The 100,985-nt window shown below is 41.1% G+C and overlaps 2 protein-coding genes across 4 annotated transcripts; both read right to left on the reverse strand.

Moving 5' to 3' along the window:
* Positions 1-1,023: 1,023 nt before the first annotated feature.
* gpc3 (glypican 3) lies at positions 1,024-100,432 on the reverse strand. 2 transcript variants are annotated; one of them, XM_049737355.2, is made up of 8 exons: positions 99,899-100,432; positions 95,675-95,836; positions 58,255-58,937; positions 50,530-50,666; positions 50,142-50,267; positions 45,346-45,451; positions 17,633-17,819; positions 1,024-4,275 (listed from the first exon to the last, which is right to left on the reverse strand). In XM_049737355.2, the coding sequence occupies exons 1-8, from the start codon at positions 100,053-100,055 to the stop codon at positions 4,100-4,102; spliced, it is 1,734 nt and encodes a 577-aa protein (XP_049593312.1). In that variant the 5' UTR covers positions 100,056-100,432; the 3' UTR covers positions 1,024-4,099. The 2 variants fall into 2 exon arrangements, with proteins under 2 accessions (XP_049593312.1, XP_049593319.1); XM_049737362.2 differs by lacking the exons at positions 1,024-4,275; positions 17,633-17,819 and adding an exon at positions 30,992-32,027.
* LOC125979292 (protein starmaker-like) lies at positions 32,638-44,827 on the reverse strand. Of its 2 annotated transcripts, XM_068651003.1 has the most exons (15): positions 43,967-44,827; positions 43,005-43,121; positions 42,266-42,455; positions 42,032-42,136; positions 41,223-41,327; positions 40,412-40,516; positions 39,601-39,705; positions 38,701-38,805; positions 37,795-37,899; positions 36,889-36,993; positions 35,984-36,088; positions 35,172-35,276; positions 34,406-34,555; positions 34,247-34,333; positions 33,178-33,631 (listed from the first exon to the last, which is right to left on the reverse strand). In XM_068651003.1, the coding sequence occupies exons 3-13, from the start codon at positions 42,380-42,382 to the stop codon at positions 34,430-34,432; spliced, it is 1,188 nt and encodes a 395-aa protein (XP_068507104.1). In that variant the 5' UTR covers positions 42,383-42,455; positions 43,005-43,121; positions 43,967-44,827; the 3' UTR covers positions 33,178-33,631; positions 34,247-34,333; positions 34,406-34,429. The 2 variants fall into 2 exon arrangements, with proteins under 2 accessions (XP_068507103.1, XP_068507104.1); XM_068651002.1 differs by lacking the exons at positions 33,178-33,631; positions 43,005-43,121; positions 43,967-44,827 and adding an exon at positions 32,638-33,171 and having other exon boundaries at positions 42,266-42,980.
* Positions 100,433-100,985: the final 553 nt, after the last annotated feature.

The following is a 100,985-nucleotide window of genomic DNA, read 5'->3' on the forward strand; positions in this document are numbered from 1 at the left end:
CAACCAATGCAGCCAGTCGGTTCTTCTGTGTTCCTGGTGGCTTACATCAATTTGACCTTTCACTCTTGTGTTGTGTTTTGTTTCGACATTGTCTCAATATTACCTTAAGAAAACACAAAAAAACTATGCATTTCAATAGGCCAGTTTGCCCTTTCCCCAGCTATGCATTAGCATTCAGAATATACCACCCCCTCCAGCGCACCTCGGATAGGCAGCCAGAGTTTGCTCACCTCCTCCTAATCAGCCTCTGTTTTCCATGTAAAAAGCTGCAATACAGAATAGCACAGCTGGAGCGCAATGCAGTTTTCATCTGAAGCTGCTGCGAGGAGGGCCCAAAGGTGGGAAAAGTTACAGTCGGGCACCCAGACAGAGAAAAGGGATCTTCAAATGTGTTTACAGTGATGGCCTTCTTAGGTAAGTGAATAGCTTTATAGGTGAAAGACAAACAATCAAGTCTAATGAACCTTTATCATCGCTGGGTATTGGCAGCATCGGTCACCTGTTCACGGGAGAAATGAGGACCAATAATATGCTGAGATTGAGAAATAGAAATAAATAAGTGACAAATGACATTATTAAAGTGTCTCTTCACGGATTGGGAATAATAGAATACAGAATTGTGCAAACAATATGATTCTCATGCGGCTCGGACAAAATACATAAGCACATAACCGCCTAAAACCAATGTGTGATCTAGTCAGAACATTTTGTTGTTTTAATTAAAAGCCAACCACCCTTGATGGTCACATTTGCAATATTCACTTAGTCATCATATGAAAATGAGTCACATTGACTCACATGATAGCTCAGGCTGCCTCTCTTACAAATGAGTCACCATTGGTCTTGATACTTATACTACTTTAAATCGTTTTAAAATCAGTCTTTGCAGGATCTAACATTGAAAGGCTGAATGCTTGTTTGTATTATGTGTTTGACTGACTGTCCAAGGCTCGCATGTCAGATGGAATAAGTTCCACGACTCTATGACCCTTAACAAGATAAGTAGAAGAAAATGAGACAGCATTGTATGCAGTAGTAGGCTTGCCCTTTTGCTTTGCAGAAATGTATTTTTGACTGCATACAGACACGGTTTTTCATATTACACACATAAAATCACATGACGTGAACAGAGCCACATTCTATACATTTGTTTCCCCACAATGTAAAATAGTTTCCAAGTGTTTCAATAAAAGGTATTGGGCATTCTTTGATCAAAATACACAAAGAAGAGAGAATTACTGCTCATTTACGTATATGAGATTGGCAGCTCCTTTTCTTAGTCTGTAATGAATGCCGCTGGTTTTCAACTGTTGCCCGGAACCCGTATCTTTGACTTACTTGTGACCCGAATAATGCCAAGGCATTTTTAAAAATGACAAAAGATTGACTTGGATGTTTAACACCTGACATGATGTGCAGTTTAGCAGATGTGAAACATGCACCTTTCTTAAAAGTAGACAAACTGACTTTGGCCATGTCTTCCTTTTAATGATGATATAAAATGGCATATCATGAACATGTATTTTAAATAAATAGAATGATCAATGGGTAATTACTCACATTAGACATACATTTACATAAATGTTAAATAATTAATTTCAATTTAAATACATTCATTGAAATTAAATGCCACTTTTTCCAATCTGCATTTTAAAATACAGTTCAGCACAGCAATTTGGAAACCATTGGTTTGGACACATTTTGTCATGACAAATACAAAATACTGATGCAACATTCAATTGGATCTTACTGACCTATTCTGTGGCAACACAGTTAGGGCCACTTTCATTAAGTGTTGTCATTCAAATCAACAAGTAATGCCATTTTGGCGGCAGCAACTTTATAGTGCAAGTCTTCACACTTTTGAAAATCAGTTGGAGACAGCTGCATTCATAATTGAATAACCTCTAGCCAAACTTACAATGAGCATAAATAAATGAATAAATAAATAAATAAATAAACATTCTAAACGCAACATAAGATCAGAAAGTGCACATAACAGCTGCTAGAAATGAAAATTAATTGAATCATTTTGTGACTTGACATTGACAGGATACCCCACTACAGTATTCCTGATGACTATGACATCATTGATGTTCACTCCCCTTCCCATAAACATACTATACACATAGGGTTCTATTTTCATGCCCAGCAAAGCACGATCTAATTGTTTGCTTTTTTCTTTTCGAAGATGAGCACAGTTAGAAGCGGGGGTGAGCGCCATCGTGGGCGTGAACACAGCTGACTTGGGTTTCACGGTGACTACTCCCTTTAAACGCAGTCTTTGACGTTGTGGAAGAAATAGACTCGTTGGAGTCCATACAGAAGATTGAAGCAGGCAAAGAATGTTTACAAGAAACTGTGAGCAGACCTCCACGGGTGGATGATGTAAAGTTGGCCAGGGTGATCACAGATCACCGCTAAGTGGGCACTTGAGACAGACTTTCAATCCGTGTCTGTATGTGATCTGCTTCCAGCTGGTCTAAAGTTTAGTCTACTTTAAGCCACCAAATTGTCAGGTGCGCCAAGGCCGTGTAAAAAAAAAAATGCCCTCCATCTGCCGAAAAGCCTAATATGGCCAGTATGGTCAGACAAATTTTCAAACATGCTAAACTAAGCTTGCGCCGGCATTACAGTTTGTTTATATACCCAGGTGCAGGTGTGTTGTCTATGAAAATAGAGCCCATTGACATCACATTGATAGCTGAATCAACGATGGAAAAATCGAAAAAGTGGAGTGAGTGGAGGATGAAAAAATCTTCATCCTGGTGCAGCTTGAAGATGTACTCACCATATTACTGTCTACACCACAGCTAAGACTGAACAATTTCTTTTATTCTATTTAACCAGCCCATTGCAATTTTATTTGGCAAACTGAATTTGTAGACTCATTAATAACAAATTTGCGCTTTTGATTGCTCATGGCAAATTGAGATTAACCACCGAAAAAAAAAAGATCAAAGTCAGTTATTCAGAAAACATACACATCACATCTATACCTAAAGACACCCAGGAAAACTAAATGTATATATATACCATCATAGTAACAGTGTTACATAGATATTTAACTGGAAATACTCGTATAAACAATAGAAAAATAATGTAAGAAATGTTGGTTTGGTGTGATTCAGTGCTCAAGGCACTGTCTACGTATCTATGGATGCGAGTGTCACAAACAACACATGAATCTCTTAAAGGGCCAACGCGCCATGCCATATACATGGCTTTTTCAAATGTGACCAAATTTAAATGTGGTTTGAAAGTTTTGTCTTTCATAAACAATAGGAGTATTTTAAATGGTCATAATTATTTACAATGTTGTCAATGTGTTATCCAAAAAAAACAACGGGGACATGCTATCAAGAACATCTACCCATCATCGACCATCAAAGTAGATGAATGAAAACCTTTTTTTTTTTTTTTTTAAATTGCCTCCTCCCTTGGTCTTGTGTTTGGTGGAGGTAATGTTCACACGTCTAAATATTTACATACAATTCCAGTTTAACAGCATGTGAAATACCACTCTGTGGCTTATGAAATACAGTATGTTAATATTGCAAACGAACATATTTTGAAAACATGGAACCAACAAAGACAAATTTACACAGTTTGTACATATACTCGACTCCTTTTGTGACGAGCCGGTAAGAGCAACCAGTCTGAAATTATTTGGCTGTCTCGAGGACATAAACAACGTCTGTGGGTGACATCTTGTGGGAGGTAAGGCGGGAGGTAATTCAGCGCAGACAAGGACAGGGAGCATTAAAAGAAAAGTCCAATTACAGAACTCCCATCTTCACTTGTCACTCAATGACAATGCTCAGTAAAAAGAGAAGGCTTGGACATCAGAATCAGAGTGGGGACATCAGAATTATAGTGGGGACTCTCATTTGGTAATCGTGGGAGAGGCAGAGAATGAACTTCTTATTTACATACCATACTGAGTTCATCAGTTGTGCTTTAAAAAACAATCCAAAGTTCAAGAGAATGGAGCCTTGTCTGATGCTTAAATCTTATCGGAACCGTGCCTCTGGAACAATAAGTTTCTCTTGTTCTATAGAGTTTGCAATGCGTGCAAGTGAGCTCGCAGGGCAGACGCTCAGCGCTGAGACAGAAGAAGGAAACACAGACTGACAGGCACCATCAAGACTAGGTAGACGCTCTGCAGTGCAGTCCCAGGTGAAAAGACGTCTCCAACTCCAGCTGTGGCCAACCGAGGGGTCAAAAGCTGCTCCTGGAAGGTGAAGTCATCCATAGCCAGGTTATCGGCAAGGTCTGAAAGGTAGAAAGATGAAAATAGAGAGAGAGAGGAGATGGGCGAGGGATGAAAGAATGAAAACTATGTGAGAAGCAGGAAAGGACAGGAAGGACGGAGACATTTCGACCCCTCATTGTCACAAAGCTGAAAAACATGTGTGGTATGTCTGTCCTCCTTCTGTATGATGTCTTGCACAGCTGTAACAACAATGTTACACTTGGAGGATGACAAAATCCTAAGCACACTGTAGAACCAGATGTGTGATCGTCGACACAAACTGCATCGCAAAACATGTTCCACCGAAGTGTGAAATAAAGAGGTGAGATGACACAAACCTTTGACGATTGCCTCGTACCAAGCTTCTATTAAATTGGACTGTCTTTATCATTTGCAGAACTTTCTGGGTAAAGTGCTATGGAGCAAACAGTTGCACATTTTCATTCATTTCGTATATCAGTATGCAAAATAAATAAAATAATTGAGAGAAAGCAAACACCACTTCTAACAAAAGTTTACATCAGTCTGTTTCAAACTGTGTCCTGATGGTGCTTTGGAGTCTTTACGTTTTGGCCTACAATGATTATAACAGCATTTTTAGTCATTTTGGCACATCCACGTTGACAGCAACTACTTTGACAACATCTGTACAAGAAATAAAATGCAAAAGAAACTTATTTGCATTTCTATTCAAATGTCATTTAATCGTACACCTAATCCAGTAACCTCATATTTTTAAGGGAATCCCTTTTACACCCAAATAAATAAAATGCTAATCTGAATTTTTTTCGTATTTTCAAGGTACGTGTAAGAACTAGTAACTGTTTTTTGTTTTAAATACACAACTTCTTATACGAAAAGGATCCAGCCGGCACAACTCAGCATTCAGGTAATTCTCACAATGTAACAAGTGCTACAATGGGAGTGGCTGTATACTGTATTTAGAGTAACTAAAAGCTGTATTTAAAATATGATTGATATTTGCCCGAATCAGACATTACTCCACAGTTCTCCTTGTCCAGCTGTTGTGCATACTGCAAAAGATTTAGTCACCTGCTGCTGAGCTCTTACTCACAGCTGCCTCATCGCTTCGCATCCACAGCTGTGCTCCTACTGACTCTGAGCAGAAGCCTCCTCTCTCGTGCGCATGTGTGTGTGAGAGTGTGGGAGTGAGAAACACTGACAGCTATGCTTTGTCTGGCGAAAATCTGTGAGGGAGACTGTAATAAGGAGGCTGAGTTATGAGAGACGGCGGTAGGATATCAGTAATAAGGCGTGCTTGTACTTCGATATGCCAACAATGAGCTGGTGCCAGATGGACATGCACACACACCGTCACATCTGTGCTCATAAATTCCAAATTGACTTGACTGCCTAATCTGATCTGTGTGTAACACTTCCATGAGGGAGGAAGGGGTGTCGCCTAACCACCATGCAATGGGAGGAAGCAGTTAGAGAGTCAACAAATCCAAAATGCCCTCCTTAAACACGAGTGGGACGTTCCTGCGGGAGCCCTTGGTGCTTAGGTCGTTTGCGGCCAAATAAATAAAAGTTTGAAACGGCACCTCGTCTGAATTTCTTTGCAGTTACGACATTTCAACTCGAGCCAGAGCGACAATTAACTTTTTTCTCTTCTGGTGTGCTTTTCCCCGCTGACTCATGCCATGGCACTGGGCGAGAAGACATTTTGTGAGTCTCTGAATGTTTGTCACTGCCAACAGCAGGGCACCCTAATGCAGAGCCAATTAAGCTGAACATCCAATTCAATATGGGTTGTATACCATTTGGATAAGAAGGATATTATATATATATATATATATATATATATATATATATATATATATATATATATATATATATATATATATATATATATATATATATATATATATTATTTGAATATTTGTGAATATTTGTGAGTGCTTCTAAGGAAAAGCAGTAAGTGAGAAAGCATTATTTTGTGTGCAATGTCAAAGACCCATTTTTTGTTAGTTTAACTACATGAGCAGGAACATAGAGGGCCCTTGTTCTGCAAGCTTTAAAAACAACTCCAGAGGGACAGACCATTATGCAAACGTAAATCCCTAACAGTCGATCGGAGGGTTGGACCTAATAATATCCTGGTATAATTAATGATCAACATCTGTGTCTGTGTGTAAAAAATTATAGCACGAGAGAGAGAGAGAGAGAGAGAGAGAGAGAGAGAGAGAGAGAGAGAGAGAGAGAGAGAGAGAGAGAGAGAGAGAGAGAGAGAGAGAGAGCGACAGAGGGGACGACAGATTCTGTATGCATTGAAAAGAGTTTTGCGTCTTTCACCTGGTGAATCCTTCAAGGCAGAAGCCGGAACTGAGGACATGCAGTGACAATTAAATGGATACATACAATCCCGTGTGTGATTAATGTGACCAATGTGGGCCCTTGAGGCTTTCATTGGAGCAGAGCCCTCACCGTATTCACAACTATCCAAAACCTCCATTTTGAGACGATCATACCCAGGGCACCGCCATGCTAGTGTACCCCTGCTAGTTTTATTGTGGCCATTTGAGCTCAAGTTACAAGCCAGTCAAGAGGTCAGCAGTGTACCCATGGATTGGTAACGCTCTGGTTGTGCATGTCTGTGAATGAGGCAGGCAGGGCAGGCAGGCACTTCACAAGCAAGTCAACAGCCGTTGATGCATTTAAGCTCCAACTTTATGTTGTTTCTAGCCACAAGTCCCCAGGAGCAGGACAGGTCAGGGAATTGCGGTCTTTAGGGGTGAGCGGATGTTTGTTTGGATCCCCGGAGTGGGTCAAAGAGTGGCGGAGTGTCTGTATATACATGCATGTATGCATGTGGATTCATGTGGTGGTCTGTCTGTGCAAAAGGAAATGGGGCTAAAGGGGGTGGGAGTCTGGACTTTTCTTGACAGTGCTTGAGGCTTTTTCTGTAGTTGTGGCGACAAGCAAGCTATGTATCCTAAATGGCTAAATGTAGTGAAAATCCACATTGTGCTGACAATTGAGTCAAACACAATCATTTTTTTTTTATCATAGGTCGATTATTTTTTTCAAGGTGAGACTTGCTAGTGGTTTCCATCCATCTATCAGGGTTGGTTGCGTGGGGGTACTGGAGCATATCCCACCGCTTCCTTCCTCATCTCCACTGGTGTGAATACATTTAAAACAATTTGCAAGACTAGACTAGATAAGAATCACTTAAGATAGCGAGGCTAACCGCTATTCTCACCTACAACCAGTTTATCTTTAAACTCCCTGATTCCCGCATATGCACAGATGAAGATTGTGTCGCCTTGTTGGCCAGACATTTTCACTTCATTATTGTCTGGCGACAGCAGTAGACATGTGAGTCAAAAGTATTTCCTATAGAACACAAAATAAGACATGCCAGTTTGTTGAGAAAAATATGCAGGCTCCAATTAATTACAATAACTAGTTATCGTAATGGTAAGTCATAAATTTAACAATTTTTCAAATGTATTTTCATTTATTATATTTTATTTCTGGGTGTGTTGGTTGACAATGTTTTCATGTGAAAAGATTGGTGACTGCTGTACTGTGCTGAAAAATATCCAGATTGTCGATTAATCAACCTCAACTCGACTTAAATCGTACTGGCACGACGAGACGGTGCTGGTGGCCTGACTGGGTCCTTGTGGAGGTGTGTAGTGTGAGCAGTTCCGAAGAATGAGGAGGGATGTTGAACCTTATCAGGTCATTGGTGACTCTGATGAGGGTTATTCCTGTACTGTGGGAGGGGCGGAAACCACATTGGAATTTTTCATAAAGATTGTTGGATTTGAGGTGATGGTTGAGCTGGGACGAGACCGTTTTTTGTAGTATTTTTGCAAGAAATGAGAGGTTTGATATTGCTCTGTAGTTTGACAGAGGTATGGAGTGGAGGGTGGGTTTCTTGAGGAGGGGTTTAATTTTACAGGTGTTGGGGACATGACCTGTTTCTAGGGAGGTATTGATATTTTTTGTGATGAGGGGATTGATAGAGGAGCAGTGAGTTTTGAGCAGAGGTGATGGGAGGGGGTCGAATGGGCAAATGGTTGGTTTGGATTTATTAATGATCTTCTCGACCTCTTGCTGTGCTATGACAGTGAAATGGGTGAGTATGTTCGTGTTGTGGGTAGGTCGATTGTGGTACTGTTGAGTGGTGGAAACGGATGTTATCTATTTTTGATTTGGAAAAATTGCATGTGATGTTTGCAGTTTAATTCTGTATTGCTGGGGATGTGAGCGTTGAGGATATTATTTATTGTGGAGAATTGCTCTTTTTACTTATTCTGGCTGTTTTGTTCATTATTCTGGTGGAATTTTGTACTGACCGGGCTTTGGTGAGTGCTGTGGAGTATGGTGTGCGGTGTTCCTGGCCAACTGATGCACCATCAGGCCGGATTTTATGTCTGCATGCTCCAAATATGATACAAAATCATATTTAGGTTATCAATGATTTCAAGGTAGAGCAAACTAGTGGAATTTCATGGATTTATGTCGTGCCTTGAGATATACGTTTAAGTGAATGAAATGATCAGGATCGTTATCACGCTTCTTCTGAGCTTACTGAAGAGCTGAGGATGTGAATCACTGGTGTTGTAAAACGGGCAGAACAGCAGGCCCTCCAGGACCGGAGCTGGACACGCCTCAATTAGTTTACCGTTTGACAATTACTATAACTGAGTTCTTACGGTATGAGGTGTTCTGATGTCTGCTGGTATGTCATGTGACCAATGTTGTGTGCAACATTCTAGATTTTTTTTTATAAAATATTGCTGAAATTCCCAATTTTAGGATCTCAGTTATTTATCTTCACATGATTCACGGTGATGATATCATATACTATATTACAAATCTTTTTTTTAAAATGCAGCTTAATTCTTTTCACTGAAGGTGAACATTGCCAGATGACATGATTGTTATAACCCTTCGAGTGAATGTGTACCTTCATGGTCCAGTACAGTTTATTCAGTACATGTGCGCTATGCACAAAGGCTTTTTTTGGTTAGATAAGTATGTGGAATGTTAAGTCTCCAAACACAGGTGCTTCTTATGAAATTGGAGAGATGGTTTAGATTGCTGTTACATTGGCAGACGCTGTGTGCACATAACACGGCAAAGCGGGTCAAATTTGATCTCGGTTCTCAACAAGAATTATCATCTTAGAAGATATTAAAGAGTCTGAGGTAAAGCAAATATTTTCTCATTTACCTCATATAAACACAGCAAAGTGAATGTTACACTCAGCAAATTTGGAGTCTCTCTTGTCTGACTCTCGCTCTCTGTATGTAGGATACTTGGCCAGTGTACGTAATTGCAAACTCAACGAGAGCACAATACTCCCGCAGAAAGACGACAAAAGGGATTGTTTTTGTGTCATCTGATAGTGGTTGTGTGTATGTGTAAAGCGGTGGACTGCGATTAGGGGCTTGTTGTGCAACGCTCTCGTCAAATTATATTGCTTCTCTTGACCAGAGTAATTTGTCCCATGACATTTTGGACTTAGAGCTGAGAAGCAACTGAGGGAGCCGTGCAGGATGCTTGTGTCCGTGGAATGTGACCGTCTGCCTCCACACCCACAGGCTGACCACAGGGGTGATCGGAGGGACTGGGAATGTCGGGCCAATACAAACGGGACAAACCGCGGAGGCAGTGCCTTGGGGCCTATGGGACAACACTACTCTCTGAGTGGCTCTGGCCTTGCGACCTCCAAAACACTCTGCGACAGAAGAAGAAGAAGAGAAGTATTGTAAATGCTGATGACATAACCAATGGAGCTTAGTAATGTACCAGAGAAAATTCTTGTATGGGGGTGAGAAGTTGAGCCGTTTGTGACAAAATTAGCCCCTCGTTGTATTTTGCAATATCTTATTTAATTTTTTGTGTTTTTCAGCTCTGAATTTTTAGTCTTTGTATCAGGGTGAGATGATGGGGCACTGGTTAGCATGTCCATCCCCCAGTTCAGACGTGCAGGGTTCCATTCAGGCTCCGGCCCCTCCCTGTGTGGAGTTTGCGTGTTCTCTCCGTGCCAGCGTGGTTTTCCTCCCACTTCCCAAAACAAAAATCATGCATGGTAGGCCGATTGAGCACTCCAAATTGCCCGTAGATGGAAATTTGAGCATGACTGGTCGTTTGTCTATGTGTGCCCTGCGATTGGCTGGCAACCAGTTCAGGGTGTACCCCGCCTACCGCCCAAAGACTGTTGGTATAGGATAGGCTCCAGCACGCCCACGACCCTTGTGAGTATAAGCTGTTCAGAAAATTGATGGATTGTAGGATGGATGGATATCAGGGTTAATGCAAGTATAGCAATTACAAAGTGAGGGGGTGGAAGAGAAATAATAACTGGAAACAGAGGCATACATATCAAACAAAGTTTCTGTGTCAAGCGGTAAGGAGGGAAAGTGTGTGAGTGAGTGAAGTAAAACCTATAACAACTCAAGCATACAAAGACTCGATTCTATGCTGAAGGCAGGGGAAGGGGCTCATTCAGGGTGGGGAGCTCCTGCACTCACAGAAAAGGCCAGTAACCTTACACAACTCCCAGTTTGGAAGTGTCAGATATGTCCGAGGCTGACTGGAACACATGTTTTTTTCCCTAAAGCCTGAGACAACTCGTTTTTTAATCGAGTGAGTTACGGACAAAAAGAAACAAAGTGCAGTGGCTGTGCAATAAGCAGTCATGAGGATGAGTCTGTCAGCTTTTGCCTGAAGGAACTGCTGGCCAAAGAGCCTCTGAAGAACATATTCTGCTATCTTTATCATCCAATAATGAGGAAGGCTATCATGCCGCAGAGATATTTACATATTTCCACTGACAGCCGTCCAGAGAGAGAACCGGAGCTGGCATTTTGGGACATATGCTTTATGCCTGCCAACAAACACGCTGGGCTCTCTTTGCATTCATGCCTGGTGAAAGGCAGACTAGAATTACCACGATGAGGGACCATTTGGCAGTACACACTGAGCTCCGTTTGAGTCATTTCACTGACTACATATTTGGAGCCGGTTCCAGTGGTCAGCCTGTGGTTTCATGCAGCAGCTCACAGTCTATCGACAGCAAGATTCCAGAAATGCTCACTGCATTGTTGAATTACATTCAGGAATGAGCTGCATAATCAAAAGCGAAGGCCGCTTGGAAGGAGACACGACTACATACGTAGAGGGAGAATTTGGGAGCCGCGTGTGAGAGTTGAGGGTTAACATGTGACATGTAAATCACTCCAGCCTTCAAAAGGTTCCTTCGGAGATTCCCACAAAATGGCTGCAGTGTGTAAATGTGGCAGCAAGCAAGGGAGCAGTGAGGCTCGAGAATGGACCCACTGTGTGCAGAGTGTTTGTGGACTGTGGCTGAGCTGATGGACACAACCCAGGAACGGGCCTGGAATCAATTTAGTGCGTCCAAAAGTGCCTGTGAATGTAAATAAAGCTCTTGAGCAAACAAACGCTTTTCCTAAAGGCGCACACACAAACAGAAAAATGCATAAAGCCTCGAAAATGAATCAAGTACTGGTGGGCCGGGCCCCCTTTCATAAAAATGATGAGAATCCAGTTAAATATCTGCTTGTTTCTACAGAAATTAAAACCAGGGCTCCTCTTCCGGTCTTTGAATAATCTTAAAGGATTTTATCCCTGGAATGAGTTGACAAGGCGGCATAGCAGAAGACCCGTAAGGGTCCAATCAGAGGGTGACTTCCTCCCTCTGTTGTCCTCACTTTTCTCCCATCTCATTTTCAAAGCACTACACACTCCCACATTTTGGAGCTGGGTACACACTCGATTCACTAAGAACAAGAGAGCCACATTGCAACAAGCCAAGGCTATTTACACGGACGGTAGCAAACGGCATCCTATGTAAAACATCAAAACTCTATGCAGCTCTCTTTAGCTCTCTTGACATATTGTTTCAAATTGTGTAATCTGGCTGTCATTTCAAAGTGGCGGCTCTTCGCCCAGCCTACTGCAGCTGTTGAGTTATGTGTGGATGGTGCGTTGACAGTATTTTGTGAATCAGGCCCACTATTGTGTCACAATGGAGCATAAATCACTTCACAATAGGCAGTTCACAAAATATTTACTTTGTTTTCTAATTTCATGCTTGATGGATGAGTTGATATTCCAATTTCTGTATACAAACAATTGAAAAGGCTCTTTTCACAAAAAGTAACTTTAAACATTTTCAAGAATGTCCTACACAACATTACTGCATTTTCTCCCCGTGGAACATGCAAACTCCACACAGGGAGGGCCCGAGGTTGAATCGAACTCGTACCCTCTGAACTGTGAGGCAGACTACAGTCTTTCCTTTCCTTCCACATCCCAAAAGCATGCTTGGTAGGCCAATTGAACACCAAATTGCCCATCAATGTGAGTGCAAATGGTTGTTCGTCTCTGTGTGCCCCGCCTACTGCCTGATGTGATTGTGATTGCAAGTGCGAATGGTTGTTTTTCTCTATGTGCCTGGCAACAAGTTCTGCTGTAAAAGGCCGCGCCACCCTCGTCCCCGCGACCCGCGTTAGGAAAAGCGGTTCAGAAAATGGATGGATGGATATATTTCCTATATATAATATAATGTCTATAATGTCTCATATTAACTCCTGGTACGTGGTCTACGTGCAGTCACCATATGTAGAAAACCTTGTACTTGGAAGCAGGTTCATGTGCTCACATACTAATCTGCATAGTGGACTTGAAGTTCCAATACACATCAAATATAGTGGATACAGTCTGAGCCACCAGCGTTACCATCAGTGCCTGGATTATGACTACGTTAAAGAACATGTGGTAAACACTTCTGTGAAAGAGCAGCGCCGTGTGACTCACCTATCAGGTGCTGAGAGTCAAAGGTCACAGCTGTAGCTAATTCATATGCCACGTTCTCGCACTGGCAGCATGTACGGGTGTTAATTTGACCCACATCCAGAGGACACAGTGTTTAGGTTTCCCAGTGTATCAACCTACAGTTATCAAAAGCGTTTTACATCTCATTCTATTCTTCCCTACATTCTTTCACCACCTTCATCTATCTTTTACACAAAGACAGACAGGACATAGGAATGGATGTATGTTTATATTTGCACATCACATTTTGCTAACCAGCAGTTTTAATAAAATGCTCCAGAGCTTCTAGAACACTGGTGTCAAACTCAAGGCCCGGGGGGCCAGATACGGCCTGCCACATCATTTTATGTGGCCCGCGAAGACAAATTCGTGTCATTACTAGAATTGCAAATTGTCTTCACTTTTACTAATATCTTTTTTTTTAAATATTTGACCAGTTTTTACTCGTCTGATTTGAAAACGAGTTATTTGTCAGTTTGTTTTGTAGCTTTTACTGTATTTAATATGAGGTGCTCATACATTTATTTGGGTTGACAGTCATAATGGCCCTCCAAAAGAAGCTATGACTACAATGCGGCCCGCGAAAAAAATTAGTTCTAGAAAAACAGCTTTCCTTTGCGGAACTTGAAGCGACCAAGCATCTTGGTGCATGGTACTTACAAGAGGTCTTTTCACACAGCTCCCGCCAAGAACTTTGAGTTACAACACATATCCTGCCAGGCAGAAAAAAAACTAACAACAAAAACAGAAAAACAGCTTGCGTTCTGGTTTTCTTGGCTTTTAGACAATCAGTTTTCTGAAGTACATCTAAATATACTATATTTCATATAATATTAATTAATAGTTTCAAATACGCTTTCTGAAGTATTTTTACACAGGTTTCTGCAGTCAACAAAAGGTTAAACAATATCAAGGAGGACAAGGGCCACACTGAAAAATAAAACAAAGAATGAAAGCATACAAGTCCAAATGTTATTATGATAGGATATTTTGTGTATGATATTTATCGTGACCAATGAAGAAATGCTCAAGAAGATCCATCTATTGATTTTCTAGATCACTCATCTTCTGAAGTGACTGGAAATTGGACCCTCTCACAGCTGACTTCAGCCGAGAAACTCAAGTCAGTCGCAGTGGCAACACACAACTTCACACAGAGATATTCCAACAAAGACTCAACTCCTGACTGTGAGGCGGACGTACTAGCCTATATGTCACCGTGCTGCCTCTCATGAGGAACAAAACAAAGCGAACGGCCTCAAACGATTTAGCAGTTCTCACAAATCACAACAGGGAATGACGAAAGTGCTTGGTTGTTAGTGACGGGACGGGGGGCAGGGTGGGGACTGGGGGTTGTCCCTGTCCTGGAATAGCTCTCCTGGCCTGGAATGTTCTGGGGAATGTTGGGCAAGAGGACTGATTGGCCAGGAGGGGAACAGTGTGTGTGCGTGTGCATGTGTGTAGCAAAGGTAATCAGTCAGTTATGGAATCTGTGTTGAGAGCCAGTGAGGACAGATCAATCATTACACACATTTGGGAACATCCTCTGTGTGTTTGGAGGTTGACAACCAAGCTGTGTGGGCATCTCTCCCCCGCGTCGGACCTTTCAGCACCTTATTGTTATGGCTTCTGTCACCTTACCGTTTGCGTGTTTGTCTGTATGTATTGTTTCGGCATTGCACCGCTGCCTTTGTGAAAGCAGATCTGTCTCATCCATATATGAGCCGCACAGCTCAGACACCCAGCCCATTAGACCTTATGCTCTGTAGGTTGACCTCTGAACCCCAATCCCCCAGTCTCGTATTTGACCAAAACAGGGTGAGAGGCCATGTAAGGTCAACGTGTTGCTGGGTCATTACAGGCTATCAGCAGCTATCTGTTTGTCTGCCAATGAGCAACGACTTTCCAAGGTCTGCAAATATTTCTGGCTTACATGTATAAGGGTCTAAACAGCCTGAGGAAAGTCACAAAATGAAAGCAAAATCGAAATCTGGTTTAAAATCTATGTCTGGTGTACTTGAGGTTACAAAAACTGCACACATAACCACTTTTCCACCGACAATCCCAAGTCTCCTCCTTCAAAACAGATGTCTGTTGTCGGACTAAGAATGACCTGTGAGAGACAGCATGGTGCCACAACGCATCAAGACTCACGGAAAATATAAAGAAGAAAGAGTAGTAGAAGTAGTAATAGAAATAGAAGGAGCTAAAATAACTGTTAACTTATGTCCAGTTTGCAAACCCTTCTTGTCTCGACTCAACCAGTTGTCTCTCCTTGGGTTTGGCAAAAGCGCAAACGTCAGATTACTTTATTTGGCTATTCTTCCAATTCACAGTCGGTGTTGTCCTCACACATAAATATTGCACATTGCTTTAACAATAAACATTTTGATTCTCGGCTGACCTTTTTCCGAGCAGATTGGAACAAAATCACTCTTACATCTCACATCACGGGATAATCAGATTCTCACCGATAATCATTATGTACCCTATCTGCTGATTTACTAATTACTAGATGGAAGACAATAGAAGGGAATTTAATTTTAATCGACACTTTGTTTATACAAAGAGCTTTAATGTCCCACAGTGTCAACCTCTTGTAAAGAGATAAGAGATAGTTTGATTTCTATGAAAGTGAGACAGTTAAGTCCAGAAGTGAGGGCAAAAGGCTCTCACGGTCAAGCCCGCTGGAAGTGATGGCCCTGCAGGATTCCTGTGTTAACCTCTGCGTCTTACTTTCGCTCCCTGCTCAGAAAACTCAAATCTCTGCCACAACATCCCAAACAGGAGGACTACTCCCTTGGCCTTGTTTGCTCAGCTGCATCGGCTTTGTGTTGGCCTATTGAGCTCCCTTGTTCCTGCTCCCTGGCAGTTTTCTCCCTCTTTTTCTGTTTAGTTTCTTTTCTCCGAGCAGTTTGTAGTCTCAGTAGTTCTTTGTTTGGCCTAAGGAGAGCCTGTCTGACCATTTTAACTGACAGCAATGAGGTCAAGAGGTTGAGTTGAGAGCGGCTACCTGAGGAAGTCTCGCGTCTACCACCTCATAGTGTCACGTTGGTGTTAAGATGTACAGTAGTCATGTAAACACCTCTGCGTGTGTTTGGACTGTGCTCACTTTGACTCACTGCAGTGGGAACCTTGCGGTGCGGTTACTAATCTTAACGGCAAATAGCTCGAGTTTTGTTAACAAATAACTACTTCAACTCTACCTCCGGAGCTCCCACTTCAAGGTATTGATGGAGAAAGGAGCAATATTTTAAAGTATCTGTAACGTATCTGGTGTTCCTCTTTTTGTGATGGATGGATGGATGGATGGATGGATGGATGGATGGATGGATGGATGGATGGATGGATGGATGGATGGATGGATGGATGGATGGATGGATGGATGGATGGATGGATGGATGGATGGATGATGGATGGATGGATGGATGGATGGATGGATGGATGGATGGATGGATGGATGGATGGATGGATGGATGGATGGATGGATGGATGGATGGATGGATGGATGGATGGATGGATGGATGGATGGATAACAAACAATATTCATTTGCCAACCCAAGATCATGACCGTGAATGCACCCCTAAGTTAAAAAGTCCCACAGCACGGGGGAGAAATGAACCCCTCAGCCTTTCCGTGAGCAAGATGGTGTCAACAGCCTGTCACTGAAGCTACTCCGCCCAGTGACGGTGCTGTACAGTGGGTAGACGGGGTTGTCCATGATGGACAACACCCTGGCCAACACCCGCTGTTCTGCCACAGACGTCAGCTCAGGCAGCTCTGCGCCCACAACAGAACCCGCCTTCTTCACTAGTTTGTCCAGGCGGGAGGCATCCCTTTTCTTGACGCTGGAGATCAGCAGCAGCACCTCAGGGTGCTGCGTCTGCAGGTCAGTATAGTCTTTGCCAAAGAACAGATGTGACGTTGTCGTTGATTGGGCCACTCTTTGCGCCCACCACTTGCTATTGAGTGATACGCCAGATTGCTAGAATATGGTTGTTAATCTGTCTTTTCTTATTATTTTTCTTTAATTGCGATATAAGTCGTCATAAGGGATTTAATAGTAGGGTCCCTCCATATTGCCTAGGTTTGGATGCACTCAGGACTCCTGTGCAAAGCTATGAAAACACCAGCACATTGAAAGAATGAATTAGAACACGCAACAACACTGGAGAAGGAAGGCTTCCTTGGTGATGGGTTTCAAATGGATGGGGATTCAGTACTACAAGCAACAAGAAAGCCGAATGTTGTGACCACAATTAACTACAGCATGTGTGTTTTTTTTGGGGGGTGGTGTTTTTAAGATGCATGCCTTGAAATATGACATGCCAGTGAAGAATCAGCTTGACCAGTGAGCAACCAGAGGTTATTTACATCCCCAATCTGGTCTTAGCCCTGCATACTTGAAACCCGGCTGACCAGGTAGAAACAGTACCTCATTGTACCTGATGTTACCTGCTTTTGTACAGCTAAGGTAAGTCGAGCAGGAACCATACAATGGACAGAAGGCTCATAAATGAATGCATGCATCTAACCTGCAAAGACGCGTAACCGTTTGCGTTGCGGGGGTGGTCCCAGGCCAGACACGCCAGTGCATTCATCCTCATCATCACAGTCGCCGCTTTGAAATCCCTCTTCGCCTTCGTCGTTCCATCCGTCAATGCCGCCTGTGCGCGTCCGGGCCCTCCAGCGCTTTTCCGATACCGTTACATGCCGCAGCAACTGTGCAAGAAACAGGAAGCGGTCAAGACAATTAGTACAATGACATTCAAAACAGTCAAATGAATCAAGCTCATTCAAGAAGTGAGCAACACTGTGATTGTATTGTATGAATCACTCAACGCAACACAAACTCTAATTTAATGACATTCAGCAAAATAATACTAATTCCATGCAAACAGCAGCTCCATATAATTGATTATTTTACAAAATGAAAGAGTGGAGCTCACAGATTTTTGTTAATTCTGGGAAAAAACTTGGCACCCAAGGGATAAATGAGAAATTACTCAACAGAAAATAAAAGGTCCGATGATTCATGGCCAAAGTCAGTTGTGATAGGCTCCAGCTAAACCTAGACAAGTGGTCTAGAAAATGGATGAAAGGAAGATGGGCACAGTATTGGCAAATCAAGAGTTGGACTGACCTCTTCGTATTACCCGAATCTCAAGTTTTCATTCAACAAGACATTTGCGGGAACTGTGTGCAAAAGACCCCTTTCTATACCAGCATTACTGTGCCATGGTCCATAAGAATATGGTTGGATAAATATTCCAGTGCATATTGTGAAGAAATGGGGAGTTGATGAAAAATGAAAATGAACTTCTGTTGTATATACAGTATTCTTTTGTTAAATAAATTGTGGCCACGATCTCTCGATTAATTTCTCACATCTGTTCATATGTTACAGCAGATTCTTAGCACAAGTTGGCCTCTTGGCTGAAAAGCAGCCTTACTCTGATACTTGCCAAGAAATTTACAGAAGCTCTTAATGGAAGTGTTTTACTGAGCACTATGGCAATCCAATCTCAGAAACAAAAGCAGAATTGTGCAAATATTTTGCAGTGTGTAATTCCGTTATTAAAATCATGTGAAACATTGCAACTTGAAAGAGGAAACATTCTGATGCATCACCAAGAGAGGAATGAAGGGGGGAAAGTTCATTCTTGTACCTACTGGTGAAAAACGCGAGTGAGCGCAGAGACGACCTTGCCTGTCACTCTCTGACCATCCCTCAGCCTCCTAAACATTGCACATGATTGAGAGCCCTGCCAAGCCAACAGATGTGCTAAATTCCAACTTGCCTGCCTTGCGAGTCCTCCTTTCATCTCACCGCTGTGCCTCCTTGTATGCTTTTTATTGTGTTCCTTCCTATCTGCATACGTCAGCATTCAGGTTGTGTTGTTGTTGTTTTTGTTCTTTAGGCTTTCTCTGAGAGAAAATTGGGTTCATATGTGCTGTGTCTCCGGTCAGCTGTGATTGAACTGTGTTTGCGTGCCTGTTCAAGCAAGACAGAGAGACAGCTGAAGTATAAAACTAATCACAAAATGATGTCAGTCAGAGGATAAACAAAGCTGCTCCCTTCCTTGGCATAAATTCTACAATTCCAACAGAGGGAACACACAACCCCAACAATCTACTATGCATGCCTAAACAAATTCCCAATTATTTCCAAACACTATAGAAGAGAAAACATTTCTAAAAGGCTATTCACATACATATTAGGAGTGACAAACACCCTTCCATGGGGAGAATGGATGATACATAGGTGAGACAAGAGGTGTCACTGGAGAAAAAATACCCTCAATGATGAGTGGTAGTTAAATGTACTGAGAGAACTTCTTCTTTAAGAGAGAACACTTTGGCCGGAGTCTTAGATAGATTTACTGACTCGCAGAAATTCCTTCTCAGGGCAACCCATTTGGACTTCTGAGGGTGCCTTGTAGGCCAGCTAAGGCAAACAAACACTTAAAAAGTAGTGATGACAAAATGGTTCACGGTAATTTAGGTGGGGGGTGCAGCATTTAAAAAAAACAAAAATATTAAACTGTCATTTGACAATATACTCACTGAGTAGACACGTCAAGATTTTTTTTCCACATGACCATTGGCGGAGCTAGAGGGGGGCCGCAGGGAGCACCCCCTCATGAAATATGCTTGCAGCCCTAGGTGCCAGGCCAAATAATTGTCTTTTGGGTAGATTATATTCGATTGTCCTGGGATTTTCTCCCCACAAGGAACACATAAAAACAATTTATCAGCATTTTTGGGTGTTTGCAAAAAATAAAACCCAGAGAGATATCCTTGGGGCCCCCCAACAAAAGAAATCCTAACTCCACCAGTGCACAAAAAACATTCTAACACAGGATTTTTCTGATAGTGTCAATCAAAACGGAACATTGATTGATTGATTGATTGATTGATTGATTGATTGATTGATTGATTGATTGGTTGGTTAATTGAAGTCTAGTTTTGGTGCTACACAAGGAGAGCAAGGTCATTATCAGGCCAGGTATAAATACCAGTAGAGGCACAGAGGCTGAGAATTGAGATGGTTTTTGGGGAATTATAAAAAGAAGTGGGCAGCATAATTATAGCAGTGGTCGAAGCAAGCAGTAGCCCTGCGCCGGTGCCCTTTTCCACAAAGAAGTGGGCCTCTGTGGCAGGGCGCGGTGGCTTCTCCCCATCGGTTGCTTGCGTCTGCCTTAGCAGTGCGAGCAGGGAGGGCTGGATTTTATGCTTGTGTCACAAGTGACGCTGCTCTTTTGGCATGGCTTGAACCGTGATCTGAACAGAGCATTCAGTCACCACAAAATGGAGAAACCTCAAGTTGCTTCACCAGGCACCAGGGAGTATTGTGGAATGAAATAAGACAAAAAACCCAAAGCAAAAATGAGCATGGGGACACATAAAAGAGAGATTTTTGCAAAGTGCTCAGTATGCTTTCCATTAAGGCTTGAATGGTTTGCACTAAGGGCTGGCAGCATGAATGTAACACAGCTATGAGCCTCCAAATGATTGTGGGTTCACCCCCCTCCAGCACAAATCCCACCAAGGAAATGCTCACTTTACAGCGGCAGCACACAAAGTTCTGTGGAATTGTGCTTAATGTAGGCCAGCTCAAACAGCAACACAGAAACCACAAGGTCGTCACAGCCTCCCACACAGGACATAAACTCCACACAGGGTCAGTGCTGGACACAACAGCTGCAACCGAGCAACGGGGACCTGCACTGATACAAATAAACCTGCTCTCACTGGTCGACTTCTGTCATTCATAATGATGCGTGAAAAATAGGAAGGACAAAGACGGAACAGAAACGTGTATCATCTTGCGTGTGTCTACAGAGAGGGAACGAGCACTGTTGCAAGTGACAGACAGCAGTTGAGTAATGAAGACAGAACATGTTAGGAAAAAGGGTCTCCTTGTCAAGTCCTGCGTTATGCTCTTCTCAATGCAGAGGACAAGTCTGGACAAGATGCTTGTGACTAGGCCCAGACGGAATCTGCTGCTCACAAAGTTTCTAGCAATGCGTCAACACATCTTGTCCATAAATCTAATCTACACGACTTGGGGCTGGAGTTCCCCAAGAGACTACTGCTTTCCATGCATATCTATTTTCGCTAGTCTTGGTTTCACCTTATCATTTGGAGCGTTTCCATAACAGAGGGCTTACGAAAAACAGTGGAAATGTTGTTGAAATGAACATTGTGACTAACGTCATACTTTTGAAAATAACATCAGAACATTTTGTTTTACTTGAGACCTAAATCTTGATTGCTAAGCTAACTTTTTCTGGTGTGTGGCCCTAATAGTAAATAAATATAGGTGTATGTTGTCTCTTAACATGGTAGTGGCGCATTAAGGACCATTCAAAGGTATTGTGCTTTACACATAAAACAGCCCACCAAAATAAAAATTTGTGGGACTGATTGTTTAGTTCCCGCGACCCCCGTGGGGACTAAGCGGTTCAGAAAATGGATGGATGGATGATTGTTTAGTTGTGAACATCCAACACAAACCAACACCCGAAAAGCACCGCGATGACGAAATGGTTCAAGGTATTTTTGAAAAATAACATGGAAAAACGGTGAAACAAAAAATAACTGTGGCCCTGTGTGGAGTGGAGTTTGTGCAAACACAGACATGTGTAACTTACCACCTGCCAGCACACACACACCTCTGCGCATAAACATTCAAGCTGCCATCGTTACACTGACTCATTCTAGGTTTCATGAGGTATACCTGTACAACCCAATGAGTAAAGACCCCTCAGCTTAGATAAACAGTGAGAGCAAAAGTTCACCGTTTATCCACAACACTAAAAAAGCAAAGCTATAGATCATTTGGCAGTGCACTTGTGATGTCATCATGACCATCAGGGGATACTGTACTTTGCTTTTCCTGATCACTTTACTGACTAGTTTAATCGTACAAGACAGACAGTCACAGAGAAGCAAAGTACTAAGTGTTAACCATTCCTCCACAAACTGCTATAAATAAATGTGCAGACAGTTTCATAGCAAGCTGTCAACTCACCAAGAGTAAGAGTGAAATATGGAATTAAAACCACACTACCACATTACATCAGTGCAACAATATGTCAAAACGCAGCATTGGCTTGGTCTTATCTGTCTCTGACAACACAGTTAAAAAAAAAAAAGCAAAAAACACCAAAAAACTGTTAAAGCATTGCTAAAAGAGAAAATGCATTCACCTCTCCAAATACTCTGCAATACTTTAAATCAAAACAACTGCAGAATGGAAAACTATGACATTTGAGTTTAACACCTCCATAGCCTTTAACAAAACAACAATGCCAAAACCAATACCAACAATTAAAAAAAATCAGAGAGAATACTTTTGAACTGACACAGTTTTACACTAAAAACAATCATTAGTTGTTTTTTCTCTCCAGTCACTTTGTTGTGACAATCGGCCTGTATCATCAAGTGTCGTCACAGAGAGTATTAAAATAACCCCAAACCTCAGAGATGTGAATCAGGCGTGCTGTTAACCACTACTCCTGCTATGTTAAACATTACATGCTAAACATTTCTGCTACATTCAAGGATTTCGATTGAATGCACCAACAGTCGCTAAAAAGTCAACCATGCAGTACAGTCAGACAAGCAGGAAAATTACACTCAATTAGAAACCCAAGTCACAGCCTGCCCGACCGAGTAAATGCAAATGCAGATGATTATAAAACACTTTTTTAAGGTAGTCTGTGGCATCTAAAACTGATAACTATATTCAACACATTGATAGACAGTATAAAAGAGCTATTAGAAAACTGAAATAGCAGTGGTCTGCTGTACATTTTGGTACTTTCAGTCACGACATATTTCACCTCTCACCTTACCATAATGTGGCAATTATAGTAACCGTCAGCACAACAAAAGTGTAATTCAGTGACGTGCCACGTACAGTAGTTATCTAATTCCGACAATGTATTCAAATAAAATCATCATATAGCACTCATATTTCAAATTTGAACGACTGCCACAAAATTCACATGTCGGTTCTCACACATTGTAAGGTACCGCTTTTAGAATTTACATTGCAAATGTAGGTCAAGTCTTCTGATGGCGGGCCTTGCCTTGGAGCAAGAGAAAAAAAAAGTTACTGTGCGTTAATACTGTAAAGGATTACTCCCAATACTGTTGATGGAGGTCATAAAGAACATTGATTTTCGATGCCTTAAATCCAAAGCCGCGCAGGCAGACAGAGTCTACATACAGTATGACAGCAGGAACTTTCCACCCTCTGAGTCATGGAAAGCTCTGTGTATAGCGCTGCCGTCCCACCTGCAGCTCCTGGCTCATTATTCATCTATATTCCTCAGAAACTCAAAAGTATAGAGGGAACAAACATGTACTCTCTCTGTCTCTTTCTGTCTCTCTCTCTTGCATTCTTTTCTCTGACAGGCCCACAATGCAGCGTGCCCCCACCCAACTCCTGTCCTCCTGTAGCGTGGCTCAGTATGTCACGCAACGGTCGCTCTGCCTCAGACAGTTAACGCAGACAAGATTAATTTCCTGATGTTAATTCCAGTCGTAACACAAACACAGAAAAGAAAAGCAGCTCTGCGGCCGTTAAACTGGGTGTGGACCCACTCCACCTTTGTGACTAAGCCCACAACTTTATTTCCAGATTCCTCGCTGGACTGAAAACTGGAATTTATATTTTGCTGGCACTCGCTTTGTTTCTTGTTTCAATTATCTTTGGAAAAAAATCTCTTGAGCTGTTTACATATTTTAGGACTATCAAACTAAATCATTTGTTGCTATGCCATCTTTGCAAAATGAAAACGCACTCGTGTGTGTGTGTTTATCTAGTCAGACTCAGCACAGTTTAAGACATGAATGTAGTGCCCTGTATTAAAAGTTTTTAGAATAGCTAGCAAAAAAATAAATTTCAACCATTCTGAGGTAGAGGCAATCCCTATGATAATCTTGACTCATTTCTGTGAATGTGACTGATTGTGTGCATGAAGTTGAACAGTTTGAAAAGACTTAGTCCTGTCCAAGCAGCTGGATGCAAAATCAGATTACTCTCCTCGGACAATCTCTTTTTGTCTGCTACTCGTTTCCTTTGCACGTTGTCAAGGTGGTTCCCAGAGTCATGTGTTGCTAAGAAACCCTCAATTTCCAGCAGATGGTCATGGCACGAGAATCCCATGATCACACCTAGCCGACAGACTCTCAGTTGGATGAAATAATAGAATATGACCTCCCAGCAGAGATAGTGCGTAATAAGGGCGGGCCTTTGACTAAAGCTATTTCCCATGCACAAAAATACGGTATTTTTAAAAACATATTTACCGAAGTCTGAGTTGCTAAAAAAAATCCATGTCCACAATGATCAGCATTACCAAAAAATCTCTGTATATTGAATGAAAACAGTACACAAAAAAAGTCTTTAGCTTGTCCATAGTTTTCCAAAAGCTCAATTCAAAGGACAAAAATCTCAATTTGAATTTTGACAATTTCATGATGCAAACTATGGCCACAATGCCATGGCCTAAATGCCCTTGACCAGCGAGAAACTTTATTATACTATATTTAATCAATACAAAAATTATATTTTATGAACAATCTCTCCAAAGGCTATGAGTTCATGTTTCTATACCTGTGGTGAATATATTGAGCAGCAGAAGAAGGAGAGCACTACATTGAATGACTGATGAATGAATTGATGAGTGAAAAGACCATAATTCTATTGCAGTTTTAGGGTCACTGGTAGGATGGAACCTATCCCAGCAGAGGAAGGAGCAAGGTAAATCCTGGACTCGTTGCCCATGACAGGGCACAAATTATTGCTCGCGCTAACACCTACGAGAGCAGTTTAGCCTTCAGTCAACCCAATGTTTTAAGAATGTGGGAGGAAGCTGACATTAAAAGATTACCATTCAGCAAATCAATCAATCAATCAATCAATCAATCAATCAATCAATCAATCAATCAATCAATAGGTTCAATTCCAAATTTGTTCTTGAATAATTTTAGGGTGGATGTTACTGTAGCTTCATAGCAGGAATCACTTTATTTTTATTTTGCAGACTATCTTGCAAATTCTTAATGATTACTTCAATAATGAATTGATTGATACCTATGCCCATTGCTTCGTGTATAAGGACAAACAATATCCAAACGGAGTTGAAGTGAACAGCAGACACACTTGAAATAGTCCTCATGGGACCGGTCAAAGCTGTCTTTATCCTCAACCCCCCTCCCTTTTTTCCCCCATAAGAAACTGGCCCACTATTTAGAGCACAGGCGTCAAACTCAAGACCCTGGGGCCAGACGCGGCCGGCCACATCTTTTAATGTGGCCCACAAAAGCAAATGATGCACATCAAATTTGTGTTTGTTGCTAATATAGCAAAATTGCCAATGGTCTTCTCTTTCTATAACACTAGCAATTGCAAGCAGATTTCATTTCAAATAAAATGAAGAATAGTTTAAGTAGTACAACAATATTTTATTTTATTTGTTATTTTATTTTATTATCCCAGTCCAGCCCTGGCAGACACGCGTGCAGAGCTGCCACAACCTGAGGGCTAAAAGGGGTGTGCTGAGATGAAAAGCCACGGACCTTGAGGGGCAATGAAAAAAGTTAAGGGAGTACAAACACTCTGACAGGTCCAGAGAGGAGCCTCTCCTCTGCTGTGCCTGCCCCAAACAAAAGGCGGAGAAGGTCTGTGACCCTCACATGGAGACCCTCTGATGACCTAGCACAGGCAGGAAACAGGAAGTGTGACCCCTGACCTCTTTGCGGGGGGAGGGATCCTGTTACACAGGAGCATGTGACTGCGCCCAGTGACAACAAGCTCAGGATGTCAGAAACTTCAGCACGAAGAACTCAGCTGTTCATATCTTCATATGCCATCCATCCATCCATTTTCTGAACCGCTTAGTCCCCACGGGGGTCGCGGGCGTGCTGGAGCCTATCCCAGCCGTCATCGGGCAGTAGGCGGGGGACACCCTGAATCATATGCCTCTTGGCAAAAACACAAAAAAGGAAGAAACACAGTAATAATGGACCAAGACCAAAAAAAAAAAAAAAAAAAAAAACACTGCACTGAGGTGGGCAGCAACCTTGTGCCACATAAAGTGAAACAACTGACATTCAAGTCACATGTATGACCATGTGATGTCACGCCATGTTGACGTCAATTGCTCGAGATAACTTAGTGAAGGTAAAAAGTCGAGATGTCTTGGTTTTTAAGTGGCTAATGTGTTTTTCTTACGTCCATTCTTAGCTAAATCATGACAAATGATGCAAAGCAGAAACAAGGACAACACGATGACTGAGCATGCCCGCCACACGGTAAGCAAGACAGTAAAGAAATAGGGAAGTAAAAAGAAGAGAAGATCAAGGGAAGCAAAGGGAAGAAAGGCAAGGGGGGGGGGGGGTATGGAAGTCTGAGGAGAAATGGGCGGCAGTGGCAGAAGGGATGCTTGGGCCTCATTAGCAGGCAGACTAATTGGGAGGAAAAGTGCCCTCACATGCTCTGTCTGACCTCCCAGCCAGCAGGGGAGAGGGCTGCTTTGGGACTATGTGGACGGACGTCTGGGGGGCAGTGGGAGGGTTATCTGCTTGTTAGATTCCTCAAGTTAAAGAACCAGAACTTCACACAACACCTCCAATCTCAAAGCTAGCATGAAGCCCAAAGCCACCTGAAAGGATAACATGCGTGTGGCGCTTTGACGACTGTGCCTGCATAAATGCCCCTTAGCTCCTCAGAGGTTTACACCAGGTGTCACACTTCATTTAAAAAACCCTCATGGCTTATCGCCCGCTCACAAATCTAGCAGAATAACAAGCCTCCGCCGCTTCAAGAGTAAACGTACTTCAAGCCACATAAAACCTAGGAGGGCAAGAGGACGAAGGCCCCGAGGGGGTTTGTTGAATAACGCTTGGTAAATAACATCAAACAGAAATCTTTGACTCGAGGAAGCATAATGGCTAAGTGAGCAAGTGTACGTTTACAAAACAGCAGGCCATGTCTGACACCCTTGGTGTCTATTAGTCTGGTTGCAAGAACACTTGATAAGAGAAAGCTAACGAATGCTCGCACTCTTACGAATCGGCTGCAATTATGCAGATGGAATGTGTGTGTCACATAATTTATGGTGTTATGCTCAAACCATCTGGTTTTATGTCACAGGCATATGTGAAAAGTATTGGTTATAATTATAGGAGCATGCGTGTTTAAAAAAAAAAAAGTACATAGTACATGTACATGTTCAGTGTGTGTGTGTGTGTGTGTGTGTGTGTATTCCATACGAGTTTGCATAATGTGTCACGCACATACTGGCCGTCCAGGCTCTGGTGCCTCTGAGGAAGTGAGACTGTGTGATGGAATTTTTGGCACTCGGGATCTGGTTTATTTTCCACCCTGGATTCCAATTCTACCTGCTGGACTTTCCCAGGTTCTGGCTTCAATTAGCTTGGGAAGCTGGAAAGAGAGGAGGGGATCTTGGGCTTTAGAGGGAAGGACGAGGTGGGAAGGGAGGGAGGCGCGACAGAACTGGAGTCTGTCACACACAAGTCAGCACAGCTGGAGTGTTGGAAAGAGGGCCAAAGAGCCAGTAGAGATAAAGAACGCTCCAACTTGTAAAACACTTAAGGCAGAATTCAAAGATGAGTTAATCTGCTAATGAGAAAGCAATTGCCATGAATTAATGGAATGTTGCCAAAATAGCATCCTTACAAAGACTTCTTTCATATCCATTGTGTTGCTAATGTACCTCTCTAAAGAGTGTCACATTGCCAAGTTGAGTTTGTCAGAAGAAGTCCCAAGAGGTCTGACCCTCTAAATTGCAAATTCATCCAACAAATGAGTGGGAAACGCTCTGTAATCAAAGACCAATCACATAATTGCTCTGTTTTGCCAGTAGCTCAACCATCTCCTGTGAGATTAGTTGTTGGGAGCAGAAACTCGATACTCTGGGAAGTTCAACAGATGTGGAGCAAAAAAAAAAGCTCATCTCTGAAGAACAAGAAGACATCATCTAAATAATATGCTCTGCTCTCACTTGAAGGCCCTCGTCACTGCACGAGAGCTGTCCGGGCCACTTTTCACAACAGACACACATCGCACGCAGTGGAGGAGATGTGTCGCCTTGACGTACACTTGACTGCGTCAGCTTTGACATACTCCAAACTGCACAGACGGGACCTCACACAGTGACAAAAATGTGCCACGGCTCCTCAAAGTCTTGTGTTGCTTCAACAATTTGTGAGGGTAAAACAGCAGACAAAAGCAAATTTCTCTCAATCCATTCAGCGTTACCACATCATGTTAACCTTGGATGCGGCTCAGCCATGATTAGCAGTGTTAAGCGTGAGAAAAGATATATTTGGATTTCTTTTGTTTTCCTTTGGGTTCCCCAACCAGATAGCCTCTGTGACGATAGATACTCAGATCAATGCTGACAATGTGAGAAACGACACATTTCCGCTGCATACTTGCATTTCTCACGGTTTCCGTCATAGTGCACTTGGAGCAGAGAAGAGGAAGAAAAAAAAATTGGACATTCCCAGTGCAGCCTGACAATTGAAGATGTGTTTAAAAAAGGTTATTGGAGGTTTTTGAAACAGCACATCTGAAGTCTGAACACATACAGTCCATACAGAGAAATTAGACAAAGTGATTATCAACTACTTATCACCAAATACGGCCTTATTTTTGAAGAGATTGGATTGTTTGGACAGTGTTGTCATCTAAAATAATTTGGTTGCTTTCCACTGTGCAATATTGCTTGGCTCAGTTCAGCTTGGGATAGACAGTTAGTTTTCCCGCTTCAAAATAGAAGACCGTGAAAACCACAGCGCTTTCAATGTGTCAGTTGGAATAAGACGTTAACAAACAACAATGGAAGAGAATAAGAGTCTCGTATATTTACGTCTCGACATGTAGCGGTCGGCCGAATTTAATTTCAGAGCAGCAAGAAAGCAGCAAAATTTAGTCTTTGGAGCATAATACTGCAATGGCACAGCAACAAAGAAAGCTAACTTTAGAATGTGTGTTTATTTTTCTCATTTTTAGCGGTGTGTATTTGAGTCATTTTTAGCTGAGCGACCAGAAGTGGTTTGGAAATATGACTCACCAGGTAGGCCACAAATAGATCCGAGGTGAGCAGATGGTATGTTGCAAGGGTTTTAGTTAAACTAAAACAAAAAGTGAAAAGGTATTTTTGCGAACAAAATAAAATAGAAACAAAAATGCTTTAAAAAATAAAAAACTGAAACTACAGTACATTTTTCATCCTAGTCAATTAATTTAGTACAGTTGGGGTTAATTTCAAATGTAATTTGTAAAAAAATTAAAAAATATATTATTTTTTTCTCAATTGCTTTGGTGCATTTGTCGGATCAAAACTGAATTTCTCAAAACGACTTGTTCAATCTTCATCACTTGTGCACACTGAAAAAGCACTTTCTCATTTCTTTCAACAAGTTTCAAATAATGTCCTGCATCCAGACAAATGATTATGTACAATTCTCTGTTGTTTCCTTAATAGCAACAGCAGCAACAATAGCACGAAGGTGTAACTTTTAATTTAGAGTAATTGTCATCATTTTTTCATTGTAATGTAATTGTCATCATTAATTGCCATGGGCAGTTTGGCGTTGTAGTTGATCGGGGAAACTTGAAGGCTTCCAATTTGGCATTCGAGGTATATCAAAGTCATAAGGAAGAAACACCACCAGATTTAAGTTTGACACCTGAGACTCACTGCCCACTCACCTTTGTGTAAAAAGCAATCGTTATTGTCATTGATGTCAGCGGGCTTCTAATTGTCTTTATCTGGCAAGCACTAACTGCTGTGTAAACACTCTCTGGTGCTGACCAAATGGTGACACCTCTGATGGACCGATTTATTTGGAATGCGGTGTCAAAACGGCAAATTATTGACTTTCTTGTTTACGCCAATTCAATTAGAAAAGCACAAGACAAATATTTGTGAGCCGTGCTTTGAATGTGAAGCACACGTTCAAACAGGGCAACCTGAGATTGATGTAGTGCCGTGTGGAATCAACACGGCACGCCTCTGGTCCACGTCCAGGGACATTTAAACATGCTATTTGTGTTGTTGGCATGCTGCAAAAACAGGAGCAGATGAAAGTCTTTATGTGAGAGTTGTAGCCTTTTTCTTCTCCTATCGGATGCTTATTTAGTCCTTTTGCATGAGCCCAAAGCCAAGTGGCGCTGAGGTGGAGACCTTGTAAAACTGCTTTTAACTGAACAAGGCCACTTTCTCCAAAGGATGTTTACAACACAGCGACTCCGAGCACTTTGCTTGGTAAAATAACAGAAGTGGGCAATTTATCAAATGAAACTCATCACCACTCAATAATAATAATAATAAAAGGCATTTAGTCAAACGAGTGGAGACAGCACGAGCACGAACATTCTGTTGCACCATGACTGTTTTGACTTTGGATTCCCCACAGTTGTTTTCCGCACCACCTCGTCACCTTGTTTTTTGGCTGCAAGTCACTGTCACACCACAAACTGCAGGATTATCTGATAAGATTATCGGTACTAGAATCAGGGCCAACCTACGATTGTCGAGAGGGGAGATTTGGGGCTAAATTGGGGCCGATTATCCAGCTATGGGACGATTACGTGAACTGAGCAGCACCTGCACGCTTGTGCAAAGTTAAAAACTCCAACCGCAGAGAAGTTGAAAAATAAACTGCCGCAATTTATTTTGGGAGAAATTTGGGAATCCGATCCGTGCAGTGTCTCACATTTGTTGGTAGATGGCTTTGTCATGGTCGAGTGGGGCACGGACAGCAGTGGTTCATGAGCATGAGACAGAACAACCCCCTCATAGCTGGCTGATTTTAACAGGGCTGTAAAAAAGTGGGTGAAAAGTGAGACACGTTGCATATTATGTAACCGAGCTACACTGAAAGGCTGTGCTTAAAAAAACATTTCATTTAGACATGATAAGATTCCCTCATTCTCACCAAATTATCAAATTAGATTGCATTACTGTACTTTACAGAGCGTTCCTGTCATTTTTGTGTACCGCAGGATAATGATCATTTCGTACGTGAAAATTTGTCTTGACAGCTTGGTCGTGAATGTTTTGGCAGCCCATGAAATCTGCAATTAGTTTTTCATCAGATGTTCTTCCCTGATTTATAACTCAAGAAGAGTACGAGAAGCAGATACGAGCGTTCAAGGTGGACAAAAATATCAAGCAATTATTTACAGAACTAAAGCAGACTCACGCGCACACCTAGTACACTGCACTGCAATTATCATTCATACAATAATGAACATATTATTTATTAATTAGTGTACCTAATTAAATGGACAATGAGTGTGTGATGTTGATGACAAGGACAACATAATGTTCATGTTTTGACTTTTGACTTGTGCCATCAAAAGTTGTCACTACAAGTCACTTGCAGATATATTTGGTAATGTTTTTGCACAGCAAGCCCTTCCTGATGCAACCCACCTTTTTTTTTTTTTATCTGATTTTCAGACGAGCAGTGGCTGCTATTCGGGCTCTGGCCAGTGGCCAAGAATCAAATCTACACCTTCTGCACAAAAGGCAGCAGCAGTGAGAAAATGATTACACATTGATGGGCAAAACTAAGCCTTCTGTTTACAAAACAAAACTCCTATTGCCCTAACAGATTCACGAATGATAAAAAGGGAGTGAACAAACTTCCAAGCATGATGTTAAAAGCCTGACTTTCCAGCAAGACTAAGCATGAGGTAATGCCGAAAAAGAAAATTACAGTCGGAAACCACAAGCCTCTGTATTTTTTCTTGAGCGTCCGCCTTGTCAGAGGAGCTGAGAGGCTCGGCAGCTGCTCTTTGGATCTTTCAGGTTGTTTAAAGCCGAGAGACGCATTGTAATCCACCAAGACAGGCCTAAAGCGCCCGCAGACTCTCTGCACACACACACACACACACACACACACACACACACACACACACACACACACACACACACACACACACACACACACACACACATCCTTGTTAACCTCCCTCTGCAGGACCCAACTTACTTTACCGAGTTCTGGGGTCCACCCTTTCTAGTGGTCCAAGAACTATGAAAAAAATCAGGCAAGTCCCAAAAAAAATCTTGTTACTAAAAATCACTTTCAATAAACACAATTTGAAACTTTTTTTTTCATGTCAGTTTTTCAGTCATATCTGGGGCCTGTTTCTAACATTCCGGCTTTGCGGGGTCCACCTTTACACACATGAGATTTTTAGTCAGTTATGGGGATCGCTTTTAATATTTCAACCTTAAGAGGTCTACCTATACACACATTATTTTTTTAGCCAGTTATGGAGCTTGCTGTTAAGATTTAAGACTTGTTAGGTCTGCCTTTATAAAGAGGATCTATCAAGTTCAACCCCAACCCTAATCTAACCCAAACATGCATTTGTGTGGACTTAATCATTTGAGAAAACCTAAAAGTTTTGTTAGTGTTATTAATACTTTCATCTGGCTAAATATACTAGATATACATTGAAATGTGCATTCTAAAATACATTCTGAAGTCTTTATTCAGATTCTGGTCCATTTTCCTTGGTCACAGTCTTAATATTCTTCAATTTGTTCAGTCATATTGGTACATTTTAAAATATTTAAATTCTGCATTTTAGCTAACTATAAAGTACACAGGATTTACAAGTAATAATTGTCTTGAGTCAAAATTTTAAATGGACACATTACAAATGTAGCCAATGAATAAAGGAACTTATTTAATCTAACATTTACGAACAGGAGAAGTGGAGCATAAAAAAAATCACAAACAAATAGTGAACAAATGGTGAAACAGGACCAGCCATGTGTTTCTATCTCTGTTAAGGGAAGCTGTTTCACTCATATTTTCTCCTCATGGTGGTTATTCTCTTTTTGACAAAGTACTTAACAGCTCGGTGCTTGTGGTTCTGCAGCAATGCATCTCTCGCAGTCAAGCTTACCAGGAACCTGATTTGTCAATATATACTTCCTTGAATGTTTATTTACTGCAGCACATTCCTCTGGGGTCCAGCTTCTTTTCACAACTTTTCCGTTACCTAAGGGCATAGGAAGAGCACTTTTTAGTTTACAACTTAATTAGAACAAAATTGCATAAAGAATACATTCACTTTATGTACAATTATCCGACAATATAATTCAAATGAGATATTTTATAACGTCAACTATCTTTGTCAACAGTGATGAGCCTACAATAGACATAAGTAAATCAGTTAATATCTGAGATATTAATCCGGTCATTTAAGTTGCTAGGTGGTCTTCAGTGTCAGCTGTTTTGATATTAACAAAATTAAAAATAGATGCACAAAAGGGTAACATTAGAATGCCCCCAGTTTTGGTGGTGGGGGAAAGAGGTCTCTCATTTTCTTGACTACTTTTAAGCAGTTTTGCATTTGACCAGAATGTCACTGCTGGTAGATGAAGCAATTCCTGGACCCTACAGAGGTTGCACAGGCAGTCAAACTCCACCATGGCAGCACATTGGGATGCACCATTTCTCTGACAAAACCATTAAGAACAGATACAAGTTGTTGCAAAATCAGGGAAAATAAAAAATAAAAATCAGAGAAAAACCTTTTTCAGACAGTGTTTTACATGTATGGGGAATTTGCTTTGATAACGTGCTACACATGGACAAACAAAGATGATAAAAGTAAATTTGGAAATATATTGTGTGTAAAAAATTAAATGCAAGCTGTATAAGAATGGTATCTGCCTTGGTGTGACAATGTGTGAATTTGCATATTCACTAATAGGTTAATCTAGAGCAATTTTTCTTTCTCTCTTTTGAGGTAAATGTGTCATATATACATTACCCCTATTTAAAAATAGATGTAAACAAACATCTCACATATAATCAAGGTTAGCAATGACCTGTAACTCACATGAGAAAGGATGGGTCAATTTTCATTTTATGACAAAATTCAAAAGTTTAGACCTTACATGTCTAAGAAAAAAAGTCAAGTGGTGTTTAATATATCTTGCTTGGGTCATCTAAATCTTAGTAAGCAGCATATGTGAGGATAATTAGATACTGATACAGTAGTAACAATTGGGCAATTTAAAAGCAACTGTGATAAAGTTATATATTGAAAAGGATTACTCTAAACTCACCTCCCTTTTTGGCAGACTTTTCATTACTTGGGCCACGAGATGCGGAGGTACAAGAGGTCACTTCTATCACTTCTGGGATCAGCCCATCTGAAATGATGATTTTTAAGTACAGAAAAAAACCACAGTATAGCAATATTCTAAAACAAAAATTAACTGCACCTGTATAAGAATGCTTGGTCAAATTTAATATACTCTTGTTTTGAGCAGATTGATTTGCAGAGGTACAGAGCAGTCCTTTTGGGAATCATTGTCAGTATCATCACTGTCTGAGTAGTCCACTTTGAGAAACTCCTTTGATAATTGATAGCTCTATGGAGGGAATTAAAAGAAATGTGTTGTTAGTTTCTGCAAGCTACTCTTATATGCTGTATTAATATAAAGACTAGAATTTCTTTGCTCAAAATAATTAAAATTTCTGTCCAATATCTTAACTGGTAGACGACCGGTGCTGTACACATCCTCTGAAATATGCCAAAACCTTATATCACAGGAAATTTTACATATAAAACATGGAAAAGGCTCCAAAATTTACAACAAAGAAGCCACAAGAAACCATATTTCAGAAATCTGTTATGTGTGTGTGAATGATTGGCTTGGTTGGAATAACCATGACAACCTTAGATCCATACGGAGGGCCCCACAAGTAGCCATCAGAAATCTGTCATGTGTGTGTGAATGATTGGCTTGGTTGGACACCCATGGGCGCATGTTTCAACAATCCATCTATAGGTGTGTGTGCCACTGGTTCGTTTGGGCTCTATGAGGAGAACCACTAAAACCGTGTGATCCAATGGTTGGTTGGCTGAATGCTGTTTAAGGTACCTTCTGACTAAAGAACAGCTTTCCAACTAAAAGCTGTAAACTAAGAGAACAAGAAAAGGTCTACAAAGTTTATTTCTTACAACAAAGTCGCACTGAATGTTACCTGTTGGCTGGCATCTTGTTTGATGTTATCATCAGGGTCAGAGTCCTGCCAAGTTCTGGCTGGTTCAGGCAGCGCACCATCAACAGGAGCCTGAGAGCCTGTCACCTGGAATTAAAACCACAAATAACTTACCAACATCATACAGACACCACAAATGACAGACTCAAGACCTGTATAGTTAAATCATGTGAAGTTAGTCCCCAAAACCAAACAAGCTTTTCTAACTAAAGTGTTCCAGTCAGTTCTGGATGTCTAATCAGGTCCTATAACAGCATCTTTACGGATGTAGTGGAGCATCCTTCAGCATGACACTTTAGCCGTTTAGCTGTTGAGGATGTGTGGAACTATAGCTGTAATATAATCAGCCTCCATAATGTCCATAACCAAAATATGATCTAAAAACATGAGACAACCTTCGATCCATACGGAGGGCCCCACAAGTAGCCATCAGAAATCTGTTATTATGTGAGTGTGAATGATTGGCTTGGTTGGAATAACCAAGACAACTTTAGATCCATACGGAGGGCCCCACAAGTAGCCACCACAAATCTGTTATGTGTGTGTGAATGATTGGCTTGGTTGGACACCCATGGGCGCATGTTTCAACAATCCATCTATAGGTGTGTGTGCCACTGGTTCGTTTGGGCTCTATGAGGAGAACCACTAAAACCGTGTGATCCAATGGTTGGCTGAATGCTGTTTAAGGTACCTTCTGACTAAAGAACAGCTTTCCAACTAAAAGCTGTAAACTAAGAGAACAAGAAAAGGTCTACAAAGTTTATTTCTTACAACAAAGTCTAACTGAATGTTACCTGTTGGCTGGCATCTTGTTTGATGTTATCATCAGGGTCAGAGTCCTGCCAAGTTCTGGCTGGTTCAGGCAGAGCACCGTCAACAGGAGCCTGAGAGCCTGTCACCTGGAATTAAAACCACAAATAACTTACCAACATCATACAGACACCACAAATAACAGACTCAAGACCTGTATAGTTAAATCATGTGAAGTTAGTCCCCAAAACCAAACAAGCTTTTCTAACTAAAGTGTTCCAGTCAGACCTGATGTCTAATCAGGTCCTATAACAGCATCTTTATGGATGTAGTGGAGCATCCTTCAGCATGACACTTTAGCCGTTTAGCTGTTGAGGATGTGTGGAACTATAGCTGTAATATAATCAGCCTCCATAATGTCCATAACCAAAATATGATCTAAAAACATGAGGCAACCTTTGATCCATACGGAGGGCCCCACAAGTAGCCATCAGAAATCTGTTATTGTGTGTGTGTGAATGATTGGCTTGGTTGGAATAACCAAGACAACTTTAGATCCATACGGAGGGCCCCACAAGTAGCCATCAGAAATCTGTTATTATGTGTGTGTGAATGATTGGCTTGGTTGGAATAACCAAGACAACTTTCGATCCATGCGGAGGGCCCCACAAGTAGCCATCAGAAATCTTTTATGTGTGTGTGAATGATTGGCTTGGTTGGACACCCATGGGCGCATGTTTCAACAATCCATCTATAGGTGTGTGTGCCACTGGTTCGTTTGGGCTCTATGAGGAGAACCACTAAAACCGTGTGATCCAATGGTTGGCTGAATGCTGTTTAAGGTACCTTCTGACTAAAGAACAGCTTTCCAACTAAAAGCTGTAAACTAAGAGAACAAGAAAAGGTCTACAAAGTTTATTTCTTACAACAAAGTCTAACTGAATGTTACCTGTTGGCTGGCATCTTGTTTGATGTTATCATCAGGGTCAGAGTCCTGCCAAGTTCTGGCTGGTTCAGGCAGCGCACCGTCAACAGGAGCCTGAGAGCCTGTCACCTGGAATTAAAACCACAAATAACTTACCAACATCATACAGACACCACAAATGACAGACTCAAGATCTGTATAGTTAAATCATGTGAAGTTAGTCCCCAAAACCAAACAAGCTTTTCTAACTAAAGTGTTCCAGTCAGTTCTGGATGTCTAATCAGGTCGTATAACAGCATCTTTATGGATGTAGTGGAGCATCCTTGAGCATGACACTTTAGCCGTTTAACTGTTGAGGATGTGTGGAACTATAGCTGTAATATAATCAGCCTCCATAATGTCCATAACCAAAATATGATCTAAAAACATGAGACAACCTTCGATCCATACGGAGGGCCCCACAAGTAGCTATCAGAAATCTGTTATTATGTGTGTGTGAATGATTGGCTTGGTTGGAATAACCAAGACAACTTTAGATCCATACGGAGGGCCCCACAAGTAGCCATCAGAAATCTGTTATTATGTGTGTGTGAATGATTGGCTTGGTTGGAATAACCAAGACAACTTTCGATCCATACGGAGGGCCCCACAAGTAGCCATCAGAAATCTTTTATGTGTGTGTGAATGATTGGCTTGGTTGGACACCCATGGGCGCATGTTTCAAATATCCATCTATAGGTGTGTGTGCCACTGGTTCGTTTGGGCTCTATGAGGAGAACCACTAAAACCGTGTGATCCAATGGTTGGCTGAATGCTGTTTAAGGTACCTTCTGACTAAAGAACAGCTTTCCAACTAAAAGCTGTAAACTAAGAGAACAAGAAAAGGTCTACAAAGTTTATTTCTTACAACAAAGTCTAACTGAATGTTACCTGTTGGCTGGCATCTTGTTTGATGTTATTATCAGGGTCAGAGTCCTGCCAAGTTCTGGCTGGTTCAGGCAGCGCACCATCAACGGGAGCCTGAGAGCCTGTCACCTGGAATTAAAACCACAAATAACTTACCAACATCATACAGACACCACAAATGACAGACTCAAGACCTGTATAGTTAAATCATGTGAAGTTAGTCCCCAAAACCAAACAAGCTTTTCTAACTAAAGTGTTACAGTCAGTTCTGGATGTCTAATCAGGTCCTATAACAGCATCTTTATGGATGTAGTGGAGCATCCTTGAGCATGACACTTTAGCCGTTTAACTGTTGAGGATGTGTGGAACTATAGCTGTAATATAATCAGCCTCCATAATGTCCATAACCAAAATATGATCTAAAAACATGAGACAACCTTCGATCCATACGGAGGGCCCCACAAGTAGCTATCAGAAATCTGTTATTATGTGTGTGTGAATGATTGGCTTGGTTGGAATAACCAAGACAACTTTAGATCCATACGGAGGGCCCCACAAGTAGCCATCAGAAATCTGTTATTATGTGTGTGTGAATGATTGGCTTGGTTGGAATAACCAAGACAACTTTCGATCCATACGGAGGGCCCCACAAGTAGCCATCAGAAATCTGTTATGTGTGTGTGAATGATTGGCTTGGTTGGACACCCATGGGCGCATGTTTCAACAATCCTTCTATAGGTGTGTGTGCCACTGGTTCGTTTGGTCTCTATGAGGAGAACCACTAAAACCGTGTGATCCAATGGTTGGCTGAATGCTGTTTAATGTACCTTCTGACTAAAGAACAGCTTTCCAACTAAAAGCTGTAAACTAAGAGAACAAGAAAAGGTCTACAAAGTTTATTTCTTACAACAAAGTCTAACTGAATGTTACCTGTTGGCTGGCATCTTGTTTGATGTTATCATCAGGGTCAGAGTCCTGCCAAGTTCTGGCTGGTTCAGGCAGCGCACCGTCAACAGGAGCCTGAGAGCCTGTCACCTGGAATTAAAACCACAAATAACTTACCAACATCATACAGACACCACAAATGACAGACTCAAGACCTGTATAGTTAAATCATGTGAAGTTAGTCCCAAAACCAAACAAGCTTTTCTAACTAAAGTGTTACAGTCAGTTCTGGATGTCTAATCAGGTCCTATAACAGCATCTTTATGGATGTAGTGGAGCATCCTTGAGCATGACACTTTAGCCGTTTAACTGTTGAGGATGTGTGGAACTATAGCTGTAATATAATCAGCCTCTATAATGTCCATAACCAAAATATGATCTAAAAACATGAGACAACCTTCGATCAATACGGAGGGCCCCACAAGTAGCTGTCAGAAATCTGTTGTGTGTGTGAATGATTGGCTTGGTTGGAATAACCAAGACAACTTTCGATCCATACGGAGGGCCCCACAAGTAGCCATGAGAAATCTGTTATTATGTGTGTGTGAATGATTGGCTTGGTTGGAATAACCAAGACAACTTTCGATCCATACGGAGGGCCCCACAAGTAGCCATCAGAAATCTGTTATGTGTGTGTGAATGATTGGCTTGGTTGGACACCCATGGGCGCATGTTTCAAATATCCATGTAGAGGTGTGTGTGCCACTGGTTCGTTTGGGCTCTATGAGGAGAACCACTAAAACCGTGTGATCCAATGGTTGGCTGAATGCTGTTTAAGGTACCTTCTGACTAAAGAACAGCTTTCCAACTAAAAACTGTAAACTAAGAGAACAAGAAAAGGTCTACAAAGTTTATTTCTTACAACAAAGTCTAACTGAATGTTACCTGTTGGCTGGCATCTTGTTTGATGTTATCATCAGGGTCAGAGTCCTGCCAAGTTCTGGCTGGTTCAGGCAGAGCACCGTCAACAGGAGCCTGAGAGCCTGTCACCTGGAATTAAAACCACAAATAACTTACCAACATCATACAGACACCACAAATAACAGACTCAAGACCTGTATAGTTAAATCATGTGAAGTTAGTCCCCAAAACCAAACAAGCTTTTCTAACTAAAGTGTTCCAGTCAGACCTGATGTCTAATCAGGTCCTATAACAGCATCTTTATGGATGTAGTGGAGCATCCTTCAGCATGACACTTTAGCCGTTTAGCTGTTGAGGATGTGTGGAACTATAGCTGTAATATAATCAGCCTCCATAATGTCCATAACCAAAATATGATCTAAAAACATGAGGCAACCTTTGATCCATACGGAGGGCCCCACAAGTAGCCATCAGAAATCTGTTATTGTGTGTGTGTGAATGATTGGCTTGGTTGGAATAACCAAGACAACTTTAGATCCATACGGAGGGCCCCACAAGTAGCCATCAGAAATCTGTTATGTGTGTGTGAATGATTGGCTTGGTTGGACACCCATGGGCGCATGTTTCAAATATCCATGTAGAGGTGTGTGTGCCACTGGTTCGTTTGGGCTCTATGAGGAGAACCACTAAAACCGTGTGATCCAGTGGTTGGCTGAATGCTGTTTAAGGTACCTTCTGACTAAAGAACAGCTTTCCAACTAAAAACTGTAAACTAAGAGAACAAGAAAAGGTCTACAAAGTTTATTTCTTACAACAAAGTCTAACTGAATGTTACCTGTTGGCTGGCATCTTGTTTGATGTTATCATCAGGGTCAGAGTCCTGCCAAGTTCTGGCTGGTTCAGGCAGAGCACCGTCAACAGGAGCCTGAGAGCCTGTCACCTGGAATTAAAACCACAAATAACTTACCAACATCATACAGACACCACAAATAACAGACTCAAGACCTGTATAGTTAAATCATGTGAAGTTAGTCCCCAAAACCAAACAAGCTTTTCTAACTAAAGTGTTCCAGTCAGACCTGATGTCTAATCAGGTCCTATAACAGCATCTTTATGGATGTAGTGGAGCATCCTTCAGCATGACACTTTAGCCGTTTAGCTGTTGAGGATGTGTGGAACTATAGCTGTAATATAATCAGCCTCCATAATGTCCATAACCAAAATATGATCTAAAAACATGAGGCAACCTTTGATCCATACGGAGGGCCCCACAAGTAGCCATCAGAAATCTGTTATTGTGTGTGTGTGAATGATTGGCTTGGTTGGAATAACCAAGACAACTTTAGATCCATACGGAGGGCCCCACAAGTAGCCATCAGAAATCTGTTATGTGTGTGTGAATGATTGGCTTGGTTGGACACCCATGGGCGCATGTTTCAACAATCCTTCTATAGGTGTGTGTGCCACTGGTTCGTTTGGGATCTATGAGGAGAACCACTAAAACCGTGTGATCCAATGGTTGGCTGAATGCTGTTTAAGGTACCTTCTGACTAAAGAACAGCTTTCCAACTAAAAGCTGTAAACTAAGAGAACAAGAAAAGGTCTACAAAGTTTATTTCTTACAACAAAGTCTAACTGAATGTTACCTGTTGGCTGGCATCTTGTTTGATGTTATCATCAGGGTCAGAGTCCTGCCAAGTTCTGGCTGGTTCAGGCAGCGCACCGTCAACAGGAGCCTGAGAGCCTGTCACCTGGAATTAAAACCACAAATAACTTACCAACATCATACAGACACCACAAATGACAGACTCAAGACCTGTATAGTTAAATCATGTGAAGTTAGTCCCCAAAACCAAACAAGCTTTTCTAACTAAAGTGTTCCAGTCAGACCTGATGTCTAATCAGGTCCTATAACAGCATCTTTATGGATGTAGTGGAGCATCCTTCAGCATGACACTTTAGCCGTTTTGCTGTTGAGGATGTGTGGAACTATAGCTGTAATATAATCAGCCTCCATAATGTCCATAACCAAAATATGATCTAAAAACATGAGACAACTTTCGATCCATACGGAGGGCCCCACAAGTAGCCATCAGAAATCTGTTATTGTGTGTGTGTGAATGATTGGCTTGGTTGGAATAACCAAGACAACTTTAGATCCATACGGAGGGCCCCACAAGTAGCCATCAGAAATCTGTTGTGTGTGTGAATGATTGGCTTGGTTGGACACCCATGGGCGCATGTTTTAACAATCCTTCTATAGGTGTGTGTGCCACTGGTTCGTTTGGGCTCTATGAGGAGAACCACTAAAACCATGTGATCCAATGGTTGGCTGAATGCTGTTTAAGGTACCTTCTGACTAAAGAACAGCTTTCCAACTAAAAGCTGTAAACTAAGAGAACAAGGAAAGGTCTACAAAGTTTATTTCTTACAACAAAGTCTAACTGAATGTTACCTGTTGGCTGGCATCTTGTTTGATGTTATCATCAGGGCCAGAGTCCTGCCAAGTTCGGGCTGGTTCAGGCAGCGCACCGTCAACAGGAGCCTGAGAGCCTGTCACCTGGAATCAAAACCACAAATAACTTACCAACATCATACTGAGAGTAATTCAAATAAAAGAGACAAAAATCTTCCTTTTTTTAATAACAAATTAATATTCCAACTTGCATACTTGATCTTACTGACTTACTTTTTCACGCCATGGCCATTTAGAATCACCATAGTTGTAATTGATTTCAGTTCCCATTTCTATGTTTTTGATGGCAAAAAGGCACAAATGGGGCTCGTCATTTACTATTTTTTTCATGGTGCAGTTTGGAGACTTGTGGTTGTCATTCACTAATCTTCCAAGAGAGCCATCCTCTGTTGATGCATCAATACTAGGAAAGAAAAAACAGAAATCAAACATTTTGTATCATATAACTAGTTTTTTAGTAAAATAAAAGTTGGCTTACAGAAATAAAAACTTGCAACATTTCAAAAGAAAAGTTGAGAGGGAAACAATGTCTTTTTGAACGTCATAGCACTAAATAAAAAAAATTGTTAATGCCACAATCCTGATGTGTTATTGAAATATTGCTTCTGAGTGACTCACTAATTTAGGGTATTTTATTCCAGTCTCTTTCTAGAGTTCATAATTATTGTATAGAAAATATTTGGATATACATACCACCAGTAATGATTCTGCCATTCAAAGTCAAAGAGAAATGTACTCTCCTTTTCAGAGTACTTGCTTGTTTGGCAAAATATTTCTTTAAGATACACCTTTAACCAAATAATTGTGGTGTTATCTTACAATTTTAATACTAAGTTCTCGCTTAGAAACAGAAATACAACAACCAATCTGAATTTGATTGTTTTTTGTGTTGTTTTATAAAATAAATAAATATATACTTAATGGATAAATGGTCTAAAAATGAGTTTATTACCTTTTTGATCATCAATAAATCTTTCCACTAGTCCAGGTTTGTCCTTTGAGGATTAAATGTAAAAGGCTGCTTCATCAGCAGGCTTTTTTCTTGCTTTCCTTTTGGACATTTCTGGCTCTAAAAAATAATTCAAAACATGGCAGAGAGAACTTTAACAAGCACTCTATATTAATTTTAAAAGATTTGTAATCATCCACTGTATAAAGACTGAAGGAATAAGCCTGGCCTGAGAACTAACAGAACAAGAGTGATTAAAGAAAGAATATTTTTCAGAAAATACTGATATATTAATGAAAATGTTTGTCGGTTTGAAGCTGAGCTTTGTTACTTTTAACTAGTCACAGTTCCAACCAGGTGCTGCATCCAAAGAAAAGTTATTTCAATAGTTTTACCAGTATAACTCGTTATACTTTTCAGGAGCTACCAACTCGTTTTTATTATGTTTGTGTTTGAAAAGTGAACGTAGCATCCTGATTAGCGGTAGCTAATTAGCCAATAAGCTAGTTTCCGGATAGTTTTATTTGCGTCAGAATGCTTGTGTTATTTAAAGAAAGCATTCTTACATGATAGAAAACCACCGAGAAATACAGAAGACATGCAGATATATCATAACACTGAGCACACACGTGTTTGACGAGTTTTGAAGTGGTTTCGGCAATTACGGCCAGAGTCCGGTTCTGGGCTTAGCAATTATGAAACATTAGCACATCGAAATCATCCTGAATTCGTTCTATAACTCTGTCGTTCTCTTTTACACCATTGTTTTTAAAACCACTGCAAGCTAAGATGAATAACAAGTTAAAAAGCCGGACTGTCTGAGGGGAAAACGTTACGCCATCCGAGTGACAATATACCGAATCCGAAGCCATAATCATTGCATATAAACCCCTCGGGGTCTGGACAAAAAGCATTTCTACATCAGTTTCTTGTACTTAGTATTTACATGCAGTTGATTTACTCACCGTGTATGTTGTGTTTCGTTATGAGCAGCGTGTCTTCGTCGCGGAGCAGTCTCAGTCTGGCGGCGTCACACGTGGCGAAGTGACGTTAAGCTGATGGTTTTAGCCGCATTAAGCTAACACATGCAATACCTGCTGATTTAACTAATATGTAAACTGATGGTAAAGAATAAATTACTATTTATTTATACCTTTATTTTTATGTTTAGAACATGAAAAATGCACGAGATGCTGATTTAACTAATATGTAAACTGATGGTAAAGAATAAATTACTATTTATTTATACCTTTATTTTTATGTTTAGAACATGAAAAATGCACGAGACAGTTTTTAAAATAAGCCTAATAGAATGAGCGTATTTTTATAAAGCAAGTGTAATGAATATTAAATAACGTAGATAAATTGCAATTGTAATGCAGGAATTTTATGTTTACAGTATTATTTTAGCTGCTATGGTTACTAAAATAATAATTACCTGGTTTAAATCTACAGGAAATAGCATTTTATTTTCTTAATCAACACTCGGATCACGAGGTGCCCTGATTGGTTGAATCACACACACTTCCGGTAGTGTGTATACTTGCAGTACCACTTGCCATGGTCGGGGGGCCGCTACTGAGCACACACACTTCACACACACAATTCTCAACATTGCGACCATGAGGGGTAAGTGAAAAAAATTCGTGAGGCATGTTGTTAGAGCATTTCAAGCTGTTTTAGAGTGGTTTCCCGAGTGGGGTCCATGATTTTGGACCCCACAACGACACAGGGCCCCACTTTGTTGGTGGGCTCCCTGTCTTCGGACCCCCCATACTAATAAAAACAAGTACACACACACACACACACACACACACACACACACACACACACTTTAGGCAAATGCGTCTGTGTTTGTGGTGCTTTGGTGATTTAACATGTTGACAGCAACAAGTTCTGCCACCAGGAAGCAGGAAATTTAGCCACAGCCCCTGCAAGAACCATCTGCCTGCTAACTTTGAGCCTTAGTGCAAGCAGTTCTGGGTCCTGCCAGCCGCACTCCAAAAATTGGTTTCCACGGCGATGACAGTATGAAAAATAGGTCTCCAACCCTGAAAACAGCTGGGGCTTACAGTGCAAATAATTTTTAAACGTGAAAACATTCTTCTTCATCGCCCCGCGAGTGTCCTACACTGGCCGCACGATGTGTGTCTCAGGTGAGACACAAATGGTTTCGCAAGTTCTTGCTACTAACACTTATACAATCAACAAATGTTCGCTTGTCTCGGATGACCCCCGCAACACAGGCGTGTTGACATTGGCTCACAGGTAAGTGTACACACATTACCAAATTCCCGCATTACATTAAAAAAAAAAAAAAAAAAAAAAAAATCATAACACTCACCTGGTTGATGTGCTTGAGTTTGTCTATCATCTGACTGATGACAGGCTCGAGGGGCTTGTTGCTCCGGGATTCAGAACCCGACCGCTTCAGGCTGGGCCCCGAAAACCTGACAGGACAGCAATGCATTATGGAGTTGATTTTGAAATAATCGGCACATGGCACTGACATCACGGGGGGGGGCTGCAAGAGTGTAGAAAATGTATTAAGACTACTCAGTATAATTTTGTTTACTTTTGATGATTTTATTTACCAGCTCTATGTCATCCATCCATTATCTATAGTGCTTGTCCTCATTATAAAGTTGCGCTGGAACTAAGAGGTAGACAAACATCTCTTCACATTCACCACATTGGGGAATTTAGAGTTTGCAATAAATCTAACACACATGTTTCTGTAAGTCGGACTACTTGTAGAAAAGTCAGATAAGGGTGAACATGCAACTGCCATACAGGAACGCCAGAGTAGAGATTTAAGCCCCAAACCTCAGAACTGTGAGGCAGACGTGCAAAGCATTGGTCCAGTGTGCTGCATGCCATCAGTAAAATAATATCAAATCCATCGAAACAGCTTGAAGTTTAGTTTCAAGACATGAAAATGAGAGTGGTTATTAAATGTTTTCAGCGCAGAGGCACAGGAACACTTTTGTAGAAGTCACCTGTCGAGTAGCTACACTGAATCTTCTATGATAAAGAAGAAAAAGCTAAAACCTTAATAACAGCATTTGTTAAAACTACAGTAGAGAAAAAACACGTTATAGTTCTCTACATTACTAAAACTAGGACTTTACTACCACCTTGTGGAAATTATGTGAATGGTAGATTCTCTCTTTTGTTTTGTTTTAAATAGAGGGCAGAGGTCACGTAAATATACAATTTAACATGAACTGAGTGGCATTCATCTGCGTTTGTAGGTCAGTTACACAACAACATTATTTCAAATAATTAATGGGGAGGAGTCCTCTGTAGTCTCAAGTACAGAAATATTTCATTATTGGGCCACTGATGACAAAGAAAGGAGGAAATGTGGACCAATTAAGGCTTTGTGTGTGGACCACTTAAGAAAATAATTAGCTCTGGCGTCAAATTGTTGCCATCATGAAATCTCTGCTAACTGTAATTTTGGTAACATTTTAATGTTTTCACATCATTATTAGTGTAAACTAACCCTAACCTTGACGAAAAGTACGGTTTGAGGTAATACGTCTGCTGCTGTCACTAAGAAGATGGACTGGAAAGCATGAGGTAACTGTGTTCCCATATCGCCCTCTATCTCACACACACGCACACACACACGCGCGCACACACACACACACACACACACACGCACACACGCGCGCACGCACGCACACACACACACACACACACACACACACACACACACACACACACACACACACACACACACACACACACGTCACCTTCAATTTCCATTAATCTGATTTTTTTCTGTGGACTAATTCCAACTTTCCATTAAATTCAGAAGACGTTTTCCGTAATTATTTATTCTTCCTATTAAGCACGATCTCCACCCTTTCCGTTGCTAATTATCTCATTAATAATGAAACGAGATGTGGGATCCATTTAGCATAGGATCAGGGGAGGTGTGGGTTGAAGAGGGAGGAGGATTAGAAGAGCTCTGACTGATGGAAAGTAGGTTCATGCTCCTTGCAATAAATACCTGTAATCTTACCAAATGTAACATATTGTAGTAATATTGTTATCTATAACTGTTCTAATTCAGTTCTTTGATCAGATGATTTAACCTAAATTAAACTGGCTGATTCTCACCAGACGTGTAGCTGTTCCCTTCCGCATGACTTGAGGGCGCACACCCACCCAAGCTGACAGACATGGTCAGAGGTCACACTTTCCTGTTTTGTGGCTTCTGTTAATAATGCACTGCTGCTTTTCACCACATGCAATGTTGTATTGCACAATACATACAAGGTCCTGAAAGTAATTGGTTGACTTTCCCCACAATGCTGTAATTATTCATTTGATTTTTTTTTTTAATTCTCTTTCTGCCAATGTAAAATGTGGTTTGGGGTCTCTGCTTTTTGTTCATGAGTTAAGGTAAGATTGGATAGAACTTGAAAAGTAAATTGGCAGATTTGGTCAGGGACACGTGGTCGGACATATTAGTCTGCTTCCATGGCAACTAGGTTCTCAAAAAAGACTTTGCTGTCCAAGTACCCCCATCATTAAAATACAGTAGCCGCTACTGAGTAGAATAGTGGGCCTAAGTGTTCAACAAAAACGAGGTTGTTGCATATCCACATTGTGTATCATTGTGAATTACGCACAGTTTGAACAATAAAAATTAACTTTAATGTGCCACTTACACTGGCATATGCCAGGTTGCGAATGTTTGGTGGTGGTCTGAGGGGCGCACACTGGCAGTCATGCCTGCGTCAGCCTGCCTCTGTGGCTACCTACGTATTTTACCACCACCATCATGGAAATGCGTGAGCATATGAATAATGTACCCACTGTAAAGCGTGTGGTGGCTAAAAAAGCATTATATAAATCTGAAGTATTATTTTTTTATAACTTTGACATAGGAAGCTGTCCATAAATAATGACTTAATTAAAAGGTATTGCACATGAAAGTCAAAAGTGTACTTAAAATATATAATATAATATAAATATAAAATATTAAAGGATTTAACTTAACTGTTAACTGTACTTAGTGATTCTTTTACCAAACACTAGAGGGAGCCCACGTACCACACTTTGAGAATCCCATGTGGTAGACGAAAATGGATGAGTGATGCGGTTATGTAGAAAATAAACATTCAATAACAAACATAACTTCGTAGCAATATAAACACATGAGCCAGAATATAAATTCAGCTGCTCAATATAATTCAAGATTTGCATCGCACTTACAAGGTGAAATAAAGTCAGCTGAAACTATAAATGTAAATCAAGTTTGTCAGTAAGATGCAGTTCAGTTGATTTTTTTTTCTATTTCCATTATTTCCAACGGTTCTAGCAACAAATCAAACGACTAGAGGTTTAATATTGAGATTGTACAGATTGTTAACAGCCTGCGACTGAATAATGTTAGGATTCTATTGTAGACCAATGCTGTTACAATACATCACCTTGTGTGACCTGAACTAAAATAAGCACTGGTATCTTGTGGTTTTTCTGACCAACTCTTCCCATAGACATTAAAAAATGTTTAGACTCAACAAAGCATTTCCCCTTCCATCGTTTATCTCTCTCGTGTATGCAGGGGTGGATATGTACTCTTTGAGATCACACACACCACTCAAATCTATCAGGTATCAGCATGACGCTGTTTGATGTGCTGAAAAAAGTTCCTCCAGTGATTTTAGCTCAGAGTGGTATGGGGGAAACAAAAAAACCCCCACTATATTTAGCTTTAAGGTCACTGCTGAAGTAATGCAAACATCCAGCACTTGATTCTCCCAGGAGCCAATAATTTTTTTTTTTTTTTATAACCATGTGAGACAATTGGAAGATGATTCTATCTGGAATGGTTATGGAAGATGATCCAGCACAAATTGAGAAGGGAAAAAAGCACTTGTGTTTTTGCGCACACATGAAAATAGGAGGAGACACTGAGAATTGCTTGCTAGGAGGTATTGTAATCATTCCATCATTCACTCTCCTCTGCAACCTTCCTACACGTTCCTATCGCACCGTTCGGTCCAGCTTGTAATCATCCCCTCAGGACAACCCTGCCCCTCCACTAGCACCATGTCTCCTGAAATTCCCTATCTTTGAGGCAGACTCTCTCACTGCAGCTGCCCTCTGGAACAAGAGGTCAAAAAATTCACCCGGAGCACATTTCCTCTAAAACGTGCCAGTGCAAAGATTAAACTCTACAAAAAAATTCAAAAGGCAAGCAGTAAAATCTACAGTATGAGTTTGAGAGCCAAATTTAAAATGATGGTGTGAAGGGATGGACAGAAAGCAGGAAGTAATACGATATGGTGTTCAAGAGTAAGGGTGAAGTGGACCACCACATGACGTTGTACAGGAAACAAGAGATGAAGGAGAGAATATGGAAACAGGAATTAAGTGAATAATCAAGATGGTAAAAGCATGCCTGATACTGATAGTGTAGTGGAGCCAAAGTCAAGATTTACTCTCAACCTCACTCCCGTGAAGCTCATCAGCTCTAAGCAAACATAACCTCCAGATCACCTCTGATGATGTTTTACCAATTTTTTGTGTTCAGTCTCGCCATTGGGCTATTCATCATCTGGCTACTGCTGCTTTCCTGTCATTGGGTCTTATTCATGAAAGCTTAGGACATTTATGGGCAAATGTATGCAGAAATTCTCTTGATACTAAAAACTCTCACACTCCGCATTCACGCAAGTGCGTGTGTGAAGTTGATGAATGCCAATTATGTTTAACTGGCCGCCATTCCCGCCATTTGGTAATTAGAATACAGCTCCGCCCCTGAATTGCCAAGTAAACCATAGAAGGAGAATAATTGCCTACGCATGGTAGCACTGTGCTGACTGCGAGCATGATGCAAGCAAAGAAAGAGCGAGTGAGAAAGAGGAAGTCTACCGAGATCAACATTGAAATCATTTTAGCTGAAGTAAATCAATAGATAGAAAAATATTTTTCATTGCTTTTTACTGTGAAGTCAAGCAGTACATCAAATCCATTCTCTTAATCAAAAGGCTATCAAAACATGGACTACAGTTTAACCTAATGAGGACAAGCACTACAGAAGTCAATAAAATATTTTCAGTTTGGCCCACGTGATTTTTGTGCTCTTCCATTCAAAAAGACAAGCCGTCGACTTACCTGTCTGTCATTTCTTGCCCATTCCAGCAGAGAGAATGGTTTGCCGGAGCCGGCTCTCGGCTGCACAGAGACTCCCCGAGCCCACTGTAGAAGGAGCTGAATTCTCTCAGATTGGAAATGAACTCCCTGAAGAAGGTGAAGCAACAGAATGTTCATCACATGAGTAAACCAGAGAGCTGGCCAATGAGATGAGTCCCATGGGAGAGAGAAAGTAGCAATGTCTCTTCTTCTAATTGGCGTTAATTGAAGTAGTGTTGCACAGGCCAGTGGCCCCGAGGGGCATTGTTACTGCATCACTTACGTGGGGAAAAAGAAACTGGCTGAAATCAGTACAATGTTGTTTTGGCACACAAACAAACTTTTCATCTGAAGCTTGTGGTCTGCTCACCTGCGGAGGCCCCCTAAGGTCTCATCGGGATCTGAGGCTTGAGTTTTGCGGGCCACAGAAGCAGGGGGATGCCTGAAAGGCGGGGACACGACAGAGCGGGTGGACCGCTGCTGAGATTGTCCACACATGCTGCTCACCTGCAGAAGAGAGGGTGAATGAGAGTGAGTGCATCCAGCTCCCGCAAGTAAGCGTATTTATTGTCACTGCATGTAGCAAGGATGCCACTGCGGGCACTGTCAGCGCTCCATCTGCTGAGCTCCTCTGCAAATTGTCATCTGTTTAGGTGTGTTTATTTTGAGAAGAGAAGAAAGTGGGAATTTGCATAACAAACATGTCATTGTATCATCCGCCAGCCATTCACGCCCTGTTTGAGTTTGTCATTCCGATATTCCAAAATGTGCGGCAATAAAATAAGGCCCCTCGTTTGCCTCGCTCCCTAAATAAATGCCATTGTGTTTCCACATGGGATGTACGTAACAATAATAAACTCACTCTGTCTCCCAGAGATAATGCACTCGGCACACGTTTTGCAGGTGCTATAAACATGCAAATTGTTGTTAATGTTTAGCTGCTGGTTTGAAGATTTGCTGGTGGTTTAATTTCCCCAGGGGATACTGGCCTGCGCTTAATTTTGCCATCTAGCATTTAACAGCTAATTGTGTCTCGCTCTTCTTAAACTGAAGAGACGGCTGCTGCAGCAGCACATTACTGATGAAGACTGTTGGGTCGGTCGACGGCTGACATCTATATTCTGAATATGGCGGCGCGGACCCTCGGGCTCGTTCACCTGCTCCATAATAGACTTTGACCCCATGACATGAGGATGACCTAATGTAAACAGAAAAAACACACACACACACACACACACACACACAAAGGGGAATGAGATGCTCTAAAAAAAAAAAAACAATCACACAACATGAAGAGCAACATAAAGTTTCAGGTTAAAAGTATCAAATTGGACATAACCCTCCGTCATTGGCAATATTTTGTAGATGTGTGCTTCAATTTGTTCTTGATTAATGCAGGGGGTCGGAGAATGGTCCACCCCAATTCCCGCTGGTCAATCCATAACAACGTATGTAGTTTTAATTTGGTATACAGTTGTTTTACTTTTAAATGTATCCTATGTTTGTTGGCTAACTATACAATAAAAACAAACACATAGACAAACACAATTGTTCGTTCACCTACTGTTCGCCAAAATGGAGAATTCCCCATGGACTCCACAACATCTGTATTACCTTCACAAAACACGCACACGCACACACAGACACACACGCACACAGCCTCTGTTCTCCCAATCTCCCTCTCACGTAATTGTCCCCGTTGCACGGTGCCTGCAGCGGTCGCTGCTACTCCCACAGGCCATGATTAATGTGAGTGGAACCATGTTCCTCTTTTGGTTGGCACATTCTTTGAGAAGCCACGGGGGACTCTGGAAGGGACTGATTCAGCACAGACGCTCCTTCGTCCACCCATGGCAATTGTTTTGAGAATCTTCAAGGATGGGGCACATTAGCGGGGTATTAATGTCACGCAGGGATGGACTAACACAAGCTACAGGGTAGCAGCTGATAAGGCCTGTCTCGGTGGGAGTGCTTGGAAATACCTGCACGGTTTTATCTTCACTGGGCAGCCTGCTGCACAGATGGAAGGATGGGGCCTGTCCACAACTCATAGAACACACAATCATGCTTTGTAATTTGCATGTGTGCACACTTGCAAGCATGCATCTTAGGTCCTCTGGATGTACGTGTCAACATGATGTCAAGCGGAAATAGCAAAGAAAACAAGTTGAACTTTCAACAGAATTCCACTTTACTGGTCATAATTGGTACTTTGTAGTCAGCATCTTTATATATATTTTATATATATTGCTGGAAGAGCAAGATGGCGGCGCGTGCACACGCAGCGGCCACTCTCTGTCCCGTTCGGTGTTTTGTGAGTGTTTACTGAGTGTTTGTCCGGCAGTTTTGTGTATGTTCGTCTCGTGTGATACGTCGTGCTACTAGTGCGGCGGGCATGTTCTGCTCAACATCGGCGGAAGTGGGTTTTATGGCGTTCTGGACTTTGGTGCGGAGAGATTAAGGGCGCTCGGACTGCTTCGTCATGGAGCGACGCCGGACTGGCCTGCTCTTCCTCCCCCGGTTGGACTGCGTCGTGAGCTCGGACTGCTCCGTCCTGGAGCATTGTTGGGATGCGTCGGCAGCGGGTCTGCGAGGCAGCGGGAGAGGGGCCAGCGCGGAGACATCGGGCCAGGCTTGCGGCCACCCCACCTCGCCCAGCCGTGCCTTCCATTCTACTGGCGTACGTTCGTTCGCGGGACGACAAGATGGGTTGCGTTCGCCTGATAAGATCCACGAACCGGACAGTGCGTGCCTGCTGTGTGCTCGTGTTCACAGTGGCCTGGTTGACTGTCATCTTTCCGGACTCTGCTGTGGATCGGGAGCGGCTAGCGTGCTATCACTCTTATTGTTCATCTTCTTGTTTTATTTTTCCTGTGTTGTTTACTTGTATGTGCGTTGTGAACTCTGTCTTGTTACCCTGGGATAGTGAGAAACGTAATTTCGATCGCTTTGTGTGTCTTGACATGCGGAGTTATTGACAATAAAGGAGACTTTGACTTTGACTTTGACTTTGACTTTGACTTAAGTTTCATTATTATTGTAGGTTCTGTGTTTATTTCCATAAGGGGCTATGGACGATGAAGCAAGATCTAGGTAACGTGTCTCTCAATATTAGGCCTCAAATATGTCAAGGCTAAAATGAACAGAGCGCAGTCGCGGGTATTTGGCAAGGGGGACTCTCCCAATTGCATTGTTTTGAATGAGAATTACTTTTTGTTTTTTTTTACAGTATTTTCACATGACCCTGATTAACCTTGATGAATAGATATTTGACTCATTGAAACATTTATTTGGGAGCTCTATTTGAGTACCCCAAGTCATATAAGAAATGTGCTCAAAAGTTCAATGTCTAGTTGAATTATTCCGAATTAAGAACTATACAGTTGAAATCAAAACAACTTACTGCCCTAATTTCAGTACAACTCCAGCTCATAAACGTTGGATTCACATCAATGAGACTTAACCAGAAAAAGTTCCAAAGTCATTAGCTGCTACGTAGCAAGGTTATGAGAGTCCTCTTGTAAGAAAAATTGATTTCACAGTTTCCACTCACAGATCTGCAATTGCTGAACCATTCAAAGTTGACTTCCACTATAGACACCGCTTTGAGTACTAATGAAATGGCAAAAAAAGATTTGACTGTTCAATACAAAGTACACACACTTCAACCTCACAACTTCCCAATAAGGAGGAAATGTGAAAAGTGATTATCAACATTACACATCAATGAATGTGCCTTTTCGTGCAAATCCAGTGTAATTGAGATTCGCAACTGGTATATTTACCATGGTATAAATGTCAAGTAAATTGGATACATTTGACTGAACTAGCAATCAGCAAGAGAGTCAGGATTAAGTAACTTGATTCACAAAATCATATGAATGTCTGTGGCAAAGATGGCTGTCGTTTCTTTCCTTCTACTAGAATTATCTCAGGACCTGTTATGTTTTACAAGCTCACACCATGTTTGTTTTTTATTCTAGAAAAATGTTTGGATTTCTACGTTCTGTTTCCTCAGTGAAATATTTATTAGGACTTGGCTGGATCTCCCTGCACGACGGCAAGACAATAGGAGCGCAGAGAACAGTGGAACGGGAATAGTTCTAAAAGAATGTCACCGTCACAGTGACAAGACGTGGCATTATAGCGTGCTTGCTGCTCTGTCCGGTGTGAAACAACACGCAACAGACAATCTCCCACAATGCCGGCCAGATCCATCATCTTTGCGTCGCAGCCGACTTCCTGTCTTCATTTGAGCTGAGGCTTGACTGGGTGATGAATGTCTCCCCTGTACTCACTCGTCTGTCCTTCGCCCTCTTGGGTTCACCCGCCTTCCCCTACCATCCTTCTACTCTGTCCCCGTCTTTGTCGCGCCTTCGCTCCTCTTTCTCCCGAGTAACTGATAAAAATAGAGCTTCATAAATCATGCATCTTCTCTCACAGCCAAGCGAATGAGCGGCGGAAAAAGAGAGACTGAAAGAACGAGTGTAATGTTCAGAGTGAGATGTACAGAGTGAAGTGGATGACATCAAACTCCGGGAGAAGAGTGGCAAGTTGACAGCGGGATAGATTGGAGCTGCAGGGCTCTTGGCTGCCCTCTCTTTTCTCTCGGAACAGGTGGATTCATACTGGATTTGTGCCAGGAGGAAGAAATGAACATTAACATGCTGGGGGAGAAGGCCGCCAGACTTATGATGGTCACCACCACGCCAGCAGAGTCCATGTTTAAAGTGTTGACAGACGACACGCATCTCTCACTACTGTGCTCAGTCAATCTGTCTATCACTGCGGGTAACAGCTCTGAGAGCTTCCCTGGAGGGCAGGTTAAGTGAGAGACTCGAATTCACATGAAACCACCAAACAAGGCACCATGGGAGGACTTTTTTGAAACTACTGAAGCATATTTAAAGAGGAAGATTTTTCTTTTCTTTGCATGGTAGATGTCTAAGTCAGGCTAAAACTAAATATTAACTACATATAACTTGAAATAAAGTGTTCAGTATTTGGTATGCTTTAGTCTTACAAATAATTTGACGTGTTTAAACTTGATTTCTTTTCATTTTAAATGAGTTAAACCTAGACCGGGGCTCTCATTCACAAACTGAAACTTATACACACATTTAGGGTTTCATGCAAAATCTTTTCATTCAGCATTTCAAAGAAACAATCTTCTGGGTCTTAAAAGATCAACTTTCAATGCTACGCTCTTCCAAATTATACATATCTTATCTTTCCTGTAGACTGATCTGTCGTGGACCCATATTACTGATTTCTGTGTCTCTATATCTGATCTCTGAGGCTCTGCTTAGTCCTCAGTACCTCCAGTGACGACTGGTCAGCTGACGTGAGGCACCGGGCAGTTGCGTAGGTAGTGCGAGACAATTTAAAGATTTAAAAACAAACAGAAGAATCTCAAAACAAACTCTAAAATGTACAGAAGGCCAGAATAGGAGGTATAGGTGCCTCCTATGAGCACCACTTTGGAAGCAAGCCAACTGGAAATACTTGAGGGAGGACTGGCTGACTACAAAATAAAGTGCATTACTGTAATCCAGCCCAGATGTAACGAAGGTATGGATTACAGTTTCTAAGCAATGTTAAGAAAATAAGAGACTTTACCTTAGCCAGCTGCCTAAAATGGGAAAAAATGATTTAACAACAGCACCAACTTGTCAGTCCAATTTAAAATCACTGTCCAATTTAAAACCAATGTCAGAGACTTTTGGCATCAGGGGTCCCAAGCCAGCAGGGAGGGATGAACATGGGCCACTGGGACCATAAATTCTGTTTTCCTTTCATTAGAATTCAAGAAATTCAGTGCTATCCAAAACCTTGATGTCCTTCAGACAGGACAAAAATGTCATTGATGAGAAAGCATCCTTTTTATTCAGTAATGAATGTCATCCGCATCTAAGTGGAAAAAAAAATACCACGTTTTCCATTGGCAGCAAATACACTGAAAATAAAAGGGGCCCCAAATTTGAGCCCTGCAGAACACCATACAGCAGTGGGGCAGAGCGCATCTTAGAGCAACCATGGATAACACAAATTCTGTCAGCCAAACAGGATCATCATCACTTTAGTGCACTACCACCAATGCCCACTTGAGCCAACAGAATAGTGTGGGTCCACCATATCGAAGGCTGCAATCAGTCTCCAGTGTCATTTGTCATTAAAAACTCATAACACGACTGACACTCGGTTATGCGTGAGCTTAAAGCGTTTTTCTCCATGATGTTATATCCATCCAGGAAAGCTTTCAACCGTATGTGCATCACTTTTTTCCAGACCTTTTCAAATAAAAGGCAGATTGAAAATGGGTCTCACGATTACAACAATACTTGATGAAATTTGGAATAACTCGGTAGAAAGTATTAGACATCACAGACAGTTTGGATTCTTAAGGCCATTTTCTGCTGTACCAAATTGCCTTGCCACGGCTGTACATGGCTCTATTGCCTCATCCTCAATTTGAAGTTGAAAGGTGAAACTTTTTTCGAGGTAAAATTATTAAGCGTTGTTATTTCTCCAGTGACATTTTGGAGACAAAACTAGCAGTATGAGAAACAATGCTGCTGACCTTCGACTGACATCCCTTGAGCAAGGCGTGTCTCAGCAAGATTACACTGGAACACTAACGCACTCAGGCACATGCACGACCTTGTCACAAAAAGGAGCAACACACTGACATAGCAGCTATAATCCTATATAGTGGAACCGGTCTGAGCCATGAACACAAATTAAAGTCATCCGTGGTGACTGGAACTGCAATGGTATTTAATTTTAAATGGCGATCCTGCACAGAGAGAGTGAAAGAACATCAGCAATTTAAGGATGCGAAGCAAGTGAGGTCAACCTGTGAATTAATAAGTGATGGCTCGTGAGTAGAAACCCAGTCACTGTGGGGATTCCGGGTGTGAGAGTGAAAAGTTCACCGGATATACAAGAGCAAACACACATCAGGCTCTGTCGCTCTGGCAGAAAAATGCCTCCATTTTTCATGAGCACTTCTCCCTGACTTCACTCGCGGTCCTCGAACAAACCTGACGCTTTCATTGCAGCAGTAACCGCAAATAACGGGTCACTGCTATTGGGACGGCTTTTACTGCTGGAAAAAAAAAGGAAATGCTTGTTAAAACAATGTTCTCTGACACTTTTATACATTCGCTTTATGGCTCGGAAAACGTTGCTTTTAAAACTGCTAATATACTCTCACCTACACACTATATATAGAGAGCTGAAAGTTCTTTTTCGAAATGCACCTCTACGAATAATAATGCTCACTTTCTTAACATTTATCACAGAATAAAAAATACACCACTAGAATAGTTTTTAAAGCTCTGTCCGACAATGCTGTCTTGTTATGGATGTCCGTGGCGGAGGAGCCAAGCGCGGGGAAGCGGGAAAGCAAGGCAGGAGTCCTCTCAAAAAAGGGAATTTAAGATCAATAGAACAAAAAGACAGACAAGGCCCGGGATGATTCAAAACTGCTAAATTAACACAAGTCCAAAGATTCAACGTAACAAACGCATAAGACTACACATCATTTGACTTAATGACTAACTGGAACTGAGACAGTAAATATAATGAACCGACAAACCCTAACCCAAAACCAAAAACAAATAATGATGAATGAAGAGGACTGTGTGGAAGACAAAATTTGTGTATTTCCATTTAGAAGGTGGTGTTTTCCATGCTCATCATTTCGGGGAGAGGCGAGCCACACCATGAACTGGTCGCCAGTCAATTGCAGGGCACATATTAAGTATTCATTAAGTCTTTATGGAGTATTCAATTATTAACATAACATGCATTTGAAAAAGCATGCAATCACAGGAAGAACATTGAAACCTCCACACAGAAAGGATTGAGCCAAGAATTGAACACAGAACCAATAACTAAGGTGTATAAGTGAAAAGGTGAACTGGTGTGTCTCTAATAAAATATTTTTACCTCACAGCCATTGAGACTCACAGTAAAATGATTGTTTCCCTCATAAAATCTGGTGTTGTTCATTCCAATTGATGGTATTTTGTTGTTTCTTTTCTGTGCGTGTGTGTGTGTGTGTGTGTGTCTGCATGCATTTGTGACTCACCACACTGCTGAGACGGCTGCGCGCATTTACTGCGTATTTGAGAGCCAGTTTAATGATCGCCGGAAGTCTGAGGACAACCGCCTCCATGTCCTGCTCGCCGCTCATGGCCGCTGCCAGCTTCCCCAATCCGTCCACGTAGGTCTTCCAGTGAGGTTGCACCTCGGCTGCTCCCCCCAGGCAGCTGTGCATCACCGCTTGGCAGAAGCCTCTGCAGACTGGCGGCCCAATCATGCCTTGACAGTGCGGACAGTACCACAGTCTCATCAAGGCTCGGCTACAGTCCCGACCGGGTCTCAGGTGGTCAGTGGTATTGACAACCTCGATGCCCAGGTTCAACGCCTGAAGAAAGACTCGTGTTGCAAGGAGGGAGCGGGACAGACGAGTCATCATCATTTTGGGGTAAGGGCCAAAGGCTCCCGAGTCCTTCCAGGCCTCTCTGATACACTCCTCAGACAAAGACCCGCTGCCCCCGAGCAAACGGCGGTATGTCATGTGAAAAAGGCGGCCGTAGAGCACTGCCACCATGTGATCCACTGTGGAGTCTGAGCCCAGGATGTAGAGAGACATGTCCAGGAAGAGCTGCCCGACCGAGCTCTGGGCTCCACCTCCGAGAGCGGGGAACTCCGACTTGAGCATCGCCAGTGTAGCGTTTCGACCATGACGCAGCACCAAGTCAAAAGCCTCTGCAAGACAAGCAAACAGCAACAAGGGGTGATTATTGTAAATAGAGGCTGCTATGCTTTGTGAAACCTGGGACTAAATTAAAGTAAGCACACTTGTGCAGAAGCTGCTATCGACCACAGCTCACGCCCAGGCACTCACACACAAACTCACAATTGCTCAAGCCAACCCGCAAGCTTCCCCGCAAAACATTTATTTATTTATTTATTTATTTATTTATTTAGTTAGTTAGTTAGTTAGTTAGTTAGTTAGTTAGTTAGTTAGTTAGTTAGTTAGTTAGTTAGTTAGTTAGTTAGTTGTCTGTCTGCATCCCAGATTTTTACCAGTTGCAGATGGACCATCCACATGATTCTTATTTTTCTACGTGTGGCCCAAATTGTCCATCACAGGGATAACAAATATATGTAAGCTTTTTTGTTTTGTGTACTTTCCTCAGCAGATGTCTAACATTCTTTATTTAACTGAGGGCAAAATCAAATTCAACCCAATAACCAGACACAAAATGCAAAAAGGAACTCACAGTGACTGTATGAGTGTATTCCTATAATACTGTACACGAGTCGGTCATAGAGAGTGCACAAGGAAGTGACGAAGGAAAATAATCATTGGCATTTTGAGGCTCAAAGGGTCAATGTCTTATCTCCAAGCTGCAACAGGAGATGAAGGTTCTCTCAATGTAGCCAGCAGCCATGGTATGAAAGGACAATAACAGCAGGGATTTAGAGCACTATTACTAAACTTTGCGGGGGTGCTGCGAGTCAGTGCAATGAAGCTTTTACCTGTAGAGAGGCAAGTGATGCTGAAGTTATACCCCCATGGGTCCACTACACCTCCATTTTGAATGATAACTCCAGCTTCTTGGTGCAGGGAATTGCTAGTGCTTTCTTTGCTTGGTCAGTGTGCCATTTCATCTGATATTTTTAATGTCTGATTTCACGGGAGATATACTTGATGGGAAGCTTTTATTCTTGTCTTCATTTTGCATCAAGTGATGCTCTAAAAAGTCCTCTGAGACAGTTGCACAGCAAAATGCTCTGACAATCTTTCTCACTAGTGCAAAGCAAAACGGGCTTTACTTTGAACATTTTTTTTTACCCAATAAGGAAGTTGATATGCGACATCACACAACTATGCATACCTGCCTTGCTGTGAATAAGAGCTATGAATTAGCCCTGTATAAGATCTTTGAGAAGGGAATCAGTAGGCATGTAAATTCACCCAGTAATCCATTGACACAGTGAAAGTCACTACCAGTGTAGTCACTGTATATACCATGTATTTCAATGAATGAACGTAACAATATGAATAAAGTCTTAAAAGGCATTTCATTTGTTTAGAACAGTTGTAATAAGAGGTCTTCATCAAGCCATGGTGAGCACAAACTCCCGATTAACTGTCTGAGATTTGAAAACCCGCTTAGACATTTCATCTCTATTCAATCGATAGGTCACAAGGTGTTTTTCTCTTGAGCTTTTAAAGGAGAGATATTGGGCTTTGTCTTAACAACGGCTCTCTGACATGCTGCAGTCCAAATACATTGTACACACTGCACAACCATTTTAGATCACCATGATTGTACTGCTACCATGACTTCCCTTAGTAAAAAAAATAATAATAAATAAAATAAAGAGTTGACGCTGTCCTCAAACATTTTAATGTAACATAAAATCCAATAAATTGTGACTTGAATCATATGATTAACATGTTCAATATAAAAAAATTTGTAAGTGCATTGAGGGAAATCTGATCTTTTTGCTCATCATAAACACATTTCTTTGGAAATTGCTATATGGTTTAATTGCCAACAGAATTCTTTCCGCATGTTCTTGGGAAAATAAAAACATCTACACCATCGTCATTATCTCAGTTTAGATCACTATAGACACGGCTCTGTGCATGGGGGACAGGTGCGGGTTTTAGCTGCTGCTTGTCCAGACTCAGCTGGAACAGGCTCCAACTCATCCATGACACAGATGGGTAATCAAATATATATTTGGTTTGTGCTAGCCTGGTGTTTGTTGTCTTTGTTTGAGACAGGCTGCCTTGATGACACACAAACACACACATCGTAAATAATAACCGCCTTTCATCGTTTTCTCTCAAAGAGACTCTGTGTGCATTGTTCACACTTAAAATGGGCATTTTCTAGGGTAGCTATGGTGTGATATGAGCGTTGCGTAGATTTTTACCGATGACTTGAAATAGATGTTAGGAAGTATGGTAATTCAGTGGTTATTGTGATAACACAATGCTTCAGGAGAAAGGGAGGCAAACATGGTGTTATCGCCTTTGTATTTAACAAAATGGTTTGATTAAAGAGTTTTAAGAATAGTGAGCATACATATTTAGACTGCAACTACACCAGAGAGATACAATACCTTCCCCATTCAGCACAAAGAGAAGAGGCACTTTGTAAAGTTCTGGAGAAAGACTAGAGGGCTCGTGATAAATGCAATTCAATGTAAGCAGCCAGGGTCATGGTAAGAAACACCGCAAGCCCATTTCCTGCGCATGCTGCTGTTTTTTTTCCCCTTCATCTGTGAAAGCCTTTGTGGGATCAGGTGTCCTCTAATGGAGGGAGAGGGCCTGTATGTCAGAGACCTGTGACACTCTGGATGCGACTGTCGGGGGGTTGAGAACACACATTAGCAAAGCAGTAGCCACAGATGGATAGCTACAGGGACACAATTAGAATTAGCTGTAACATTTGTCAGTGTCACAGATGGAGGCAAGCTGGCTGGCCTCTGAGACTGAGAGCTTTGCACAGACACGGGAAAAAACAAGAAGATTGAAATAGTTCTTCCTCATTCGCCTCAGCCCTCCAAATTCCAAGGTATTCAAATAAACATCAAGATTTTTAAAACTGTAGCCAAGTGCTGGCAAAAAGGTTCAGTGAGAGGACAAGCAACTGGAGCATAGATGACACCATGGGGTGGAGGACATGCAAGAAAGACTGGCGTTTTAATCTTACAATTTGCTTTGCATTCCTGTCCTCTCAATTTCACAAAATTTCCTTTAAGCATGAAAATACAGATCACACTCAAAGCTCTGCAGAGGGCACTGTCACCAGTGTTATATTTCAATCTTGTTAGCATCTCACGAGACAGATCTTCTTTCCGAGTTGGTCATGTCATTATCCAAAAGCCACCTCAAAGCTGTGCACATTAAGATGATCGAATGCAGAGACACCCCTGCATTTTGTCATCAAAAAGCTGAAAGTGACACCAAACAGGCTTTGCATATAATCTATGAACGTACTGTCATTGAACGTCTTCGATGTTCATGGAGCCATCACATTGCTTGTCAAATAAATCAGCAGCGGGGCTCGTAGCAGTCAAGACTGGCTGACCGCTGTCTGTGGTTGTCTGCAACAGCAGACTCGCTCTGAACTGTGTCTCATCAATCTTCTCGCCATCCTCCCATGATCCGGGTGTGAGGAAAACATCAATAAATAACCACAACAATGAGACTAATCCATTGGGCTGATGGAGTGTCACCTCTAGACGCCATAGAGACAGATGTACAAGTTGCAACCACCTGCTTCTGGTAATAAAATATTGCATCTGGACTAGCTGTCATACTAAAAAACTGCACGTGTTTTTTCCCCCCTACCAATGATTATGGCTATGATAGTGGAAAAGAGAGAAAAAATTAGCTGACCACCAAGGAAGTGGAAATGGAAATTGTTAAAACATAGGTAAAAATGTGAAGGGATTGGCCATCCCAAATACAGGCAGTAGACTCCCATCATTAAAGTTGAGGATAAGAACTCAATTGTATTTTTTTATATTTTACTGTATCCAGCAGTTAAATTTTAGGATGTGTAATTATTAAAACATTCATCAGTGCATAATATATAATAGAGATTTTATATTTCAGAACCTTCCGTTATTTCCTACGGGGGCATTGGGTTTTTATGGCCTGTAAAACAACGGTGGTTTTTGCAAAGGATAAAGTGCTTGAATTGACAAAAAGTTCTTGAAAAACTACAGCCAATTTAAATTTATGAGTTGAATGAATGAATATATTCTCAGCTCAAACGCCAATTAGAATCCACCCGTCCATCTAGTTTGTATAATCCCAAAACATACCATGACGACACACACACACACACACACACACACACACACACACACACACACACACACACACACACACACACACACACACGTAAGCACACACGCATTTCCCAGCCGACTTGAAGAAATGGTATAAATGTCTATAAAAAAGACATTTGCGGTTGACTGACTATAAACAATATTCTGTTTCTCTAGACAAATTTTTCTTAGGTGGGCCTGAACAACTTGTTCCAGGTAATCTGAGATCTGATCACCTGACAAGCTGCTCCAATGGGATGGGCTCGGGTACCCACGGCTTTGTGAGGTTGCGGGTGGGGGGAGTAAAGCAGAGTCGGGTGAGCTGATTCCAGGAACCACACAGACAGGATGTTGCTAACGCCCAGATAGCATCACCAGTAGACCGTGAGGGCCAATGGACAGCGGGATGGAAATGAGATTTGTATTAGGTTACTCCATCTGTCCTTCACGGCATACATAGACCAATAAACGTCGTCACAAAAAATTCCCACAGAGCGCAACGGTAGCCAGGTGGCGACAGTGTGGGGCAACATTTGGCACACCGTAGTGTGAGAGCTAAGTATGACTGACTCATGTCTAAGGATGGGAGACAGTCGTGCACCAGATCATTCATGAAAAACTTTTCCCTGAAAACCAGACCAAATGCAGTGGAACCACAAAACTACAATCTAACTTTCATGTTCCACTATACTTTGTAGTTGTTTTACCGCATTAATTCTCTCGGCCATTTACATTTAGTCTGCTCTAAAAAGCAACCGAGAAAATATACTACATATGTAAATCGATGATTGGCTTGAGAAACCCATTTCCCATGATGACCCGCATCTCTTCCAAGTTGGAACCGGAGCATACAGAAACCAATAGTGCTGATTCCAAATATACCGGTCTGCTTCCTTGCTTTCAGTATTTCTAACTTTCACTATTGACTCCATCGGTCTGTGGCGCTGCGGTGCTTGTCGAGGTCAAAAGGGCCGACCAGCAGGCTCTGACAGAGGACAGGCTACTGCAGTGCAAAGGACACAGCAGGGTGGCGAGGACGCAAGGGCAAAAGCAAAGCCAGCAAAGGGCCAGAGGGTAGAAAGACTGTTTTAGTATGATCTTGCCAAAAAAAAGAAACCTTGAGGAAGTCTTTGAAGCTGCATTCAAAGGCAGCAAGAGTCAGGCAGTGCCAAAGCTGCAAGACACACAAGGCACTTCTTGGCAAAGCACATTGACAGTGTCATTGACAGACACAACTTCCGTCTCAGGACCCCTACCAATCTAAAAATGGATCCTTATGTTAATCCAATTATCAGTGGTAGGAAGTAACAAGGCCTGTACATTCGGTTTTTAGGGATCTGAACTTGAATATACAATATTTTCCTTTTACTCCCTACATTTGAAAAGAGATATCTGAAGTTTGTACTCCTTACGGGTTCGTTACTTTTGTCAACCTCCAAGTCCATTGATTGATTAGGATTTCAGGATCACTTTATGTTGTTGTTTTGTAATGGTGTTGTAAAAGTTAATTATTTTTTATGCACCAATTCAAGAGTCAGTTACTTTTATATGTTATGCAGTTCCAGGGCTGCATTTTAAAGGTGGTGGATTAAAAAGACTTATGTGGCCCATCCCCAGGGAAGGCAATTTAAGACTACATGCAAGTGGTCTACTTCAAATCAAGTAGCCACACTGTGTTTTTCCAATATGCATCTGAGAGGAGGTCCTGTGGCATTGGATGAAGAAGCTCCCACACATGCACCCACTCACATGCGCAAGACCACATTAGCAAAGAAATGTATTTTTTAGATCATAAACATGCACTGACATTTCATTAAGCGCTTGAGCGTTATTTTTGTTTTGAAGTGAAGTGTGGAGGACATAAATGAGAAATCGTCTGTAAGTTAGAAACAAGGGCAACAAGATGACATGTTATTGAAGTTCTTCAAACAGATGGGTGCACAGTGTGAAAGACACTGAGCGAGAGGAACAAGGAGTGTGAACGATGAGGAGATCCAGCAAGAGTGTCACTGAGATAGCAGCTGCCTTTGTTATATACACCAAGGAGGTGATGTTCTCATCATTCTCTTCCCCTGTCAGTAGGATGTCACATAAACTACTGGTGAGATACACTCAAAGGACACATTTTCTCTACTAACTTAGGAAATGTTTTTTTTTCCTAATCAAGATTCAAGATTCAAGAATTTTTATTCGCCATGTTTGGGCGTGCCAAACAAGGAATTCGACTTCAGTACATCACACCCTCTGTTCAACATTTAGGTGACTAACAACACTCAGGATGTGTGAAAAATGACAAATATTCTCAGACATCCCCTAATCTTAAACTCCCAGGAGTGCAAGGAAAAACTCAAACCTCCAACTCGGGGAAATGAGAAACCTTGAGAAGATACCGCAGATGGGAGGATCCCTCTTCCAGGATCATCAAATAATATAATCATTAAACGTTATGCAAAAAAACATTCAAATACTGTTTTTATTTTTTTTTTTAAATCAAATACTTCAATGTGTTAAAAGACTCAGGGGAAGAGAAAGAGCAGTAGCCAAGTAATCAAACTTGATTAACCCACTCTCGCAAGTGAGACACTTTACTTACTGTGAGCTGTTGATCCTGATTCCACCCAAATGAGAATAAAAATTAGCGATTACCCGACAACCTAACTGTTGATAAATTATCAACAATGCACTCATTAGCTTGTCTCTAACGCCTTGTGGTGTTTATTATGTGTATGCTTATAATTAAAATTAAGAGAAAAATGGATGTGAGCAAGTTCTACTTTGCCCCTAAATGAATACTACAAGCTGAATTTAATAAAAAAGAATAGGAGACTTTCGTGCTCTTTTAATGATTATTAGAAAGCCACTAGAGCGCCTCTGGCCTCATACATTCTCAGTACAAGTACATGTCATCAGATTAAATTAGTCGGCACTCGTTTTAGTCCAAGTCCACACGCTCATACATGACGTCATGGAAAAAAAATTCAAATTGTCTTTTTCGTTTGTAGCATTGGTGTGAGAATATATAATAGAGCTGGTTCCTCCCTAATGGGATTTGTACTAATGATAAATGTACGACCGCAATTTGCAGGAAGTCCATTCATTAACTTTTTTTAACCAGCGGTAGGGAGACATTTTTAGATTAAACCAATGATCTTAGAAATTCCACTCTTAGAGCGCCACTCTCACGTCATATAACACAGTTGTACTTTTACCTGCTTCAAAAAGAAAAGGCGACAGCTGTCTGAAGTAGAGTGAAATGGAAACAGGTCAAGCAGCCAGCCAGCTCCAACACTTCACAAGACAAAGAACACAACACTGAACTGTTGCTTAAAGTGGAAATTGAAATCTTGATGAGAACAAAGCATGCTTGGAACCCAAGAAGAGAAAGGAGCAAAGTAGCAGTATAAATGGCTCATTTAAAATTAATTTGCTCATGGTCCTCATCTGAAGAGAAAGTCCAACATTCTAAACACCCCAAATCAAGATGACACTCCTTTTTATATTAGTTGTAATTAGTTGTAATTTTTTGTTTTGTCTTTTGTGTACCACAACTGGTGGCGCAAGCAAATTTAAGTGAGCAGTGAGTATATTTGACCAAAAAAACATGCTCAGTGCACTCATTTCAAAAGAACTCTCTTGTGTAACAATCAATTTGAAGCTAAGCTCTCTGTGATCCTGTCATTAAACGCGCTAATAGCATTAAAGCACAGCAAGCACAGCAATGAGACGCCGATTTTTAAATTTCACCTGCTGCAAACATTACAGCATATTAGTCTCTGACTGACATTTAAAGCCAGAATAGACCTAAAGAGGAGCAGAAGGCTGGTGGAAGCCTCCCACACAGACAGTTGAGAGGCAATAAACTGCAATGTGCAGTGCAATGAGAGCTTCGCTTAGCGCAGTCTCGCTACTTTCAGTCTGCAGACGTTTGAGTATGCAAGTGGCCCCACATCTGTCGTTCTGCAGCCCTTAACAGGGCATCCATTCGTTTTCAATCACTTATCCTGGTCAGGGTCTCGTGTGGGCTGGAGCCTATCACGACTGCCTTTGGGTGACAGGCAGACTCCACCCTGGTCTGCACAAATTGAGAATGTGGTATTGATTTGGCATCAAAGCCAGGCACATGATTAAAAGTCACCAATGTGGACCTGACTAGGAAGCTTGTTTAAAGTTCAATTTCAGTCAAAATGTGCACCATACAAGGCAAAAGGAATTTGTGATTACTCTTGGCCAATCCATTAGGAATGATAATGAAAACAATCAATGTATAAATATACCGTCATTTGCGGACTATAAGCTGCTACTTTTTGCACAAGCTTTGAACCCTGCGATTTATAGTCCGGTGCAGCTTATCTACTACTCTTTTTCATAATTTTTATGATATTGTAAGAGGATTTGATTTTTGGTAATACAGGTAATAGAAATGAGGACATTTCATTTAAAAAACTTGTGGCTTACAGTCCCGTGCGACTTACATATATATGATTTTTAGCTGGTACGCCTTATATTCAGGGTGTCTTATAGTCCAGAAATTATGGTAATTCAATATAATCAAAGAAATGTGTGCAATCATGCGTTCAGGTGTTATAAAAAAAAATGCAAAAAATATTCTTTTGTTTAATTGTGAATTTCCCACAGTGTCCAATCATTGCAGGAATGAAATTAGCACAAAACTGACTTTATTTTATTTATTAACTTTATTTCTTCAAAACAACCTATTGCAAACTGAGGGTTAGGACTGAAAATTAATTAGTTTTCAACTAAGTAGACTGTTTTCAAACCCTTATATTCAAGTAATTCGTAGGGTCCCCACTTCCATACTGTCAAAATGCTCGATTAATGAAGTGATTTGTGTAATTTTCACTGATTTCACTGTTAATGAACTAGCTCAGGGGGAAGCTGCCAAATGGAAGCGGCAAATCCAAACATGTCATCATATTGAAAGACGCTGGCCTAATTTGCACCAAAATCAGCAAAACAGAAGAGTACAGATCTAAGTGTTATACTAAAATGCCTGAAAATGCATTTGGCTTGAGTACTGTGACTGCAGCAACAAACATCAAAGCGTGTTTTTAAACCTCTTTAGAGGGTAGCTCAACACATTGCATTTGATGAAGATTGTCATTACAGCAGGCAACATAGTCTGTCGTTTGGGAATAATGAATTCATTTGGGAGGGGGGGGGATGTTGCTGTGCAATTTAGTGTGACAGAGAGGATCAGGATTAGCAGACAATAGCAGCACAAAAATAGCAATGAGGGAATTGGACACATTTTACTGGATTTTATGAATGAAGGTTGTACTTGTAGGTTTTAGACAAGGCAAGATTTTAACCCCAGTCACTGACAAGCTGCTCATGCATGAGCCAGCACAACAGTGTTGTTGTTTTATTTGAATTTATTGTGCCCATTTTCCAATTCTTCAAGGGGAATTTACTATAGATGATACATACAAAGAAGTAGACCACCCACACCAAGTCCTTACAGCCTTTTGCTCTTGATACTTGTCTCAAAAGCAACTAAGACCCTGTGGTCAGGGGGAAAATATGTCAGAAAGCATGCATGTTTACAAGTACAGCTTTTTAGTTAACCTCCCACTCCCACAATATGTGCTACGCGAATGATGGCTGGGAGGTTCCTCAACATGCACCGGTTATGTGCAACTCTGGACAAATAGTGATGAGTTGCATGTACAGGTTCGTAAGAATGCCAGTCGCGCCACCATAAAATGTATTTTCATGGCTAACATTGTTTATTTTACTGAAAATAAAACCTCGTGGGTCTGGTAATGTCGTTATTGTCATGATATTTTTAAAAATCCACATATTTCACTAGTGGAACCCTATTACCAAGCAAACAAGAAATAACATTTGCGCAGTGGACCTTGTAAACAAATTAATTAGGAGTGCTATTGATCTTAATGATTGAAATGTAGATGAGCCAATTATTACAAAAACTATGATTGAAAAACAGGACAATGACAGTCAGCAAGCATGTGGAAAGGTGGGACCTAAACAGACTCATATATTCTGACGGAGGAATTGAAATCCTGGCTGGGTGATGAAATCCCAGATAGATTTTTTTTTTTCTTTGATCCCCAAAAGAGGATGGCAAGTCAACCACCCAAAAGCAATTTGTTTCCACCAAGCACCATGGAAAGAGCACCATTTTTTAGCACCCTCACAACCATTTGCTCCCAAAAATTGAAATAATAACAGCTTCTTCTCCAAAAGACGATTCAAAAAGATCACTTCTGCAAAGTGAGTGTTCTCATGAGTCGAAGCTATGTTTACCTTATTAGCCAAAGTTTATGGATAAACAACTTAATTGAGCGATGCTGCACAGCGTGAAGGCGCTCCCCCACCTGCGCTATAAATAGGTGAAAGGTAAGAAAATCAGTTGCATGATAGGAGGGTAACTGAAAAGTCTTTGTTGTTTATGTGTGGGATATGAAACAAACACCAATGCCACTTTGGTGATTGAGGTGTACCCCCGCCGTCTCCACCCACTTGTTTTTCACCGCTTCTTCACAAACCCTCTCATCCCAAAAATGACTCACTGGCTTGTAACACACACACACACACACTGATATAACCTTGTACTCTGACACACATCAGCCCAACGAGTTCTACACATGTATTAATATAACTGTCTAGAGTTTCAGTGCCCGCACATACAATATGTCCTAAAGCCAACGGTACATCCTGCAGCACTGCCTCCCATTCGACAGGATTAATTACTCTCTCCTGCCTATGATCCCGGGAGTGTCTGAGCCATGTTAGCTGGCCTCTGCCTTTAGCTGGTGGGCGCGCGAAGATGGCAGGACTTACCCATTCATCACTGTGACTTTGGCAAGGGGAATGGGAGGAATAGGGTCGGCGTGGGCGAGTTAGACAAGGCTGGTGCAGAAGTGAAGGTGAGCAAAAGGTGGTGTGCGAAGGTGAATGGAAAAGGTTGTGGATTGAGACACTCATTAAAAATTCAATGTTGGTCCAGATTGTAAAGTAAGGACAACTGTGATGATTCTAAGCGGATGTTAGGACAGGGGTCAAGAGGGATTTGGGGCTGTGGAGGGAAAAAGAGGATGAGATGGAGATGTAGGAATGAATTACAAACTTGGCCTCATGTCATCTCTTGCCTTTTGACTACCACTCCTGTAATATTCTTGCAATGTCTTTTCATTTTCATTTTTTCATTTCACATGAATGTGTATGGATGAAAGAAGAAGGATTTGGGGGTTGGAGGATTATAAATGGGGACGAAAGGGAAGCATGCACACATGGTTAGACCAGGTCTAATTCATGTAGATTTGTGTACGTATGCACATGTGTGTTATATGTATGTGCTTATGCGCGCATTTGTGCTGGTGTGATCAAACCAGGATTTTGTCAGGGTGTTTGTGGCTTTGTGTGTCTCATTTCATGTATTGGTGACTGAAACACACATTCTTCTAAACTGGAATGTCGTGCGTGTGCGCGTGTGTGTGTGTTTGTGTGTGTATTCGTGCGTGCATGTGTGCGTGTGGGGAGGGGGGGTAGATGAGCACCTTAATTAAACACCACTTGGGTATAGACTGGAGCAGCCAGAGGCAGGACATAACAAGACTGTCCTTCAACTCTTGGGTCAAACAAACTGAAATACACACACACAGACACACAATCACACACACACACAATGCATTGGCGACAGTGAAGAACATAGTCGCTGGAGAAAGCCATTGCAAAAATTGTGACAGGGGTGTGAAATAGTATTCCAGCTCTTTTGTTGGAGTAAATCGATATTCAGCTACACTCTGAATAATAACTAAGGTCTAATTGGTTGCAGAAATCTAAGAAGCCTCCAAATACTACATTTCTTCAAACCATAGGTAGGGGGGTGGGGGGCTCACACAAGTACAACACAAAGTGAAAGAATATGAGGGGGGTTCCATGATTGTGAAAGAATTTTGGGGAATCCGTAGGCGCTGAAATGTAAGTATGCTGGGGTCAACTGTAGTGGACAGTCCAGACCTGTCTTCCATTGAAAATGTGTGCATAACAAAATACGACGACGGAGACCCCACACTGTTGAGCAACTGAAGATATACATTAAGAAATAATGGGAAAGAATTCTACTGCCAAAGTTTCATGCTTATTGAGTTTTGTTAAAAGCAAAGGCTCAGGGATAAACATGTCCCAGTCCCCTCTTTTTAATCATATTTGTAAGCAGAAAATTAAAAGAAGACATCCTGAAAATATGTACATTTTGTTATTTTATTCATTGATCATTCTGCTTTGTTTGAAACTCAGTTGGTTTATCCAAAGACTAGGGCACCAGTGTAGTTACTTTTAAACAAGAGCTCCCATGCAACAAAATGACATGAATCTCAAAATGCTGTTTGTCACTGTGGGAAGAGGTATTCCATAGTCTGGGGGTTTAGGATACAAAATGTTCCGAGGATATGATCACAAATACTGACACAGATCATATGAAGAGTAGCTGCTGTTTGATCTACCATCAGCTCATGGTTAAAATTCTTACCAAGCTGTGCCCAGGTACTTGCAACAACCTGGGGACCACCTCATTTTTTGACTATTTAAATGGACTAACCCACTCAGAGACTAATTAGGGCACGGTGTTCATAAGAGTAGAGGTCAAGTCAAGTCAAGTCAAGTCAAGTCAAGTCAAGTCAAGTCAAGTCAAGTCAAGTTTATTTGTATAGCCCTAAATCACAAGCAGTCTCAAAGGGCTTCACATAGACAAAAATTGACAATTATTCTCAAAGCATCCCCTGATCTTAAGCTCCCAAACTACTCCTACTGTAAAAAAATTTTTTTATCACTTTAATACCATCTATCTTCCAGGAAGCTAGCGGGGTAACGTTGGCTCCGTAAAGGTGTGTTCTCCATCATAACGCTATGCTAATTGGGCCACTCTGTTACCAACTTTGACATGTTTAATGTTTCGGGAGATGACCGATTATTGCAGCCTACACAAGTGCCTGTGACATCTAACCAGAGGCTACACCGCTTTGCATCATTAGATTTGGCCTAGCTCGCATACCAATCACATGTCCCTACAGCATAATAGGCTAGCTGAGGGGGAAAATGAAGCAAATCAATTTGTGTGTGCTCAATCTCTTGATTTTGTCATTTTTTTCCGCTTAAACCTTTTTTTTCTGAAATTTTAATGGATGAGGGCATCTTAACTTTGATCCAAACAATACTATGTAGGATCTATTACTTTGAAAACCATCTCGCTTGAACGCAATGTAGGTACAAGAACACTGCTGATTTGGTGGGATTTCCTAACCACCCCTTCAGCCAAAAAAGTGAAAATACAGCGGAATGAGCTGGTTTCCGGATCAAAATGTTGCCTTTGTGGAACATATAACCAAATAGATAATGTTTGAAGTAATCTTCACATATTATTATTATGAGTGAATTATTAACAGTATAAAACCAATTTCATGTTGAAAGAACTTTTTATTTAAAAAAATATAAACATCTAAAAAGCATTTTAAAATGGCCATTCTAAAATGTCTGTTACAAAGTAGATATAAAAATACTGGGAACTACATTTGAAAACTAAGGACGTCTGTTGTGTAAAATTTCCTTCAGGAATCATGCAAAAGTGATTCTAGTTATAGATGGCCTCAACTTTCATCTGGATTGTCTAAAAATCCTTCATTCTTTACGCACAAGGATAAAGTTAGCCATTGGTAGGAGTGAGAAGAATTTAATAGTGACCTTGGTTACTGATCTGAATGTATGCTTTATTCACGCAAAGGAAATTCTGCTGCATCATTTAATTCATCTTGTTCTTCTTGTTCTTCTTTCAGAATTGTGTCACAGATAAGTGGAAGCTATAACAAAACACACTTCTGAAGGTCTTTGCGTGGCGCGATATTCTGTCTGATGATGGTTTGCACGCACGAGGAGAGCATACAACTCCACACAAACGTTAGTTTGAATAGTACAAGCTCAGGTGTGTTGGGCTTTCAAGGCTGCCGGAAATTCAAATGTGGGTGTTGTTCGTGATAAGAGGGTGAAGCCTAAAACAGCTTGGAAACAAATCATATGACAAACATCCCACTATGCATGTTGTGTTGAATGTTAACCGGCCTGAAGTAGGTGTCGGGCTGCAGCCCACATGCGGTGACCCATTTTCCCCAGTAAGAGGTAGCAATCAGCAGCACAGCCGCTGGATGCCAGAGGCGAGCGTACGCCGTCCCAGCGGACACGGCGCTATTAAAGCACAGGAAATACAATCATGACAAGTCCAGAGGCTAAATGTAAGAGTCGGCAACAGCACAACAGAGGAGTTTGGTCCTTTTTAAGTCCAACCAGCACCCCCTACCCGCGCTTAAACGTGTTTGAGCTGCTTGGAGATCTGATCAAAGACTCTTGTGCACCTACTGAGGAGCTGTTGGTGTGCTGCACAGCATCCAGAACAAAAGAATGAAAGCAAACGAGTTTTCTCAACGGTTTTTCCGACCAAGAGATATTTCTGGGGGAGATTACCCGATCGGGCTGTGTGAAGCCAGGAGGAGGTTGGTGGCTTCCAGGACACAGAAATGAGTGGGTTAAATGGAGAGACTGGATGAAAAGAAGGAGGCGAGGAGGGACGAGTCAAGATGAGAGGTCGCGGCCAAGTGGGAGAACAGACTGACAGATATGGAAATGAAGTCAAGAGGGAGACAGAGATACCAAGTTTTCCTTCACTTCCTCTTTGTATTTACCCTTCAAAAAGGGAGAGAGCGCAGCCTAATAAAACATTTATCATTCCGGGAAAGCGCTTTAATGTCTTTGGCATTAAAAGGCTGGAAGGAGGGAACGAGAGATGAAAAGCGAGAGGGGGGGGGGGGTGTAACGTGGATAGTGGTGAAAGGTGGAGGAGTGGCAGGGCACATGCAAACACACAAGTGGGAACAGAGAATAAATTATGCCTGAAGATCAGGAAAGGCGCTGACAAATAATTTATCAGAAGACAAAGAACATTTTTTATGGCAATTACTTCGGCTTGATTTATGAGGAAGATACTCGATTAAATTAATCTTGATTCCAAATACAGTGTGTGCAAAATTGAAAGTGCGATTTTGCTTTTGATAAAATACTCGAGATCCAGGCAAGTTAAATCAACGTGAACATTAGAATATACAGCACAACAGCTTGCATAAGCATACTTGTATTCAAAGCAGCTGAAACTCCAGAAGTAAACACCATACCAATCAATTCTTATCAAAGCTGATGTTGTTTTCATTCATTCAAGTGGTTCATTTTACACTTGAGAAACAGTTCAAGTTTAAAAACAGACAGAGAGAGAACGTGTCAGTCAGTCTGAACAAAATTAAAAGAAAATACACCAGAATAACTCGCGTAAAATGCAGTAAGTACATGAAGAACGTTGATTTACCTTGTAGTAATATCAAATGCACTATATATAGTATAGTATATATATATATATGTATATATATATATATACTATATAGATAAAGCTGCTTTGCCTTGCCTGGAAGACGACGACTCTATAATCGTGTCTGCGCACTAACCGTTTGATGCCACAAGGTTGTGATGTTCTTATCATTATTCCACCCGAGTAAATATATGTGCGTCTTGTGTCAAAGAGTTTTGCTGTCTTTGTGTACAGCAGTGAAGTTCTCACCCCACTGCTCTGATTGCACAACATGGCAGGCCAGTGTCATGTCTTGATCAGGCCTCACCTGAGGCTTGAACACGACCGCCTGATCCACCCGCTAGCCAGAAGTCTTCCCTTGGGTGTGTCTGCCAGGTGCAGCGCTGCCTGCTTGACAGTGGGCAAGACCGATAGAGGCACCAAGAGAGCAAGACTCAGTCAGAGGAGGTTAGTCGGGGTGCAAGTACGTGTGTCTGTCTGAATCTCGCTTACGTTTAGCTGAGTGCAGGCTGAAATGTGATTGGACCCTCGGTGGATGACCCTCATGGCACAGCCTGAGGTTAAGGCGGATGTATCATGACTATTTTGACGGTCTCTATCAAATAAACCACCAATAAATCTTTTATCAGCCTATTTATGAAAATGTGCCTGTGATCAGCTCAAAGAAGAGAGCTGGAGAGTCTTGCATTAGGAAAGAAGAACAATCTGGCAAAGAGTTGCTGTGTCCAAATTCACAGGCTGCGTCCTCCAAGGCCAGTTTGTAGGCTGGGGCCGTCGCAGCCCTGGAAGCTCCACTTCCATGGCCAAATAAGCCGTGGCGAATTTGGACAGGAGGAATAGCTGCATACAAATTAATAAGCAGCGTTCTTCAACGCACCATATGGCGACGACATGACGTTATTGCCGGCGCGACAAATCACGCAGCCTTCGAATATGGCCTCGTTTCTATAGAGATGGACGGTGGGTTAAGGCTATGAAAATGGCTTCATTGTCTCTCTCTTCTTCTACGCTTTCCTATCCTCTTTTTGACATTTAATACGTGGAACCACCTGAATATGCTCCAATTGGCCAAGCAACAACATCGTCAAAGTAAATGCTCCACCGATAGCCTGGGTAGTGTCAAATGCATAACTGTAGAAGAGAGCAGAGCACTGTGAGAATCACTAAAGTTTGCTATGAAGCTGCCGTCATAAATATCTTTTTTAATAACGGTGTGGAAAAAAAAACAAGTGAAATCGAAATACTTAAGTGTTACCCATGCAACAAATCTGAACAAATGCACAAATTCTATAGCACACACAACCTTGTACTTGAGTGCTTTATTTCTTTAGCTCTATTTTTGGCACCTACTGGCAGTTGTGTTTATATGTAAATAAATATTATTTAAAGTAATAATAATAAAGACGCCTGTCGCCACGGAAACAAAGGCTGGTTTCAAGGCTGCATTCGTGTGTCATGTGACATGCTGCTGAGTCGGGCCGGAAATGACGTCATGCAGCCTAATAGCAGAAAAGATAATGGAATCAACCAGTGACAATAAAAAACATGTTTAAGGATGGCAGCCTTTCCTCATCACTTCTTTACACTTTATAAGAATTCCGTCCTGTTACAGTTTTTCCTCAGTTGCTTTGGTACATTTCTCAGATCAGAATTCATATGTGTGTTTTTTCAAATAAATCTTACAAATAACAAAACATCATGGTTCCCATGCAAAAAAACCAAAATGTTCTCTGTCAAAATCCTCAATACACCTCTCAGAACCAAATGTCACCATTGAACATGTCAGTGCCATCAAAATGACAAGTTTTTGTGTACAGATAAAGCAGTCAAACTAGCTATGCCAATATACTAGTAGGGATGTTCTGATGTAAACGATAGCTAAAGTATGGATGGCAATTAATAATTTCCATATTAAATTACACCTTATAGAATGTGGTTGATTGAGTACAAGAGACTGGACAAGATTCACTTTAACATTTTTACTGATTATATTGTAATTTATTGACAAACCAAGTAAAAAAAAAAAGGCAGCAAAGCCTACAGTCAATGAATTAATATTTGTCAGGATTTTTTGTTTTGTTTTGCAGCAGCTTACTTTGATTTAGTACAGGTTATTATTATCATCATTATATATGCACAAATTACTTCAGGTATTTCAAAACAAACGACATGCTGCGCCAGTAGTCATCAATCTATGAGAAAGAAAAGATAAACAACAAAAAACATGCCTTTTGACTTCACTCTCTGTTCTAGCCTTAGGGAATTACTGACTAGCGAAAGAGAATGTTCTTTTTCTCTTTTAATAAATTCCCCATTTGGCATTCTATTTCAAAATTCATTCTTTTAAACAGGATGCCACCTCTCTCTGAATGTAATGATTTATTTACTTTCCGAAAGGTAGCTGTTGAAGGCCAAACTAACCGCATACAACTTATCAAACTAAGCTACATCCACGGTGCATAACAAAGCCACCATAACCTTGTTGAACATCAACAGTCAGTGATTTGGGAGCTCCTGTTGTTTATCACAATAAAGGACTGTCTTGGAACTACAAGTAATTTCGCTTCTATGCTATGAACTATTTTCACGGGTGTGTAAATCAAAGCAAAACCAAATATTTGATGCATGCCAAACACAGCTCAACTTCTAATAAAAGAGAATACAGCTTCCAGGCGGCAGGGACCTCCAGTGGCATTACGAATGAGACTTGGATTTCACATTTTGGTTTTCTTTTAGATATAGTATTTTCCTACCTTGCAACCTTTGTCAGGCATGTATTGTTTTGGCTACAATTACCATATCAAAGTCAGTTGTCATTGAACTAATCAGTTGTATTATTGTTCATTAGATTAGGTAGTTGAACTCCAAAACTCCAAAAGACGCTTTGAAATGAGGTCACGGAAATGCCGTGGCACGTAGCGTCTTTTAAGTCTACCGTCGGCTTTCTGGCTGCGTGTTAACGATAGCAAGATGAAATATTTACGTGAGGAATGTTATTCTAAATGTGTCTGCGAGCTCTCACCCTTAATCATCACATTAAAAATGGTCATGAATAGAAAGCTCAAAGTTTCACAGTTGCAAGAGCCTGCAAGTGCATGCGTGTCTGTGGAGTTAAAACACATTTTGGTTGGAAGCAGCAGGAATTTAATGTTATCTTGGGGAGAGGGAGGGACAGGTAGTGTAATTATTTTTGCTGACTTTGATCCAGGATGAAGCCACTTCTGAACACCTGTTGGTGTCGGGCTCTTTGTGAGGCTCCATAATTAGATCTACAACCTCATGGACGGGGCACGCACCAGGCTGCATGCCAGTTCTCTGTCACAAATATGCAAAGCACTACTGCGTTAGGTGGTTGTCCTCTGAAATCCACATACAGTTTGTCTAATTCATGAATAATCAGGTGAACTTTCAACTATTTCAATGTAAACTACCGATGTATTTTTTTGACCAACACTGTGAGCTTTGTATAAATTTGCTGTTGTACTTTTCTTCCGATCATTACAGGACAGATATTGTTTCATTTGGCTTTTTCCACAATTCAAAGATGCCTGGTATCTTTGAATAAAAATAAACAATAAAAAATATCATGGCATGCTATTATCAAAATACCCTAGCCTCACTACACTTAGTCTTCTAAAATTGCCATGCAAATGAGACCATGCTCAGCCTGCCCCCTTTTACTGCTGGTCCAATGTAGAACACTGCTGTTACCACGGTGACTAGAGCAAGGGTGTTGCGACAGGTGGATGGGTGAATCTTCCGGAAGGGTGTTCAGATTAAGCGAGTAGAGAGAGTAGAAACATACTCTATTTTGATTTCAAGGAGGCAGAACTTCATCACCAAACTGTCAGCTTCTTACATTTTGTTAATTAGTGCATGTGTCGCATGCTGCAGACTCATTGCCGAACATAAATACCCTCCCTCCCCAGATCATTTCCCTCATCATGCTGGTGAACAGGAAAGCGATTGCAACTGTTAGACAATGTACATCAAACAAAAACCGCTGCAACTCTTCGTACCTTTTGGCTTTGTCATAACATATCAGACAGTGGAGAATCTTGGTGTGCAGGTGATACAGATGAGCCTCGATTTTACGCACTTCGAGTCTATACGATTTTCTGTCTGACGAGGTTTGGACATGGACCTCGATTTTTTTCGTCGTAGATACAATCTACTACCGTAATTTCCGGACTATAAGCCGCACCGGACTATAAGCCGCACCAGTTAAAATTCAGGGATATTTTTGTTTTTTTCTTACATAAGCCGCACCGGACTATAAGCCGCACTTGCACACGAGTTTTTTACAAAGAAACACAGTACACAGAAAGCCGTAAAAAATCCATAAATACGCCGCGCCGCCATTTAAGCCTCAGGGTTCAAAGTAACATTCTGAATGAAATGCATTAAACGTTCACATTCATTACAACTTGTTTTTGGTGAGCAAAATGTCAGAAGAATTGAATTTAAATGCTGATTGATTGGGTTTTAATACAATGCAGATGGTCCAAACAGCACCACTGCTTTGTGTAATCTCTGAGTCACATAGCAGAGTAAGAGACAGGGTTTTAGAGCCCTTTGACGCAGGTCGCCTAGCGTGCATTCCTACTAAAGCTCATAACAGCCACAAGCAACACAGCCAGAATAAGCAGCAGCCATAGTAGTGTTTCAAAATAGTATTTTTGTTGGTTTTTTTTCTTCAAGATACCGCACGACAGTGGTCCACAGCCTTTTTACGAGTGTATAAAAGTGATCAAATCTTGACAAAAATCACAAAAAAATCTTATATAAGCCGCACCTGACTATAAGCCGCAGGGTTCAAAATTTTGGAAAAAAGTTGCGGCTTATAGTCCGGAAATTACGGTACTAATCTTAAAACATTTAGAAAACAATACGCAATCATTACAGAAATGATTGGTAAGGGCTGTATTCAAACTAATCGGAAGAAGTGTCATCTTGCAACAAGAGAAAGACCCAAACACACGAGTAATACAAGAAAGGACTTAGAGGAGAAACGTGGAAGACTGGTGAAATCAATCACCACCAGACCTTAACCCAATAAAAAAGGCTGCATTCTACTCCTAAAGAGGAAAGTGAAGGGAGAAACCCCAATATAGTAAATACCTGGAAAAGCATTTCAAATGCAACAGTCTGAAGTCAATGGTGGTCAGATATTAAAGGTTATTCACTTCAAGTTATTTAATGTCCGTTCCAATACTTTTGCCCACTTGAAAAATGGTTGGCTTCAAACATTTTTCAAATACCATGAAACAAATGAAGGAATTATGAACGCTTGCCTCATATTCATCGTTTGATCTGAAACCCAAATGTCTTCCGTATACAACAAAAACAAAGAACCTGACATCTACATACATTCTCAGAGATAAACCAATCACAAAACACTTGTGTAATTTCACACTTAATGAGTAGGCAGATGCTCAGTTTATATACAAGCAATTGAAAAGTTCATTATCCATGTCTACTTTAAAAGCCGACGCTAATTTACAGCTCGGAACTGTTCCCTTGATCATTGTAAGCTATATTATATGAATTTAAAAAACATACACATTGTAACAAGGACATTATACAACATTAAAAGTAGAAGTACTATGACTTGCTTGCTTTGATTTTATGATCATACTTATGTTGATTCACTGCTGAAGATGACAAGATGCTGTTTAGTCTTGTGTTAACCTAAAATGTAAACTGTAAGTGTGACGCTGGCTAAAGCGGTGCAGTCGGGCTGGTGAAAACAGAATAAGCCCTTCTTTTTTTGGAGGGGGGGGGGGGTCTTTACAACAAAAAGATATCTGAAAAGATGTTTTGTGTTGTGAGAAAACCAGACTAAAAACACTGGGCAGTTAAAAAGAGAAAGTGCAGTTTTGACTGCAAGCAAGACTAACATGAGAAGTGACAGGCATGGTGAACACTGCAGCAGCTTAGTGTTGAAGATTTAATGTTTCTGTTCCTCAATTCACTATCGCTCCAAAAGCATCAAAGAAGCTGCTTCTCAACTGCCATTCAAAGTATGTAGACTTTCAAATGACATTGACAGTCAAAAGTGTTGCCTGCATAGCAACAGTGACATTACATTGGTTGGCTTTCTTTTTGACAGTGAATATTCACCGTTTTTTTTTTTTTTTGTATTGTGTCAGACACAAGAAGTCTTCCAGAGGGACCCGAATGGGGGACAGAAAAGGGAATTCTTTCTAGTAAAAAAATAACTTTTCTGACATACCGTGTCTTCATCCCTTTCAACGTGTTCCCAAGGCTTCCTATTATTTTTCAAAGAACAGTGTAGCTCAGTCAGAGGGAATCAAGACTAGATGGTCAAGGTCATTGTCTTCAAGCAGCCCCACAAAAAGCTTGTTTTGTAGCCAAGAGCAAAAGGTTTTTTGTCTGCACTTTTTTCTCCACTTTACATTTTGATCATTTTTGAAAATTCTTACAGGGCCACTCCAAGTGTAGGCGTGCACTGCAAGGCCGCTAGTTGTCCATCACTGAACCACTGTGTCTCATATGTCATTATCCATCCATCCATTATTTTATCACTTATCCTCACAGGAGTCACGAACGCACTGGAACATCCCAGCTGACTTCGGGCAGTAGGTGGGGTACACCCTGAACTGGTCAGCGGCACATACAGACGAACAACCATTCACAATTACACTCACACCTACGGGGAATTCTGAGTGCTCAATCAGCCTGGCATGCATAATTTTGGAACGTGGGAGCACACCGGAGGGCCCGAAGAAAACCCACGCAGGCACGGGGAGAACATGCAAACCCCACACGGGAAGTGTGTACACACCTCTTAACTGTGAGGCGGACCTGCTAACCCTTTCGTAATTTGTACTTGCGGTTCATCTGTTTAACATGATTAAGCCGCAACTGGATGAATGTACACCTTGAGGTACAAGATATTCAAAACACTGTTACATAGTCAATGAATAGAATGTACTGGAATTTGTTTGAAAGTTTTCAAATTGTAGTTTATGGCATCTCCAGCCTCCCCTTCTGTCTTGTGTACGTTCTAGTACTGCTTCCCCTGGGTTGGTCATTAACCCTGGCAGACACTCTAATTTTGACCTCATGAAGGCCTCTCCATGCATTACTAGAGAGTTGTAAGCAGATCTAGTCACAATTACACCCCCACAGGGTGTTGTACCCAGTTTGTTCTGAAATGTTGTGGTTAAACCCAACACCTCTCCTGGGCTTTTAACAGGGTTTGGCTTGATCTCGCTGCATGTGTGTCATCTTTTTAAAGTGCTGCATCTTATGCCCTGAAATATACATGAATTTGAGTGATGTTGTTTTATATTAGCGCAGAGTTTGCCTTCTCACTGCAGAAAGTACATCAACTAACCCAATGCATGTATTTTGTTGTTTATAAATTTGTCAGGAACTAATGTTTTGGGAGGAAAGGAAGTATAAGAAATAACTTTTGAAGCACACAAATGAATTCCATTGATCTGAATGTATCGAAATGTAAATAAATGCACAAATAAATGAATGCATAAATAAATGAATAACAAGAAAGGGCACATGACCATCCAGCAAACCTTTGCAGTTGGATCGGATCATGCAGTTTTTCCCTAAAATACCAAGCCCGTTGCTTTTCAATTACTTAAGACAAGACTGAAGGTCTATGCACCAAGCTGAAGCTCAAAGTGCATTCCTTTTTTTAGAGTTCTTACGAGTGTGGTGGTGGGGGGGGTGACTCCCTCGTTCTTGCTTTCAAGTACTCAAATGGGAAATTTGGGACAACGAGACCTGGAAGGGTGTGATTGGGCCACAGTGGGATATGCTTTGTTTTTGGACTTTTGTGCTTTTCACTGATTGTCCATAACAAACACCATGTTGGGTGTGAGGGTGTCCATAGGTGTACGTGGCATCCAAATACCAAGAGTCACAGTTCAATGTGCTACTTTACTGTCAACTTATTGACTATTCTAATTGCTCTTTTTTTTGCATCATCCATAATGGTTGTACAGTGCTCTTATAAGTTTTACCCCACACCTCCACACAATAGGAAAGATACGGTAATACTAGTATTCAGTAAAAATTTATGCATAGAATTGTGATTTAAGATACCCGTAGTCGTTTACAAAAACTGGACGCATGCGAAGAGCAACTTTCGCACAAGTCTGCAAGTGGATCCTGACAGCGTGGAGCAGTGTGAAAAAATCCACCATCACCAACGGGTTTCCAAAAGCCGGTCTGCTGCATGACGGAGAGCAGAACACAAGCTCAGGAGTGAATTTGCCTCAGGACGAGAGTGACGGTGAAAGCGACAACAAAAGAGAGAATGAGAAAGAGTGTTCCGATGTACATCTGGCACTATTCCACTCGGACACTGAGAAGGAAGATTTTGCTGGTTTCAGTGGACAGGAGGGAGATTTTGCTGGTTTCAGTAGACAGGAGGAAGACAAAGACGGCTCTCAGTGACTTTGTTGACTGCTATGTTTTTTTTTTACCCGCCGAGTTGGTGCTGTTACCTCCGTGTGTACAAGATGTTAATGTTATTAAAACTTTAACCTAGCTAGTATTAAATGTTACTTGTTTAAAACGAAATGTTAGTGTGATTAAAACTTTTAAAATGCTTTCTGTGTACAGTCTTTCTTTGTGAATAACTCGTGCGCACTTGCGGTTTATAGTCCGGATGCGGCTTATATTAAAAAAAACTGAAATACCCCCGAATTTTTGCTGGTGCGGCTAATACTCCGGTGCGGCTTATAGGTCAAAAATTACGGTACTTACAACTTTAATGATTTCATATCTATTTGTATTTCTCAAAACAAAAACATACTGTATTTCTTTCTCCATTCAATTATGCAGCACTCCACACTTGTGGTTGTCTTATTTCATTAGCCAGTTTTGGCCCCACCTAGGCAAAGAATCTATTGAAACCCTCTACCACATCAGGTTTTTCTGTCTTTAATTCATTATTACTTAGAAAGGTATCTGGAATCTCATAGTTTCTTATTTTGATATTCCAGATACCGTATTGGCTATTGGTTGGTGGCAAGAAGAGTTCAAGGAGTTTCACACTTCCACAGACACACCTTCCTTTGCAGAGACAGGATCTGGGGTCTCCGAGATGTGCTTTCCTACTTCTAGGGCTGAGCTCAGTGGTTGAAAACCTTCTTGGTGTCAGGGCCCAGGAGAGATAAGACCCACCAGAAGTTCCTTAAATCTCTGGACATTGTGGGGCTGTCTTGATTGACATGCCATTGCAACATTGCATGAACAGTGGGAACACTGGTTCTGGATTAGCAGACCAGGGAGAAAAAAAAAATAATGTCAGCAATAAGCAAGCAAACCAGATGGCCTGCATTTTTTTTTGGTAATTTATTTATTTATTTATTTATTACGTCATGGTGCCATGGCATTTTGATTGGCTGATAAATGTGAGTCTAATGAAGGCTTTTACAGTACATCCTTATAGAATTAGGAGAACAGTAAGGGGTCAGCCAAACACTAGACAGAGAAGCCAACAAAGAACGCTGGACCTCGTTGTACAAAAAGTCATTACGGATTGGGCGTTTTTCTCTTCTCGTTAATCTTAAGTCTTTGTGTTGCACTGAGACATTCTTAATGGAGCCCCTTTGCTAGGCTGAAGAATTGTGTCATGACTACTAAAAAAACACAAGTGATGTGGCACTCTCAGTTATTAACACTGCATGAACTTACGAACTCTGTCTGACTTCAGAGCAGCGATACACACATTAACAGATTTACTGTGGAAAAGATTGGGTCAAACCCACCATAAATGCATTGCTTTTCAACTGAGCACAAAACATAGTGTATATAAATGTCTGAAAGGGAATGCCATACACTGACCTAATTCACTTGCTATAAGACAACAAATGGAAAATAATGAGTCCCTACGTAGATTGACAGGTACTAAAACAGCATGATGGATGACAATGAGCGACACAACTCTGAGCAAAGGAGACAGGTGTAGAGGCTCGTGAGAAAGGGGTTGGAGGGCAAGTAGTTTGAATGACAGGGTGACACTGTCAGCTCCTCTGCATCACACTCTTCAGGGGATCCCCGAGCGTGTTGTGTAGAGTAAACCGCTGCAGTGACGAGAGTTCCTCAAATATCACTAGGGCACGATTCCTTCCTCTTGTTCAAATTCCCTGAAGGGGGCCCAGTGTGGCCAACGAGCTGCCAGCACTTGTCAGACCCTCCAAAGTCTGCACAGCCAAACAGAGCCCCTCCCTCGAGGCTGACGTGCACACACAACCCTCTGGTGGCCCATTACAATTCACAACAAAACATTTCAGACTCCTAATGAAAACGTACTAAAACACGGTTCATCTCCACCAACTTCACCCTCCATCTTGGTCATCAGACAAGGATAAATTATAAATGAATAGCCGCTCAGTCAATCAGGATCAATACTAACAAGGTCCAAATTTCCCCTGTTTTTTAAGAGCCTTTCCTGCCTGTATCTAGTAGTTTGTCTCTGAGAAGAAGAGAAGCTGACTGCCAAAGACTCACGGACGCTAGACAGGAGAACTACTTTTACAGCTATAACCAAGGTTCTAAAAAGCACAGACACAATATACTGTAGCCGATGTGAGAGTTACTCGACCGCTCTGATCGACCCACCACTCCCAAACTCCCGACCCGTCACCTCCCCACTGACAAGCCGGCCAGGAATCAGCTAGGGGGGCGGGGGGGTAATGGAGCTTGTCGGAGTGCTCCCCGCTTCACACCACTTAGCCTTTCTCCTATCCAACTTGCTCGGAGATGTTGGGTTGGGGGAGGGAGGCAGAGGTGTTCCTATGGGAATTTGCGCAGACTCCCCGCAACCCAAACATTTCTCCTCACATCAGTCACGCCATACAGGCAGAGAAGCGTGTAGCGCTTCTCTTCGCCGCTTCTCTTTCTTCTGTCTCACTGTGTAACCCAATTAGTCTTTGCTGGACCTTGACATCCACTCACAATCCTGCTGGGCTAACATGCTGTCCTTCATCGTTCAATAGCCACTAAATATGGACAGTTTTACTTTGAGCTGCAGTCTCAAAGCTGCCTGGTATTCTTTCAATTTCTTTTAAATACCTGAGTGTCGAACATGTTGTTTCACAACTATTCAAGTGGTGTCTCCACTCCAACAAAAGTTGACCAGTTGTGTCTTGTTGTGTTGAGAGCGTTAATTGTTGCCAGGTAAGTATTTTTATACATCATGCCAGACGCTGGTGTTAATGTCATTACACATCTAGTTCTGTGATCTTGGGAAGATGCGTGAAAGAACATACAGTCTGTGCTGTATAAACGGCAAAGGTGAAATAAAATGAAATAAAAATGCTTCTGATAAGGAAATGATTTAGGCTGTCTGCGTAAAAGGGTGACAATGCTATATTTGAGGCTGGTGGGAAGTAGGACATGTCCCACTTGGAGAACTCAAAACGTTCCAGGCATAAGAAGTTGACAACAAAAATAATATGGTTGAGACCACAATGTGATACTATTTGCTTTGTTGGTGAAGTCAGTAGTCCTGACAGCAAATGTTCACCTATATTTGGCAAGCTTAGAACTTTGTCTTTTAACTTTGTGCAAGAATTTAAAGTAATCCTGCAAAGGAAACTCATCTTGGCCGCTTGTATACGGGATCTTGTTCTTTTGGTCATAACCCATGGTTCGTGACCATAGGTGAGGACAGGAACGTAAATCGACTGGTAAGTCGAGAGCCTTTCTGCTCAGCCTCTTCAACACAACGGACCGGTACAAAGTCCGCATCACTGCAGACGCTGCACCGATTCGGCAGTCGACCTCCCGCTCCATCCTGCCCTCTTCCAAGATACTTGAACTCTTCCACTTGGAGGAGGATCTCATCCCCAACCCAGAGAGGGTATTCCAACCTTTTCCGATTGAGATATCAGATTTGTTCTCAAATTGTTCTGACAGTCAAGGAACCCGTAAATTCAACACACTATTTTTTCCATTGTAGCATGAAAATCAAAAAGACAGTATTAGGACTACGCAATTTCAAGGACAACATCATTTTAACTAAACCTACAGTAACTTAAATCTTGACAATATTATATAAATTAGGCAAATGCGACCACATGAAGTGCTACTAATTAACTTTGTTCATGCTCTCAAAACGGCACAATAGGCTTACAGGCATCAATTACATAGAAAATCAGGAACAATGCAACTCAGCGCTTTAGAGATCGAATGATTGTTTCTATAATATTTTATGTAAATTAGTCACTTTGAAAACTTTTCAAGGCGGCTGGGGCCACAGAGACTGTGAGAAGTCATGTGACTGTCTCCGTTTGATTGATAAAGTGGAGTTAAACGTCGCTCGTGGTTACATTGAATTGGTGAAACAGTCCTGCGACAGTGGCACAAGGCAGTAGTTTCTCTGGAGCTCACACAAGCAATGATTGATAGATTAAAAAATATTACTAATAAAAGTGGTGAGCGGAATGTACATAGTACAGTAGGTCAGTGCTACGTAGCAAAAGTAGGATTTTTTCATTGCAAAAATACCCAAGTGAATGTAAAAAGTATATTGCATTAAAACAATTCAGAAAAGTACAGTTTGTCCAAAATGTGACTGAAGTAAATAAAAGGGGTCAAATTACTGCATCTCTGATCCCAATACACTAATTTTGGGGTATCTACGGCCAATTGTCTTCAGGATTATTAAAGAATGAAGAATTTTTTGCAAAACTACAAGTCAATTTGTCGGTTATCATATTTTTCGAAATAAAAAAGAAACAGCTGTCAGTATGTTTCATTGTTGTTGCTTACCCCCATTCAAACGATGAGAGTATGTCGTTTTTTTTTTCAACCATGGACATGTTTAAGATTATTTAGCCTCGGCAGAGGTCTATTGTTATTTACCCTTGTCTTTGTTTTTCCAAAAGCTCGGCCCCTCCACCCAACCATGGCTTGGCTGAGCTCATGTTGCATAAGCATTTCAATATTTCATGAGCAGATATTAAATATGCATCTCTCTTGTGGCAGATGGTCAAAAGCAGAGGACAAGCAGTGAGGTCATAAGGTGAAGAGAACTAAAGTGAACAATTCACAGAACCCTACTCACTCGGTTTTAACACTCACACTACAACCCGACTCAGTCTCAAACAAGTCAGACGTGCGATTAAAGTGACAGTAGAATGCACTTTGCCAAAGCCTAAGATGCTTTTCATAAGCAACAAAACCTTGAAGATTAATCCTGGAGCAGAAGTCCCAAATCACAACCTGACAAAAAGTGAGCACAAAGACAGTGATAGACTGGCCTGGGTGAGGTTGAACTCACTAAACTCAAAAGCGTTTGATCAAAAGGTGTGATGGCTTTGACTTGAACAGACTCAGCAACCTTTGCAGCTAGGACACAACTATAACAAAGATTTGATTCAACAGGAATCCTGTTCGGTCATAGGCAAATTTGAGTAAGAACCGTGTGATTTCTCACGGTCAATCAAAAATGACAGGAAATTAACATGATGACAAAAACACCCCGCAACGGCTACAATTGAGAATTTGATCAAAATAGTCATGAAAAATGTTAGAGATTTGCTCACTCCAACTTATTTTGCAAGAACCAAACAGGAGACAAGCAAGTTCTTTTAGACACCTGCAGGTGGAGAGTCCATTCGTCGCTGTCTGAACAGCGATGATCGAATGAAGTCTGAAAAATCTCCTTCCTGCAAGGGCATATTTATTAAGAAGAACAGAGTGGGGGTGAGAGTGGACAAATGGCCGAAGCCCCTGGCTGATCAAAGCACAGCAGGGGGTCCTTCACGATGTTGTGTGAACAAAACAACTTTGATTGCTTCCTCTGCAGCTAGTCAATCAGTTCAAAAGATCTTAGCACTTTGTTTTACTACTTTTGTTAAGACAGGACAAGCGAGTGTAATTATTACAGGTTACATTCCAACATAATCCTATGATAAAGATAACGTGGAAAACCCTAACAAAAAAGTTGAACATAAAGTTTCAATTGCTGTCATGTATGATGTAAGATCAATATATTGTGCACGTCCTCAGCGAAACTCAGGGCATCAAAGAATCACCTCGGTTCATGTTTAGTTTTACTCATTCCAAAAGAAGCAGCAGCCTCAAAAAGAGGTGTTGAGAGACATCGGAAGTTATGAGAAGAAAGCTGACTCACATTCAAAGAGATAAAACTCCAGCGGCTCCAAACGCATCACTTTTTATCAAGAGCAGAGAGTTTTATTTATTATGTTTTTTTTATGCGTTTTGCCAATAGGTGTGAATGTTAGTCTGAATAGTTCTTTTTTCGTACATGCCATGTGATTGACTAGCAACCACTAGAGGATATAGCCCTTCTCTCACCCAAAGTTGTTTTTACCAAGCATGTTTTTGTTTGGTGGCCTAGCGGTTTGTTCTTTCTGCCTCATGCTTGTGAAGTGTCATGTTGGGATCTTACTTAAGGCCTTCCTGTGCTGTGATGGCGTTTTGTCTGAGTACCACACAATCAGCTGCGATAGACGCCAACTCTTGGAATTAATTCATCCATCCATCCATTTTCTATCCCGCTTGTCCCCACGGGGGTCACGGGCGTACTGGAGCCTATCCCAGCAGTCATCGGGCAGTAGGCGAGGGACACCCCCATTTTTTCAATTTCCTAGCATTTCATGAGTGCATGGGTAAAAGTGCCTATCACTCTTCTAGGGGGATAAATACTGTGAATGAATGTGATTTGCCTTTAATTTGGCATTGTTCTCTTAATTGGCTCATGATTAGTCCAGACCGCATAGACAACCTCTCAGCTTCTCTGTGACAGTAGTGGAGAACAAAACTTTGGGTGGATGACACAAATGTATTGTAAATAGAGATTTGATAGTTTGAAGGCTTCTAAATTTGCATCAACTTAGCAAGTTGATCTAAAGACATGTCTGCAAGCAATTTGGTATCCATTTGGCAGAAAACGTGACATATGGAAATACCGGGGGTTCCTTTGAAGCAGCTCATTTACTCATTGCACTTGTGCATGTTTCAATATGGGGCATTCCCTCTCTTTTCTGCTCTCCATCCAAACTCATGAACTTGTCATCAGACAGCTCGAGAAACAAAAGCTCTTTTTCTCAGCTGGAGATGGGAGGAGCTGTCAGTCCCTTCTGCTATGTTTGATGAGAGCATTTCAAATGACACTTTGATCCTCACTGCACTGTTTGTTTTTCCTCCATGATGAAATTCAGCTCGAGAGGCATGCAACAGGGCGCATCATTAAAATGTGGCTCAAACACCAAGAGCTACCAGGCTTGTCCTGAAAAACCACTCATGACAATTTTGGGTCACATCAACATAAAAAACACAGCGTGGTATACAGGAATCGTGCAGATGAACAGAAATCATCTCTTCTCCCCCACAAAAATAGCGACACAAAGACGGAACTGAAATTAGTTTTTTGTGCTAGAATAAATGAATCTAATGAGGAGGATCTGTCATATTTTGGGATTAGAAAATGCATAACAGTATGCTTTACACAGGAACTACTCTAATTCGAAAACTCACGTTAAATTCAATGACTTTTTTTTCTCTCTTCATCAGGGGGAAACTATGACAACACATTTAAACGCTTTAGAAATGTTAACAAAAGTTACCAGGTTGTCTTATGTCTCATTTATATTCAAAACGAGAAGTCGGGGAAAAAAAATCCCTCACACCAGAGATCAGCTCACCATAACACACTCGCTCTGAGACGGAAAGAGCCCTTTGTTAAGCTCACATGTAAGATGAGCAGACCAAAGTGTGTGCATGTGTGAAAGAGGCTCTCTTTTCTTTCATATTTCCACTTTTGAAGAATTTTTACCCCATGCAGCGCTGATTGGCTGAACTATTATCAACAGAGAGACAGCTGTCATGTTTGGGTCGATCAAATAAAAAGACACTGTGATTAAAAAGGTATACGTATTTTGAATGCACTTCAACCAGGGTGCCAAGCTCTTTTGTTAAGAAGGAAGCTGGCTGGGGCCTCCTGTGGAGAAAGGAGAGCTTGGCAACCTACTTAGAACCTGTTGGGATAAGACACTCTTTTGAGTAACCAAACAAAGAAAAATGAGACCATAAATAAAAACAAAGCGATATCTGAGTAAAATGTGTTAAGTGATTCACATGATTCAAGGTGATTCACATTGTTCAGGAAAAAGAGATTTTATACTTTCAATGTCATATCTAAGCAGTCTGAAAAAATCACCCTGTGTTATTGTTTGATTATTTTACAGCAATGCCGTGTTGAAACGCGAGAACACAGGACACCAAATAAATACGAACAATGAATATATTTCATAACCTATTTTGAATTCATGTTTAAAAACTAGTTAAAGGCATACATTACTACACGAAAAAAGACCCCCACCCCACCTCATCTCTTCTAATTAACTAGCCTAGGCTAGTTATCCAGATATTAATCTATCTGGTCCACTATTCCGTGGCTAGTCGACAAAGTGCTCCTCTCAAATCGAAGATTCAACCTCCCGATGGATTCTTACCCAGACTGATACCATAAATATAAATGCTTATGTAGGTGTATAAAAATAAAAAAACACAGGGTGCTTATTTTCAGCTACTAAATGTGCAATGTTTGTCATCCTAATCGAGTGACAAAGTGCATCAATTTTGCATTTGCCTCTGGGGACATAAGCCAGATATATTTGACTCAATCCACAAATGGAAAATGAGTGGAAGAAAAAACAAATCACAGTTGGGGTGGATTCACAGGTACATTTTTTATGTTGTTCGTCAGACTCACACACTAAAATGTTCTCTGAGGCAATTCACTGCATAGAGACACACTCCTTGGTGACTCCTTTGAACTAAAAGCAAAAGCGCTGCACACTTAGGGAGCATGCACACACCACATAGTACACACCACATAGTATTACTTTGTAAAATAGTTTCCCAGAGAGAGTGCATGCAAAAGCTAATGTGTGATGGGCATCATGATAAAATGCACTCAACGGCAATTAAGTTCAAGTTAAATTGCAGGTTGATGGAAGATGATGTGGTAATGCTTGGTGTACCCCATTGTGTCTAAATGATGCTCCAAGGAGCCCATTGGACACAGGAAAAGTGCCTCTCTACATCATTAGGTTATTAGATTGGCCCATGGCAGCACGTAAACAACTTCTCACAGCATGCATACTGTACACCCCACCAGTCTTTATGGGATGACTGAGGGGAAACTACTTTGGTAGACAAAATAACTGCATGGTGGAAGTGATGCAAAGTAGATGATGGCAAGACTGACCCGCACCATTTATGGTCAAGAGAACAGCAAATAAGCTGATTTAGTGAATAGATGCTGGGGGGCAACTGGGTCCAATTTTGATTATTGGCTACTCGAGCCTGCCGAGATTCCCCACCATTCACCTTTTGTTACATCTTGTTTTGGGATACCGCCACTGAAAATGTCCATTCAGCACTAGTGGAGACACACGAGGGCAAATTACGCTCAAGGTCAGGTCGTAACAGGTTGTTGTGCTAATGACAAAAGAAGTGGATCGAATATTGGAGGCTGCTAATGAGATGCTAAACACGCTAGCCACGAGTAATAAGGTATTAGAATTGACTCACTTGATGCCCGTAACACGTTTGAAAAAGCTGGGCTGGGTTAGATCACCTTTCCTTTTATCGAAACTCGATATGCGATTGGAAACTGAGGGCATCCGTTGTTGAAGCTTTGAAGATGCAATTCTTCCCCATTCTTGCTTGATGTATAACTTCAGTTCTTAATGGTCAGAGGGCTCCGTTGTCATATTTTGCACTTCATAATGTGGCACACATTTTTAAAGGGAGACACTTTTGGACTGCTGGCAGGCGAGCCCATTACTCAGACTTTTTTTTACCATGCAAAGAGTTCTTCAGTTCGTAGAAGAAACATAAAAACTCCCATATTCCTAGATTGTTCTTGGCAAAATATGACCCTAAATCTTCTATGTTCTGACCTTGAGATCAGCGCACCCATCTAGGCTACAGGAGCATTGGGCTAGCTGACCCACTTTAGTAGATATCACACTCACCGGCTCAGATATCTATGCATGACATTATAACAATTCAGGCCAATGCTGTCATCTCATGTTTATTAATTGGGGTTGCTCCTTGGATTTGGGTGTGACTGCCCTGAGGATCAGGGTTGTTCCCCCAGTTGCAAAGGAGCGATGGACTGAGATGAAACTGAGCCGACAGCATTGTGGTCTGCGGATGTGCCGTTTTACACAAGTACACAAATCCCGCCTGCTCCGCTGCACATCAACGTGCGATTGAACAAAAACAGGAAAATAGAATAGAAAATAACTCATCATTTTTTACATTTAAAAGGCGATTATTTGAAATATGTACATTTGGGATTTTCGAATACAAACATTTTTCGATTTTAAGACATCTTCAGCTCGTTACTGCAACACATATTTGAGGGGAAGAAAACAATTAGAGCTGCCAATCAAACACAATGAATGGCCCAAGATGGGTATTAACAGTCATAGACTTATTTTGCGCAAAATGGAATGTCAGAGTCCCTGGATAAGGTATGATGTTGGTGAGAGTTGTGGCATATTTCTATTATCGATTTTTTAAAGAAACAGTCAATGACTCATGAATGATTACCATATGATAATAGTCTTAATACTAGGTACAGTTAAAATCAAGTGTCTACTGAATATTCCTGTGTTTGTGTATTCAAAGTATATTTCTTGTAACTTTCATCTCCAACTTAGCATTGGCAGACTGCTGCAATGATATTGTTGTATCAAGTTATTTCCACTGCCACTGTGCAGTATCATGTCCTTACACGCTAACAAAATATTCATAATTCATTTATGAAATTAAATTCCCAGCATGCGAAGGTTTGACTTCTCATTTAAAATTTTAAAGATGAGCACCCAGCCCAGGTTCACAGAGTGTCGTTTTGAACAAAATTGAAAGCATCGAGCCATTACGAGCGAGGCAATCATGACACGCAGGGGAAGTTGATATGATGATCTTGCTAATGGGATTCAAAATGAAATTTGAGTCCATCACAAATCAGAGTCAAAGCTGCAAATATTCCACTGCACACTATTTCAATGGAAATAATGCCATCAGGATATTAGCCAGGGTTTACTAGAGTCCGAAGAGCAAACAAGGCAATGTGTTTGCGAGTCGTGCACTATTGGAAAGTCCGAGCATCTTAGCTACGCCCTATTATCGATCTAAGAGACTATGTATTAGTTTACACATGCATCTCTACTTCAACCGAAGTACAGAGTGTGATTACTTTTGCCACCTCTTTTGTACAATTGAGGTTTGGAAAAAAGCACGCGGAGCAGGTGGAGCGGCAAGGGGATGGCGATGCAGAGCTGGAGATGGGAGATCGACGAGTGGCGAGAAGAAGCCTTTTAATCTGTGCTAGGAGTGAGTGTTGGAGGGGAAAAACAGAGATCAGCAAATAGCATGCGCTCAATTCTCAAGACTGGTAGCATGAACACATGAGAGAAAGACCGAGCAAGTCAAATAGATTGACTAAGACAGAGATGGAGAGAGAGGATGACACGGTCTGAGGGAGAAGAGGACGACAGAGGGAGTAGAGAGAGACAGATAAGACTAGGATGTTAAAAGGATTTCAGTGCGGGGGATGTTTTGGGAGTTCTCTGCGGCCCTTTGCTAAAGCAATTAGTATTGAACCCCTTCTAGGAAAGTGCAGCGGTCTCTAATGTCGTTAGCTGTAGAAGACCAAGTGGAGCAAACCCCACAGTACCCATTGAACCCCATGTCTTAATTGCCGTGTGTGTGCGTGTGCGTGTGTGTGTACGTGTGTGTGTGTGTGTGGGTGCGTTTGTGTTCACAGAAATCCCAAAATAGCAAACAAAAGAAACAGATTGCATGATAGTGAATGCAAATGTATAAAATATTGAAGAATAGTATGTAAAAAAAAAAAAAAAAAAAAAAACGTGAAAATGGGCACCTCATTGAGGTGGGCATATTAAACACACACAACTTACAACTTTATACTGTACATCCATGAGCAGTACATGGACAATTGAGAGCTGCAAATTATATTGTTCTTCATCTTCAGAATTGTCGACTTATACACTTATCTAAATACTAAATGCCTCATCCCAAAATATGTAAAACTTGGTGACAGCCAACAAGCACGTGTATCCCAAGGAAGACAAAAACAATTATTGAAACAAACTATAGGAGCAGGAAAGTGAGACATATAAAACAACAAAGTAAATACAACTAAGACAACGATGACGAATGGTCGTCATGACTCATAACCTAAACTAATATTATGGACTCAAATACCAAAAGGAGGACGAAAGAGCCACGGCGGAAGGACGTTAAACCTCTAAAAAAAGTTGGAATCTGACCAACACTAATAAATGTATGGGATGCAGCAAAACAATATCATATCTAAACTACACATGGCCGTCATACAAAATAGCAAAACCAAGAACTGAATCTGACCGGCGCAAGATAAAAACAGAAAATCACAGCAGTGCATACTAGAAAATGGACAAGAAGAAACTACACAAGAACTATGTAGTAAAATTCATTATTATATCAATCGTTATTATGATTCGCCTTTCGTGTTGGATTCAGTCACGTCAATCAGAAAGATTGACATCTGAGAGGCTGAAATCAGAAAGCAGCAACTTTGAGCATCTGTCCCTCCTAAGTTTTTGACCCAGTGAAGAGGTTTTGATGTATGTAAACATTTTACTGGACTCGTTACACAAAGGTCAGTCCCACAGGTTCTTTCGGCCACATTCGCAGCAGTGTCCCTTGAGACAATTCAGACCCTGTACGCCATTTCGTTGTACTTAGTAACTCTTTATGTCGATATTTGGCAATAACTATTCATTTTCTGGTCCTTTAAAATGTGTGAGGCACATAGACAGACTGTTGTAAATAATATTTACCTTATTTGGATGTAAATATTTTCATATTACTCACTACCTGTCTGACCTCTTAAACTTGTGTGGTTGTCTGAACAGTAGCAGCTTTTCACAGTGAGTAACCAGTTATGGATGTGGATCGTCCATTTTTGGAGCAACATGTCTGTCACCTACAGCCAAACGACATCCAAAGTCACTTTAACAGACCTCGTTTGTTGTTAGAATGTTGACTGGAGCGACAGCACGTTGCCACTTTATGCACGTTATGCTGCAAAAGTGTGACTGACGATGTAGCTACCGACACCAATAATCAATATTTGTCCCATAAACAGCTTCTGGAGTTGAAACCATGTCTGTGTTTGATGATTTGTTATCTTAGAACTTACCTTGAAAAATGGCAGCATTCTGGATGATAATACGTTTGAGTTGAGCGCTGACAACCTGCAGGCCGGACTCCATGTTGCTGCGAGCGGCAAACTGATAGCGCTCTTCCATCTTTTTGGAACAGCAGGCTGGGCCTTTGGTTTGGCAAACCTGCAGGTCAGCACCTGGCAGGAAATCAACAGGCACATGAGGGTGTGAGTCTTGATGAGTACAAGGAAAGAAGCCAAATTGCTGCTCTCTTTCCCTGGCAAAGCCCAAGAGCAACTATCAGATCAAATCCTGCCCTAAAAAACTTGCGATTCTTCTTCAGCGCTTGTTACTCAATGAAAAATAAACAGCTGCTAAAAATATGAGTTGTTTTGAATCTTGCGCCGTGTTGTTTTCCACAGGGACCAATTTGGTCAAGAGAAACTTCAGGACCACTCAAAGCTGCAGTACGAAAAGAAAAATATAGCCTTTTTTTTTAATCCCCACAATAAAGTTGCGACCATTTACAACTTGCAGACAAACAAACCCAGCATGGTCTTAGATAACACGACCACTGATGAGAGTGGTGAGGATGCAGTTGCCTAAGGTTGTTTACCCATCGATTGATAACTAATTGGCCTCACAAGATTTTTTTTTAAATCGACTCCCAATAGAAGTATCAGCAAGAATCTTTCTCTGGATAGTAGGCAAGGAAAGACAAGGCATCTTTATTTTATACAGCGCATTTCACACACAAGGCAACTCAATGTGCAACGTGTTCCATAACTGGATTTCATTTAATAAACGGGCACCAGAGGGAAGACAGACAGTTAAGACGGTTTGAACGATCCGTTATACTGTTAATGGTAGCCACGCAGCGGTGTTGCAGGAGCACCGTGACAGAACTTCAATATTGTCGGATGATACCTCAAAGGACACCATTCCCAAAAGACTATTTTTAGAATACCAGCTCTGACGCTGCAATAAGAACAGGAAGGTGGTGGGCAGTTTTTCCTACATTGCAATGTTTTTAGATTTAATAAAGACAGGTGATTCAGTATCGATAATGTATATAAATAAACTTAGAATGATACTGTTGTTGTTTTTTTGATTGAGCACTATAAATTCTAGCTGGCAAGAAGAAATATAAAAATATTCGCTGGAACGAGGGTTGCTGTTCCTGCTAAACAGTGCTAAAAAATTATATCAGTTCTATTTAGGGAAGTTAAAAACAAAAAGAGGGACTAATTGACAGAATTTTCAATGTCTATTTATCTTCTATCTGTTTCTCAAAGCGCTGTTTTGCTGTGGACTTCGGTTGTGTCGAGTTCCACCCTTTGGTGCCAACATATTGACAATACCAATTTTACTCGTGGACCTTTAAAATGGAATTAAATTTAATTTTAGAGTAAGTATTTTAAGTATTTATTTTTAAAGTATGTTGGCTGTAATTCCTAAATGTTAATTGCCCAATTTTTGTGAAACTTGGTAAAGTAAATCTGAATGTGTGTGCTCCAATGACATCTTTTTGTTTCAGCTTAATTGCGGTGAGGTATAAAGGCAAAATCATAACAACCATCCATGCAAATATGTATTTTCTATTTTGCTTATCCAGATGTCTTGACTGAACTGTAAATCAGCAAAGTGTTTATCAACAGCAAAACTGCTGTAATAAAAAGAAGTGTCTTTTAAATTCAAATTTAAATAACATTGCCTTATAAAAACGGAATCTCTATTGGCCCTTTGAGCTATTGATCTTGAGAAACAGACTTGAGACGATAAACGGTAGGCAGGGACTGACAATTTAGTGAGGAGATGCAGCCGAGTGTCAGTCAAACCGATTAACGAAGAGCAGGGAGCAAAACAGCGGGGGAAAAAAATTCACCGAGCTTTCCGATCTCAACCTACTCTCCCCTTCCTGGTGGAGGAGCGCAAACCAATCAGTGAATAAGGGAATAAAACTGTCACACACCTTTTGCGTACACGCTGAAATGGTTAGAACCTTGAAGCAATACAATGGTTTCCAATTGATAAGATCAACTTAATTTCAGGCTGCAAGGGAGATTTATTAAACTGTCAGCAACACCATGCTAATCATAGCGTATTCAGAGTAAAAATATGCTGGAATTAAACTTTCAAATCAGACAAAATAGACATGTCAAGCGCCAGATGATAAATGTGCTTTAGTGGATACATTTATCATGAAAATAAAATACATTTTCTGATCAAAAGCACCCGTTAATTTGATTCTCCCTGCTACTATTACCCCAATAAAACATTCCTATACAAGAAAAAGGTTTGTCGCTATGCGCAATGTGAATTAAAAATATAAACAGTTGATTATATTTTAAAAAATTGTTCATTGTTCTATTTTTATTGTTCAATAAAGTCATAGATTAGCAAAACTGCTCCTCAACAAAAAAAAATGTACCCAGAAAGGATAGACATAAAATGTTTCATTACACTTGTTTATTCCTCAACAGCTGCCTGCCTGACACTTTATCCAGATAATTATCCAATGACCCCCCACTTCGGAAACATTAGAATAATGTCATATTGATTATTTGCTGTTGTGTGAGAAGACATTTCATTTCTCCTACATCATCATCATCACACTTTTTTGAAAACCTCCATGAACCCAATACAGCACAGTTCTTCATCACATCTAATGACCTAAAAGTATGACATTATACTTATTACTGTATCACACATCTTCACGACTATCATCTATTGCGCATGAAACCAATGTTAGTCCCTCATTTTACCGTTCCTAATGCAAATCATTGTTGAATCTGTGTGATGCTTTGTGTTTCTAAGGATTAACATATGACTTTCGTTTTATTTATCATTGTCTACAGTACAGCGACACAATCTATTGAAATCCGTCCCATTTTTCAGAGATGTTCTGTTTTGATTGACACTGTCAGAGGCATCGTCCATTCATTCTTTTCTTTACTGCTGGGTACGAGGGAACTGGCGATGGACTGGTTGACCTCTTGACTATTCTACCGTGCTGACTGTCAGACAAATGAATCTTTTAGCTGTCCATCGTGTTCGATGATGACGCTTGCTCCAAATTAATATTTTAACAAAGTGAACATTTTTCTCCACGTTTTACAATCGCTGTAAAGCATCATTGAGCATCTAGAAAATCACTATAGATCAAACAATGTATTAACGTTTGGCAATGCAGTTCTCCCCTGCAAATTAGCTGAAGGAGAACAATAGAAATAGCGTTTATAAAATGACGCAGTGCTGTTTTAATATCTCTTTTACAGCATCTTACTTGATTGTGCTCATGTTAAACCTTTCTTGAAAGCTGCATCAAAGGTGCTGCAGAGGTTTCAGTAGAGCTACCATACATAAGAAATGCAGAAGATACTGTATTTTATATTCCAGTAGGAGACATCATCCTGACAAACAATGCATAACAATTGTGGGTGTCATGGCCATGTGGAAAAGTAAACTAAGCCACAACTGTGAAGAACCGCCCGACTGCATGGTGCATTGAACTATCTGCTTACTTAAAAACAGACTTTGAGATTTGTGGAGGCTAAATATTTCTACAGATGTGCTGGATCTTTTTCCCGGCGGCTGTCAGATATCTGCTGGCCCAGGTGGAAGGTGTTTGATTAAAAGTGGATGCATGGAGAAAACACATCGCTGGAGCTGCATGTGCTCACAGATGGGAGATGAATATGAAATGTAGATAGGTCATGCCAAAAAAATTATTTTAATGCATGTCAAGCTTCTTCCACGTTATTTAAGCTGCAGCCTTTTTCAGGTTTACTCCACTCTTTCCTATTTTGGTAGCATAGAGGGAAAGGAGAATGGAGAGTATGACAGTTCATTTGGAGGACATTTAAGACATTTAAGGACATTTTACTTACATGACACTGAAACAACTGATGATGAACATGTGCGACTGTCCCCAAAATAAAATCTCTTGTTTGACTAGCGTTGGGTCATTCACATATCCATTGGTGTTTTTGTTTCGTTTTGTTAAATTGTATATGCAATAAACTTTGCCTTCCCAGTCAAACAAGTCCTATTTATCATGGTTTTTGTACAGTGCATCATTATTAATTTGAAACTTTGTGCGCAAACAATATTAAGCATACGTGCAGCATTACTCCAACATTTCTAGCTTTGCAGTTTGAAACTAATTATAATGCATTTTATTTACATCCGGTTTACAAGCGATGGCTTCTTCGCGGACGTCCTGCTTGTGAAGTGAAAGCACGGGGTGAAGTCGTTACCTGACACGGCGGTTTCAGGGACCCACTTGGATCCCGGGTGCAGAGTCTGAAACACAGCGCGAACCTCCTGGCAGTTCGGCGTCTGTCCGCTAATCCCGGAGAACAAGCGTAGTATGCAGGCGCACAAAAGGGCACTGGTGACTCTTAAACTAAACATGATGGGCACGCAAAACTTAAATGCGACAGTCTGTAGATTAATATGCAAGCATTAAAAGTTCGATGATCCGGTGTTTCAGCGATATTTTGAGGACTCTGCAGTCTTGGGGGTCAGCATCCTTGTGCAGGAACGGGTCGTGCTCCAGCATCCACGCAAGCAAGTCCGACGACGGTGGCAAGTTGAGATCTCCTTCACCGAACCGAACACTGCTCGAGTCAGCTCAAGGCATGTGCGCGCGCTCTCTAAGCATGTGCACGCGCACACACCTGAGTGCAGGTCCCTCTTTTGTGTTCGTACCAGCAGCAGTGCAGGGATTCTCACTTCCTTCAAGTGCACTCTTAATTTTTTTAAACGCCAAATGGCTTGATGTTGGTTGGCTTCCCTTTCAAAAAGATGAAACTTGGCTGTATATTATCTCGCCGACACATGGCGTCAATTACGGTGTAATCACGCCATCTAGCGTTCGATATGCGTGCTAAAAAAATGCAGGAAAAAAAACTGACGCTCACTACTATGGAAAACTCCTGAGTTATTCCAGGGAATCAAATTTCATTCCATAGTTGTGTTTTCTTTCAACAGTTTAGGTTAAAATAAATATAGGACCACCTCATCTTATTACATGTAGCCTTTTGTACCTAATGAGGACCAGCAGTAAAGAAAATAATGAATAGAGAATACTTCTAACAGTGTCAATCAAATCGCCCCTGCATTTTATTGTTTTAGGAACTTTTAACAAATCGATTTTAAAATCAGAATTCATGGCATACAATCAAAATTATGTTACCAGAAATTTGAACACTACAATTTTTGTTAGAGGGCTGGAGGTGTGTAAAAAGGAAACAGATTTTTTTTTCTTCCAAAATAAGAAACAAATCAGTTATATAAGATGGCATATAAACCATCTTTATCCAGTCCTCCATTTTAAATCAT

This window comes from Syngnathus scovelli, chromosome 1 (genome assembly GCF_024217435.2).
Source record: "Syngnathus scovelli strain Florida chromosome 1, RoL_Ssco_1.2, whole genome shotgun sequence".
NCBI classification, from domain to species: domain Eukaryota; kingdom Metazoa; phylum Chordata; class Actinopteri; order Syngnathiformes; family Syngnathidae; genus Syngnathus; species Syngnathus scovelli.

Coding starts and splice junctions, on each gene's coding strand:
- LOC125979292 (XM_068651002.1), bottom strand. CDS start 42,484: ATGTTTGATTTCTGTTTTTTCTTTCCTAGTATTGATGCATCAACAGAG. Junction 40,517..41,222: donor AACAAGATGCCAGCCAACAG/GTAACATTCAGT, acceptor TTTTAATTCCAG/GTGACAGGCTCTCAGGCTCC. Junction 39,706..40,411: donor AACAAGATGCCAGCCAACAG/GTAACATTCAGT, acceptor TTTTAATTCCAG/GTGACAGGCTCTCAGGCTCC.
- gpc3 (XM_049737355.2), bottom strand. CDS start 100,055: ATGTTTAGTTTAAGAGTCACCAGTGCCCTTTTGTGCGCCTGCATACTA. Junction 50,667..58,254: donor GCAGCCGTCTCAGCAGTGTG/GTGAGTCACAAA, acceptor TCTCTTCTGCAG/GTGAGCAGCATGTGTGGACA. Junction 50,268..50,529: donor ACCTTAGGGGGCCTCCGCAG/GTGAGCAGACCA, acceptor CACCTTCTTCAG/GGAGTTCATTTCCAATCTGA.